The sequence below is a fragment of the Pan troglodytes genome, chromosome 17, assembly GCF_028858775.2.
Source record: "Pan troglodytes isolate AG18354 chromosome 17, NHGRI_mPanTro3-v2.0_pri, whole genome shotgun sequence".
Taxonomy (NCBI): Eukaryota; Metazoa; Chordata; class Mammalia; order Primates; family Hominidae; genus Pan; species Pan troglodytes.
In genome coordinates this window covers 17,118,032-17,239,927 of record NC_072415.2, presented here as the reverse complement: position 1 = coordinate 17,239,927, position 121,896 = coordinate 17,118,032, and the positions used below count along the sequence as shown (strand labels likewise).

At 39.9% G+C, this 121,896-nt stretch overlaps 2 protein-coding genes and 1 long non-coding RNA gene across 8 annotated transcripts; 1 reads left to right on the top strand and 2 right to left on the bottom strand.

Annotated features, from left to right (window-relative positions):
- Positions 1-745: 745 nt before the first annotated feature.
- FAM210A (family with sequence similarity 210 member A) lies at positions 746-59,443 on the bottom strand. The gene is given in 4 exon segments (NM_001280234.1): positions 746-1,718; positions 6,861-6,972; positions 14,464-14,964; positions 59,234-59,443. Coding segments are annotated over 3 exon segments (819 nt in total). The 5' UTR covers positions 14,937-14,964; positions 59,234-59,443; the 3' UTR covers positions 746-1,484.
- Positions 59,444-59,540: 97 nt separating this feature from the next.
- On the top strand, positions 59,541-96,969 carry RNMT (RNA guanine-7 methyltransferase). 6 transcript variants are annotated; one of them, XM_001171239.4, is made up of 12 exons: positions 59,552-59,634; positions 63,518-63,646; positions 64,365-64,823; positions 67,354-67,489; positions 69,897-70,022; positions 73,042-73,154; positions 74,375-74,556; positions 75,352-75,516; positions 78,661-78,778; positions 84,754-84,855; positions 86,532-86,565; positions 92,355-96,969. In XM_001171239.4, the coding sequence occupies exons 3-12, from the start codon at positions 64,407-64,409 to the stop codon at positions 92,390-92,392; spliced, it is 1,431 nt and encodes a 476-aa protein (XP_001171239.1). In that variant the 5' UTR covers positions 59,552-59,634; positions 63,518-63,646; positions 64,365-64,406; the 3' UTR covers positions 92,393-96,969. The 6 variants fall into 6 exon arrangements, with proteins under 6 accessions (XP_001171256.1, XP_054528102.1, XP_001171239.1 ...); XM_063795510.1 differs by lacking the exon at positions 92,355-96,969 and adding an exon at positions 87,869-89,596; XM_001171256.5 differs by lacking the exon at positions 63,518-63,646 and having other exon boundaries at positions 59,541-59,634.
- Positions 87,262-94,549, bottom strand: LOC134808580 (uncharacterized). The gene is made up of 2 exons (XR_010151849.1): positions 94,459-94,549; positions 87,262-87,546 (listed from the first exon to the last, which is right to left on the bottom strand). It is a non-coding gene; the product is annotated as an uncharacterized LOC134808580 (long non-coding RNA).
- Positions 96,970-121,896: the final 24,927 nt, after the last annotated feature.

Below are 121,896 nucleotides of genomic sequence, written 5' to 3'. Positions count from 1 at the left end.
GCAACGCTCACAGCTGACAACGGCTGAATTTCATTACAAGCAAATGATTTAATGATAGCTTTGTTAAGATGGTGAAACCCCATCTCTACTAAAAATACAAAAAAATTAGCTGGGTGTGGTGGTGGGCGCCTGTAGTCCCAGCTACTCGGGAGGCTGAGGTCAGGAGTTGGAGACTAGCCTGGCTAACATAGTGAAACTCCACCTCCACTAAAAATACAAAAATTAGCTGAGTGTGGTGGCACACGCTTATACTCCCAGCTACTTGGAAAGCTGAGGCGGGAGGAGCACTTGAACCTGGGAGGCAGAGGATGCAGTGAGCCGAGATTGTACCATTGCACTCCAGTCTGGGAGAGAGAGACGGAGGCTCCGTCTCAAAAAAAAAAAAAAAAAAAAAAAAAAAAAAAAAAAATCAAGTAGAATGCTCAAACAAGGATATTTCCCTTCAATGTAAGACAAAAAGCAGCAGCCACAATTGAAAACTTTACTCCATAATGAAATCAGCATGAATTCTGAAACTAAGACATTGGGAAATTGCACTGGTTTGCTGAGGCAAGGCCCATGTCTACCCCAAGGAGTTAGCAGTCTCCATGACAACCTGACTCCATTTTTAGTCTCCCAAACCTTTTTCTGCTTGAGAACCATGAGCTTGAGTTACTGCTGACAAATATTTGATTTTAACAATGAATTTAAGGTTTAATGATTTTTTACCTTTCCTCTGAAAGACAGTTGAAAAGGACACAAATGATTCACAACAGAGGTTTATGTTTGAGGTGATCACCACTAATACACACTTTGAAAAGTACCATCACCATATATATATTTGCTTTAAAAAAATTATGACAAGCTTCAGGTAAAAATAATTTTTAAAGGGTCCATTTTTCATTTACGTACAATCAATACATCTTATTTACATATATGACTGAATCTTTATTCTATTTTCTTCATATAAGATATTTTAACTGGTAGGTAACTGCTCTATTCTGTTTTTATAGAAAGACTAAACACCTTCTTATTTACAGGCAGTTTTGATGATGCTAGTTTGTCTCCAAATTACGTACTGAATATAGTTAAAATCTTAATGAATAACATAAAAATTAAGATCCGGTATTAACAGACTATTTTATGGGTCACACTGGATATTCAAGGAGTCAGCTGCCTAGTGTGTGACAATTACAGCTGCAACAAAACAGAAATCAAGTGTGGTTCTGAAGACCTTGAAAAAGAAGTCTGACTTCTAAGACATTAACCACTGCTTAATACTGCTACTGATGGCAAATTCTTACACTGGGTTCATTTCTTCCCTTGTAATAACACTGATTTTTCTAGTGATATTTAACTTTAAAAAGGTATTTTACTTCTTTAACCCTCAGAGAACTAGTATATCTTGGCAACTAACCAAAAAAATAATCAGACACATGTATCTTTGCCCATAGTTTCCAAAGGGTTAAAGTGCAGGAATTTTCTATACTGCTATATAAGGCACCTTATTCCACTTTTTTCTTAAAGGAAACTTTTTCTTTGGTTTCTTGTAACTTTTCAGTGAGTCTATCTTTTGTTTCTTCCATTTTCTCTGTGATAAGCTCCTTTGTCTCTTCCATCCTGTCCTGCAGATACTCCTTGACGGGTGGCGGCGTGGACATGTAGCCATGACTGCGCAGATACTTCACAGTGACAGATGTTCCTCCCAAAGTCACGGTATACCGAGCAGGTGTTGCAATCTTAAGCAAAAAGCAAACAGAGGCAAATCAAAACCTGGTTATTACTGTCATCTTAAGCAAAAACAAGTTAAAATTAAAATTCTTGGTAATAACCCATCAGAATAAATTGCCTCATTGTTTCACAAAGCTAATGTAGTAATATCCTATAGGGTTTTCCCTCCTAACAAGAGATATTTCTTCTGTAAACTCATTTTATGAATGTTTGTCCTCTACACAATCCTGACCCAGATAACAGAATCATAGCACTGATGTCCCTAATCGCATGCTAGTAAACTTGGGGGACAGGTCAACCTGGAAATCAGAAAGAGGACTCAGTACCAGTAAAAATAACAGAGGAACACATGTTTCTATTCTTTAAAAGCCCTGCCATCCTGCCAGATGCTTTCTATCTGGAGCTAAACTAGAACTGAATGTCTTCAAATGGTGAGAGGCAGAGCATGAAACCACTCTCTGTTGGATTTAGGTTAGCTTCACTTCCAAATCCCTTTCCTTTGACTGTTCTAAACCTATGCTACCTTCTCATCACAATCTACCCTGAGTCTCAAATCCTAGCCACTAATTTACAGGAGGCCAAAAGTAGTAAAATGGCACACCTGCTGCAGACATGCACAGGTTTAACGTTAATTGGAACTTTTAGGACCAATACCAAATAGCAGATGGATGACTGGTCAAAGAGAACCATAAAAGTAAAAAGGCTGCATCATATTCTAAGTCAAAAATCAGGTTGGGCGCAGTGGCTCATGCCTGTAATCCCAGCACTTTGGGAGGCTTAGGTGGGTGGGTCACCTGAGTTCAGGAGTTCAAGACCAGCCTGGCCAACATGGTGAAACCCAGTCTCTAATAAAAGTACAAAAATTAGCTGGGCGTGGTGGCAGGCGCCTGTAATCCCAGATATTTGAGAAGCTGAGGCAGGAGAATCGCTTGAACCCAGTGGCAGAGGTTGCAGCGAACCGAGATCGTACCATTGCGCTCCAGCCTGGGCGACAAGAGTGAAGCTACCTCTCAAAACAAAACAAAACAAAACAAAAAACATAGGTGTTGGCAGGTACAATGGCTCACGCCTATAATCCCAGCACTTTGGGAGGCTCAGGCGGGAGGGCTGCTTGAGCTCAGAAGTTCAAGACTAGTCTGGGCAACATAATGAGACCCTGCCATCTATTAAAACAAAAAGAAAAAGAAAGAAGAAAAAGAAAAGAAAAATACTTAGCCGGGAGTAAGTGGCATGTGCCTGTAGTCCCAGCTACTTGGGAGGCTGATGCAGGAGGACTGCTCGAGTCTAGGAGTTCGAGGCTGCAGGGAGCTGTGATTGCACGACTGCACTCCAGCCTGGGAAACAGCAAGATCCTGTCTCAAACGAAACAAAACAAAATGCATAGGTGTGTTGTATAACAAAACTCTGAAAGAGCTGTCTGCTCTATCTCTAATTTCTCTCCTAAACTCACGTTAAGCAAGCTTTCACCCATACCTCTTCACCAAAACTGCTTTCAAAGTCACAGTGACCTCTACAAAACTAAATCCAGTTGTCAATTTGGAACCAGCCCCTGAACCACTGGAACCATCCCACACAGCTTTCACCTTCCCTTCACTTGGCTCCAGGCCCTCAACTTGCTGGGCTTCCTTCTAGTTCATGGCGGCTTCTCATTTTTGCCAATTCCTCCCCTTTCACCCACCTCTGAACATGGTGTGACAACATTCGATCCCTGGACCTCTTATTTTCTCTACCTATCTCACTCTCTGGTCTTTAGTGCCAACTGTACATGGATGATTCTTAACTTTAATCTCCAGACTGAACTTTTCCCCTGAATTCCAGTATATACAACCACCTCCATTTGCATATCTAATAAGATCTCAAACTTAATGCAGGTGAGTCACTTAATAGGGATACGGTCTGAGAAATGTGTCATTAGGTGATTTTATTGTTGTGTGAAACTTCACAGAGTGTACTTACACAAACCTAGATGGTGTAGCCCTCTGCACACTCAGGCCACAAGGTATAGCCTATTGCTCCTAGGCTACAAACCTGTACAGCACACTACTGTGCTGAATACAGTAGGCAATTTTAAGACCACAGTAAGTATTTGTATACCTAAACTATCTAAACGTAGAAAAGGTACAGTAAAAATATGACATTCATAAAAACATGGGACCTATGGGACCATCACTGTGGCAGTCCATGGTTAACCGAAATGCTGTTGAGTGGCACATGACTGCATGTTCAAAACTGACCTTCGGATCTTCGACTGTCCTACTTCAAACCTGCTTCTCTCAAAGTCTTACTCATCTCAGAAAATGGCAATTCTATTCTTCCAGTTGTCTGGGCCAAAAACTTACAAGAAAGCTTCAACCCCTCTTTCTTTTCCATAATTTATATCCAAACCATCAGAAAACCCCAGCAACCACGTCTTTAAAACGTATCGAGAATCCAACTACTTCCTGCTACCACCTGGGTTCTGGCCACTATTGCCTCTCAACTAAAATACTGTAATCACCTCACCTCACACCAGGTCCCTTGGCTTCTCCCCTGATCCCGCCATGGTCTGTTAATAGAGCAGCCAAAGTGATTTTGATGGAACAGAGGCAAGATGCTTAAAATTGGCCAGTGGCTTTCCATGTCCTCAGGGTAAAAAGCAAAGTCCTTTTAAGGGCCAACAAGGCTGTCCTGATCTGATGACATGCTATTCTCTGCCCTGTTCACTGATTCCAGTCACACTAGCTTCCCTGCATCCCTCAAATACTCCCAGGATCCTGCAGCCTCAGAACTTTGTCTTTCGGATTTTCTCTGTTTGGAATGCTCCTCCCTCTTGGAGGAGCAACTCTCTCACCTTCTCAGCAAGGTGTGCCATCTCCCATTGAAAAACAAATCCATACCCCCATCCCTGGTTTCCTTTCTTAGCAGTTACCATCATCTACGTACACATACTTTGTGTGTGCATGCATTTCTAACTTCATCTTGTCTCCCCAACCCACTACCACTCACTACACTATCAGCCCTATGAGGCAGGTATTTTGCACTGTCTTCTTTGATTCGTTTATTCCCAGTACCTAGAATGGTACCTGGCACACAGCAGAGGATGACTAAAACTCTGGGTGTATTTCAAAGAGATTATGAGGCAGTCAGTGAATACATCCCGTAGCCAACTGCCACCAGACCATACATGCCATACTTCATTTGGGGACTTTGTCTTGTTGAAGCAATAAATCTGTGTCTGTTGCTCTATTTGAGAAACTGGGGATTACAGATAATACAAAGGAGAATCCCCTCCATATCTCCTACTTCACAGAGGAATAGTGAGGGGGAAGAAACACCACTGGCACTCATCTCCCTACCATGACGCCTACAGCTTCATTTTCAATCCCAACTCCACAAACACGTGCTGAGCATTTTATTCACCTACAGAACATAATACTAGGTGCAGTGAAAAAAAACAAGAAAGAAGACATGATTCTGAGTTCCTGGGAGCTCCTAATCAAATAAAACAAACACTTAACACCTAGCACACACTGTGCTATCAACTGTCATGCTATGGGAGTGGGATAAGGAGCAATTAAATTAGGGAAGGTTTACATCAGCATGATAGTTTGACTTACTCGGGTTAAAATTATACCCACCATAATTAGAAACTTGATAATTTTTAAATTTAACACACTTTAATGTAGAAAAACTCAAAAATTAAATGTTAGCCCTCTCATCAAAATTATAATAAAAGAGGAAATCTACCAAGATTTCAGAGGATGCTAATGAGGATGACAGAATGAAACAATGCTACTTTTGAGTAATGCTGTAAAACTGTAATTCTTAGATATTCTTATACAACAGAAGTAAAATAAAACATCTAGTTTCTGTGTTTTCAACTTCCTTAGGTAGAAGTTTCACAGACCCTCATAAATATTTGTCAGTTTAGAAAATGAGATTAATATGGCTAAACTCCACACTTTACAGTGAGTCTTCCCTTCCAAAATAAAGACCCATAGGCATAGAAGCTATCAAGATGATGCTGTCAGGCCGGCTGCAGTGGCTCTCATCTGTAATCCCAGCACTTTGAGAGGCCGAGGGCGGGCAGATCACCTGAGGTCAGAAGTTTGAGACCAGCCTGACCAACATGGAGAAACCCCGTTTCTACTAAAAAAATACAAAATTAGCCAGGCATGGTGGCACATGCCTGTAATCCCAGCTACTTGGGAGGCTAAAGCAGGAGAATTGCTTGAACCCGGGAGGCAGAGGTTGCGGTGAGCCGAGATCGCGCCATTGTACTCCAGCCTGGGCAACAAGAGTGAAACACTGTCTCAAAAAAGTTGTCTGAATCCGGAGAATAGTTATAAAGATTATCAACTTTTAAAATGAAACATATGTTAGGTTAAAATCTAACAGAAAAGGGTTTATCATATAAGACAATTTGGATTAAACCTATTTTACTTGCTAAGAAAAGATGAATTATTAAAAACAGTAAAATAGGGGGACCTCCTCTTTTGGCTTTGGAGGCCCCCCCCTTCTGTCTCTGTACAGGGGAGCTTCTTCCTTCTCCCTTCCTTCTTGCCCCTTCTTGCCTATTAAACTCTCTGCTCCTTAAAACCACACACAAAACAAAACAAAAAACAGTAAAATAAATGCTAAATTTTGCTAACAAGTCAGGTGGCATGCAGATCACTGAATAAGAAAAAACAAATATAATTATACTTAAAATAATTATATCTCCATTTATCAATGGGAGCAATGTCAAACAGATGACTACTACCATGGAAAATCACATAAGTCTAACAATTATCTGACCACAGGAAGTTATGAATGATCTACCAATTTTTAAGGCATTTCTTCCTAAAACCACATTTTTACTTCCACTTTATTTTGTTATCTTGTACTCCCAGCTACTCGGGAGGCTGAGGTAGGAGAATCACTTTAACCTGGGAGGCGGAGGTTGCAGTGAGCTGAGATGGCATCACTGCACTCCAGCCTGGCAAACAAGAGCGAAACTCCATCTCCAAAAAAAAAAAATTATCTTACATTATTCACCAGACATATCAGAGATGAAATACAGCGTTTCAAGTTACGAAATACAATTGGAAGCTAACATGGAGTCTCATGGGAAAGTGAGCAGGTCACCACCAGTGAGTTCTGAGGAGCAATGGGTTTGTTACAGTACCCACCTTAAACAAGGCATATGCTGTGAGGGCATTTCCACTCTGGGAGTTTTTCAGGATGCTTACCACACTGTCAGGTAACCCAATGAGTTCTAGAAAAGGAACGACATTCACTCCTCTACAAAAAAAAAAAAGTAATTTTCATATGTACAAACTTTTAATGATATTTTCAAAAATTATATGAAAATACCAAAACCACACTATAATTTTATTAAATTTTGCTTAAAAGCTGATTCTACATTATCAAGCACTTTACCTTCACTCTAAGAGAACATCTTACTTGATGTGCAATATGCAACATGCACACAAACATCACATCACATGGTATCTTACCGCCTACAACTTCTATTTGCTTCATGTGGGCATCCTAGTATGTTTAGAAAAATAGAGGCAGTTATTAGAATAAAATTAACAGCTTTAAGTAAACTATGAGAAAAGGATCAGAATCATTTGCCTGGTCTTAGTTTCCTCAACCAAATACCACTTCCTTAGAATGCTCCAACTCACATTTTAAGACCTAAAATTTTTACCTTTAAAATTACATGGTTTGTTTGTTTGTTCTGTTCTGTTCTGAGACAGAATCTTGCTCTGTTGCCAGGCTGGAGTGCAGTGGCGCAATCTTGGCTCACTGCAACCTCTGACTCCCTGGTTCAAGCGATTCTCCTGCCTCAGCCTCCTGAGTAGCTGGGATTACAGACACGCAACCACCACGCCTAGCTAATCTTTGTATTTTTAGTAGACATGGGGTTTCATCATGTAGGCCAGGATGGTCTCCATCTCCTGACCTCATGATCTGCCCGCCGCAGCCTTCCAAAGTGCTGGAATTACAGGCATGAGCCACAGTGCCCAGCCAATTACATGTAATTTTATGTGTAAAATTGCACTGTAAAAGCAAGAGATATTTTAACATCACTTTAGTCTGTTATTATGCAAAGAATAAACGACACTATGGGTTTGATGAAAACTTCAATTACTCTAAAAGGATGCTTCTATTCTATTAAAAGACTTAAGGCAGGTGAAGGAGCAATTAACATATACCGCGACAAATTTCTGGAGACAGGAGAGAAGGCAGAGAAAGTCTCCAACTTGAGCTGCGACTTCTTCGTTTCCAGCTTCCTGATTATTAACATTCCTGAGCCCCGACTTTTATTTCCAGTTTCCTGATTATTAACATTCCTGAGCCCTGGCTTATTTCCAGTTACATTCCTGAGCCCCGACTTCTTTATTTCCAATTTTCTGATTATTAAGTCTTGAGCCATGACTTATTTCCAGTTTCCTTATTAACATTCCTGAGCCCCTGACCTATTTCCAGTTTCCTGATTATTAACATTCCTGAGCCCCGACTTCATTTCCAGTTTCCTGATTATTAACATTCCTGAGCCCCGACTTCTTTATTTCCAGTTTCCTGATTATTAACATTCCTGAACCCCGACTTCTTTATTTCCAGTTTCCTGATTATTAACATTCCTGAGCCCCGACTTCTTCATTTCCAGTTTCCTGATTATTAACATTCCTGAGCCCAGGCTTCTTTATTTCCAGTTTCCTGATTATTAATATTCCTGAGCCCCGACTTCTTTATTTCCAGTTTCCTGATTATTAACATTCCTGAACCCCGACTTCTTTATTTCCAGTTTCCTGATTATTAACATTCCTGAGCCCTGGCTTCTTTATTTCCAGTTTCCTGATTATTAACATTCCTGAGCCCCGACTTCATTTCCAGTTTCCTGATTATTAACATTCCTGAGCCGTGACTTCTTTATTCCCAGTTTCCTGATTACTAACATTCCTGAGCCCCGGCTTATTTCCAGTTTCCTGATTATTAACATTCCTGAGCCCAGGCTTATTTCCAGTTTCCTGATTATTAACATTCCTGAGCCCCGGCTTCTTTATTTCCAGTTTCCTGATTATTAACATTCCTGAGCCGTGACTTCTTTATTTCCAGTTTCCTGATTATTAACATTCCTGAGCCCTGGCTTCTTTATTTCCAGTTTCCTGATTATTAACATTCCTGAGCCCCTGACCTCTTTATTTCCAGTTTCCTGATTATTAGCATTCCTGAGCCCAGGCTTCTTTATTTCCAGTTTCCTTATTATTAACATTCCTGAGCCCTGGCCTCTTTATTTCCAGTTTCCTGATTATTAACATTCCTGAGCCCCTGACCTCTTTATTTCCAGTTTCCTGATTATTAACATTCCTGAGCCCAGGCTTCTTTATTTCCAGTTTCCTGATTATTAACATTCCTGAGCCCTGGCTTCTTTATTTCCAGTTTCCTGATTATTAACATTCCTGAGCCCCTGACCTCTCTATTTCCAGTTTCCTGATTATTAACATTCCTGAGCCCAGGCTTCTTTATTTCCAGTTTCCTGATTATTAACATTCCTGAGCCCCGGCTTCTTTATTTCCAGTTTCCTGATTATTAACATTCCTGAGCCCCTGACCTCTTTATTTCCAGTTTCCTGATTATTAACATTCCTGAGCCCTGGCTTCTTTATTTCCAGTTTCCTGATTATTAACATTCCTGAGCCCTGGCTTCTTTATTTCATTTCCTGATTATTAACATTTTGCCATGATGGCTCTTGCTCTCTTTGGACACTGTGACCCTTCGCCCCTAAATCAGAACGAAGACATTCACCTACATAAGCATCACATTTATAACATACACAATAGTCTACAGTTAATATATAATCTAGATTACAGTTTCCTAAATTGTCCCAGTATGTCCTTTATGGCTATTTTTCCTGTCTCTCTAGTCTGCTTTTCTCTAGAAGTGCTTCTCAGCATTCTATGGTGGAGGAGGGCAGCATGCAGGCTGGCTACTTGGAAGGACATCTCTCAACTACTTTCGCACAGGAAAACGACAGAATGGACACTGTCCACCTCAGCACATCACAACAAGGGACACATAAAGCCAGTCTGTCCATCCTTAGTGCAGCAGGACGAGCTGCAGACAAAACCCCTCAGACACTGAGTTAAAGAAGGAAGGGCTCTATTTGGCTGGGAGCATCGGCAAGACTCACGTCTCAAAAAACCGAGCTCCCTGAGTGAGCAATTCCTGTCCTTTTTTTTTTTTTTTTTCTTTTTCAGACAGAGTCTCCCTCTGTCGCCCAGGCTGGAGTGCAGTGGCGCAATCTCGGCTTACTGCAAGTTCCACCTCCCCGGTTCATGCCATTCTCCTTCCTCAGCCTCCCGAGTAGCTGGGACTACAGGTGCCTGCCACCACGCCCGGCTAATTTTTTGTGTTTTTAGTAGAGTCAGGGTTTCACCATGTTAGCCAGGATGGTCTCGATCTCCTGACCTTGTGATCCGCCCACCTCGGCCTCCCAAAGTGCTGGGATTACAGGCGTGAGCCATCACGCCCGGCCCCTGTCCCTCTTAAGGGCTTACAACTCTAAGGGGGTCCGCGTGAGAGGGTCGTGATCGACTGAGTAAGCAGGGGGTACGTGACTGGGGGCTGCATGCACCAGTAATCAGAACAGAACAGAACACAACACAACACAACAGAACAGGGATTTTCACAGTGCTTTTCCATACAATGTCTGTAATCTACAGATAACAGATTAGGTTCGATCTTTAACTACCAGGCCCAGGGTGTGGTGCTGGGCTGTCTGCTTGTGGATTTCATTTCTGCCTTTTAGTTTTTACTTCTTCTTTCTTTGGAGGCAGAAATTGGGCATAAGACAATACGAGGGGTGGTCTCCTCCCTTATTAGTATTACTGAGTTTGCCTCTTGGTGAAGGCAGGGTCGGTAGACCTCCACTGTAAAAGCAGCTTTCCCTATGTCATTAAGAAAGAGCGTTGCCTAGATCTATTATGATAACGGTAGCGGTAAACTCTTAATTTATTTTTAATATTAATTAGGGAAAAGATGTCCCACTCTGTGACTTCACCATAATACTAAGCAGTCAGGGAGCACCCTCGGTAGATATGGCTGATCATCCTCAAGAAAGGACTATTAAAATTACTTATCATCAGAAGTCAGAGGAAACCAGAACAACTTAAGGGAAGTTTAAAGAGATGAATTAAAAAATAAACTATGAGTCCAATCTCATTTCTTCTATCTTCTATCTTCAGTTTCAATTCTTTTTCAAATCTCTTTCTAGATAACAACTAAATCTCATTAAGATACGGTTTAGGCCAGGCGTGGTGTCAAGATTTGTCTCTATAAAAAATTAAAAAATAAAAGATCATACAAACAATGGACTGAGACTCCAAGCACAAGCTGTATTGTCACTGGCCTGCATCCTTTGTCAGATAAAGAAGCAAGCATCTAGTTCCAATTTTTTTTTTTTTTTTTAGATGGAGTTTCGCTCCAGGCTGGAGTGCAATGGTGAGATCTCGGCTCATGGCAACCTCTGCCTCCTGGGTTCAAGCGATTCTCCTGCCTCAGCCTCCCAAGTAGCTGGGATTACAGGCTCTGTAATTCTGTAGTGTAATGCACCACCATGCCTGGCTAATTTTTGTATTTTTAGTAGAGATGGGGTTTCTCCATGTTGGTTAGGCTGGTCTCGAACTCCTGACCTCAGACGATCAGCCTGCCTCAGCCTCCCAAAGTGCTGGGATTACAGGCGTGAGCCACTGTACCCGGCCCCACTTATTTCTAAACTGTTGATGACTTTTCTTAAAAATAACTTTCATTTCCTCTGGAATTACTGAACGTGAAGTATTAATGAGGGTCTGATTCAAACAGAAACATCTACTGTTTGTCACTTTCTACTCTGAAGTGCCCACAGCCAGCCAGGAATCTGTGCTTCTCAAACTGCCAGCTTTACAACTGTTTCCACAGATGAAGAAACACACAAGGACAAAAGCACATTCACCGTCTGGATAAAGTGCAGTAGAAATCAATCAGGGTTTTGCCTCACGGTGGATCTGTAACTTTAGGAACTTGAGGTCTCGAACACAAGGCATCTAAATGCAGGGACCACATCATCATTGCTGAGCCACACTTGATCAAACTAAAGCACTTCTGGACATAAGACACCAGATCTCTGCAAGGCTTTGCCAGATAGGAGCGGCAACAAAGCTCAGTTTAAAATAAAATCTATTAGCATGCACAATTTAGAACTCCCTGAAATAAAGTATTTCAAAAACCTGAGAACTTCATCACTCTGTCATTCTAAATATAGAATGACATTTTGCTCTACGGTGCCTAGAAAGGCAGTAATGCGAGCTGTCAGAGTAACCAAGACAAACACTGGTCAGTAATGAGGCATGATGTCAAATGCCCATCTTTCCAGCTACAAACTATTTTTCTCCCTTTCTTTTAATAGTAAGTAGGCAACAAGCAAATAACACAGAACTTTTCCCAGTTAAACAAACGAACAACACTAAAATATAACTAGCCTCTTGTCAGGTGAATTGACAATCTGTATTTAGTATAATCAACTTCAATTTTTAAATACAATCATCCTACAGTGAAAATATTCGAATTCCTTTTTCTTTCATTCATGAGTTTGATTTTTTTAAGCATTACTTGTGATTAAGATCTTCATTTAGAATAAATTGACTTTCAAATTTTGAAGGATCCAATAAAAACCCCAAGGAGGACTGTTCTGGAAAGCAACCCATCCTGCCCATTATAAATTCTCTACGTGATGCTATGACAGAATTGACCCAGTGGTCGTGGCGGGGCAGTAGCGGTGGTCTAGCAACCCGATTCCTATGCTAACAAATAGCCCCGAAGCAAGGTGTAATGGGGAAGGGTATTATTTTAAAGTAGACAGTTGTATCACCATGTTTACATATAAGCATTCTGCAAAAAAAGAGGGAGGAAAATAAAACTAAGAAAGTTGCATTTTACAGGGGATGACAGAGCATCACCCACAACTGCTTTAGATGCCCACAGCACTGAAGAAATCTTAAGCATTATTAAGATCACTACATTATTCTGGGTCTACTTTTTCAGTTACAGAACTTTTACCAGAGAATAAGGAAAAGTTAAAGGAACAAAAATATTATTCTTAATAGCCTAAAGGAGAATCTCATATTCAATTAATTAAAAGCTTGAATTTCTCCCTCTAAGGCCAGCCAGGAGGCCGAATGCCTTGCCTTATCATACATGGGCAACCTGACGAGGGCAAAAGAAACACATATGTATTTTTCATGTCATCTTTCACAGACTGAATCACAAAAATCCTCCATGACTCAAAAAAGAAAATTTAATATGTAGAAATCCATTCATTACATAGCAGGACTGAATGCCTACAATAACTTTTGATCAAAATGGTAACTTTATTTTCTGTCAAAAAACCAAGGGCAGTTTTGAAGACTTCTATAAATATTAAACATGTCCAAAAATGTCATTAATAAACCAAGAAACAATTCCATAAAACATACACCTAAAGAATCTTCTGCAAGGAAAGATACAATTCTTAAAGAAAAGGATATGCAATGAAGAAGGATATAATTAAATAAGAGGAACATAATGTAAAGATACAAAGTGAAACAGAACAGCATCAATTACACAAGGTGAAAAAAAATCCTTTTAGAAATTTTGTCAAGAAACCTATGTGGTCCTGTGTTCCCAAAAATAGGTAGTTTCTATTCCATCATCCTGGAAGAGCTACTTATAGCTTAGTCTGCAATAGGCTGCTTCTAAAGAGTGAGCTTTACGTACAACACTAACCATATTTTGTTAATGTCTTGATATCAAGCCATTAAATATAATCAAGCACTGAAAACCACTCAACTCTGGAAAGTATAAAATAATTCTCAACCAATTAGGAGAGTTTACTGAAGTGTCTAAGTCCTTCATGCACACCAGGCCCGGACACTGAGGAATGGGCACTCGGCTGACTAGTGGCAGAAATGGGAAATCACTGGTCCTCCTGCGCCTAAAGCAGTGTGAAGCAAATAACTTACCTTAAGGGGAAGGCACAGTACTAACAAGAGAGATGCACTTTAAATTGTACGTTTCAAAACACTGGGAGGCTAGACCTACTAGATTCATTTCTGATCAGAACAAAAGACCTTTCCTTGACACTTACTGGACTTGGGTAATATCAATGCAAACAAATTAGCTGGACTTTGGCAAAATCTTGCAAATTTCCCACCAAAACCATACATATGGCAAAATAGACATCTTTTCACATTTATGAACATTCTAAGAAATATATAATTATGGAGTCATGGTGCTGCCAAATTTCTGAAATTTGATTATTTTATGTCTGTGCTTTCCTGAATGCCAGGATGAGATCTGCATATAGGAGAGTGTATGCTTTGAGATCAGACGCACCTAATTGGGTTTTTAGTCCAGGCACCACTTCTTAGCAACTGAGTTATTTTGGGAAAAGCTGAACTATTTTTACTTCTCCTTGCCTAATCTGTTTTCTCATTCATAAAATGGGTGTAACTGTGTAACTTGCTTTATATGGTTGCTGGGAGGATTAAATAAGATGAAACAGTTAAAAACTGCACCAGATGCTTGCTCCAAACAGTAAGCAAATGTTAGCTATTATTATTAAAATGTGAAAAGGGCTATGAAAAACAGTTATCCTCTATTGATGAAAAACATTAAAGCATTTAAAAATCTAAAGCTATCATTAGTACAATTAAAAAGATTAATATTCTGGTAAGACAGGGAAAGACATTCAACTAAGCAAAAACTTACTTCAAGGCTGCATAATAAAATGTTCCAAACCAAACACCAGAAGTTATCAGATGCACTGGAATCAGAACTTTTCCATACTGTCTAAATGTCTTCTTGAATCGTTGATAAAGACTAATAGATTTGTCTTGCAAAGGATCAGGCTCTTCCTTTTTTTCCGGAGTTCCCTGAGCTGTGGCACTGGATGAAAAAACCCTCCTGAATGAAACATGTTGCTTCCCTTGCTTATGGCGAAGGACTCCTGGTTGGGGTGGATGAGCATCCAATGGCCTCCTTTCCTTTGCAACACACTGGGCAGCAGATAAATGCAACCATTGTTTTTGAGGGCCTTGTACCAAAACCACTTTGGATTCAGCATTGTATAAAAGTAAAGGTCCCTTTACATTTTGACAGTGTCCAAAGAGACCAGCATTATGTGGTTCCAAGCATGTCCTGCGTGCCAGTCGAGATACAGTCCGTGGTACATTCCATTGCATTTTGAAGAGTGTTGATAGGTTTCAGCTTCTACAAAGACAATTTTTCAAAAAAATTAGGTAATACTTAGGTTTCCATTTTAAATCAATTCATTTGAAAATCAATCATTAACCATTAGGAAGTAAAAAGACAGACACTGCTACATAATCCACAAAAACTGATGTTAGGGTATAGAGTTTAAGCACAGTGTAATTTTAAAATCTCATTAAGGCCAGGTGTGGTTACTCATACCTGTAACCCCAGCACTTTGGGAGGCCAAGGCGGGTGGATCACCTGAGATTAGGAGTTCCGAGACCAGCCTGGCCAACGTGGCAAAACCCCATCTCCACTAAAAATACAAAAATTAGCCAGGTGTGGTGGTGGGCACCTGTAATTCCAGCTACTCAGGAGGCTGAGGCAGAAGAATCACTTAAACCCGGGAAGCGGAGGGTACAGTGATCTGAGATCGCGCCACTGCCCTCCAACCTGGATGACAGAGCAAGACTCCAGCTCAGAAAAATAAAATAAAATAAGCCAGGTGAGGTGGCTCATGCCTGTAATCCCAGCATTTTGGGAGTCTGAGGCAGGCGGATCGCTTGAGGTCAGGAGTTCGAGACCAGCCTGGCCAACGTGGCAAAACCCTGTCTCTACTAAAAATACAAAAATTAGCCGGGTACGGTGGTGTGTACCTGTAATTCCAGCTACTCGGGAGGCTGAGGCATGAGAATTGCTTGAACCCAGGAGGTGGAGATTGCAGTGAGTTGAGATCATGCCACTGTACTCCAGCCTGGGGGACAGAGCAAGACTCCGTTTCAAAAATAAAATAAAATAAAATAAAATAAAATAATAAAAATCTCATAAAACACACCATTTAAATATGATATGGTAAACTAGTCCAGCTGACACCATGGGGAATAATGTTTTGAGGCCTCTTGTTCTATAGAAGCAGTGTAGTATAGTGGGGGAAAAAATAAGATCTGGGTTCTGATGCTTTGGGGATATAATTCCACATAATTCCCTTTCAGAAACCAAGCCCAGGTCCACTACTAAAATGAAGATGACTTTACAGGATTGTCACCAGGAATTACACAAAATTTCTGATGTAAAGACACTTTTGTAAACTAATGAGCATCATAAATGTTATTTATGATTACAAATGTTAAAATCTGATGAATTGTTGATATTAGTTTTATTTACACTATAATGCCTTCGGACTAAGTTATCAAGTTATAAATCACTTATGTTATTGAATGGCGAGAAGAATTGCCTGGTATTTATTTTCTTCCCCACCCCCATATCAATGGTGGAGAGAAAAAAAAGTGTACAGTGATGTCTCACTATTTGATCTGGCATCAGCATAGAACAAAGATTTACAAGATGGCGAGACACAGTGGCTTCGGCTTGTGGTTCCAGCTACTCGGGCGGCTGAGATGGGAGGACACTTGAGCCCAGGTATTTGAGGCTGTAATGCATTTGTGAACAGCTACTCCACTCCAGCCTGGACAATACAGCAAGACTGCAAGCCTTTTTTTTTTTTTTTTAAGAATTATAGAGACTTCCAGATAATTACTTAGCCTCTCTAGACAAAGGTTTTCCCAGTGGTAAATGTAATTATAGTAGCCATTACCATATAGTCAATCAGTCCCCTTCCTTCAACATCAGGTGGTACCACACATGCCTTCCCACTCCCAACGCCAGCTCTACCTTACTACTAACATGTTGAGAACAGACACTTTAACTATATCCTAAATAACAGACAGTGAGATCTGAATTAGCACCCCTATAAATGAGCACTGCAATAAATACAGATATTCCATCTTACACGAATATTCTTTATCTGGTGTACAAAGTTGACTGGCAAAACAAAAACTGTCATCATATAAAAACATTCATTAGTAATTATCTACCTACAAAAATTAATCCCCTGACTCATCCCTCCCAAATGAATAATTAACATCAGCTCCTAACAGACTCTCACAGATAATCCAACAACAGTACAAATGAGTTCATAAGGGAAACTGCAAATCTTGCAAAATAAATAGGCTCCCAAGAAGTCTTTTAAAAAGTGATACTGGGCTGGGAGCGGTGGCTCACGCCTGTAATCTCAGTACTTTGGGATGCCGAGGCAGGCACATCACCTGGTGAGGAGTTAGAGACCAGTCTGGCCAACATGGTGAAACCCCATCTCTCCCAAAAATACAAAGAAAAAATTAGCCGGGCATGGTGGTGCACGCCTGTAATCCCAGCTATTTGGGAGGCTGAGGCAGGAGAATCATTTGAACCCCAGAGGCGGAGGCTGCAGTGACCCGAGGTCGCGCCACTGCACTCCAGCCTGGGCAACAGAGTGAGACTCGTCTCAAAAAAAGAAAAAAAAAGTGATACTGGAGATTAACTTCAGACAAAGCAGACTGCAAACATTCTTTGATTTTAAGAGTTAAAGAGGGGCACTGTATAATAACAAGAATGAAAAGAAGACATAACAATCCTAAACACGTATATACCTAACAAGAGAGGATCAAAATAAATGAGGTGAAAACTGACAGAACAGAAAGGAGGAAAGAAATCCACTCTTAGAGACGTCAATACTCCGGTCAACAACCTTGATAAACCCAGCAGGCAGAATGTCTGTAAGGATAGAGTTAAACTAAACAACAATGTTAATCAATTTGATCTAACTGACATTTATAGAATACTCCATTCAACAACAGCAGAATACACATTCCACTCAAGTTCATATGGAACATTCAACAAGCAGACCCCATGCTGGGCCATTAAATATACTGTAACAAATTCTAAAAAATGAAAATCATGCAAAGTTATGTTCTCAAACTACAAGAGATACTAGAAACCATTAACATAAAGATAGCCGGGAACTCCCCCCACCCCCAATTATGTGGAATTTAAACAACATACTTCTAAAAAAAAAAATCTTCAAACTTCTAAAAAGAAATTTAAAAATATTTTGAAGTAATTGAAAACAAAAATACAACTTAACAAAATCTGTGGGATGCAGCAAAGCAGTGCTTTGAGGACTAAACTTTGACCTTTTTCCTCTTGTCCAAATTCCTATCTAAGGGGTCTGGGGAGTCACACCCTGCAAACCATGAAATTCCATCAGAGGGGTTTTATTTAACCCTATATAAATGGCTACTTTCCAACTTGACTCTGGCATAACATCACATGACAGATAGAGAAGGAAATCAAAATATTTTACCCCAAAACATGTTTCTCTGCCATATTTTGAAATGACCCTGCAAAGCCATTTTTTTTTTTTTTTTTTTTTTGGTGGAGAAAAACTGTATTTGTAAAGACTCTATTAACATAATCAGATCCCTCCTTCCAGGTCCTCTCAATCCTGAAGCGGTTAACTGAGAGTCTAGCACCTTTTAAAGGTCCGAATAGGAAACATTTGCCATCTATTGTCTCTAAGGGCGGTCACCTTTGAGACTTCATCTATGTATTAAGAACCTTGGTATCCACAACCCCTTATCTTAATTCAGACACTCTTTTCTATTGATTCCAGGTCTTTAGATAATAACTCTTCCAACCAATTGCCAATCAGAAAATCTTTTAATCCAGTTATGACCCATATGCCCCCACTTTGAATTGTCCTGCTTTTCTAGGTGGAACCAATGTCTGTGTATACCCTACATATACTGACTGATATCTTATGCCTCCCTAAAACGTTTAAAGCCAAGCTGTAACCCAACCACCTTAGGCACTTGTTCTCAGAACTTCTTGAGACTGCCTCAGACCCTGGTCACTCATTTGGTTCAAAATAAACCTCCTTAAACATTTCACAGAGTTTGACTCTTTTATCAACAGTTTACAGGAGGAATGCACATATTAGAAAAGAAGTAAGATCTAAACTCAATAAGCTAAGTTACCTCCTTAAAAAACTAGAAAAGAGGAGCAAGCAGAAAGAATCAATAAAAATCAGAGCAGAAAGCAACGAACATGAGGAAAAGAAAACAAAAAATATCAACAAAACCAAAACCTAGTTCTTTGGGGAAAAAATGAATAAAATTCATAAATCTCTAGCCAAGATAAACTAAGAGAGAAAACAAATGACCAATATTAGAAATAAAAGAGGAGTCATAACAACTGATCCCACGGATATTAAAAAAGCAATAAAGGAATACTATGAATAACTTTAACTCTATGCCTGTGAGAAAAGATCTTATCTGAGGAATGCAAGTCTTTTTAACTATCAGGCCCAAAGAGACATTAAAATGAGACTGAAATCACGCCCCACCTCCCCTCACCAACCCACCTCCTCTGAGCTGTGTATTCACCTCTTGAAACTGCTTGTTATTGCCATAAGTAACTATGAATTAACCTAATAATGCTATAATTCACAATCTATAGCTTAACGTATAGCCAATAACTCAATGCTACGTCTGTAAACCAGTGAGAATTCCTGACAAACAACTCTTTATTAGTTCATTCCCTGTCCCCCACAATTTTGCCTTTAAAAATCCACTTACTTATACCTGCTGCTAGTAAGTGTGTATATTCAGGGCAACTTGACTCTATGCTCCTGGGTTGCAATCCTTAGGCTTTGCCCAAATAAACTCTTTACTTACAATAATTTTGCTTCAGCTTGTTTCAGGTTGACACCCACAAATTATCAAACTTAGATGAAATGGACCAAGTCCTCAAAAAGACAAACTGCCAAAACCCACACAAGGAGAAATAAAAGACTTTACTAACCCTATATTCATTATTCATTAAAGAAATGGAATCAAAAATTAATATCCTTTCCAAAAACAAACAAACAAAAAAAGATCCCAGGCTGAGATTGATTAGCGAATTCTACCAAACATTTAAGGAAAAAATAATACAATTCAGAAAACAGAGGCAGAGAAGACTTACTAACTCATTCCATGAGGCCAAAAGTGGCCCTAATACCAAAACCAGCTACATATAATCCAAGAAAGGAAAACTACAGACTAATACTTCTTATCAACATAGAAAGTAAAAATCCTCAACAAAATATTAGCAAGTCAAATCCAACAATGTCTAAAAACTATCATACACCCAGACCCAGTGGGATTTAATCCAGATATGCAAAGGTATATCTAAGAATCAACTTAAAGGTATATTTAAGAATCAACTGGGAATAAAAATGAAATTGTAATCTCCCAACTGACTGAATGGACCTCTCTTGGCCAAGGGGACCCTGGTGAAACCTTGGAAGCTGAGTTCAGGTCACACGCCTGTTACCAGTAGTTAGACAGGTATGGCGGGGCAGGAGAGGGCTCTTTCCCACCCACTAGAGATGTCAGGTGATGGTTCAGCAATTATCACACTACCTTTCTAAAAGTGATAAATTGGCAGCAGGGGCCAGAGAGAGGCCATTTCCTGATGGCCCACACCTGTTACACTAAAGTGTTAATTGAATGAAGGCACCAGGAAGAAGCAAAAAGGGCTTCCAACAAAATCTCAGGTATTGGACGAGTGAGCCGGGCACATGCATTAAGAGACAAAATGGCAGAGTATGACCTTCCAGGGGCACTCCACAAGAAAAGGGAAGAAAGCCTCAGATGGACGTGCATACAACTTCCTAAACACACTGCTCGTGCTCACTTCCCAAGTGTAAGGAGGGCACTGTACATGCAGGTAGCCCACCCTAAGGAGAATCATGGGAAAAGTGTGCAAAACACTGGAAGTGGGTCAGCCTATAAAGTCCTAGGATCATGGTTAAACACTGCACTTACCCTTCACATGCCCGCTTGGGTCTTTCCCAAGCATACTTTCTTTCTTGTTCTACAGCTTTTTTGAAAAATCTTCCACTACTTCTCTGAAACTTGCCTCAGTCTCTTTTTCTTCCTTACGCCCATCAGTCAAATTCTTTCTTCTGAGGAGGCAAGAAATGAGATTGCTGCAGACCCGCATGAATTGGCCACTGGTAACTTTTGGATACCTTCCACCAGTAACACACCCTTCAATATACCCCATCTCATTAACCTCCATTAGGCTTTCTTCCCTAGGAGATAAACAGAAACCGGCTCTCCAAAAGACTCCACACTGATAATGTCGATTACTAGCTTATCTTCCCATGTACAGAACAAAGACAAGATGAGATTAATTATTCTGATACAATGATAGGGACAGGAGGCAGAGAAATTCTAGGCAGACAGGGACAGGTCCCTGGCAAAACCCCACCTTTGAGCAGGAAGCCTGAAACCCACAGCCCAAAGTGAGAACTTCCAAACGTGTGTGCCCGCTCTCTCCCAATTGGTTCTTTCTGAATGTCTTTTTACCAATCGAATGTTGTCTTTTCCAAAACTACCTACAGCTCGGCCCCATCCTGTGCCTACAAAGACTCAGACTCAGCTGACAGAGAGGAGAAGTGGCTGGACGTCAGGAAAAAACAGCTGGACATCAAGACAGGCACCTTGACTTCAGAGACGATGGCTGCATGAGGCAGAGAGGCAACTTAATTTCAGGCTGCCCTTCTCAGCCCCTTTCCAGCTCCTCTCCCTGCTGAAAGCAGCTTTCATCACTCAATAAAATTCTCCATATTCATCATCCTTCAATCGTCTGCATGACCTCATTCCTCTTGGGCACTGGACAAGAATTCAGGAGGTGCCAAGTGTGGGTGCCCCAAAAGGTTGTCACTCTGGCTCTTTGCCCTCACTGGCGGAGAGCAGTCACCCCACGTGACGAGCCAAAGGGTCCACTGAGCGGATAACGCTGCTGTCTGTAGATGGCGGAGCTAAGGCAGCACTGTATCATGGCCTCTAGGGCCTTGGGGTTGCAGGAACCCCCACCTAGATGCTACCACAAGGCCTGCACGGAGTTCGCTCCAGCTGGTGCTAAAGCAGCCGGTTCCTGCACTCACTTGCCTGCGTGCTTTCTCCTGTGATGGGTGGAGCACAGCAGACCTGAGTGAGCAGAGTTTGCTCCTGCTGGCACCAAAGTGGCTGGCCAGTTCCCACGCTCATTTGCTCACATGCTCCCTCCCGTGAGGGGTTGAGCGGGGCAGGCCGAGTAAACAGGGCACCCCTGTCGCGAGTCCTGTGAAGGGGTTCAAGAAAATATCCTGCATCACTTCCTTCATCCCTCCCTGAGGCATCTGCTTCCTTTGTTCTCTTTTCCTTCAGAGGTTCACCTTATCTTGTGTAAAACGTACATCTACTGGGCACTAACTAAAACCTCACAAATATGCAAGTATTCCTGTCACTAAACCTCCTGAGAACCAAAAAATCAGCCACAGATGTGTCTGTAACTTGTGTTTTTTCTGGGCACGCCTTCGAGATGGCCCAATAAGCCTCCACTGACTGTGACACCTACCTCAGTCACTCATTTTGGTTATCACAATCAATGTAACCCACCATATCAACAGGCTAAAGAAATCATATGATCATATGAATTGGTGGGGCAGCAAAAGCCTGACAAAATCTAACACCTATTCCCAACACTTATTCATGATTAAAAACAAATTTCTCAGCAAACTTGGAGGGGAACTTCTTCAACCTGATAAAGAACATGTACAACAAACCTATTGCTAAACTCATCCATACTTAATGGTGGGAGGCTGGACGCTCACCACCGTGGCTGGGAACAAGGCAAAGATGACAGACAACGTCTACTGCCACCGTGATTCAACATCATACTGCAAGTCCCAGCTAGTGCAACAAGGCAAGAAAAAAAATTTAAAAAGTATACCGATTGGAAAGGAAGATGTAAAACTTTTTATTGCATATGGTATGATTGTCTTTGTAGAATATCCAAAAGAATCTATTAAAAGACTCCTAGAAGTAATTAATTGGCTGTGGTTCCAAGACGGCCGAATAGGAACAGCTCCAGTCTGCAGCTCCCAGCATGAGTGACGCAGAAGATGGGTGATTTCTGCATTTCCAACTGAGGTACCGGGTTCATCTCACTGGGGCTTGTCAGACAGTGGGTGCAGCCCATGGAGCAGGGCAGGGCATCACCTCACCTGGGAAGTGCAAGGGGTCAGGGAATTCCCTTTCCTAGCAAAGGGAAGCCGTGACAGACGGTATGTGGAAAATCGGGACTCTCCCACCCTAATACTGCGCTTTTCCAAAGGCCTTAGCAAACAGCACACCAGATTATATCCCGTGCCTGGCTCAGAGGGTTGCACCCCCACGGAGCCTCGCTCACTGCTAGCACAGCAGTCTGAGATCAAACTGCAAGGTGGCAGTGAGGCTGGGGGAGGGGCATCCGCCATTGCTGAGGCTTGAGTAGGAAAAGAAAGCAGCAGGGAAGCTCGAACTGGGTGGAGCCCATCGCAGCTCAAGAAGGCCTGCCTGCCTCTGTAGACACCACCTCTGCGGTCAAGGCATAGCCGAACAAAAGGCAGCAGAAACTTCTGCAGACTGAAACGTCCCCATCTGACAGCTTTGAAGAGAGTAGTGGTTCTCCCAGCACGGAGTTTGAGATCTGAGAACAGACAGTCTGCCTTCTCAAGTGGGTCCCTGACCCCCGAGTAGCCTAACTGGGAGACACCTCCCAGTAGGGGCCGACTGACACCTCATACAGACGGCTGCCCCTCTGAGACAAAGCTTCCAGAGGCAGGATCAGGCAGCAACATCTGCCATTCTGCAATATTTGCCGTTCTGCAGCCTCTGCTGGTGATACCCAGGCAAATAGGGTCTGGAGTGGACCTCCAGCAAACTCCAACAGACCTGCAGCTGAGGGTTCTGACTGTTAGAAGGAAAACTAACAAACAGAAAGGACATCCACACCAAAACCCCATCTGTACATCACCATCATCAAGACCAAAGGTAGATAAAACAACAAAGAAGGGGAGAAACCAGAGCAGAAAAGCTGAAAATACTCATCAGAGCACCTCTTCTCCTCCAAGGGAACACAGCTCCTCACCAGCAACAGGACAAAGCTGGATGGAGAATGACTTTGACAAGTTGAGAAGAAGGCTTCAGATGATTGGTAATAACAAACTTCTCCAAGCTAAAGGAGGATGTTCGAACCCATCGCAAAGAAGCTAAAAACCTTCAAAAAAGATTAGACAAATGGCTAACTAGAATAAACAGTGAAGAGAAGTCCTTAAATGACCCGATGGAGCTGAAAACCATAGCACAAGAACTACGTGACGTGTGCAAAAGCTTCAGTAACCAATTTGATCAAGTGGATGAAAGAGTATCAGTGATTGAAGATCAAATGAATGAAATGAAGCAAGAAGAGAAGTTTAGAGTTAGAGAAAAAAGAATAAAAAGAAATGAAGAAATCCTCCAAGAAATATGGAACTATGTGAAAAGACCATATCTACGTCTGATTGGTGTACCTGAAAGTGATGGGGAGAATGAAACCAAGTGGGAAAACATTCTTCAGGATATTATCGAGGAGAACTTCCCCAGCCTAGCAAGGCAGGCCAACATTCAAATTCAGGAAATACAGAGAACGCCACAAAGATACTCCACAAGAAGAGCAACTCTGAGGCACATAATTGTCAGATTCGCCAAAGTTGAAATGAAGGAAAAAATGTTAAGGGCAGCCAGAGAGAAAGATTGGGTTACCCACAAAGGGAAGCCCATCAGACTAACAGCTGATCTCTCAGTAGACACTCTACAAGCCAGAAGAGAGTGGGGGTCAATATTCAACATTCTTAAAAGAATTTTCAACCCAGAATTTCATATCCAGCCAAACTAAGCTTCATAAGTGAAGGAGAAATAAAATACTTTACAGACAAGCAAATGCTGAGAGATTTTGTCACCACCAGGCCTGCCTTACAAGAGCTCCTGAAGGAGGCACTAAACATGGAAAGGAACAACTGGTACCAGCTACTGCAAAAACATGCCAAATTGTAAAGACCATCAATGCTATGAGGAAACAGCATCAACTAATGAGCAAAATAACCAGCTAACATCATAATGACAGGATCAAATTCACACATAACAATATTAACCTTAAATGTAAATGGGCTAAATGTTCCAATTAAAAGACACAGACTGGCGAATTGGATAAAGAGTCAAGACCCATCAGTGTGCTGTATTCAGGAGACCCATCTCACATGCAGAGACACACACAGACTCAAAATAAAGGGATGGAGGAAGATATACTAAGCAAATGGAAAACAAAAAAAAGGCAGGGGTTGCAATCCTAGTCTCTGATTGACTTTAAACCAACAAAGATCAAAAGAGACAAAGAAGGCCATTACATAATGGTAAAGGGATCAATTCAACAAGAAGAGCTAACTCTCCTAAATATATATGCACCCAATACAGGAGCACCCAGATTCATAAAGCAAGTCCTTAGAGACCTACAAAGAGACTTAGACTCCTACACAATAATAATGGGAGATTTTAACACCCCACTGTCAACATTAGACAGATCAATGAGACAGAAAGTTAACAAGGATATCCAGGACTTGAACTCAGCTCTGCACCCACCCAATGGACCTAATAGACTTCTACAGAACTCTCCACCCCAAATCAACAGAATATACATTCTTCTCAGCACCACATCACACTTATTCCAAAACTGACGACATAGTTGGAAGTAAAGCACTCCTCAGCAAATGTAAAAGAACAGAAATTATAACAAACTGTCTCTCAGACCACAGTGCAATCAAACTAGAACTCAGGATTAAGAAACTCACTCAAAACTGCTCAACTACATGGACAACTTGCTCCTGAATGACTACTGGATACATAACCAAATGAAGGCAGAAATAAAGAGGTTCTTTGAAACCAATGAGAACAAAGACACAACATACCAGAATCTCTGGGACACATTTAAATCAGTGTGTAGAGGGAAATTTATACACTAAATGCCCACAAGAGAAAGCAGGAAAGATCTAAAATTGACACCCTAACATCACAATTAAAAGAACTAGAGAAGCAAGAGCAAACACATTCAAAAGCTAGCAGAAGGCAAGAAATAACTAAGATCAGAGCAGAACTGAAGGAGATAGAGACACAAAAAACCCTTCAAAAAAATCAATGAATCCAGGAGCTGATTTTTTGGAAAGATCAACAAAATTGATAGACTGCTAGCAAGACTAATAAAGAAGAAAAGAGAGAAGAATCAAATAGACGCAATAAAAAATGATAAAGGGGATATCACCACCGATCCCACAGAAATACAAACTACCATCGGAGAATACCATAAACACCTCTACACAAATAAACTAGAAAATCTAGAAGAAATGGATAAATTCCTCGACACATACACCCTCCCAAGACTAAACCAGGAAGACACTGAATCCCTGAATAGACCAATAACAGGCTCTGAAATTGAGGCAATAATAGCCCACCAACCAAAAAAAGTCCAGGACCAGACGGATTCACAGCCAAATTCTACCAGAGGTACAAAGAGGAGCTGATACGATTCCTTCTGAAACTATTCCAATCAACAGAAAAAGAGGGAATCCTCCCTAATTCATTTTATGAGGCCAACATCATCCTGATACCAAAGCCTGGCACAGATACAACCAAAAAAGAGAATTTTAGACCAATATCCCTGATGAACATCGATGGAAAAGTCCTCAATAAAATACTGGCAAACCAAATCCAGCAGCACATCAAAAAGTCATCCACCACGATCAAGTTGGCTTCATACCTGGGATGCAAGGCTGGTTCAACATATGCAAATCAATAAACATAAACCATCATATAAACAGAACCAAAGACAAAAACCACATGATTATCTCAATAGATGCAGAAAAGGCCTTTGACAAAATTCAACAGCCCTTCATGCTAAAAACTCTCAATGAACTAGGTATTGATGGGCTGTATCTCAAAATAATAAGAGCTATTTATGACAATATCATACTGAATGAGCAAAAACTGGAAGCATTCCCTTTGAAAACTGGCGCAAGACAGGGATGCCCTCTGTCACCACTCCTATTCAGCATAGTGTTGGAAGTTCTGGCCAGGGCAGTCAGGCAAGAGAAATAAATAAAGGGTATTCAATTAGGAAAAGAGGAAGTCAAATTGTCCCTGTTTGCAGATGACATGATTGTAGATTTAGAAAACCCCATCGTCTCAGCCCAAAATCTCCTTAAACCTGATAAGCAACTTCAGCAGGATACAAAATCAATGTGCAAAAATCACAAGGATTCCTATACACCAATAACAGACAAACAGAATGCCAAATCATGAGTGAACTTCCATTCACAATTGCTTCAAAGAGAATAAAATACCTAGGAATCCAACTTACAAGGGATGTGAAGGACCTCTTCAAGGAGAACTACAAACCACTGCTTAACGAAATAAAAGAGGACACAAACAAATGGAGGAACATTCCATGCTTATGGATAGGAAGAATCATTGTTGTGAAAATGGCCATACTGCCCAAGGTAATTTATAGATTCAATGCCATCAAGCTACCAATGACTTTCTTCACAGAATTGGAAAAAACTACTTTAAAGTTCATATGGAACCAAAAAAGAGTCCGCGTTGCCAAGACAATCCTAAGCCAAAAGAACAAAGCTAGAGGCATCATGCTACCTGACTTCAAACTATACTACAAGGCTACAGTAACCAAAACAGCATGGTACTGGTACCAAAACAGAGATACTGACCAATGGAACAGAATAGAGCCCTTGGAAATAATACCACACATCTACAACCACCTGATCCTTGACAAACCTGACAAAAACTAGAAATGGGGAAAGGATTCCCTATTTAATAAATGGTGCTGGGAAAACTGGCTAGCCATATGTAGAAAGCTGAAACTGGATCCCTTCCTTACACCTTATATGAAAATTAATTCAAGATGGATTAAAGACTTAAATGTTAGACCTAAAACCATAAAAACCCTAGAAGAAAACCTAGGCAATGCCATTCAGGACATAGGCATGGGCAAGGACTTCATCACTAAAACACCAAAAGCAATGGCAACAAAAGCCAAAATTGATAAATGGGATCTAATTAAACTAAAGAGCTTCTGCACAGCAAAAGAAACTACCATCAGAGTGAACAGGCAACCTACAGAATGGGAGAAAACTTTTACAATCTACCCATCTGACAAAGGGCTAATATCCAGATTCTACAAAGAACTTAAACAAATTTACAAGAAAAAATCATCCCCATCAAAAAGTGGGAAAGGATATGAAAAGACACTTCTAAAAAGAAGACATTTATGCAGCCAACAGACACATGAAAAAATGCTCATCATCACTGGCCATCAGAGAAATGCAAATCAAAACCACAATGAGATACCATCTCACACCAGTTAGAATGGCGATCATTAAAAAGTCAGGAAACAACAGATGCTGGAGAGGATGTGGAGAAATAGGAACACTTTGACACTGTTGGTGGGACTGTAAACTAGTTCAACCATTGTGGAAGACAGTGTGGCGATTCCTCAAGGATCTAGGACTATAAATACCATTTGACCCAGCCATCCCATTACTGGGCATATACCCAAAGGATTATAAATCATGCTGCTATGAAGACACATGCACATGTATGTTTATTGCGGCGCTATTCACAATAGCAAAGACTTGGGACCAACCCAAATGTCCATCAACGATAAACTGGATTAAGAAAATGTGGCACATATACACCATGGAATACTATGCAGCCATAAAAAAGGATGAGTTAATGTCCTTTGTAGGGACATGGATGAAGCTGGAAACCATCATTCTGAGTAAACTATTGCAAGGACAGAAAACCAAACACCGCATGTTCTCACTCATAGGTGGGAACTGAACAATGAGAACACTTGGACACAGGGTAGGGAACATCACACACCAGGGCCTGCGGTGGGTGGGGGGAGGGGGAAGGATAGCATTAGGAGATATACCTAATGTAAATGACGAGTTAATGGGTGCAGCACACCAACATGGCACATGTATACATATGTAACAAACCAGCACGTTGTGCACATGTACCCTAGAACTTAAAGTATATATATATAAAAAGACTCCTGGAACTAATACGCAAGTACAGTGATTTTATAAGATCAAATATATAAAAGTTAACTGTCTTTATAGATACTAGCAATGATACATAAGAATTTGAAGTTAAAAAATACCATTTATATAATAATATACTCTCCCAAAATAGGTAGTATAAACAACATATGTATGAGACCTATATAAGGAAAACCTCAAAACTCTGAAAGAAATCAAAGGTCTAAATAAATGGAGAGATAGTCTACATTCACAGATAGACTCATTATTGTTAAGATAGCAGTTTTTGTCAGTATGATCTACAGATTCAACAATAATATCCGAATCAAAATCCTAGCAAACTGTTTCTTGTATCAACAACCTGATTCTGAAGTTTATATGGAAAGCCAAAATACCCAGAATAGCCAACAAAATACTGGAGAAGAACAAGGATTGACATTTATTAGCAGACTCACATTATTAGACTTCACCAAAAAGCAGGATCTATGAATGAAAAAATTGGTAAGTCGGACTTCACTAAAAAAAATCTACAACTCTGCAACACATACTGCTAGGAAAATGAAAAGACAAGTCACTAAGCAGAAAATATTGTAAAACATTTATATGATAAAGGACTTGTATCCAATACAGTCATGTATCACAGAGCTTCAGTTTCAGCCAGTGATGGACAGCATGAAAGACGGTGCCATAAGATAAAAGAGCGGAAAAATTCCTATTGCTTAATGACATCATATTCACGCGTTTGTGGTGATGATGGTGGAGGTAGAAGACAGTGATACTGATGATCCTGCCCCTGGGTAGGCCCAGGCTAATGTGTGTTTGTGCCTTCATTTTTAACAAAAAGTTTAAAAAATAAAATAAAAATGAAAATATTAATAGGCAAAAGCTTATAAGCATAAAAATAAAGGTAAGCTAAAGTCAATTTATTATTAAATAAATTTTTGAAAATAAACTCAGTGTAGTCTAAGTGTATGGTATTTATAAAGTCCACAGTAGTATACAGTTATGTCCTAGGCCTTCACATTCACTCACTGACTCACCCAGAGCAACTTCCAGTACTGCAAGCTCCAATTCATGGTAAGTACCCTGGTATAGGTGTATCATTTTTTATACTGCATTTTTACTGTAACTTTTCCCCATTTAGGTATGTTTAGACACAAAAATATTTACATGTTACAATTGCTTACAGTATTCAGTACAGTAATGCGCTGTACAGGTTTGTTGCCTAGGAACAATAGGCTGTACCATCTAGGTTTGGGTAAGTATACCCTATGATGTTCTCACAATGACAAAATTGCCTAACTATGCATTTCTCAGACCACATCTCTGTTAAGCAACGTGTGACTGTATACAAAGAACTCTTAAAACTCAACAATAAGAAAACAACCCATTTACAAAATGGGAAAAAGATCTGAACAGAGCCCTCATTAAGATCTACAGATGGCAAAAAACACAGAAAAAGATGTTCAATGCCGCATCATTAGAAAATTGCAAATTAAAAACACTAAGACACTACTACAGACTTATTACAATGCCTAAAATCCAAAAACATTAACACCACCAAATGCTGGTGAGGATGTGAAGCAACAGGAACTCTCACTTATTGTTGGTGGGAATGCAAAATGGTGCAGCCACTTTGGAAGAGAGTTTAACAGGTTCTTAAAAAGATAACTATACTCTTACCATACAATCCAACAATTGGCCAGGCATGCTGGCACACACCTGTAATCCCAGCTACTGGAGAGGCTGAGGCACAAGAATCACTTGAACCTGGGAGGTGGATGTTGCAGCCTGGGAGACAGAGTGAGACTCTGTCTCAAAAAAAAAACAAAAAAAATTCCAACAGTTAAGTTCTATTCACCCACCTGAATTGAAAACTTATGCCCCCAAAAAACTGTACATAGATGTTTAAAGCAGCTTTATTCATAATTGCCAAAACTTAGAAGCAAGCAAGATGTCCTTCAATAAGTGAATGGATAAACAAATTGTGGCACCTTCATACAAACAGAACATTATTCAGTAATGTGCTATTAAGCCATGAAAACACATAGAGGAACCTTAAATGCATATTGCCAAGTCAAAGAAGCCAGCTTAAAAAGGTTATTCTGGGAAAACACACTTTCTATACTCTCACACAACACCAAAACAGTTTTTGGTCAGGTACAGTGGCTCACATCTGTAATTCCAGCTTAAGAATTAAGAACTGGCCAGGCATGGTGGCTCACGCCTGTAATCCCAGCACTTTGGGAGGCCGAGGCAGGTGGATCACCTGAGGTCAGGAGTTCGAGACCAGCCTGCCCAACATGGTGAAACCCTGTCCTTACTAAAAATACAAAAATTAGCTGGGCATGGTGGCGGGTGCTGCAATCCCAGCTACTCAGGAGGCTGAGGCGGAAGAATTGCTTGAACCCAGGGGGCGGAGGTTGCACTGAGCCGAGATCACACCACTGCACTCCAGCCTGGGTGACAGAGTGAGACTCCATCTCAAAAAAAAAAAAAAAAAAAAGAATTAAGAATTAATTCAGATTAAGAATATCTAAATATCCTAGAATCCTGAGAATATCCGAGGATCCTAAGATCAAGATCCTAAAATCAAGAATTAATTCAGAGTAAGAATATCCAAATATCCTAAGATTCATTCCTTTCCACCTCTTTTTATTTATTGCAGAGACAGGTTAGTCCAAACAGCTTTTGTAAGCCCCCCCGCCATTTTGCAGACCTTGGTCAGAGTGAAACATTCCGCAGGGGTTCAGGCCATGAGAAACACCCTGCCTAGCCACCTGACCAAAAGGCACAGGAACATTTTTATCATACCATGTCAGGTAAAGGCCCAACTGAAGGAACATCCGTATCATATCTTGCTGGGCAAAGGGCCCAAGGAACATCCTTGGCCAAACCGCCAGACCACAGAAACATCTTATCGATATCCTCCGGGGCAGCAAGGCATACTGCCTAGACCCCTCCTCCCGATACCTATAAGTACTCCAGCCTGTAAGCAGCAGTGAGCACTGGCATTAAACTGGTCCCCAACCTCTCAGGTTTATGCTGGACATAAATGCCTGCAGTTGCTGTAGAGCCGCCCTCTTTCTCTGTGTGTGTGTCTTTAACTCTCGTCTTCCCTTCAAATCCTAACAACAGGGACTCGCTATGTTGCCCAGGCTGGTCTCAAACTCCTGACCTCACGCAATCCCACTTCAGCCTCCCAAAGTGCTGGGATTACAGGCGTGAGCCACCGCCTGGCCTCAATCTCTTTCTTAATCATACTTTGGCTGCTGTTTTAAATCAAATTCAGTTTGCTGCTTAGAGAAAGTAAAAAGGTGTGAAAGTCTGTTGACAGTACTTTCTGGGTTCTTACTTTCCTACTCCCCAATGCACTGATGGCTCCAATTTAATTTCTACTATATAATCCATCTCCTTCAGCCTATTCTGCTTTGGGGGCTTTCTAATACCACATTTGAACCACATAAACAAGCTGAATTAAGGATGAAGCCACTGCCAAATTCTTAATTTTCAGAAAAGACTAAATTATGCCCCCCCTAGTGAATTCCTATGGAAGTTCATTAATAATTCATTAATTTCCAGAGCAGTCTTAAATGTCAAGTGTACCACTTAAAAAAAAAATCAATGATTTTTCCAAAATCACTAGATAAATCTACTCATTTATACAAAATATTTATATCTTTGTATCTTTTCAGAGGATCTAAGCCATGGTTATTATCTGTAATGGTGACATAAACCCAGAATCCACAGTTCCCTTGCATCCTTTCCTTTTCACTTCTGACAGGTTGCAGGAAGAATGGAGGCTTTGCCATCAGAAAGACCTGAGTGTTAACATTTTCTTAGCCTTCTCCTTATCAGTAAAATTAAGTTATCCTTTTATTGCGTGGTATTTATGAGATAAATGAGCTGGTTAAGTGTCTAGCACTTACTATACTTTACCAATAATTATTAGTTCTAGCTCCCTTCTTCATCTTCTCATCTATGACCTGGTCAAACCAAGCTCATATTCTTCCTTCATCTAAACTTTTGTCATTATTTAATTTGGGTGACCATGCAAAATCCTACACTATGGGTAAAAAAACTCTTTTTCTCTCTCTACTCTCACACTCAATGTAGAATACTTCTACAACTAAATGTGAAGGAGTTTTCTCCACACATCAAGCAATACTCTAGAGGACACCAACTGGGTACCCTATAATTCAATATAATTCTAACACTGTCTTATTTGAGTTAAGAGTCAGAATCCACAGATCAAGGGCTCAGTCCCACAAGACTACTCCTACTCCCCACTTCAGATGCAAATCACAAGTAGTAAGTTGTTACCCATACTTCTCAACAGGCTATACATTCAAGTTCCCACCTTGGGTTCAATTAATTTGATAACCCTTCCATTGGAGAAACTAATAAGATTTACAAGCCAGATTTTAGGCAGAATTATAGTTAGGCCCTGACCAGGATGCATGCACTGGTGCACTCTGGCCCACTTCCCTGTAGCTGCTGAGAGTCACATAGCATGCTGAACCACCTACTCCCTGCTGTTCCTATAGACAGAATCTCTGACACCGGACCTTTTAACCTAAGAATTGGTTAAGGTGTTTTCCAGATCCTGAATTCCAGCAAAACAGCTGACACCAAACTGTCTGAAGACCCCCACCAAGGAACTAACTCAGCAAAGGAATGTAGTTTCTTCATCTCCCTGTCACCAGACTTTACCTCTCACTTCTCGATTAATCAGCAATCCCCACACTTTAGCCCATCACTTGTCCAGAATCCTTAAAATCTTCATCTCCAAACCTCTCGGGAAGGCAGATTTGAAGTTCTTAAAGCAAACTAAATATGGCCTAAGAAGGACTCCATACTTCTATATTTGAGTCCTTGTGGACGAACTGTAACCTAGCTTAAGAGGCAGACAAGACTGAAAACCAAACTTAGGAGTATGCACCTGTACAATAGCTGAGTCTTGACCAATTCCAGTGGCCAGCCATACTTCAACCACTCACAGACTGCTAAGTGTTCGAATAAGGCAAATGCCAACCTATAGCCAATCCAGCTGTTTCTATACGTTGCTTCTGATTTCCGTATATCATTTCCCTTTTTTCGTCTATAAATCTTCCACCACGTGGCTACATGGGAGTCTCTCTGAATCTGCTTTGAGCCTGGGGGCTGCCTGATTTGCAAATCATTCATTGCTCAATTAAACTCCTTTAAATGTAATCCAGCCTAAGTTTTTAACAGATGGTGTCAGAAGTGGGATCTGAAATAGAGCTTCTAATGATCTCCAGGAGCTCCGAATGAACAAGCAAGGTACCTGCTGGACCCACTTGTGTCCTTTGATCCCTCAGAGCAGCTGGGGATCATGGTAAGTTCTCTCTCAGATTTCGGAGCTCTACAGATTTGTGTTTTGAGCTCTTGAGTTTCTCTGAGCAAATTTCTGGTCCAAACTGGGTTTGGAAATCGCAACAGAAATCAAACTGGGTTCAGGATCAGATTGGATCTGGTAATTAACTGGTTTGGATCCAGTTAGAGGCCTCTTACATCTGACTGGGTCAGAAAGAAACTGAGAGTAAATGGTAATATTGCAGGGGGTGTAAAATTTGGCTTTTAAAAATTTGCAAGGATTTTTGTGTTCTACCCCTTTGTTTCATTTTTCTTGTGTGTTTAAGTAGGGAAAAAAAAAATCATTGGCTAAGTTAATCAAGGGAACCCAAGACTATAGCCAACATTTTAGGCAAAAATAGGATCCTCAATTTCTGGAAATCTAAGTTCCTTCCAGCTTATACATTAGGCAGAGAAAGCAGCAAAGTCTTACAGAATGGCAAAATCTTACTAAAGCTAACTTACAGTAGAATGTTCTGAATAAACCACAATGCATTGAAGTGCATTTAAAAATGAGGTCTCTCAGAAATTAAATCTACTAACCTTTTAGCTTAGTTATTATCCAGATCCAAAGGAAATAGACTGCAGTACCAATTGGCTGACTTTGGATAAGTTATGGGGTACATTTTACTTGAGTAAAGGATGGAACTGGGTTAGAGGCCCTCCCGTCAGTAAAGTCTCTCTTGGATAAAAAATGGGTTAAAGATGACAGGGCCCAATCAGGTGCAAATTTGAACCTTGCCAGTTCAATAATTTGGTGCCCCTATGCAGCTGGTTGGGCAGCAACTTGCAAAATCAAGAGACTTTTACCCGTGGTTCCACAAAACAGAAAAAGATGATTTTGCTTTGTGTGGCGGCTTGGCCCTCAAGGCTGTGGTGCAGCCAGCCAGGTCACAGGGCCACTCAGAGGAAGGGAACTCAGAAGCCTGGCATGCCAGCAAAAGGGTAAGACTTTCTTACCAGTCAGACTTCTACCTCTCTCTCCCTGTGCAAACTGGTTGAATGAATGGTAAAAATCACTATCTCCTGTAAAGTTTTGAGTAATGGGAAAAAGGATTTATGAGGCTAGTCTTAAGCTGTAGCCAATTTGGTATGCTTGCTTTATGTCTTCCTGTATCCTTCTGTCATAAAGACAGCTAACTTAGAATAGAACACGGGCTTGAAACCCCATAAGCCCACTGCTCAAGACGGCCCAGCAAGCTGGTCAGTAACGAACTTTGCTGCAGGTCCCTCACACAAACAAAAAAACTGTACGAGGTCTCCGTCGTGTTTTATTTCCTTGGGAGCTTGATCCTGTGACCACATGGCTACACTTACTCTTGGTCTCTGCCTTCCAGGGAACAGGAATTTTAAGGTTCATGTCACGGGTAGCTCTAAAAATCATCCTGAGTAGTTAAAAGCCTTTGCAAGCTCAAAATTAACTACTCTAGACTCCTTCTGGAAAGGGCAATGGAGGCTGCCCAGTGCTGTAGCTCAGTAGCTCGTGTTTTCTCTTTCATAGTGGTGATCCGGGTCCAATACCTGGCTTAGGGAATGAGTTCTTTCCTGTTTGATATCTTCATAACCGTTACCATTTGTTGATTCTCTTCCCCTCCAGGAACTGCGGAATTCTCCTTTCTAAGAGCACCTGTGAGGTTACTTTTGATAAAGTTTAAATGCCAACAATATCAGCCATTTGGCCTGGCTAACGTTGGGTAATAGGAAATTTAAAAGGACTTTAAAAAAAAAAAGACCACTGTGGTTAAAAGTCAGCTTAATTACAAGCAGATATTCAAGCTCTAACAGCATGGGACCCCTTGGGAAAAACAGGAGGCACCAGAGACCCCATTTTGGGAAAAACTTCTGTTTTCCTCATGAAATCCCAGGAATTGGAAGTGGATAGATTTCTTTCAAAATCTAAGGCTCTGTACTGTTTTGCATTGCAATATCTAACATTTTTTACTTTTGGGGGTATCAGCAATTACTTCACATTATGAAAGAGCTTTGGTATGTAATAATTAGGTAGGAAATACACCTTTAGGGATGTCTAGTGCCAGCTATGGGGAAATACTGAGCTCTGCACATTTGGATCAGAGAAGCATGCTCTGGGCAACCTAGGAAGTATGGAGATGTCCCCAACCCCACTGAAAGATAAGACTCCTATAGGGGATGGGCTAATTACAAATGGGCTGATTGGTTTTGGGATGCCATACAATTAAATGCACAGTAAAAGCATTGCACTGTCTTTTCCAATAGTATCTCCCTCTTTCAGGGGACCCATAAAAATGGGACCCTTAATTTTGGGGATCTGTTTTTGCCTTCCAGCTGTGCCTGCTTATTAGGCACTAGAAACTGCATGTTTCCCTAGCCAGTTCTTCCAAAGACTCCACCCTAAAGCCAGTAATCCAATTAAGAAACTTAGAAACTAGGAAATAAAAAAATCTTACAACTACTTAATTTTTTTCCATCTGTCTGTGTAGTTATATATGTGTTGTGTGTATAGCGTTTACGTAAAAAAGCTCTAATTAATTGGCTTAAAGAAAAACAAGCACTTAAACATTTTGAAAGAAAAATAAAAACTGTAGTATCTTTTAGTTCACATAACTTTAGTGATCTTTGGGAAATAAAAACAGCTTGGAAGGTTATTGGTAAAATAAAAACATTTGGTCTAAATTGTGCAGGTCTGATATTAGGTTTCCTAAATGCTTTAAGGTCATAAACCACTTCTTTGACTTTTAAAAAAGAGATTTTATATGAGAAACAATCTTGTATGGTAAACTCTTTTCCCAAAGTAAAAACTAGTTGTTTAAAAAGAGGCATGTTTAGGACAAGTCAAAGTCCAAGCATGCCATAGATGGTCTAAGTCGTGAAAGAAATTTATGCACCAAAAGTAAAAGCTGCTGAGAGTTACCATAATAACATGTAATTAAAACTACTAAAAAAAATAGTTTTACATGCAAGGCGTGTGAGGAAAGTGAAATGTGTTTTTGATAAAAGATTATAAGAAGGCATGGGAGTGTAAGTTTTTTGCTTAGAGGGTGAAGGGGTTTTTTAATTAGATAACATAAAACTAAAGGTTTAAGTTGCATAAGGTTTATAAAAACTAATCTTGCAAAAAGAAATTCTGTTTGTGAACATATTGACTAAACTTAAAGGGGTGTTATTCAGCATTCCATAAATTAAACCTTGAAATAAAAGCACAATAGGGTTTTCTTAAAGAACTGATCTACTCTTTCACAAAAATTGCAAAGGGTTATATAAGGTTTATAAAAATCTCACCTCATGGTCAAACTGGTTAAGTATAATGTAGTGTTTTAAACCTTTAACATATTTGATAGGCTTCTGAAAATCAAATTTCAGCTTCAAAACTGTCTTTTCTAACTTCTAACTTTGGGATACTACAGAGGGCCCCTGAAGCATCCAAAAGAGAGGTAAGCACAGGATTATTTGACATGTTAAGTTACATGTGAAGAATTGTCAAAATAAAAAATTATGTTTAACTCTTTCAAGTTATATTTTAGTGAATGTTAACATATATTACAAAATTGCATTGGATTTCTAAAATTAATATGTCTGTGTATATGCTATCCATAATTACAGTTATTATGTTGTTATAGACCACGGAAATAACCACATTTCCTTGTCATCTGTGTCTTTAACTATAACTATTTAAAGTCATTTCCAGTTAATTGCTTAATGCGGTTTCTAAAAACTTCATAAGCATGTAAAATCCTAGAATATGGTGTCTTTTAGGAGATTCATGAAAGGATGGAAAGGACCCTAAAAAGCACTCTTGAATACAGGTTTCTAATAACCTTAGAATCATATCATTTAATCTGGGTAAGAATTCCTGGAACTTTAATAAAAAGACTGACTGGTTCATAAAACTGCTAACCCAAGTAGACAGAAATTAATTGAACACCAAGAAAATACTTTGCCAGATTTTCACGTTAAATCAGCTGGTACTGAAATTGTTTAAATATACAATTTAAATGAACTCCATAGTCTAAGTCAAATTGCCTATGATAACCCATCAGTTATCAGTGCTATGTACCTAATTTGGAAAAACAACTGGCATTCAAGAGGACATAAGTCTAACGTTAATTAAGCATGGACACATGGAGAACCAGGATAGCCACCTTGTCCTTCCTGAGTCCTTACAGCTTTTGTTACTAAAAGTTATGCTTTCCATGACTCATCATGGAAAATATAAAATAATTCAAATTAAATATATTGGTGTGGTACCTTATACATTGCTAAAATAATTTTTTTTTTCTTTTTAAGACAGAGTCTCACTCTGTCACCCAGGCTGGAGTGCAGTGGCAGCATGATCTTGGCTCACTGCAACCTCTGCCTTCCGGGTTCAAGCAATTCTCCTGCCTTAGCCTCCCGAGTGGCTGGGACTACAGGTGTGTGCCACCATGCCCAGCTAATTTTTGTCTTTTTAGTAGAGACAGGGTTTCACCATGTTGGCCAGGATGGTTTCGAACTCCTGACCTCAGGTGATCCTCCCACCTCAGCTTCTCGAAGTGCCGGGATTACAGGCATGAGACACTGTGCCCAGCCTGCTAAAATAATTTCATAACCAATGTTTCGTTTGTCAAACCCATGTGCCTGAGAAGACCATGAAAGCTTCAGGTATATTTGGCTACCTGATGGGTCATTTAAACATTTGTAGAGGGATTTCATTCAATTGTCATTTTCAATGCATGTTTTCTGGTTGTATAAAAGCTTTCCCATGCAAGAGGACTGATGTTATAACACTAAGTTATTATGCCACAGTGTATTTTTATGGTTCACTGAGGAAAATCAACCCTTTCACAATCTAGAACCCAAAGACTGAATATTCTGAGAACATCAGAGAAAGATTGTCCTTGCTATCCATACTGCAGCAAAACTTCAGGACCTTGTATTTTGGCTTCATAATCTCACAATAGAGAAGGGTCCCTCCACAATCTTGGAACTGTACACCCACTGGAACCCTCAAGGTAAAGCTAACCAGGGAAATTTCTCCCCAGAAAAAGATGGCATCCTTGATGTGAACAGCTTTTCCCAAGATCACAGATCAAGAGTTCTACTACCATGAGACTCTTATCTTTAAATACTTTTCCCTTGTTTATGCCTCTATGAACAACAGAAATGAAAATGGGGGGGGATCGTCTGTTGTGTGAACTTATGGGGTATACTTTTATTTGAAAATGATTTTGCAGCCAGCCTTATATATGGATAACCTTATACCTTCATAGATAAAACATGAAGCCCCAATGTAGGTAAGAAACTTTAATGGTACATATGTTGCCTCATAATCAGTCTGAAACAGCACATTGATTCACTCCTCTTAACCCACATAGGTTAAAGAGAACATTGCCAGGAGGCCTTCACTCTTCTAGAAGGGCAATGTTTGTTAGGTCCTTTTTTCACGGTTTGGAATAAAAGAGGGAATGATTTAAAATGTGTCCTTCATGATCGGCTTTATAGCAGTTTCTACTGTAAAGGCTATTGTTGCACAACAGACTTTAAATTCTCTTGTGAAGGTTATGCTAAAAAACAGAATTGGCTAAACAGAAAAGTATCTGTGCAGCTGCTGGCACTTGTGGCCTATGAAGAAATACGTCAAATGTAGATTATAAAAATTCCGTTGTAGGGGATTAACAGAAAAAACCACTTAGTTAAGCCAGTAGACTCTTCATTTAGCTCATTCTTTCATCTATTTGATTTTAGGTCGTTTGATTTACTGGGACCCTAGGTAAGAAGCATACTCCAAACTCTTGGTACTACCCTCCCGACAGTCATGATAACAGTCTCCCTGGTGTGCTGTATTCTCTCAGAGGTTTTAAATGTTTTCATGTAGCCATCTCTAAAACGTCACATGGTCTCTCTTCAACTGGAATGACAAGAGCTGAAAGAAATGTGCAGCCATGAGGACACCATAACCTATAAATGACATGCTGAATCTCGAAACCCAAAATAATGGTAACTGAGAGTGGCACTAAGGCCCTAAGTTTTGGTCACACTCTCACCTAAGTGAGAACCAGAAGAGAAGGGGGAATTTTTTAAATTATAGGAGGCCATTGTTTTGGACTGAGCTCATGCACTAGGCCCCAACAGACCAAACCAAACAGAAGTGGAGCCACTCCTGTTAAATCTGACATAATCAAACTAAAACTTTAAGGAAACACATAGATCCTAGACCAGAACAGACCAGGTTTTGTTTTTCTCCTATAAACAGGACATTCTGGCATAAGGAGGTATCCTCTACTCAGTCCTTGTTCCTGCCTTTGCAAAACTCAGTTCTACTGTTTCCCAGTGGTTTTCAAAACCAAGTAAGTATATTTATGATGGTAATAGTGACATCAAGGACTAAAGTTTTGGTCAATCTCTCAAAATTGAAAGAATGACCAAAAGAGGGGAACTGTTAAAGCAAACTAAACATGGCCTGAGAAAGACTCTGTACTTCTACATTTGAGTCCTTGTGGATGAACTGTAACCTAACTTAATAGGCAGACAAGATTGAAAACCTAACTTAGGAGTGTGCGCCTGTAACAACAGCTGAGTCTTGGCCAATCCCAGTGGCCATACTTCAACCACTCATAGACTGCTAAGTGCTCAGTGTTCAAATAAGGCAAACGCCAACCTGTAACCAATCCAGCTGTTTCTATATCTCACTTCCGATTCCTGTACATCATTTCCCTTTTTTTTTGTCTATAAATCTTCTTCCACCACATGGCTGCGCAGGAGTCTCTCTGAATCTGCTGGGATTCTGGGGGCTGCCCAATTTGCGAATAGTTCATTGCTCAGTTAAACTCCTTTACATTTAATTCAGCTGAAGTTTTTCTTTTAACAAGGTTTCATCTTCTCATTTTGCTGCCCTACAGTTATTGAACTCTTTCTCTGCTGCGGTTCCCATTGTTTCTGCATATTGGTTGTCGCCTTGCAATGGGCAATAGGACCTGGTAGTCCTTTAACACTGGGTTTGATTAATTTGCTAAGAAGGATTTACTGGATTATTATAAAAAATATTGCAGAGGATACAGATGAACAGCCAGATGGAAGAGATGCAGAGGGTAAGGTATTAGGGGGGTGTCTGGATGTCCATGCCCTCTCTGGGTGTGCCACCCTTTCGGCACCTCCATGTGCTTAGCAACATAGAAGTTTATCAAGTCTGTTGTTCAAGAGTTTTTGTAGAGACTAATCTCCAGCCCTAGCCTTTCCTGGAGGATGGTGGGGTGAGTCTCAAAGTTCCACCACTCTAATCCTCTGTATTTCTAGTGAGTCGCCCCATTCTGAAGCTACAGAAGCCCTACCCTAAGTTAGCTCATTAGCATAACCTGTTACGGGGATCGTTATTAATAAAACGTACTCCTATCACTCAGGAAATTCCCAATGGTTTTAGCAGCTCTGAGACAAGCATGGGGGAAAAAGACCAAATATATTTCATATTATACTATACCTAGCTTCTTCAGCAATTCATTTCACTGGTCATGCCCTTGGCCTTGAAATCATCTGATACTGCTCCACAAGTGAAATTCTGAAAACTACACTATCTCACTTTTAGCTACCAGCCTCCATTCCCTTCTTTTCTCCAGAGCCTAGTACTAGCGCCTTGCCCGACCCTGTCCTTTTCCTAGTTCAAATCTAACAGTTTCTCCTGGTTTCACGCTGAAATCTTTAACCAGCCTAGATTCTACAGCACATTACTTGAATTACTACCTTGCCCTTCAGCAAATCCAGTCCTATTATCTGTTTCTTCCACAGCCACATCTCAATAACTAATCACTGCTAACAAAACAACAGAGAAAAATAATGCCAGCATACATGATAGTACATCATCATATCTCAGACTGGCTCTGTCTGCTCCGTGACAGTCCATGACAATTTCTGATCAGATTCCTCTCACATTCTGCTCAGAAACTATTCCATACCTTTCCAAATCTCTTCAAGCCTCATATATAAGCTGACCATATATATGGCATCTAGGTCAGATCATGACTCTCCTCTTTTTAAAACTTTCCCATTTTTCTTTGAGTAACAGCCAAAGTCCTTAAACTGTAAGACCAGGTCCTAAGTAATCTGTACCCCCTCCACACACCCCTAACCATGACGGCATCTCTCTCAGTGTTCTTGCTCACTCTGCTCCAGCCACACTGGGCTTGCAGCTCTGCCCATAGGCTGAAAAGGTGCCTGCTTTAAGACTTTTTGCAGTTCCCTCTCCTTGGAACAAGTCATTCTCCAGATACCTACATGGCCAACTGCTTCGCCTCCTGGAAGCCTTTGTTCAATTGCCACCTGCTCTGTAAAGCCTACCTTGACCATCTTATTTAAAACTATAGCACCACTCATTTCTGGCCCCAATATCCCAGTCTTCCTTACCTTGCTCTATTGGTTTCATTTTTCCTACACCACTTATCTTCTAACTTCTTATATAATTTACTTATTTATTATGTTTACTACTTATGGTCCCCCAAGAGTAGAGCTTTTTCACTGTTTTTTTCATTGCATCCCAGGTGCCTAAAACTAAGGCTTGCTGGCACACAGGAGGCACTCAATAAATGTTTGTTGAGGGAATAAATAATTAGATGAAACTATTCCCTCCTCCCTTTGAAAGTGAACCCAAGTTATTGACCCCATTTTCCTTGTATTTTTCTACTGCCATTCTCTTTCCTGTCCCTTCAACTGCTCACTCCATCAAAAGTGCCTGTGCAAAGATTATGTCAGTGAGAGAAATCTAGCATGGCTGACTCCATCTTGCTGCTAGCCTTACTAGCTGGCTGTCTTCACTTGTTCCTGGGTGTAGAGCAAGCTAACCAGGGGAGGAGTTTAGTTGACAGTTTAACTTTGAAGCCAAGATAATATCCCTCCCTAAAACTGATGTCCTCCTTGTTTGGGTACTGAAATTGCCTTTGTAAAACTAATGAAAGGCCACAAGATTAGAATTATGGGAAGGGCCTAAATTCTGATTAAATGTAGGCATAGTTTCTTTTTTCTTTTTTTTTTTGAAACAAGGTCTCACTCTGTTGCCCAGGCTGGAGTACAATGGTGCGATCTCAGCTCACTGCAACCTCCACCTCCCAGGTTCAAGCAACTTTCCTGCCTCAGCCTCTCGAGTAGCTGGGACTACAGATGTGTGCCATCGTGCCCAGCTAATTTTTGTATTTTTTGTAGAGACAGGGTTTCACCATGTTGCCCAGGCTGGTCTTGAACTCCTGAGCTCAGGTGATCTGCTCACCTCAGCCTCTCAGAATGCTGGGATTACAGGCATGAGCTACCGTGCCCGGCCTAAATGTAGGCATAGTTTCTATAATCCCTTACTTCATGAGTCATGGGGTTCAGCAGTCACGGGGCCAGCGGTCACAAGATGTGTGACTTCCCTAATGGTTTCTATGGATAACATCATTATAGTACAACCTAAGATTGGTCTTCCTAAATATTTTTTATACTGACTCCACCTGGACTTGTGACTCATGACTCAACCAGTCCTACTGCCCCCATCCAGAGACAGGCTGGGCACACAAAGACCGTTTTCCACACCCTATGATTTCATCCTCAAAGCAATCAGCAGCACCCATCCCCTAGTCTTCTGCCCACCAAACTATCCTTGAAAAACCCTAACCTCTGAGCCTTCAGGGAGAATGATTTGAGTAATAACTCTATCTCCTGTATGGCCAGCATGACATTAATAAAACTCTTTGTGTACTCCAATAGCACAGTCTCAGGAAACTGTTTTCCATGCAGTGGGCAGGAAGAACCCACTGGGCAATTACACTACTGGCTTCTTTCCTTCATTGTTGTATAGATACGCCATCAAGAAAGTAGGTCTTTATGTGATGTTTGCCCAATTTCTCGTCTTCCTGTTACCAGCGAAGTGTCTTAAAACAACAGCCTTGGCCTGGCACAGAAGCTCACGCCTGTAACCTCAACACTTTGGGAGGCCAAGGCAGGCGGATCACCTGAGGTCAGGAGTTCGAGACCAGTCTACCAACATGGTGAAACCCTGTCTCTACTAAAAATACAAAAATTAGCCGGGCATCGTGGTGGGTGCCTGTAATCCCAGCTTCTTGGGAGGCTGAGGCAGGAGAATCCCTTGAACCCAGGAGGCAGAAGTTGCAGTGAGCCAGGATTGTGCCACTGCACTCCGGCCTAGGGAACAGACAGGCTCAGTCTCAAAAATAAAACAAAAACAAACAAAAAACAACCCCCCCCAACCAAAAAACAAAATAAACAAAACAAAAAAACCAGCCTTCTCTTTTTCACTACCTCCCATACCAAAATGCTCCTATTAAAATCAGCAAGGAGCTTCTATTGATACCTTTTGGGCCTTTCATTCTGTTACACATAATTACCCTCACTACTTGCGTCCTACTTGTTCAAAGTCTTTCGGACTTTCCTTTCTATAACTCCAGCTCCTTTCTTCTGCTTTTCTTATCATGGAGGTTCCTTCCTGGTCTTGGTAATAGACTCCTTTTTCTCTTAAATCTGAATGCAGGCTCTATACATTTTATCTGGGCAATAACTTTTATATCCATTAGGTGATGAACCCCAATTTATGTTTCCTGTCCAGATCTTTTTCTGACTCTCAGCATCCACCTGGATTGTTCAACATCTTTTGTATCTGGGACACAAAAGATCCTACATGGTACTCAATGACTACCTCTTCCTCCCACTCCCCAAATATGTGCCTCCTTTGGAGCCCAAGTTGTCCAAGACAAAAAGCTGTATCAAATTCAGCCAAGGATCTTCCTATTCCCTTGTACTCAGCAATTTATCAAGTCTCCCAAAATCGGTACTGTGGAGAGTACTGTGCAAACTAGAGAAGCTGTGTAAGAATAAAGAGAAATTGGTCAAGAAGATGAAAATGACAAAAAAAGTTCACAAATACACAGATTCAAAAGAGATCTTAGGTTTCTAAAACTACAATTAGAAAAATAATGGTGAAAAGACCCGAGACTGCAAAATCAACAGGTTCAATATGTTTAAGGTAAATTAAATTCCTTACATGAACTTGTTTAAATTATAAGAAAAATATACTATTAAGACACAGGGAAAAACAGCTTGTCTTCATAGACCTAACTATCATGCTGGCCTTAGACTTTTCAGCTTTATTACGAACCAGAAAACAACAGAGCAATTAATGCAGAACTTAAAGAGAAAAGCATGTGACCTAAAAATTGTAAGAAAATTCAATTTGACAGTCATGTTAAAGACATTTTCAAATATTTAAAAGCTCCTAAATCCTGCACACATGCTATGATCTGAATGTTTGTGTCCCTCCACATAGGAAGTCCTAACCTCCAAATTATGACATTAGGAGGTAGGGCTTTCGGGGAGGTGATTAGGTCATGAGGGCAGAGCACTCCTGAATGAGAATAGCAGCCTTATAAAAAGAGACTCAAGAGAGCTCATGGACCCTCTATCATGCGAGGTTACAGTGAAAAGAGGGCTGTCTGTGAGCCAGCAAGTGGGCTCACACCAAACACCTTTATCTGCCAGTACCTTGCTCTTAGACTTTCCTGCCTCCAGAACCATGAAAAATAAATTTCCATTGTTTATGAGCCACCCAGTTTACAGTATTTTGCTACAGCAGCCTGAACGGACTCAGACACCACATATCCTTCCTGAGAAATTCCATCGATAGAAGGACTCAAAACTAAGTACTTCAAAACACGAAAGCTGCAGTATACAAAGACTGATAGCAGTGTGCTAACCTGAAAAAGGACAGATAGTGCTTGTGGACTTGGAACAGACAGGTCACCTACTGAAGTAGCTCATTTGCCGCCCTGGCTTTCCTCCAGCCCAGCTCTATCTTTCGTTGTTACAAACCCCGGAGATGTTAACAGCTAAGATGCTCAGATCCTGAAGGGATGACTTGGAGATACTCTTATCTCTACTTACAAGTTTGAACTATACATCTATAAGAAAGCCTCTTTCCTTACAGCACAACTTTTTTTACCAATAAAAAATTTAACTTTTTTGATGTTAAAACCATTACCTTCTCCTTAAAGCATAAATTAACTTTTGCTGTTCTTGCCTAAGTCTAGAATGTATGTTTGTATGTTGATACACAAATTCAACATAACTTAACAACGTAACTTACAATTTCCATACCTGAGATAAGATTTTATGTTCTGCCACTCTCATCCTTTATGGCCTTTTGTCCAAGTTAGCATGATATATTTCTTCTATTCTTAGTCCTCCTCTTCCTTACTACTGATTTAAAATCTCTCAACCTTCAGAGTACTTCTTAAACTAGGTAAAATTCACACCAATACTAAAATCACCCCATGTGTACACATACATAAATAATCCTGAATACATTTAAACATGTGAATTAACAAAAATATATTTGCAGTTTCTGAAGGTAATGCCTGGTGAGTGAGCACAGACCATCAAACGATGTCTGAGGACAGAGGAAGCAGCTCCACCTCTTTCCTATCATCACAGTGAAAGGACAATGATTCCTCTACAGTCATTCCATCTTCCACTGCTTCCGTGATTAGTGGCGGGGAAGTATGTCACTATAAAACACACACACACACACACACACACACACACACGTTTAGAGACAGGGTCTTGCTCTGTCACTTAGGCTGTAGTGCAGTGGCACGATCATAGCTCATCAAAACCTCTGACACCTGACTCAAGCGATCCTCCTGCCTCTGCCTCTCAGGTAGCATACCACAGCTCCTGGCCTGAAATATTTACTAAGCATCTCCCAGTTGCCCAACATTACTCCAGGAAATTTAACTCTTAGTTTTCTCAACTAAATTATAACTCCTCCAGGGGTACGAACCAGGGGATTTTCTTCTATATCTTCAGAGTACCTAAAATCAACCAACGTAAAACAGTTACAAAAGAACTTAACAGTGGAGCTCTTCACTGACCCCCTACCAAAGGGTGGACATTACACAGAACTGTAACCCTTTTGGCACCTAGAACAAATTAGTATAATATGTGTTTTCACTGTCTTTAAGTAGTTTACAATCTAGTTATAAACGGGTAATTAAATATTCCAAGATAGGAGACATGTCAGACATGAGTTACAAGTTTATAAACATACTATGTATTAGGGGAATAAAGAAAAGGCTAACTGAACTACAGTGGTCAGTTGAAGGCTGCAGGATACCTTTGAAAGAAAAACTTCAGAGCACTGGAAAAGAAGATGGAAAGTCATTCTAGGTTAAAGTGGAAATGGTACTTGGAAAGGCACAGAGTGTCAATATGTAAAGATGGGCCTTTTCAGGGTAATGAGAAATGAGGCTGGAATTCTAGAGGATTTTTTAATTCCTAAGGAGTAACTGAAGTTTTGAGCAAGAAAGTGATATGATAAAAGCAGGTTAATATACAGCAAGAAGCATAAAGTGAACTCAGTTGCTTCTGAAACTGTATTTTACTTTATAGAGAAATCTGCTCAAAACAATTATCTGGCTGTTCAGTCGTCTTTGACCTTGGATTTTGTACACAGGAGCCGGTTGAGAACTACATGAACTTAATTTAGATCCTGGATTACCGCTTTCTGTATTACATGTAATTTTGCATTCTTTACCATCACCTTATGCATACACCATTAAAGAGCTACAAAAATATGAGTTTGAACAGCTGGATAAGAACTAATTCATTATCTTGGGGGATTTAACACCCCAAAATTGATTTGGTTATTCTCTTACTCTTAGAAGCTTAGATTGTCCCCAGTTTTAATGCACTATGAATAGCATCCTCATGTATAACATTTTTGTCCATATTTTCAGTTCTTCAAGAAATTCCTAGGAGTAGTATTACTAGGTTATTGAAGATATATTGGTTACTGGATATATAATATGCACATCTCCAATAACCTAGTTATATAATGTACATATATATATAATCTTATACATAAACATTTATTTATTTTTTCAGAGACAGCGTCTTGCTATTTTGCCCAAGCTGGGAGTACAGTGGCTATTCACACATGTGATCCCACTACTGATCAGATGAAAGTTTTGACCTGCTCAGTTTCTAGACTGGGCTAGTTCACCTCTCTTTAGGCACTCTGGTGGTCCTCTGCTCCAGGGAGGTCACCATATTGATACCGAACTTAGTGCAGACACCTGATCAGCACTGCACACTACAGCCCAGAACTCCTGGGCTCAAGTGATCCTCCCACCTTCCCACTAGCTGAGACTACAGGGGGACATAACTATTTTTAAGATACTTAATATAATAATTCTTTAGCCCTAATTCCGGTTTGACAGATACGGCCTCAGAATAGTGGAGACAGGATTATATCAAGCACATCTGTGATTGCACTAATACATATTCATCTACATTCCCTGAAAAGTTTAGCAAACTCTACTAGAATGACAAACTGGGCAGTCACTTTCATTATACTGTGAGATTCATTATCATGGGTATGTTACCACCACATAAAGTTGTTCACATTACAACATTTTCCATATTCTGAACTTCAAGATATCACCAAACTTGCACAGAGTTATTACACAACAAAAAATAATTTGTACTTTCTCAATGGAAAAAAGTATATTTTTAAAAACAGCTCTGATATTTTTAAGTCCTAAGTAGTATCAAACATTATATTCAATCACCTCAACATGAATGAATTCCTATTTCCCATTTCGGCTAAATTTCAGATCCTATAATCCCCAACATAAGATGAAAACCTAGTAAAGGTGCTATCCTTGTTTCTACTGCGGCTCAATGCTTACACAAAAACTTTACCTGAAACAATTTAGAGCAGCTCTGTTCAACAGATTTTTCTGAAATGATGAAAATGTTCTATATCTGTGCTGTTCAATAAGGTAGCCACTACACACAGCTGCCTACTCAACACCCAAAGTGTAACTAGTGTGACTTAAGTACTAATTTTTCTATTTTAATTTTAATTAAGTTACAATACAATAGTAACAAGTGGCTGATGGCTACTGTATTAGACAACATGGCTTCATAGTATACAGAAAGACTTCCACTTTAAGATTGTCTATAGTTACAAAAAAGAACAATAGATAAAACAGTGTTAACTAAATTACTGGTTAGATAAGGTAATGGAAAGTGTTGGCTGCCTACTAAGCATCCTCTCCCCTCTTCCCTGTTCAGAGGCCCTGTTCTGCTCAGGTAGCTGTCTACCAGAGCCCCCAGCTCCAATGATGGATCCCGATCAAAAGGACAGGGCTCATAGCATTGTGTGGCTGGCTGACTGTTATTGGTCCAGGGACGGGCATGTGACTTAGGGGAGTCTAAGGATTTTGAGAACTTACATTCCATGGTTTGGGGACCTAATTCTCTCTCCTAAACTGGGGGTGAGCAAGGAAACATATGGATTCTGGGGGTTCCAGCAGCCACTCTGTAACCTTAAAGGGACATAGTTTGGCTCTGTGTCCCCACTCAAATCTCATCTCAAATTGTAATCCCCATGTGTTAAGTGATGGACCTGGTGGGAGTAATTGGATCAGGGGGCAGTTTCCCCCTTGCTGATCTCATGATAGGGAGTTCTCACGAAATCTGATGGTTTTAAAAATGGTACTCTCCCCTGTGCCCTCTCCCTGCCTCCTGTTGCTGCCTTGTGAAGAAGGTGCCTGCTTCCCCTTTGCCTTCCACTACTATTGGAAGTTTCCTGAGGCCTCTCCAGCCATGCTGAACTGTGAGTCAATTAAACCTCTTTTGTTTATAAATTACCCAGTCTCAGGTAGTATTTTCACAGCAGTGTGAGAATGGACTAACACAGGGAGCCCGCCTAAGGACAAAGCTGACATGGACAAGGCAGAGCGGGAGCTCTGAACTGAGGCACTGGAGTGTGCTCTGCTTGCGGACTTCTTGTTACTATGTCCCTCTTTATTGTTAATGCCAACTTGAATCCAGTTTCTGTTACTTGCAGCTGAAAGCAGCTTACTGATGAAGCAAGGCTGGGGTGGATAGATAGCATCCAATCCTCTTAAGGCTCTCCAGAATGCAGGAAATACCATCTGCCCTTTCTTACATTATATGTTAATCCCCCCAAGCAATGTTTACTATATGAAGTCTTTCATACTTGAACTGATAAAGGATCATTTTGAACTAGAGATTAGTGCCCGAGATTAGTGCCACCTGTCACCTACATTCAAGTCTAAGTTCTTTTGTTTGTTTTTTAGAGACAGAGTGTCACTCAGTTGCCCAGGCTAGTCTCGAACTCCTGGGCTCAAGTGATCTTCCCACCCTAGCCTCCCAAAGTGCTGGGATTACAGGTGTGACCCACTGTGCCCAGCCCAAGTCTAAATTTTGAACTTCACCACTGCACCGCTAACTACAAAGTAGGGTTTGCAGAATTACTCGAATTCTAAAGCACTTTGGACTTATGTTGGTCAGCTGCGTGACAGACTGTGAAAAGAAAGGAAAAATACAGAATGTTTAGAAATCTACTATCAAAAGTCTGCCAAAAAAATAAAGTACAGAGAGGTGAATAAGAGGAAGATACATTTTGAATTATGGATTAGAGAGCAAAAAGCATACTCCAGTGAGTCATTTGGTAACATAAAGGTTAATCAACTTGCATGAAAACTGCAAGGGCCCAATGCACCAGAATGTCAGGTTTAAAAAGCAGTCTAACAGGCTCGAGAAAAGACTTATGGTATAGTAGACTAAATGGTAGAAAAGATGGAAAGGACTTCATCTTAGCAGACTGGAGACAGAGTTTTCTGCTGGCCTCAAGGAAACAAGGCACCATATGATGAACTGCCTACGGACAGGGCCGCATACAGGGAACAGCCTCTAGTCCCTGAGGGAAGCCACCAGTCAACAGGAAGAAGACAGCGCCCTCACTCATATAGGCACAAAAGATGAACTCTGCCTACAACCTCAATGAGTTTGCAAACAGATTCTTCCACAGTTGAACCTCCAGATGAGAATGCAGCCTGCTTGACACTTTGAGATGCTAAGCGGCAAACCAGCTAAGATGTGCCCATACTCCTGACCCAGAAAAACTGCGAGACAATAAACCTGTGTTGTTTTAAGCTGCTAAATGTGGGGGTAATTTGTTACACAGCAATAGAAAATACAAGCCTACTCTCCTTAAGAAACCTTCCCACTGCATGAGTAAGGATTATTTTTACCTTCTCCAAGTCTTTGTTACAGGGACTACAAAAATGGAAGGCCACACAGACCCTGAGTACAACTGTATAAAAGCAGCAACCTTAGGTTTAGTCATAGTTGTCTGCATTAGAACTACTGAATGTTAAGAGTTGGAAGGAAACTGAGAGGCCCTAGTATCATCCTTTATGTTTACAGACAAAGAATGCAAGGACATGTAATAGTTCATAACTTGTTCCTGATCACATAGCTGATTAAAGGCCAAAAAAAAGAAAAAAGAACTGCTAATCTAGTGAATTTCCCACATCTTCACAAATTGCTCATATGTATAAATTGTGTCTTTTCCCTGAAAATAAAGGATTGAGAGCCAAACTATATAAATTCCATTTCTATCTTCTATCATGAAAATCAGTTTTAACATAAATTTATTGTTACTAGTTAACTAAAACATGCTTAGCAATAGGAATTTACTTGATGAATAAGGACTATGTTTGTTAAACCAAAAAAAGACATATGAGAAATTATACATATATTTTACACCAAGTAAATCGCAATAGAACCTGTTTCAGCTTGGCTTTGGTGAAAAATACTAGTAACCTTCTCTGTGGGGTTAACTAGTTTTGTCAGTGTTTACTGTATCCAGCATATTTCAGAAAATGTCATTTGATCATCAGAGTACCAGAAGCCATTGTTGCAATAAAGAGCTCTTGTATTCTGGGTCCAATTTTAAAATATCTTTTTAAAAACTTGCATTTATAGTGATGAAGATGGCAAGAAAAGTAAAATAAAAATTTGCATTTAGAACTTGACATAGGTCTCCTTTATTTTATAAAGTGTGCCACACAAATAAAATTTTTCTTAACATTATATATGACATTCATTTGGCAAACACTACATTGCAAACCCATCACTGTTTATCTAATTCCTCTAATTTTAAGAAATGACTCAAATTACAATGCAGCTTACTAATCAGCTCAAACTAGAACAAGAATTGCAGTATTTCAGATAGCAAGGAAGAGTTACTATAATTCATGCTTATGTTAAAAATCAAGGAATCCAAATAAAATACCACGTTTAATTCAATTTATCACGTCCAAGAAGTTACAAAGGCAATGTAGAAGAAGTAAGTAAAAATGGGGAAGCCCTAATTTTTAAGTCTGCCTTGAAAACAATTTTTTCTTATCAATGAGACTTTCTAATAGGACTCATCTTGCCATTGGCACCCACAAAATCTAACCACCCACCTCCACTTCTCCGGGAGGATCCCTTCCTAATGTCTGATGCCTCTTCCCTCACCTCCATTCTTTGCCCACTGCTGCACATGCTTAAAGCCCAGCCACCCTTTCACCCACAGAGGTCATAGACCACTGCTACTATGGTTAATTCTCAGAAGTAATAAACTCAGAACCTAAAAGCACATAATGCCTACAAGACTGTTCACTATTTCAAACTTCTGCTCTGGTTTACATGAATTAAAAAAAAAAAATCACTCTATTTTTTCTGCTGTACCAAGGCAAAAAAATTCTACAATCACATTTAAAGGCATGGACTAATGACTTCACAAGACACTGCAGTAGCAGTTTCAGTTGTGTTAAGAGAAGCTAAAAATTAGCAGGTTCTGTGCTAAGCACTGTATCATCTCATTTATTCTATAAAATCACTCCATGAGGAAATCAAAACACAAAGTTTGGTCACTTACTCAAGGATGACATGCTTAGTAAATATAACATAACCAGGATTTGAACACATGCCATCTGCTTGTGCTCTTAACTGCTGAAATATTCTAGTCATTTTTCTAGTCAGGTTGCATAACTTGGTGGCCCACGTAGAGTTTCTATTAAGCCCAGTAGCAAGCCCAAAAGCTGTTTCTTAAAAGAGCGGTTACCTGCAAAGGATGGAAAGGCTTTGCTCCAAAATCCTAAGGTTCTACACTGTATCTCCTATAGGGCCTGCAAAAGGTTCCTAACAGCATTTCAATCTGCCACTGACATTTCAAGCACCAGAAGATCTGCTGGGTCATATGGCCTGAGTGGCAGAGCAGTTTGCACTGCAGCCTGTACCTGTTGTAGAGGCGCCTTTTGTTCTGGGATCCACTCAAAACTAGCAGCATTTTGGGTCACTCAGTAAACAACCTGAAGTAGCACACCCAAATGAGGAATTTGTCATCTCCAGAATCCAAAGAGGCCCACTAAACGTTGCTTCTCTTTTTGTTATAGGTGGGAACATGCCCTACACTACTCCAGTGGACCCCTAGAAATTTCACAGGTGGAAGGCCCCTGAATATTTGTTGGATTTCCCACCCTCTGACATGCAAATGTCATACCAGTAAGTCTAGAGTAGTTGTTCCTTCTTGCCCACCAGGTCCAATCAGCATAATGTCATCAATGTGATGGGCCAGTATGATGTTTTGTGGAAGGGAAGCACAATCAGGGTCTCTATTTGTTTGCTACAGCTGCTGTAATAGAGAACCACAAACCGAGGAGCTTACAAAACAGAAATGTACTGTCTCCAGCTCTGGGGTTAGAAGTCCAAGATCAAGGTGTCAGTAGGGTTTGTTCCTTCAAAGGGGGTGAAGAAGAATCTGTTTCATGCCTACCCCCTTGCTCCTGATGGTTTGCTGGAAATGTGTGACATTTCTTGGTGTTCCTCTACTTCAGTTTCATATGGCATTCTCCCTGTGTGAATGTCTGTGTTCAAATTCCTCCTGTTTATAAGGACACCAGTTGTGTTGGATTAGGGGCCCAGCCTACTCCAGTATGACCTCATCTTACCTAATTACATTTTTAACTACCCTATTCCCAAATAAGGTCATACCCTGAGGTACTAAGGGCTAGGAATCCAATACATAAATTTTTAGAAGACACAATTCAACTCATAACAAGATCACAGAGATCTTGTTATGAGATAGTGTTGGAGAGTTGACATTCCCGAGGTAGGACAGTGAAGGTGTATTTTCGGCTTTGTTAGTTGAAAGAAAACTGCTTTTGGTGATCTTTACTAACAGATACTAAGACAAAGCACTCAGCAGATCAATAACTGCATGCCAGTTACTAGGGGATAGGTTCTCAAGTAATGAAATGACATCTGGAACAGCAGCTGCAATTAGTCACCACTCAGTTAAGTTTATGATAATCCACTGTCATTTTCCAAGATCAATCTGTTTTCTGCACAGGCCAAACAGGAGGGTTGAATGCGAATATGTCAGGAATCATCACCCCTGCATCCTTAAGTGCACTAATCTCTGCAATTCCTCCTGGAATGCGGTATTGCTTTTGGCTTACTATTATTCCAGGAAGAGGCAGCTCTAGTGGCTTCTACTTGGCCTTTCCTACCACGATCGCCCTCACTCCACAGGTCGGGGAACCAGTGTGGGGATTCTGCCAGTTGCTGAGTATGTCTATACCAGTTATGCATCCTGGAACTGGCAAAGTAACCATAGGATGAATATGGGGACCCACTGTGAGGAGGACCTGGGTTAAACTTCCATTGACCACCTAACCTCAACAAGTCCCTACTCTGAATGGCGGGCCAAAATGACATTTTGAGTGTCCTGGAATTAGTGTCAGTTCAGACTTAAGAGTTCAGTAATCTGTGAGAAGTCTAATTATTTCCTCTTCTCCAATGCACACTTACCCTGATAAGCCATAGGTCCCTTTGGGAAAAGCTGAGAAAAAAATTAACGGTATGAATTCTTAGCAGGGCAATGGGGTCCTTCCTCAAAAGGATCCTGCCTCCCCTCAGTCAGGGGGTTCTGGGTCTGTAAAATGACTCAAATCTGGGAATTGATTGAGGGACCATGACTCTTTCTTTGGTAATTAAAGTAAGGCTTCCATTCACTTGACCTAGAACTCTTCTGCTTATAGAGATCAAGTCAGAATTCAGTAGACTGCCCATCGAGTTCTCTTCTAGGGACACCATGACCACCTACCCAATTAGGACCCCCAAGTCAGGCTGTTCAGATTGTTGCTTTGACTCTGCTGTCCCCCATGATGGCAACACACCTACTTACTCTTTGGTGATCACATAGCCCCTGCCATCCTAGATCCAACCATCCCTGCTGCAGCTAAGGACCCCCAGTCAGTGGCAACAACTCCCACTGCAATCTCTGACCTGAAGAGAAAAGCAACCCCAGAGCTCTTCACGGATTCCTGAGGAGAACCGGCAATGTCTTGCAAGGTAACTACCTCAAGGGAGGTCATTACAGGTTCTTCAGGCAAAGCAGAGTTAACCTCCTCAGAGGTGGAAGAATTGCTTCTACTGGCAAAAAAGAGTGAGTCAAATTTAGGAGTTTAACATCCCCAGCTTCATCAGGATGTTCCCATATGGCCCTATTCCAAATGTGCAGATCCCATTCCTTCCTAATCAATGCCCTCATTTTAATAGCAGACCAAGGTGAGAAGGGAATTCAGTTAGCACTGTAATTCAACCACCTACAGGATAAGACTCTGGATTTGGTTTTCACCAACCTCAGCTCTGTAGCTACAAGAGATACGGGTTTCTTTAGGGCAGACACAGAAACTTTTCAGGTCACTTATGTGGAGCTTCAATCGGGAATTTGAAGCCTTAAGCTCCCCTTTTCTTTCTTTTCTTTTTTTTTTTTTTGAGACAGTCTCAGTCTGTCACTCAGGTTGGAGTGCAGTGGTGCAATCTCGGCTCACTGCAACCTCCGCCTCCTGGGTTCAGGCGATTCTCCTGCCTCAGCCTCCTGAGTAGCTGGGATCATCCTTTTCTTTTCTCACTTTACCCAGCACAGTTAAAAGCAACCAGCCTATCTTACTGTACTCATTAATTCGATTAAAATGTTCTAAGGTATCAAATACCTGATCATTCTGAATCTTGTCTATAAGCATGAGTGGGAGTATCTAATAGTGATCTTTTGCATATCTTTGTTGCCATATCACACCAGGGACTATCAGAGCCCTCTTTTCTACTGGGAATACTCATTATTGCCTTTGAATCTGATCAGTTTGGAAAACCAATTCCAGAAACACTATAATCAATTCAGAAAACTCATCCTTAAGATTCTGCTCACTAGAAGCACTCTCAGCACCCGAATTTGAATCAGTCAGGGCTCTACAGAGATACAGAACTGATAGGAAAAAATATATAGATGTAGATAAAAACATAAATATCTTCATCTACATATAGACAGATACAGAGATATTGGTATTTTAAGGAACTGGCTCACACAACTGTAGGGGATAGCAACTTCAAAATGTGTAGGGTAGATCTACAGACAGGAAACTTAGGCAGGAATTGATGCTGCAGTCTTGAGGAAAATACTGTCTTCTTCAGGACACTTCAGTTTTGGCTTTTTTAGCCTTCAATTGATTGAATGAGGTCCACCCACATTATTTAGGGTAATATCCTTTAGTTTAGGTCAACTGATTATAGATGTTAACCACGTCTTCAGAATACCATCATAGCATCAACCAAACTAGTATCTGATTAAATAACTAGGTATTATAGCCTAGCTAAGCTGACATAATAAAACTAATCATCACACACGGTATTACTCAACAAAATCTTATTTTCAACTGAAGGAAAAACCTTTTAAACAATAATATTTTATTTGTTCCAGAAAGACAATGAAATTTCAGTAGGAACACTTTCCTGAGTGGAACAGAGGAAAAGTCCTTCATCCAAAACTATTTGGAGCAACAAAGCTTCCATGAACCACCTCTCTTCACAGAACACTATCTTAGGAAACTATAACATTGTTTCTACATTTTTAAAACAATCTCTATGTTTCAAAAATATGATCTTCAACTCTACAACAGAAATTACACTTTAAAATTACACCTCTGAGAGAAGTGCTCTCACTTTCTTACAAATGGGTTGAAATAAATCCTGCAGGTCCTTTCCTCGTCTTGGTGGAGCTCACATTCCAGCAAGATAACATCCTTATCTAACTATTTTCTCTTGGGACATCATAACCCAGGCATTAAGAAGTATCAAAACACTTTCTGAAAATCTACTATTTGCTAGGCAACGTCCAGTTCTGAGTATGATCTTCTAGCCAGCACTGTTTCATTATTAGCAGAGTCTGGTCAATCAGCCAGACTGCCTGGGTCCAAATCTTGATCCCACTACTTAACAAGCTGCATGATCTTGGCCAAGTTACTTAACCCTCATCTGTAAAACAAACACTCATAACTATACCACTGGGTTCGGTTAGAATTAAACGAGTGCAAATGAATAAAGCACTAACCTTGGCACCTAAAAGGTACTCGAGTATTAGCTATTATTATTTTAATGTCCAGAAAACCAGAGATTACTCAGGCAATAATGAGGGAAAAATAACACCAATGGTAACTTTAAAATCATTTTTATCTGGCTCATTTACTTACATTAACTGCTTTCAAGAATCCTTCCCCTCAATTCTCAAATGAATTTACACGACTTCTAGTTAAGTTTTATAAAAACTGAAAAATGTAATCTCTATATATCCCATCATCGTGGAGTTTTCATAAACACATAGTTAAGAGGCTTTTAATCTAATAACTTTTTTGTTTTGTTTAGTTTTTTTTGAGACAGTCTTGCTCTGTCGCCCAGGCTAGAGTGCAACGGCGCAATCTCGGCTCATTGCAACCTCCGCCTCCAGGGTTTAAGCGATTCTCCTGCCTCAGCCTCCTGAGTAGCTGGGATTACAGGCACGCGCCACCACGCCTGGCTAATTTTTGTATTTTTAGTAGAGACGGGGTTTCACCATGTTGGCCAGGCTGGTCTCAAACTCCTGACCTCGTGATCCAACCGCCTCGGCCTCCCAACGTGCTGGGATTACAGGAGTGAGCCACTGCACCCGGTGTTTAAAAACATTAAAACATGTTTTTAAAAGTCAAAATTACACTCATTTTCTGTAAAATTACAACAGCAATTATCTCAAGAAACTTAAGCATCAGGAACAGGGACTGTAATTGCCTGGTTCTAATGCTTGTATATGCCTATAACGCATTCGATCTGTAAGACCTACACTTTTGCAGTTGTCAATATTCATGAAATGAGATTAATTCTCAACTTACCTCATTTCATATAATAACAAATACAAGCAGTCATCAGAAATTGATGGGTCATCCTTATTTGTGAAAAATAGGCCTCATTCTTGGTTCAAAGTTTGTAACCTCAAACGGGCTAATGCCCACAATTTAGAAGTGATTAGATTGGAAAGCACGACGCTGCAAATGCTGCCTTCTCCAAAGCCAGGTCTATTCATTAACATACCTGTGCCTACTGACAAGAAGGCAGGCTGGTAAAGCACATTTTCAAAGCTGTTTTAAATGGATCAATTTTGGTAAAGAGTAAGTCAAGACGGATTGTAAATCTGATCAGTTTTACAACCTTGGAAGGTGGGGACTTGACGCACGACGCTAATATGCACACGCTTCAATAATCTATCCACAGGTAGTTTTGACCCTGATCTCAGGTTGAAAGTCCTCAACTATGGAGCTTTCGAGTTTCAGTACAGTAGGCGCTTTCACTCCCCAGTAGAAATCTGGGGTGATGGCCAAAAAAAGTGTGTTGTCTCCCCCAAACCACACCATGCCAAGTTCAGCCAACGCAGACTAATGCATCCTTAGGTATTTGTCAATAAGAGGTATAGGCTGTCCCTTTTCTCAGAATCTAACAGGTAAGAATGGCCTCTTGTGGCTTCCCAAACACGGCGGTAAGGACCAGTCTGCCAGTCCCTAATAAGAAATTGCTAATTTAAAAAACCATTCCGAACGCGGGCGCTTCCGGGCCCCTCTTCAACTGGCTTCGGAAGAAGGGAAGAGAACACGGTGAAGGGTTACAGCAAAGGAGGCTGAAAAACAGTCCCAAACCAAGATTTGCCAGGACACTGGCTCGACCCGGAAGGGCGGGGGGACCTCTCTCGGCCGCCGGGGTCTGTGGGGTCGGCGAGTGTGGACGACCCGTCTGGCAGTCGTACACTGCCACAGCCCGAAGAGCGGCGCACGCGGAGCAGTTGCCGGGTTCGCGCCGCGAGTCAGCTCCCGGACACACGCCCAGGGTTGAAGGTGCCCTCTAGACCCCTCCCGCTGCCCCACAGAGGCCTGGGGCCCATGCTACCTCTTAGGACGCTGGAGCCGCCGCCGCCGCTTCCCGCCGCGCAGGCTGGACCACAGCTCCTCGGATGCCACGGCGGTGTCACTCAGCAGAGCAGCCCGACAGAGCGTGGGTCCGCGTGCAGGAACCCGCCGGGCTCAGCCGGACGCTAGCCCCCTACCGCCCCCGGCCCCGCCAGCCGCGCCCACTAGCAACGTGCTCGCGACCTCCAGTGCCCGCTCAGTGAAGCTTCTGCATGCCCCGCGCGGCACGTCGGGACTCGTAGTTCCGGCGCGGAGGACGTGCGTCGCGGCACTCTCGCCTGACCGTCGCCACGTGACTCTCGCATCTCCGGAAGTGACGTAAGCAGACACGCGTGGCGCGGGCCGCCGTTTCCGCAAACAGAATCGCGTTTGGCTGTGCTGGTGAGTGTGATGGCTGGAACTCCGGCCCTTCCTTTCTTTGTGTTTGTCCCTCGGCCGCCGTGGAGGGGTGGAACTGGCACTCCCACCCCTGACATGGGCTCACTTCGCATTAGCCCTGTGCTTCACTACCCAACGCGTGGGTCTATTGCCTTGTGTCCTCAGTCCCAAGCAAAATGGGAACTCCTTGGGGTGGGCGGGCGCTGTTCCTCCTCCAGACTGGGCGAGCCCGGGTGGGAGAAGCAGCTCGAAGAGCTGCTCCAGCTCGCGCCCCAGGGCCGTGCTGGGGAGGGGCGTGGGGTCCGCAGGTTTGTCTTCAGCGGCGCTTCGGAAACCTGATCCAGAGGTTGAGTAACAGGCCGCGCTAATGACGGAGGGGGTGAACTCGGCTGGAGAAGTCCCTTCTCGCCTCTGTGCGTCCACTCGGGCCCCGTAGTAGAGGGTCAAGCGGGCGGGTCGGGGCTTAGAGCTTATCCCGCTTGGGCTTTATCCCGGCGGCCCTGGCGGCCTGCTCGCTCGTACCCTGAGGAGCTGAAATGACGCAGAGACATAGCTTGCTTCGGAGGTGTGACTGGAAAGCCGGGTCGAAATGTTCGTGTGGTTATTTATCGCGTGTCCATCTCCATGTCAGTCGACCACCTCCCGAAGTTTTCTTCTTGAAGATTCTGAGGGACAGCTCTCTTCCCTATGGAGTGTTTTCATTATTCCACTTTGAGTTTGGTTTGGGGTTTTTTTCCCCCAATTTGTTAAACTGATACATAGAAGTTGCACATATTTGCAGATGCAGGTGATACTTTGATACATGCATACAATGTGTAACGACTAAATCAGGGCAATTGGGATATTTGTCATCTCGAACATTTATCTTTATGTTGGGAACATTGCAATTTTTCTTTTAGCTATTTTGAACTACACAATAAGTTATTGTTACCTGTGTCCACTCCACTGTACTATCAGGCACTAGATTTTATTTCTTCTGGGGTTTTTTGTACCCATTAACCAATTTCTCTTCTTCATCCCGCTCCTCTTCCTGCTACCCTTCCCAGTCTGTGGTAACCACCAATCCACTCTTTACCTCCATCAGGTACACATTTTTAGCTCCCACATGAGTAACAACATGATATTGTCTTCATGTGCCTGGCTTATTTCAGTTAACATAATGACATCCGGTTTCATCCATGTTGTTGCAAATGACAGGATTTCATTCTTTTTAATGACTAATATTCCATTATGTATATATGCTACATTATCTTTATTCATCTGTTGGTGGACGCTTAGGTTGATTCCATATCTTGACTATTGTGAATAAACTTGAGACTGCAGATATTTCTTAGATATACTGATTTCCCTTCTTTTGGATCTGTACCCAGATTTGCAAAACTATTCATCGGACAGGGGATTAACAACCAGAATATAGAAGAAACTCATCTCAATAGCACTAGTTCTATTTTTTGTTTTTTTGAAGAACCTCCATCATACTTTTCCCAGTATGTAAATTAGTGGCTGTGCTAATTTACATTCTCCCTAACAGTGTACAGGTGTTCCCCCTCTTCTGCATCCTGCATCCTCATCAGCATCTTTTTTTTTTTTTTTTTTTTTTTTTTTTTTTTTTGTGACGGAGCCTTGCTCTGTCGCCCAGGCCAGAGTGCAGTGGCTTGATCTCAGCTCACTGCAACCTCCACCTCCCGGGTTCAAGCGATTCTCATGCCTCAGCCTCCCGAGTAGCTGGGATTACAGGCGCACATCACCATGCCCGGCTGATTTTTGTGTTTTTGGTAGAGACGGGGTTTCACTATGTTGGCCAGGCTGGTCTAGAACTCCTGACCTCAAGTGATCTGCCCACCTCCGCCTCCCAAAGTGCTGGGATTACAGGTGTGAGCCACCGTGACGGCCTCAGCATCCATTTTTTAAAAATCTTTTCGATAAAAGCCGTTTTAACCGAGATGAGATGGTATCTCATTGTGGTTTTGACTTGCATTTCCCTGATATTACTGATATTGAGCATTTTTTACATATATACCTGTTGGCCATTTGTGTGTCTTTTAAGAAATGTCTATTCAGATCTTTTGCCCATTTGTAGTAGGATTGCTTCTTTTTTTTGCTATTGAGTTGAGTTTCTTCTGTATTCTGGTTGTGAATCCCGTCAGATGAATGGTTTTGCAGCTATTTTCTCCCATTCTCTAGGTTATCTCTTCACTCTTGTTTCCTTTGCTGTGCAGAAGTTTTTTAGCTTGATGTAATCCCATTTGTCTGTTTTTGCTTTTGTTGCCTGTGCTTTTGAGGTCTTACCACAAAAATCTTTGCCCAGACCAGTGTCTTGAAGCATTTCCACAATGTTTTCTTCAAGTAGTTTCATACTTTTGGGTATTAAATTTTTCAGTCCATTTTGATTTGATTTTTGCATATGGTGAGAGAGAGTGGTCTAGATTTCCCAGCACTGTTTTTTGAAGAGACTGTCTTTTCACTATGTACGTTCTTGGCACCTTTGTTGAAAACAAGTTGGCTGTAAACATGATGCTTGGTTTTAAACATTCTTACTCATTTTTGTGGTCATCTGGAATGCTGTGTCATTTCTTCTGACCTAATTATGTTTTTATTATGTCACATCTGTGATATCATGAAAGTGACATAAGTAAAATTCATGCTTAAATCTCAATATTAATTTTAGGTAATAAATATAGCTAAAGATAAGTCACATTTCTTTATTTGAATTTAAAGCCAATTTCCATTAGGAAATCAATGGCAGAGGAGGAGAAATAGGAATTTGATAAGTTGGTATCCAGTTTTTCTAGATAATCATTTTAAGTATTTGTTCTGAAAATTACTTTTCTGATTTGTTGTTGTTGTTCTCTGATTCAGTTCTATTTGGTACCTCTTGGTATTTTGTTACCTCAAATGGTGGGTCATGAAAACTAATAACCATTGAAACCCTTACCCATTCATAGTGAGTGACTTGTTACCCATTCCTTTAAGCAACTTGATTTCTTATTCTTTTTCGTTATCCAAAAGGCTTTTTATTTATTTACTTTTTTTTTTAAGCACAAACACTTCCTTCATGAAAAAGCTTTTTTTTTTTTTAAGTGGGGTCTCACTTTGTTGCCTAGGCTGGAGTACAGTGGCACAATCATGGCTCACTGCAGCCTGGACCTCCTGGGCTCAGGTGATCCTCCTACTTCAGCCTCCTGAGTAACTGGGACTAAGGCATGTGCCACCATGCCCAGCTATTTTTTGTAGAGACGGGATTTTGCCATGTTGCCCAAGCTGGTCTCGAACTCCAGAGCTCAAGCAGTCTGCCCACCTCGTTCCCCCAAAGTGGTGGGATTACAGGTGTGAGCCACTGTGCCCAGCGAAAGCTTAACATTTTAATAGTGGTGTATAAGCTATAAACATCTTGAAAACATGATTTACATTGAGCTTCTCCATAGTAGGAGGTCACTAAATTTGTTGAATGGCTTAATAAATGAACCACCATAATTCTTGCCCAATAGATAGTTCAGTTATTTCTCTCGCTTTCCCATCTTAATGTAGGTCTAAAAACATATTTGAAAGAGACTTAATGGTCATCAAACTGCAGGCTGAGTCCTGAAACTTGTCTAAAGCCATTTCTACTCTCTCCACTTTCTACCTAATTGGAACACCCATTATGAAATATGATTTCAGAATTCTTGCTGTAGAATCCCAAACTTTTTCTGTTCTTGATGCCCTTAGTGTCCATAGGCCAAAAGAAATATAACAGTTCCATTTATTAAGTAGTTTACCCCAAAGAATTTAAAAGTATTTATGGTCTAACAACTTTATGTCTGTTTAAAAAATTAACACACATAAATTGGGGGGAAAGGTAATGTTTCTGTTTTATTCTTGATTAATCACAATCCCTTACTAACAGGATGTGTGAACCTATTGGGTACTGTACAACTTCAAGCCTCGAAATCAGATAGGCACCACCAACCTCATTTCCTGTTTCACCTTGATTTTCTGTGATACCAAAATCTCAGCTTCACAAAGTCATTGAAAGGTATGTAGTGCAATCTATTCAGCTGGAACTGTGCTGTACTTAAAGCTGGTAGTTTCTGTGATATCTTCCACATTAGGTTCTGTGGTGCCTGTTTGTTATGGTGCCAACCATGCAGAACCAGGGTTATAGAGTAAGGATCAGAACCAAAATGGAACTGATTCATGTGTATCCCCACTTCATTTGTCAGCTTTAATGCCAACAGTGACTTTTATGAATAAGATTATAGAATTTTGGGGGGATTATAATTAGTACTGCCATATTCAGAAATTCATACATAGTATCAGTTAACATTTTTTAATATGCTCTCTACAATGAGATTTTTTTAAACTCCTAGTTGATCAAATTCTAGTTAAAATTATTTTAGGCCAGGCGCAGTCGCTTACGCCTGTAATCCCAGCACTTTGGGAGGCCGAGGCAGGCAGATCACCTGGGGTCAGGAGTTAGAGACCAGCCTGCCCAACGTGGGGAAATCGCGTCTCTACTAAACATACAAAAAATTAGCCGGGCGTGGTGGTAGGTGCCTGTAATCCCAGCTACTGGGGAGGCTGAGGCAGGAGAATCACTTGAACCCCAGAGGCGGAGCTTGCAGTGAGCCGAGATCATGCCATTGCACTCCAGCCTGGGTGACAAGAGTGAAACTCCGTCTCAAAAAAAAAAAAAAAAAAAAGTTTTAAAGTCTTAGTGTTTACAAGTAATACCAATTTTTTTCCTATTCTAGTGTTGGTTCATGAAGTTTTACCATCAGTTCAAGTAATCATAAATGGCAAATTCTACAAAAGCAGAAGAATATGAAAAGATGTCTCTTGAACAGGCAAAAGTGTCAGTGAATTCTGAAACAGAGTCTTCATTCAATATTAATGAAAACACAACAGCTTCTGGGACTGGGCTTTCTGAAAAGACTTCTGTCTGTAGGCAAGTAGACACAGCAAGAAAGAGAAAAGAGTTTGAAGATGATCTTGTAAAGGAAAGTTCTAGTTGTGGGGAAGACACTCCATCCAAGAAGAGAAAACTTGATCCTGAAATTGTCCCAGAGGAAAAAGATTGTGGTGATGCTGAAGGCAATTCAAAGAAAAGAAAAAGAGAAACTGAGGATGTTCCAAAAGATAAATCTTCTACTGGAGATGGCACTCAAAATAAGAGAAAAATAGCACTTGAGGATGTTCCTGAAAAGCAGAAAGTATGTTCAGTGTATTTTCATTTATTCATAATAGAATATGTAAGTTTGAAATGTGGAACACCCGTGGATTCATACTGGTTTTTACATAATAGCTTAAGAATATTCTATTTTTAATAGATATGGTCTTAAGACAAAGTAGGCTTTTAACTCTTATGATTTCTGTTAAGGTGAAACATCTCCTGCTAATGAGATAGATTTTTTAGTTTTTGTTTGTTTTTATTTTCTAATGAGATAATGTTTATCTTATTTTAGAATATTTAACTAGAAACTTTTTTTTCCAAGACGGAGTCTTGCACTGTCGCCCAGGCTGGAGCGCGATGGTGTAATCAAAGCTCACTGCAGCCACAACCTCCTGGGCATAAGCAGTCCTCCGGCGTTTTTTAAAAAGACTAGAGTATGAGATCCAAATGATTTACCTATTTTTCTTTTTTATTAGGTGTTCAGCTCCAGTTTTTTTGTCAGAGGTTATCACTTAAAGGGATAACTTTTAAAATTATACCTAGCTTTACATCCCTTTATTAATGTAATTCCTTAAACAGTTTTCAGCTTCTTATTAATGTATTTTACATACTGTTTTAGTTAAGTGAATGCAAATGCCTAATATTTAGCAAAGATATTATAGGGCAAGTTGTTTTCATCTGGAAGTACCACATTAGAAAGGAATTTGAGGCAGAATCTGGAGTTAGAGGAAAAGATTACTTTAATGAGTAAATAAAATTCTGCTATTGGCCCTTATGAGGAAAGTGACTGATAGTGAGGCTTTTTTCATCAATGGAATGTGAATTCTTGTAACAGAGGGGAGCCCTTTTTTTTTTTTTTTTTTTTTTTTTGAGACAGAGTCTCGCTCTGTCTCCTAGGCTAGAGTGCAGTGGTGTAAACTCAGCTCACTGCAACCTCCACCTCCCGGGACCTCCACCTCCTGGGTTCAAGCGATTCTCCTGCCTCAGCCTCCCGAGTAGCTGGGACTACAGGTGCCCACCACCATGCCTGGCTAATTTTTGTGTTTTTTAGTACAGATGGGATTTCACCATATTGGCCAGGCTGGTCTTGAATTCCTGACCTTGTGATCTGCCCACCTCAGCCTCCCAAAGTGCTGGGATTACAGGCATGAGCCACTGCGCCCGGCTGGGAGCTTGTATTTTAAACATAGTTTTCAAACTTTTACTAGCCCCAGAACCCCTTTTTCAACTGAAAATCTTACACTTAAACCTGTTACGTAAAATAGGTGAAGGATTTGCTGAAAGGCCTTTCGGCACATCAGTGAGATTCAGCACTTTGGCCGAAAAGGGAGGTAGGAGGATCCGAAGCCCTTTACCTATCATGGCATTTTTACAGGATTTCTAGGGCCTCAGGAAGCACAAATTGAAAACTGTTGGGTTACATGTAACATATATAATAGCATTATTATAATAGAAATCACTAACACTGCACATAGCCTACTGAATTCTAATATCTCTTTTTTTTTTGAGAGTCTCGCTCTGTTGCCCACGCTGGAGTGCGGTGGCCTGATCTCGGCTCACTGCAACCTCCACTTCCTGGGTTCAAGCAATTCTCCTGCCTCAGCCTCCTCAGTAGCTGGAATTACAGGTGTGCACCACCATGCTCAGCTAATTTTTGTATTTTTAGTAGAGATAGGGTTTCACCATGTTGGCCAGGCTGGTCTCAAACTCCTGACTTCAAGTGATCCTCCCACCTGGGCCTCCCACAGTGCTGGGATTATAGGTATGAGCCACCTCACCCAGGCCTAATCTCTTTATATACATTATCTTATTTAATTTTCACAACAGCTTTATAATAATAATGTAATTATAGCTTATTCCTAATTTATTCCTTTGTAGAAACACCAAACATTGACTGTCATTTATTGAACTGAATAAATCAGAACTCTGGAAGAGTACTGGGTTTATTAAGACATTGACACTAAAATTAATGCAGATGAAATATCACAATGAAAATTTTAAACCTAGAGATGTTTTTCAAAATAAGGTGATATGGTTTGGGTGTGTCCCTACCCAGATCTCATCTTGAATTATAGCTCTCATAATTCCCACATGTGTGGGAGGGACCTGATGTGAGATAATTGAATCATGGGCGCAGTTCCCCATACTGTTCTCATGGTAGTGAATAAGTCTCACGAGATCTGATGGTTTTATAAGGGGTTTCCCCTTTTACTTGGCTCTCATTGTCTCTTGCCTGCCGCCATGTAAGACCTGCCTTTCACCTTCCACCATGATTGTGAGGCCTCCCCCGCCACGTGGAACTGTGAGTCCATTGAACCTCTTTTTGTTTATAAATTACCCAGTCTCCGGTACGTCTTTAGCAGCAACATTAAAATGGACTGATACACAGGGACACAGAAAACAAATCTTAGGTCTAATGATAATTAGTGAGACTTCTGTGGTTAATTGCCATTGTTTAGTGAAGTTTACCAATTCTAATAGCATTTTATCCATTCACAGGTCAGATGTTCTGAGGCTTATTTTTACCATGTTCTGATCCTTGATTTTTTTCTATTCTCTTTTATTTTCAGAATCTGGAAGAAGGACACAGCTCGACAGTGGCTGCCCATTACAATGAACTTCAGGAAGTTGGTTTGGAGAAGCGTAGTCAAAGTCGTATTTTTTACCTAAGAAACTTTAATAATTGGATGAAAAGTGTTCTCATTGGTATGATCCAACACCAAGCTACTGAGTCTTTAATTCCTATTCATTTAATTATCAAACCTTGACTTTATAAAGCTAGAGCCAAGACTAGGTCTTGAAGACAAATTCTTCTAATATTTACTTTTGGTTGACTGTGTAAGATTTTAATGAGTGTTTAATTATTATGTTAATCAGGTTTTCAGAAGGCAATATTTTTTTTAATGCACAGAATTAAGGTTACCTAGTACTATTAAGTAGTGATTCTATTTTACTCTAATAGTTTTGGAGCAACTGCATATTGTTGGTTAAACATTCAGGTTTCATTAAGTCAAGAAATAGGCAGGGTCTTGATTTGTTTAGGCCTTCAATTGGTTGATAAAGATCATGTGTATTACATTGAGGATAGATGAAAACATTCAACTTTTTTGAGCCAACATTTTGTCTATGGAAACTCACCTTTGAAATTAAAATGAAAGTGAACAGAAAAAATATGATTCAGAATACAATTCTTGTCGGCACCATAAGATAGGGTAAAAAAAAAGAATATAATTATTGCTCTGTATATTTAGTGCATTAAGTAGACTCTTAGATAAATTTAGAGAACTTTAAAAAGTGGTTTGTTTTAAAATTTTTCATAATAAAGATTTTTTTTTAAGCCTGTCAGGAAGTGAGAATGCTTTCTTAATTATACTAGAAAGAATAAAGTGCTAATTATGGGTACTTCCTACTAGTTTTGATGATAATTTACTAATTTTCAAAGATAAATTACCTAATCTGATAAGTATTAGCAGTAGGAACTAACTAGGCTTACTTTGAACACATTTTAACATTTTGTATATCACTTGTTTTTAACATTCATGTTCTGTTACAAAAATATTTATTTGACTCTGCCATGTGTCAGCTTAGGCTAAATGAGTGTTCACTTTTTTTTTTTTTTTTTTTTAAGATTAACGTAATGGCATTTTCAGTCTCTACTCACAAGGTTCTCTCTCTACCCCAGTCCTAATTTCTTTTCAGCCTTTCTCTTCCTTCATTATCCTCAATGATGCAGATAACTTATTGGATTTTTTATGAATTCTTATTTATTCATGTATTTTTATTGAATAACTTTTTCGAGTCCATATTTTCCACATTGTTACATGTATTATTTCTATAATCAGAAAAGAGGTATTTTTTTTTAAAGGACTGAAGTCAGAGTTGGCAAAATTGTCTCTTGGCATATACAGGGTATTCTTTCCTTCTTCAGCTGTTCTAGCAGCTCTCTTGATGTGTGCTTTGCACCTGTCTTTAACATCCTAATACAATCAGTGTGATCTGTGCCAAGCTTTCTCTCTGGCTTTTTCCTTTCTCAACACTCATTCTTTGTCACTCATTTTCTCTTTCTTCTTGGTGCTTGTAGCTTGGTAAGTAAACAGTTGAGTATAGTTCTTGAATGTGATAAAGGCTTTTTTGAAATTGTTTCTTGATGATTTCCTCTCTCGTTAGTCTTACTGTATATAAATGCAGAGATTTTATAATTGTTTTTCGCTCTTTCAGTATTTTTATGCTATTAAGATTCATGGCAGAAAGTTAAATATTATGGAACACTTGTGCTTCTGTTGAAGTTACTTTAAGTTCCTGCAGAAGGTGAAAGTACTTGTACAGGATATTTTAGCCATCAAAATAATACACACCTGAAAGTGTCCAGCTCAGTGATAAAGACAAGGAGAATGTATCTAGGATTCAGTATTGTATCAAGTTTTAGAACTGTTGAATACTTAACTTGCCGGAGAATATTAATATGCTTTTAATCGACGTTTGAACAATTTGCCTATTGATGTTTGGTTGCCTACTGATTTTATCTGTTGGCTGTTAATGTCATTTAGTAGACTGGGGTCTACCAAATTCTGATGATGCTAAAACTAAAAGACATAGTGCTTTTTTTTTTTCTAGTTTTTATATTTCTCTTGGTGGTAAGCCTGACATCTTTGATAATAAGGCTCTTTTATCATTCCATAACAACTTTGATTTACTTACGTGTCTACTGTTAAACACCTAGCTATGGAAAGAGAAAGCTACAAAAAAAATTATGAATGATTAGTTTTTCTAATCCTTACTTAGCTTTTTCTCTCATCCTGAACAAGTGTTGTGTTGTCTTATATTAGAATTTTAAATATCTGCTATTTAAAATTCATTTTTGAAAGTAACATTCAAAATGCTGCCTTTATTTTCCAAAACACCAGACACGTACTCTTTAATGATAGAGGATCAGATTAATCAACTCTTAGTCATATTTTTAGTTACTTATCAAAAGTTACAAATTACATAAATGGATGTGTAATAGTTTATGTTACATATTGGGCAAAAGATAGTAGGTTATTAGAGGTAACAGTTTATACTTCAGTAAAATTGAAGAAGAGGTAGTTTATTGTGACTGATTTCTCTCTTTTAGGAGAATTTTTGGAAAAGGTACGACAGAAGAAAAAACGTGATATCACTGTTTTGGACCTGGGATGTGGTAAAGGTGGAGATTTGCTGAAATGGAAAAAAGGAAGAATTAACAAGCTAGTTTGTACTGGTAAGATAAATAATGATATGGGAAAGAATAATTTGTAGTCAGATAAATGGAAAATAAGAAGGATTGTCTCTAATTGCAAGATATCTGGGACTATGCATGAGATGGGTTTTTTTAAAATTAATTACGGCCTGACGCGGTGGCTCATGCCTGTAATCCAACATTTTGGAAGGCTGAGGTGGGTGGATCACTTGAGGTCAGGAGTTTGAGACCGGCCTGGCCAACATTGTGAAACCCTGTCTCTACTAAAAATACAAAAAATTAGCTGGGCATGGTGGTGCACACCTGTAATCTCAGCTACTCAGGAAGCTGAGGCAGGAGAATCACTTTTACCTGGGAGGTGAAGGTTATAGTAAGACAAGATCGCACCACTGCACACCAGCCTGAGTGACAGAGCAAGACTCCATCTCGAAAAAAAAAAAAATTAGTTTCCTGATAGTTTCATAGTAAGATTAATAAGCCTGGGATAACGTTTCCTTCCCAAAAGGAAGGAAGCTATCAAAGATGGTCGGAGTCATGTCTAAAGGGCAGACTTGAAAAGGTTTCCATTGGCAAAAATAGGACAATTTTAACATTAAAATAGCAGTTGGACACATCAAATCAGAAAAACACATTGTTCACCCTTGAAGGCTGCTAAGAAACTATTCTGAAACTGATAAATTAAGGGGAGGAAATCAAACATTTGTAATCAGATGGTTGAAAAGGGCAGTTCCTTTTTTTTTTCAATCAGATAAAGAGGAATTATAGAATTAGAAAATCATAATTTTTTTCATTCTTTATGAAATAATAGATCTAGGCAATAATTTTTTTTTTTGCTACGGAAGCCATTAAGGGAAAAGTCGATAGTAACGCAATGAATCAATCCATCAATCACCTTAGCCCGGTGGTTAGTCTTAACACTGAAGTGGGACAAGCAGACATCAGCGTCTTTCTGATGTGGTGAGTTAAAAGAGATACATACCCCCACTACTGAAGTACTGCCCAAATTAGCAGTTCTCAGATTTTTTGGTTTTATGAGCCCTGTATACTTAAAAATTATTGAGGACCCCAGAAAGCTTTTTTGTATGTAATTATGGTAAGTAGCTACTGATATTTACTATATTAGAAATTAAAGCTGAGAATTTTGAAAATTTTTTTAGTTCATTAAAGTAAAAGTAACAAGGCTGGCTTTTACATTTTTGTAAATCCCTTTAGAGTTTGAAATTGCAGGAGACAACTGGATTCTCACACCTGTTTCTGCATCCAATATGTTGTGATTTTATTTTGGTTGATAAGTAGTTGTAAAATAAAGAAGTATTTTAACCACCTTTTTTGATAATTGTAGATATTCCTCTGTTACTACATCAAAACTCAGTAAGTGGTGGTTTCTTAAAGAGTAGTTACAATATGGAATCTGAAACCTTAGTGATGAACTTTTTATACTGTGTAACATTAAAATCCATTAATCTGTCTTGCACTTCCTGCATGATTTTATAGTACTTGGAAAATACTGTTCACTAAAGTTAATGCAGATCTAATTGTTGAGAATCAAAAAATCACGTGTTTAATATCACTGCCAATCAGAAAAGTATTGGGAAGAAGTCCAGCCCACAGTGATCAATACGAGTTTTTCAGGGTTGTAATTCTTATTTGAAAGTCAATTTTATTTTTGGCAACAAATACACTGTCCCTTGTCTCCCTTTAAATTAGCGGTCCCTAACCTTTTTGGCACCAGGGGCCGGTTTCATGGAAGACTGTTTTTCCACAGAAGCGGGGGGATGGAATTCTACCTCAGATCATCAGGTGTTAGATTCTCATAAGGAGTATGCAACCTAGCTTGCCTGCCACTCACCTCCTGCTGTGCAGCCGGGTTCCTAACAGGCCGTGGACCTGTACTGGTTTGTCGCCCAAGGGTTGGGGAACTTTAAGTGACAGGTTCACTTTGTTCATTTTCAAGAAAATATGTGCCAGGTTCTCAAGTCTGCATAACTGTAGTTTGTCAGTCATTCAAGTCAAAATAATTTTCTCAGAAAAAAAGTGGCCAGTACAGCTCAAAACTCAGAACAGTCATATCAGTACTGTTCTTGAAGATGACCATCATACTTTGTTAGGTAGCAGAAATGTTTTGTTACTTCCCATTTCATCACACAACATTTTAAAAAGTGTATTCAAAAGCCCAGGTTTAATAAAATTAATTTTCACTATTTTATAAAGGGTGTTCTTAAATGAAACTGTTTTTCTCCCCCTGCATATTGTATAGTGGTGAAGAATACATGAAGTACTGCCAGTACCATTTAGTGCTGCTACTTTGTATTTGTGATAAGATCCCATTGCCTTTGCATTATCAGTGTGAATTTTTAAACAGGGAAAAGGGCAGGCTGGGCACAGTGGTTCATGCCTATAATCCCCAGCACTTTGGGAAGCAAAGGAGGGTGGATCACTTGAGGCCAGAAGTTAGAGACCAGCCTGGCCAATGTGGTGAAACCCCATCCTCTACCAAAAATACAAAAAATTAGCTGGGCATGGTGGCACACAACCTATAATCCTAGCTACTCGGGAGGCTGAGGTATGAGAATCACTTGAACCCTGGAGGCAGAGGTTGCAGTGAGTGAAGATTGCACCACTGCACTCCAGCCTGGGCAATACAGCAAGACTCTGTCTCAAAAAAGAAAAAAAGAAAAGGGCTAATAACATTTTATTATAAAAATATACCCTTGGTATTTCCAAAACTGGGCTTATTGATAGTGTTAGGTTTTATAATTCAGATTGGAATAAAACTTTCTCCTTTTTACTTTGAATAAGCATTTAAAAATCATGATAGAACTTTCATAGCATCCGTACCTATTGAGACGCTTTTAGTTCCTCTTGAAAACTGATAGGGTATTTGCGTCGGAACAAAGCCCTTTTCTTTTCTTTTAAAGGAAATAAAACCTTTTCACTGGTACTAAGGCCGACTTTTATGCCAGAGTTTGTCAGTTGAGATCAATGTCTAGATTTCTGGCATTCTGTGTTGATACTTACTAATACCCTTCCATCCTTCCAGATATTGCCGATGTTTCTGTCAAACAGTGTCAGCAGCGGTATGAGGACATGAAAAATCGTCGTGATAGTGAATATATTTTCAGTGCAGAATTTATAACTGCTGACAGCTCAAAGGTACAGTTTCTTTGGTCAATTTATTTTTTACATTTTTAGTTTGGGTAAATAATTTGTTTTAAACATCAACTCAATTTTTACTTTTTAAAAAAAATTTACTCTAATTTTTGAGACAGGGTCTCACTCTGTCACCTAGGCTGGAGCACAGTGGCACGATCTCAGCTTACTGCAACCTCTGCCTCCCAGGCTCAAGTGATTCTCCTGCCTCCCAGCCTCCTGAGTAGCTGGGACTACAGGCACATGCCACCACACCCAGCTAATTTTTATATATTTTGTAAAGATGGGGTTTTGCCATGTTGCCAAGGCTGGCCTCAAACTCCTGAGCCCAGGTGATCTGCCTGCTTCCCATAGTGCTGGGATTACAGGCATGAGCCATGGTGCCCAGCTACTCATTTTTTAAAATGTGTTCTGAAACTTTAAAAATCTTGGAATATGCATTTTCACTTTCGACTGGAAATTCTATTACGATAAATTCCCTTGAATGACTCACTGAATACTTGTAATTTTTTGCTTTTAATAATTTGAATTGAAATTAGCTGTTGCTTTTCTGTATGGACATCATTTATTTTCCAGTATTTTGAAATAGAACTGAACTTATACTATGTTTTGTTCACCTTGTAATTTATTAGTTTCCCAACATATCAGAGCCTGTTTGGTTTTTTCCTACCTTCCACCTGTTTCTGAATTTCTTAAAAAGAACTGCTTCAAGGGTGAAAGTCTCACCATGAACTTTTTGTTCTTCATTGACTTATTGACTCACTGAACTGTTATAGATACCTTTAATCATACACGTTTTGTTTGAAATTTGAAAGTGAAAAAGATAAGTGGGAGTATATTGCCAGAAAGTTGTAATACGTTTAAAACATTTTTGCATTTTTTAAAAAATGCCAAACGCCAGATGTTTTTTAACTCAATGTTGAATGTCATTTTATTTTAGCTGTCAAGTAAAGTGATGAAAGGATCAACTTGAAATGTCATAATTGACTAATATATTTTAAACATGATTTCAGAATTCCTCAGTTTTTAAATACTGTGAAAGTGGGAATCAAATTATTCTGTTAAACTAGAATACATGCATGATTTCTGTGTGTCCTTTATTGTACAAGGGAAAGATTGTGAGGGAAAGGAAGAACCTTACATTCTAGAAGTTAATTTACTAAAAAGTTTTTAATCTTTGTTGTAGTTACCTCACAATCTTAACTCATTTTAATTTGTTTCAGGAACTTCTGATTGACAAATTTCGTGACCCACAAATGTGTTTTGACATCTGCAGTTGTCAGTTTGTCTGTCATTACTCATTTGAGTCTTATGAGCAGGCTGACATGATGCTGAGAAATGCGTGTGAGAGACTTAGCCCTGGGGGCTATTTTATTGGTACTACTCCCAATAGCTTTGAATTGATGTAAGTACTTTTAAATATATTGTGGTTTATAAAATATTCAGTATTAAGTAGCAAATGTTTATCAGAGGTAGATTTTATTAAAATACGCTATTTTAATTTTATAAGTGTTGAACACTTTCATAAGATATTTGAGTAGACATTCAAAATTTAAATTCAATAGACAAATTTACAGATGAACTTTTAACAGTTCATCTTTGTGTGTAAGTTAGAGACTGAAGTTATAGTGATAGACAAACTGCAGGTCAGATAGACAGGCACAGAGATGAACCAGCTGTCATGAGAGTGATACCTACTTCCAGCTTAATTTTATTGGTGTGACTGTTGGTGATCTTTTAGTATATTGCTTCTTAAAAGTAGCTCAAATCAGGAGAGTGCAGTGGCTCATGCCTATAATCCTAGCACTTTGGGAGGCCAAGGCAGGAGGATTGCTTGAGGCCAGGAGTTTGAGACCAGCCTGGACAACATAGTGAGACCTTGTCTTTACAAAAAATTTACAAATTAGCCAGCGTGGTGGCACGCCCCTGTAGTCCTTGCTCAGGAGGCTGAGGCAGGAGGATCACTTGAGCCCAGGAGTTGGTGGCTGTAGTGAGCTATGATCACACCACCACACTCCAGCCTGAATGACAGATTAAGACCTTGTCACTTTAAAAAAAAAAAAAAAGGTAGCCCAGATCTAATTAAAAAGCTAATCAAGTGTGCATCATGTAGTTTTTCACATGCATAATCTGATCAAAATAAATCTACACTAATCACAATTTTAATCTTTTTATTTTGGTTGGGTGATAACCTTGATAGAAGACGCCTTGAAGCTTCAGAAACAGAATCATTTGGAAATGAAATATATACTGTGAAATTTCAGAAGAAAGGAGATTATCCTTTATTTGGCTGCAAATATGACTTCAACTTGGAAGGTGTTGTGGATGTTCCTGAATTCTTGGTCTATTTTCCATTGCTAAATGAGTAAGAAGTCATTAATCTGTTCACTCTTTTCTTTTTGTCTTAAGGGAAAGAAAAGCGGGGAAAAGCAATATTTATTTTACTCTTTATTTTAAATGAGGGCTAAAGAAAAAGTATAATCTTGTTTTTTTGTTTTTGTGTTTTAAAACAAACAAACAAACAAACAAGACTAGCTTCACATCTAGGGGATTATTGCCATAGGTCTCATAATAGCCTAACTTAGTTTTCTCTCATTCCTGGAATTTTTTAATCCTATGGGTGAAAAAGGGAACCAGTTGCCTTCAGCTTGTGGCACAAAATGCCTGACACAAATAGCAAAAGTTTTTTTTTTTTTTAGTGACTACTGGTAACTTTGATGATAAACAATGAGTCTTCATAAATCAAAGATCCTCCTGTTGACAGAGATGAGTATTAAAAGTTGTTTGCATTTCACTATAACTTTGAAATTGCCTATGTCCCACAGGCAATGTTGATGATAAAATCCTGATTCAGGAATGTATTCTCCCATGTGCCTGAATTCCTAGGAGTCCTGGCAAACTGTAGATACAGGAAAAGCTGGGGGTAACTGGGCCTTACCAGGTAAGGCTTCAAGGCCTTGTGATACACCTTGGTTTCCAGAGTTTCCCCGGTGGGGAGAGTATAAAAGTCAGCTTAAATGTAGGCCATGTCATGATTGATTGAACTTGATTTTCTACTTTTTAGAAACAAAAATGTTTTGTTTTGAATATTAACTGAGAAAAAGGAGGTATATTGTCTGCTTACTTCTGCTTGGTGCTTATTTTAATTGTAACTCAGTCAGTCTGTAAAATTAGGGTTACAGTATTTTCAGGAGTTCTATAATAGCTTATTCAATAATATAAGAAAGCCAAGTAGCATTGTGACTGAACATGAGGAAAATACTGTGCATAATTTTATAAATATAAACCATTTACAAAATTTAAAAATATCAATTACATTTTCCTTTTAATTTTTAAAACTAATAAACTGGGGAAATGTTACTGCTCTTCAACTTTATTTAAAAAAGAACTTGTGGAATGTTATTGAGTATGTTTAATATGTTAGCTTGAGATTTTAGTTAACAGTTTGGTGATTTTAATATAATCAAAAAGATAATGAAAGATTTGTTTTAAATGCTAAACAAGACCTAGCGGTCTTCTTTTTTTTTTTTTTTTTTTTTGACTTAAATTGCCTAATGATGGTAAACCTAAGTCATCAGTTTAATGTCTAATTTTTTAAAAGATTATTTATTGAAACAGTATTGGATGAAATAGAATCTGAAAATGTGTGGGGGTTTTGAGATGCCTTTTTGCCATTTCATTAAGAAATTTAACAGAAATAAGCTTTTTGTGTGGCAAAACTTATTCAAATTGGGCCTCAATTCTTTGAATCATGATTTTTTTAGGTGTAAAACTTGGTTTCATTTCTAAAGGCTTATTTTAGAGATTTACAAAAGAAAATGAACTGCCTGGAATAAAAAACTTGGTTTCATTTCTAAAGGCTTATTTTAGAGATTTACAAAAGAAAATGAACTGCCTGGAATAAAAGACTTAATTTTGCTCATGTTGCCTTTCCAAGGAGGATTAATTGAAGTAACAGAATCCTGCCTTACGTATACCTCTTACATAGAAACCTCAGTGGCCCTCCAGTGTTTGCCCTTACCCTATCCCCTCAAATGCCACCCTGTACACGAGCCCTCCCACCTAATTTTCAGGGTTTCTCCCCTTCCTTCCACTCTTCCTTTAACTGCTGCCTGAAGTCATCTCCAGGCTCCCTCTTGTTGTCTACAGATACATGATTATAAACTTGGCAAATGCAGTGAGGAAAAAAAATACCTGAGAGTCTAATGGAGAGACCTAATAATAATTAAGATTTAAGGAAGGTACCTGTAAAGAAGCGATGTTTGAGTCAGGATCTAAAGGATGGAAAAGTAGGTGGGCAGCTGAGGACTGGAGGGAAGAATGCTCCTGACAAGAGGACAGCGTGTGTGAGGGCCCAGCAGTGGGAAAGCTAGGCTAGTCCAAGATGTTGAAAGAAGGCCCATCCTGATTTATATCGGGGGCTGTCCCAAAATGAGGCAGCATTCCTTTACAGATGAATGTCTTTGAGACCATGTTCTGTATCCTAAGTGCACTGGAGCCCAGTGGAGGGTGTTAAGGGGGGTAGTGACATGACTCAGGTCCGCATTTCTGAAAGCTTAATCTGGCTGTGATTGGAAAATTCATTGAGGGAGAGTAAGAATGGAAGCAGGGGACAAGCAAAGTGAGTTTATGGACTGGTACCACTGAGTGGTGATGGTGAGTGAAGCAGCAGGATGGTGCCAAATGCAGGAGGTAAGAAGTGGACCTATTTGAAATTGATGTTTTCTAGGTAAAATAGAAAGGACTTAGTGATGTGTATTGAGCACAGTGGGTAAAAGAGAAGGGGAGATGGCATGGATCACTAGATGGATTTACTGAAATGGCAAAGATTGGCAGAAAAAGAGCAGTGATGTTCAGCCTTAGATGTGGGAAGTTAGAGAGTGCCAGTGACACATGCAGGTGAAGATTTATAATAAGCAGTAGAATCCATGAGTGATGAGAGACAGCTGAACTACCGATAGCTGGGGGGTGGAAGTGAGTAGGGCTCTGGACTGTACTCTACAGAACCTTGAAGTTTAGAAGTTGGGTAAAAAAAAACCTGTAAGTAAAAAGGAAAAAAAAAAAAAACCTGCAAAGAAGCAGTTCATGATGTAGGGGAAAAATTAATAGTGTATCTTGCCAGAGAAGTCGAGATGAAAGTGAATCTTTAAGAAGGAAGTCAGCAGCTGTTTGCAGTGCAGCTGTGAGAGATCAAGTAAAGTGAAATGGAATCAGTAGAAAAGAGTTTCCTACACTTCTTCTGCATCTCACAGCTCCGGAGACTCTCATTTGCTTCCTGACCTTTATGTTATACTAATAGAGCCCTCTGAAACCCCTGAGATTTAGAATGCATGTTTCTTTTAGGTGTGATATGTTACTCTTGATTCATTTTGTATTACTCTATTGTGAATTTATCAAGGAAATGGTAGCTTTTTTAGTTAAGTCCGGAAGATGTCATTGCTGTACAAAAGTAAGTTGAGGAATTACAAACATGTGGAAGCTTTTTCATTAAGTATTCTTTTTTGGACAGAATGGCAAAGAAGTACAATATGAAACTGGTCTACAAAAAAACATTTCTCGAATTCTACGAAGAAAAGATTAAGAACAATGAAAATAAAATGCTCTTAAAACGAATGCAGGCCTTGGAGGTGAGTATTTAGAAAAGATGTACAAATTTCAGTCATGGTGAACTTGTTTGGCTGTTCTTGAGATCCTTGCAAGGCCATCTGAAAATGAAATAGTTATGTGTATTACGCTCTTCAGCACCTAGGACGGAGCTTGATACAGAAACTGCATGGTGAGTGCTCAGTAAATACTTGATGAAAGAATGAGTACTGGTGTTACCAAATTCTGTTTCTAGATAGTACTGCTTTAAAATAGTATTTCTCAGCCTCAGGACTGTTGACATTTTGTTCTGGATAATTCCTTGCTGTGGGATGCTGTGCATTGTAGGATATTCAGTAGCATTCCTGGCTTCTACGCACTAGATGCCTTCCAGTAACACTCTTGTCCCCAGTTACGATAACCAGAAAACTCTCTCCAGACATTGCCAAATATCCCCTGGTGGACAAAATTGCCCCAAGTTGAGAACCAGTTCTTTACAACAGTGCCTTTTGGTTACGACAGTAATTTAGAACCTTCCTGGCCAGTGTCCAGACAAGCTCAAACCATACATAATTTTATTGTATGGTAATTCTTTAGCAGGGTTCCAGTCTTTTAGACTGTGTTGTTGCTGAGACCTCTCCTGTCCTAATGCAGCAGTGAAGGTATCTATATAAGCTTCAATTACACAGCCATTGATTGTTTTTCCTTTTTCTCCTTACCAGACAATGTTTGGTTGGACAGACCTAAAATATTCAGTGAGCATTTTTATTATTGATCAGTAGAATCATATTCATCAAATGGACATTAAACTTCCTTAGAGAGTTTATTCAGTTTAAGTACTTTAAGCATACTCTGACTTATTTATCCTTATAATTACCCCCATGAAGTAGGCAGAATGGTAACTTTTCACTAATTTTTTTCCTTTTTTTTGTTAATGACAGGATCTCGCTCTGTTGCCCAGGCTGGAGTGCAGTGATGTGATCACAGCTCACTGAGGCCTTCACCTTCTGGAAGGTGATCCTCCCACCTGAGCCTCCTGAGTAACTGACTACAAGCGTGTGTCACTACACCTGTCTCAGTTTTAAACTTTTTGTGCTGATGAAGTTTTGCCGTGTTTCCCAGGCTGGTCTCAAACTCCTGGCCTCATCAAGCAATCCTCCCGCCTTGGCCTCCCAAAGTACTGGGATTACAGGTGTGAGCCACTGCACCTGGCCAGTTTTCACATTTTTTTAGTGGGCAGCCTGAGGCTCAGAGGATAATGACTTGCTCAAGGCATACTAACCTTTAGATTTTCTTCAGTTTTTGTAGATGATACTCAAACAGAAGTCTCCTGTTGAAGTTGCACCTGCACCCAGCCACTCCCACAATGTTGAGTGGGAGGACTTTTTATAAATTCTAAATTGTCTTTTAAGATACATAATCAGTAAAATTTCATATTCCTCATTAGTTATATTTCCTATACTTTAGATCTAAGAATGTTTTTATTGGCTTTATATTAGGAATGGATGCTTGTTTTGTTTGACTTAAGGAAGAGGAGAAAACTAGCAAAACTATGTGTGGATAAGTCCCCCTGTCCCACATATACAGCATATCTTTAGCATATTGCCTTTATTTGATGGTGCTTTGCATGATAGTGGTCAATTATTTAGCCTTTCTCTTAGCATATGGGTAGTGAATTCACTTGTGTAATGTATGTCAAAATCTACTTAGGTATGGTAGGGTATGGGATAACAAGAATTTTATGGCATGTTATTTCAGTGAATAATGCAGTCCATGATGGGAACTGCAGTATTGAAGCATTCCAAGTGCAGTGAGTTTATAAAGGGCCTTTTGGGAAGGAAGAAGATTGGTAGAGGACAGGCAGAGAAACCAGAGTGCACAGGAGATGTTTGAGGAAGTAGTACTAATGGCCTTCACAGTTCTTCAGCAGTCTTCCTTCTCCCCCAGTACTGCACTTGGGGATATGACCTGTTACCATGGCTGTCTGGGGACAGAAGCAGTAATAGCATGTAGTTTGAAAAATCCTTTGGTTTTCCTCCTTCTTGACCAAGTCACTCTGGTGGGCGTGTAAAGGACTTGGAGCAGGAAAGGACATGACCAGATAAGAGTTAGGACACTACTTGGGTGGCATAATGGGAGATGGTTTGGAGGGACTTTGAGACCAGACCAGAGGTGGAAAGAGCAGTCGGATGCCACTGCTTTCGACCAGGTCAGAGGTTTAAATGGATCTGTTTCTTGATATTTGTCCCAAAAAGTCTTTTCCTGAAGCATCCAGCTTTTATCTGGGTTCAGCACTAGAACCAGTACAACTTTTCTGCTTTCCTGGAGCGTTGGAACAGAGAGAAGAAAGAATGAAAAGACGTAGGCCATGGAACTGTAGGTCCTGACACCTGTTTTCTTTTTTTCACCAGCAAACATATTCTAGGGACAGTTCTGGAAAAGTAACTCCTTTTAGAGGAGACACTAAGATATATATGTTTTAATAAGTTTTGGTCCTGGCATGGTGGCTCATGCCTGTAACCCCAGCACTTTGGGAGGCCGAGGCGGGCAGATAACCTGAGGTCAGGAGTTGTAGAGCAGCCTGGCCAACATGGTAAAACCCCGTCTCTACTAAAAATACAAAATTAGCCAGGTGTGGTGGTGCGTACTTGTAATCCCAGCTACTCAGGAGGCTGAGGCAGGAGAATCACTTGAACCCAGGAGGTGGAGGTTGCAGTGAGCGAAGATCACGCCACTGCTCTCCAGCCTGGGTGACGAAACTGAAACTCCATCTCAAAAAATAAAATCAATTTTAAAAAATAACGATGTTTTACAGCTTTATAATCATGTATTGGTTGGTCTTTCAAAATGATCAGTAGAGAAGAGAAACTGGGTGTCCAGTGATAAGCAGATAATCACATGGAGGATAAGTTGAAGAACAAGTTTACAACAAAATAGTTTGGTAGGCATTCAAAAACGAAGTTCTGAAGCTTTGTGATATGGTAAAACTACAATATGTGGAATTAAAGTTCAAAAAAAACTGATTGGTAATCTGTTCTTTCTTAGAGCCCTGTGTTGGGATGTGATACAAAGTAAGGTGGTTTATGCTAATGATACAGCAGTCTCAAATAGCTGAGTACTTTTAAAACAGCAAATAAATAGGTTAATTTCTAATGCCTAAACTTGCTGCAGGATGTTTATAAAGAAAAGAGACAAAGAAGATTGCAAAGCAGATATTCATAGATCATTTTCTTAAAAGTTTATTAGGGAGTTGTAAGTTTAAAGTGCCTCCTTTCTAGCTGGTTTATTGCAATAAGACAAAGAATTATAAAAAATTATAAATGAATTATTAAAAACATAAACTTTGTAGAGTAGATGGTTCTATTAAATGTTTTATGTAATTTATTGTGTTTTGATTTGCATGTATCTGGTTTGTTTTTTGGTGAGGGAGTTGGGGAGACAGAGTCTCGCTCTGTCATCCAAGCTGGAGTGCACTGACACCATCTTGGCATCTTGGCACACTGCAACCCCTCCCCTCCGACCCTTCTCCCCCAGCCTCACCTAAACCCGGCCTAAGTGATCCTTTCACCTCCCCCTTCTGAGTAGCTGGGACTACAGGCACGTGCCACCACACCTGGCTACTTTTTGTATTTTACGTAGAGACAGGATGTTGAAATGTTGCCCAGGCTAGTCTCGAACCCCTGAGCTCAAGTGATCTGCCTTCCTCGGCCTCCCAAAGTGCTGGGGTTACAGCATGAGCTACCGAGCCAGGCCTGATTTACATGTATTAAAAGGCAAAATGCAGATACTATAAAGGGATATCACTTAAAATGAATTAAAAATGGCACTTGAAGTAACTTGGATAAACATTTGGCCAGCATACCCTTAAAAACACAGCATGTTTTTCTGACCCTTTTCCAGAGTCTTAGGTAAATATGGGAAATGTCTGTATTTTGGAGGCTGGATTATTAAACAGCGTTCTGTGTTGGCTTGACTTTTTCATTTGTATTATTTGTAATTGCTATTTATGCTTTTCGTGGCTATTAAATTGCCATCATTTTAATATTTAGCTCTTTTTATGACATCTTTAAGCTTTGTATTTATATACAAAGCCTTTGGCTAACAGTAGAGAAGGTGCAAGTGTTTGCTGCTAAATGGTTCTTGGTGGTGATTAAATTATGTAGCTTCTTCCAGCTGTGAATATCCTAAGATTATGATAAAAGTTGACCATAAGGCTGGATGTGGTGGTTCACACCTGTGATCTCAGCGCTTTGGGAGGCTGAGGTAGGAGAATTCTTTGAGACCAGAAATTTAAGACCAGCCTGGGCAACATACTGAAACCTTGTCCCTACAAAAAAATTTTTAAAAATTAGCCAGCATAGTGGCTTGTGCGTGTAGTCCCAGCTACCCAGGAGGTTGAGGTGGAGGATCACTTGAGCTCGGGAGGCCAAGGTTGCAGTGAATGGAGATCCTGCCACTGCAATACAGCCTGGGAGACAGAGCAAGACTCTGTCTCAAAAAAAAAGATGCTAGTTTACATCTGATCTTTGACAAACCTGACAAAAACAAGCAATGGAGAAAGGATTCCCTATTTAAGAAATGGTGCTGGGAAAACTGGCTAGCCATATGTAGAAAGCTGAAACTGGATCCCTTCCTTACACTTTATATAAAAATTAACTCAAGATGGATTAAAGACTTAAATGTAAGACATAAAACCATAAAAACCCTAGAAGAAAACCTAGGCAATACCATTCAGGACATAGGCATGGGCAAAGACTTCATGACTAAAACACCAAAAGCAATGGCAACAAAAGCCAAAATAGACAAATGGGATCTAATTAAACTAAATTAGATGTACTTATGCACAGCAAAAGAAACTATCATCAGAGTGAACAGGCAACCTACAGAATGGGAGAAAATTTTTGCAGTCTACCCATCTGATAAAGGGCTAATATCCATAATCTACAAAGAACTTAAACAAGTTTACAAGAAAAAAACAACCCCATCAAAAAGTGGGCAAAGGATATGAACAGACACTTCTCAAAACACGACATTTATGCAGCCAACAGACACAGAGGAAATGCTCATCATCACTGGTCATCAGAGAAATGCAAATCAAAACCACAATGAGATACCATCTCACGCCAGTTAGAATGGCGATCATTAAAAATTCAGGAAACAACAGATGCTGGAGAGGATGTGGAGAAATAGGAATGCTTTTACACTGTTGGTGAGACTGTAAACTAGTTCAACCATTGTGGAAGACAATGTGGCGATTCCTCAAGGATCTAGAACTAGAAATACCATTTGACCCAGCAATCCCATTACTGGGTGTATACCCAAAGGATTATAAATCATGCTGCTATAAAGACACATGCACATGTATGTTTATTGCAGCACTGATTCACAGTAGCAGAGACATGAAACCAACCCAGATGTCCATCAATGATAGACTAGATTAAGAAAATGTGGCACATATACACCATGGAATACTATGCAGCCATATAAAAGGATGAGTTCATGTCCTTTGTAGGGACGTGGATGAAGCTGGAAACCATCATTCTAAGCAAACTAACACAAGGACAGAAAACCAACCACCACATGTTCTCACTCATAGGTGGGAGTTGAGCAATGAGAACACATGGACACAGGAAGGGGAACATCACACACGGGGGGGCCTGTCATGGGGTGGGGGTCTGGGGGAGGTATAGCATTAGGAGAAATACCTAATGTAAATGATGAGTTGATGGGTGCAGCAAACCAACATGGCACATGTATACCTATGTAATAAACCTGAACGTTTTGCACATGTACCCTGGAATAATATACCCTAGTATAATATTTTAAAAAAATTGGTTTAAGAGAGGATTCTTCCTTTTTTTTAATTTTTTTCTGTATTTCAAAAGTATGTATAGTTTGTATTCCTGAAGTAGTGCTTACAGATTATTCTCCTAATTATGTTATTTCAGTGATTTAGCATGTTTAATTCTGAATTGTAAATTTCAGTTATTGTAACTAGGACTTTCATTTCTTTCCCCAGCCATATCCTGCAAATGAGAGTTCTAAACTTGTCTCTGAGAAGGTGGATGACTATGAACATGCAGCAAAGTACATGAAGAACAGTCAAGTAAGGTTACCTTTGGTAAGTTTTAATTTATGAAAGTATTTCATAGAGAATGAAAAAAAGAACATGCTTATATGGAGACATAGGAAATTATTTCACTTGTTTACAATACTTAGGCTCACTGACTTACAAATCAGTTGTTTCCACTAAGTGATGTTGACTTGTTATAACCACAGAATATGGAATAAAATTTATTTCAGTGGACTGAGAATGGAGTGCTATATCTAAGGCAGTGAGGACAGTGAAAAAATTACAGGGTTGGTGTGCAAGTTCCCTGCTAATGTAGGCACCAATGAATCACAGCATTTCATACATAGAATGCAGCAGTCCAGGAATTTAAATGGGAAAAAATTACATCTTCACCTATACTAATTTCTGTGTAAAAGTTTACATTTTAAAAATGATTACTACAATAGTACCACAGTGGTATTAGCTGCTGCTGTGACTTTGTCATCAGTAGAAGTTACAGATATTTTCATAGCACATTTTTGCTAATATCTTAGAATATTGTTTTCATTTATCACATCTGGAAAAATGACATCACTAGAACTGCCACTAGATCTTGTTATTATAGTTAATGGTGTGTGCAAAGCAACACATATCTTTAATATTTTGATAGCTACATAAATATAATTTATTTCCTTTGTGTAATATGTACTTTATTTTGTTATTCCTTTGAAAAAACACAAAAATTGTATTTTTTCCACCAGTGCTGTTTGATATTTCAAGATAGGCCTTTTTTATTTTTTCATTTTCCAAATTAAGAATACAAGATAGGGCCGGGTACAGTGGCTCACGCCTGTAATCCCAGCACTTTGGGAGGCCGAGGCAGGTGGATCATGAGGTCAGGAAATCGAGACCGTACTGGCTAACAGTGAAACCCTGCCTCTACTAAAAATACAAAAATTAGCTGGACGTGGTGACGGGCCCCTATAGTCCCAGCTACTTGTGAGGCTGAGGCAGGAGAATGGGGTGAACCCGGGAGGCGGAGCTTGCAGTGAGCCGAGATCGCACCACTGCACTCCAGCCTGGGCGACAGAGCCAGACTCTGTCTCAAAAGAAAGAATACAAGATAGGCCGGGCGCGATGGCTCAATGCCTGTAATCCCAGCACTTTGGGAGGCTGAGGCGGGCGGATCACAAGGTCAGGAGATTGAGACCATCCTGGCTGACACGGTGAAACCTCGTCTTTACTAAAAATGCAAAAAATTAGCCACGCGTGGTGGCGGGTGCCTGTAGTCCCAGCTACTCGGCAGGCTGAGGCAGGAGAATGGCATGAACCCAGGAGGCAGAGCTTGCAGTGAGCCAAGATCACGCCACTGCCCTCCAGTCTGGGCGACAGAGCAAGGCTCTGTCTCAAAAAAAGAAAAAAAAAAAAAAATACAAGATAGATGCATTTTCCAGTTACACACACACACACACACACACACACTATGCCCTCTTCACACACATTCACCCTTTGGATGAGAATTTGAGAATTTGGCAGGAGGATAAAAGTGTGAGAAGATGACTTTCAAAGTGAATCTCACCGATTTCTTTTATATGCTCAGGTCACAATATGATTAACAGTGAATCGAATGTGTATTTACAATGAAGTTAGGGTCTTTTGGCCATCTCTGCCCATTATTTAGAAATAAGCATATGTTTACTTCCATATTGAATCTAAAATTTTCTTTTTCTCTTTTGTAATTTTAGGGAACCTTAAGTAAATCAGAATGGGAAGCTACAAGTGAGTATATCATCAGCATAGATTAACTGATAATTTCAAAGGTCCTGTTTCAAAGTGATCATTAAAACCTGAAAAAAGCCTGGGCACTGTGGCTCACACTAGTAATCTCAGTATTTTGGGATGCCGAGACAGACAGATTCCTCGAGCCCAGGAGTTGAGACCGGTCTGGGCAACATGGCAAATGCTTGTCTCTACCAAAAATACAAAAAAATTAGCTAGTCATGGTGGCATGTGCCTGTAGTCCAGCTACTCAGGAGGCTGAGGTGGGAGGATTCCTTGAGCCTGAGAAGTCAAGGCTGCAGTGAGCTGTGATTACATCACTGCACTCCAGTCTGGGCAACACAGCGAGACTCTCAAAAAAAAATCTGAAAACTTGGAGTTTTTCTGACATTTTAGGTTTTGTTTGTGTTTACACACACACACAAATACGTATATCTCTACATATGTCTAATCCTCCTTTCTTGCACAGCTGTGTAGTGCCAAGAGAAGATACACTGTACACAGGGTCTTCCTCAGCATAAACTTCAGTGAGCATGTGTAAACATTCTCATTGCCTATTTGTTACTAAGTAGCCATCTCCATTTGAAGTGTTTACCTCAGATTTCTAGTGAAATTTTTGGCTTATAGAATACTTGCATGTCTTTTTTTTATTTGGCCACTCTGATGTGACAGTGAAGGCATAATAATACTAGAACATTCAATGAAACATCCATGAGCAGGATGTGTTAGAGGTGTGCATGATAGGGGACAAATGTGGTGCAAAGATATTCTGAAGTGAAGTTCCTGTGTTCAGAAGAGAAGCCAGAAGCACAGCAAATCTGTGAAGGCCTGTGGTTCTTCAGCAGTGGGTGTTGAGGAAGTCAGGTTGCAGAGCCTCATTGTTACTGTAGGAATCCCCTTACATGGTTGTTGGTGATGTTGAGGCACAAGTGGTCATTAAGGACAATCCATTTGATAAACATTATTGATTTACGTGAAGTTCTGTGAAAGATAAAGTAAAATAAAGATGTTAAATCTCTACCTTCTAGAAGTCTACACTGTAATGGAAGGAACAGGCACAAATAAACACTGCTACGCAAAGTTTTAAGTGCTAATGATACTGTAGTGGGGCACAAAGGTGAAAGAGAGCTTAATGAAAACTAAGCTAATGACATCTGGGATGTAGTAATAATATTGATATTACTGAGTGTTGAACACGTGCAGGTGCGTGTAATGTTTTTAATCCTTGTAATAACTCACATGTTGTAACTCATTTAATCCTCACAATGACTTTATGAGTAGAGTATTATATCTCCTTTCACAGATGAGAAGACTAACAACTTAGCTAAGATCACAGAGCTAACCTGTGGTTAGCTTACCTAAGTGATCTGTCATTTTCACTATGGTTTCATGGAAGCCTGGCAAAAGGAAAATCTAGTAAGACTTCCTGAGTTGGATAGAGAAGAAGAGGAAAGGAGTCAAGCAAGACCAGTATTTTGAGGCTATTTGTCTTTGAACATTGGTACTATTACTAGAAATCGGACTGGAGGATGTTATACACATACGATCATGCTTGACACACTGGTGAGCATGTGCATAAACTATGGATTTTATTACTTTTTCCCTGCAGTGGAGACTGGTTGCCTGTCTTAGACATCCTGCTGGTCCCAAAGTAGAGTGTAAATTTTGATCACGAGTCATCATGATGGCGGTACTGGCTGTGGCTTAGAACTGTATTTTTATATTATTAAGTGTGGACTTTAGTCATCATGTACAAATGAAAAATTAGATGGCCCCAGACAATTGGAAGAGATGGGCTGGACATGCGAAGAGAGCAGTGGCCAAATTGCACCTCGGGTGTAGCACCCCAGGATTGTTTGGCTGTTTGATGAATTGCTCTGTTCTAAGCTAGAGGGCTTCATGGGTTGAGCGTATTTTGCATGCCATCACGAGTCTAAAAGGCCCAGGCTACATTTTAGACTTCTACTGGTCTGATCATTAAGCTATCACCAGAGCCGCTGCTCCTCTAGAAGATGGCTTTAAATGAGAAAGGAGAGAATTGCTATTGATTTATTTCTGGAAGTGGAAGTGGTTCACGATTTGATTTTTTAAAATCCCAATTGAAATGCCTGCATAGAAGGCATTTTATACAATAAGTGGGACTTTTTAGGAGTTTCAAGTTAGAAAGAAAGTTGCTATTATGTATTGAAAATCAGACTCTAGCATGTTAGTGGTTTCAAATGACCCTAAATGAGGACAGGACAGGACTGAGGGGTTGTTTGCAATTGGTATGGGTGTGTGGGGGGTGGGATTTGGCAGAGCTGGGCTGCAGAAAGGTCACACAGAGTGGGGGACAGCATGAGTGATACTGGCCAGCTGTGAGTGCTGACATGCTGTGCACGCTGATGTGTTGCAAGTGCTGGGGACTGCTTTGTCTCCTTACCTTCTGGCAAGAACCACAGAATTGATGAACACCCTGCCTGTTTTCTGTCCTATCACTGTGCTACTAGCCACATTTCATTTCAACTAAAAGAAATTGGAAACCGGTAAATAAGGTGACCAAAGTAGTATTTTGGAAAAACTGCTATGGTATTCCTGTACAAGTTGGGTTGGAAGAGCAAGAAGCTGGAGTCTTGGGAGGCCATCAGGCAGTTAGCTGTGTTCATCTACCCTCCCTTCAGAAGAAGTCATCTCAAGGAGTGAGGCCTCCAGCTTAGATGGACTTGATCTTGACTCACTGTTGAGTATCCTAGCACATGCCCCAAACATCCTTGTGATGTTTGCAGGATTTGTCACCTTTGCAGGTATTTTCTTGCCCTAAAATCTGTTGGTATTTTATTAGAAGATATACAGGCATACCTTGGAGATACTGCAAGTTCAGTTCTAGACCACCACAATAAAGCAAGACACTCAGATTTTTTGGTTTCCCAGTGCATATAAAAGTTATGTTTACTGTAGTCTGTTAAGTGTGCAGTAGTGTTGTGTCTGAAAACAATGTACATACCTTAATTTAAAAATACTTCATTGGTAAAAAAATGCTGATGATCATCTGAACCTTCAGTGAATCTGAATCTTTTCTGCTGGTGAAGGGTCTTTCCTCCATGGCGGAAATACTCTTGATGGATGGTGGTTGCCGAAGATTGGTGTGGCTGTGGCAGTTAAGACAATGAAGTTTGCCTCATTGATTGACCATTCTTTCACAGAAGATTTCTCTGTAGCATGCAGTGCTGTTTGATAGCGTTTTACCCACTGTAGAACTTATTTCTAAATTGGAGTCACTCCTCTGAAACCCTACTGGTCTTTATCAACTAAGTTTTTGTAATATTAATATTCGAAATCCTTGTCATTTCAACAATGTTCCCAATGTGTTTACCAGAAGTAGATTCTATCTCAAGCTCATCCATAAGAAGCAGCTCTTCATTTGTTCAAGTTTGATCATGAGATTGCAGCAATTCAGTCACATCTGCAGGCTCCACATCTAATTCTGGTTCTCTTGTTGTTGCCATCCCGTCTGCAGCTACTTCCTCCACTGATGTGTTGAACCCCTTGAAGTCATGCATGAGGGTTGGAATCCAGTTCTTCTAAACTTGCGTTCATGTTGATATTTTGACCTCATCCCATGAAGCATGAACATTCTTAATGATATCTAGAATGGGGAATCATTTCCATCAGGTTTTTAATTTACTTCATCCAGATCCATCAGAGGAATCATTATCTATGGCAGCTATAGCCTTACAAAATGTATTTCTTAAATAATAAGACTTAAAAATGAAAAGTACCCCTTGATCAATGGGCTGCAGAATGGATGTTGTATCAGCAGCCATGAAAATAACATTAATCTCCTTGTACATCTTCATCAGACCTCCTGGGTGACCAGGTATATTGCCAATGAGCGGTAATATTTTGAAAAGAATTTTATTTTTCTGAGCAGTAGGTCTCAACAATGGGCCTAAAATACTCAGTAAACCGTGATGTGAACAGATATGCTGTCATCCAGGCTTTGTTCCATTTATAGAGCATGAGCAGAGCAGATTTTACATAATTCTTAAGGGCCTTGGGATTTTTGGAATGATAAATGAGCATTGGCTTCACCTTAAAGTCACTAGCAGCATTAGTCCCTAACAGGAGAGTCGCCCTGTCTTTTGAAGCTTTGAAACCAGGTATTGACTTCTCTCTAGCTATGAAAGTCCTAGATGACATCTTCTAATAGAAGACTGTCTCGTCTTCATTGAAGATCTTATTTAGTGTAGCCACCTTCATCAATGATCTTAGCTAGATCTTCTGCATAACTTGATGCAGCTTCTACATCAGCACTTGCTGCATCATCTTGCACTGTTACATTATGAAGGTGGCTGCTTTCCTTAAACGTCCTGAACCAACTTCTAGTTTCAGACTTTTCTTGTGCAGTTTCCTCACCTCTCTCATCCTTCATAGAATTGAAGAGAGTCAGGGCCTCTGAATTAGGCTTTGGATAAAGGGAATGTTGTGGCTGGTTGATCTTTGCAGACCACTCAGACTTTTTCTGAAAATCAGCAGTAAGGCTGTTTGCTTTCTTATTCCAGTGTGTTCATTGGAGTAGACTTTTATTTTAAGAACTTTTCCTTTGCATTCATAACAGCTGATTTCAAGCCTAGCTTTTTGCCTATTTTAGCTTTTTACATGCCTTCTTCACTAAGCTTAATCATTTCTAGCTTCTGATTTAAAGTGAGAGATGTGCAAGTCTTCCTTTCACTTGAACATGTGGAGACCATTGTAGGATTATTAACTGGCCTTATTTCAATATTGTTGTATCTCCAGGAACAGAGAGGCCAAGGAGAGGGAGGGAGAGAGATGAGGGAACAGCTGATTAGTGGAGCAGTCAGAGCACACATGACATTTATGAGTTCTCCATCTTATAAAGGCACCTCGATAAAGTTTGTGGCACCCCAAAACAATTACAGTAATAGCAAAGATCACTGATTACAGATCATCATGACAAATAATAATGGAAAAGTTTGAAATAATGCAAGAATTACTGTAATATGACATAAAAACCCGAAGCGAGCATGTGCTGTTGGAAAAATGGTGCCAGTAGACTTGCTTGATATGGTATTGCCACATACCTACAATTTGTAAAAAACACCAATTTGTAAAGCTAAGTAAAGCTAGGTATGCCTTTAATAGGTTTCAACTTGATTCGGAACAAGGAATCCTAAATTCATTTAGCTGTCTTTGAGTCAAAGCAGGAAACCTTATTTCAGGGAGAGAGCTCTTGGGGCTGATACATGTAGAAATAGAAATAATATCTCTGAAGTATTAATTGTCGTAGAGCTTTTGGCTTACTTTCTTCACAAGGCCCTACAACACAATAATTGGATAATTGGGTGAATTGTTAACATGTCATGTTATGTATGTTCCTTTAATTCTAGTTTTCTAAAATATCTTTAATATTTTTAATTCTAGTTTTCTTTGTTATACTTATTTAAAATTTAATTTTATTATAATTTTAATTTGTTATACTTTTAATTTAGTTATACTTTTATTTTTCTTACCTTAAACTGATTTTTAGAGCTGTTGAACTGGTTTTCCCATGGGCTGCAATATCACTGAGTATTATAGTAAGTAGATAATTGTTTTAAAGTAAGCAAATACCATCCCATGTCTGCCTAAAAATGATTCAAATAATAGAGGAACTCTTAGAATTAACGGGGATTTTCCTCTTCAGAAGCTGCTTGAGAGCCTAAGAATTTTCACCAAATTATGAACAAGACAGATTGTTTTATTTATTGTAATCATATGAGAAACTGAACTCTTATTTATTTCTTCTTTAGGTATTTACTTGGTGTTTGCCTTTGAGAAACAGCAGTGAGCACATAGGCAGTAGTCCCAGAGGGGCCGTGTTCTGTCCTGCCCAAATTTGAACAACTCATCTCGATATATTTGATATTTCTCTGTCTGTTGATTTTAATTCTAAATGTGCAGGATGCTGCCAGAAACTCCAATGTAGAAATTCAACATTTGCTGTCTGTGACAGATGAACTTTTGCATGTGTATATAAGAATGAGTTGGGACCTCTGTCTTTAAAAATCTATTTTTAGGTAATGTTCTAAGAATTCCATTTGCCTCTATGATCTTAGCTCATAAAAATATAATATGACTTGATAAAGCAACTAAACTCTTTCCACAGTGTTCAGATTTGTCCTGTGTGTGTTTACAGTATTCAATTTATTGCAGTTATAGAATTGGTCAGAGAGCATTTTCATAGTGTGCTCATTTCTATGGTTTTGTTATATAGCATTTTTCAACATTTAATGGTCTGTACAGTTGAATGTAAGTGTTCAATATGTATTGCTGAAGTTATAAGTTTAAAACTCAATTTCAGATGCTCATAAAAATTACTTAGCTAAAATTTTAGCAATTTATTGCATTTTGAAATAATCATTAACATGCTGCAATTCAGGAGCTGGTTAGAACATTTTAAGTGGCAGCATAGAATTTTGGAATTTTGGGGCTTTCTTTTGAGAAATTGCTACCATAGTAATTAATGTTTCCAGTTATCAAGATTGTGATTAGACACATTTGCCTTTCTTCATTGAACAAATGGTGCCATAGTTATTTTTCTCAAAATTTAGTGAAAATCCCTCCCATGTAGACATGTTGCACATTTTTTCCAAATTTATACATGGAACTGCAGTAGGAATATTTTCACCATCTGATGCCATGTACCCACTTCAGAAATAAGCAATACTTGTTCCTCTGTTACAACCTCAGCACTTTGCACCGTAGGAGCCATTGTTAAAGTTGTCACTTGTGTAACTGACTGCTTTTCCAAAACTGGTACTTATGTGAACTGTTGTCCTTGCTTTACACCACCATTTGGAAAACTTGCCAGTTTTTAGATGTAGATGTAGTGAAAAACTTCAAGAATGAAGCAGAGCAATTGAGTATTCTTTTTTAAATTATTAAGCCATGATTTACAAAAACATTACTTTCTGTAATTCACAATACTTGTTTTAAAAACATAGTGTCTTCATTAGTGTACATCTATTAACTGTTCATGGTGTTAGAGTTGCAAACTTTTTAGCAAGAAAATATGGATTTCCTCATTTCAGTTCCTTCTGCAGCCTGTGAATCTCCACAAAGTGTTACCAGTTTACAAAAATAAGTCTTTTTGCCTTAAGTCATTTTGGAAATAAGTAATACTGCATCTGACTCTGGTGGCTGTATTAGCTAGGAAAGGTTTGTAAATGGTGTCAGTGAGGTGGGGAAAGGAAGTCTTCCTGTCACATATGCAGGTTCGTTTTCATTCTAGGGCAGTGCCAGGAAGTATATTGATAGCTTTGTAGGTACAGGAAAAACATCATCATTATTTCCTCTGTTCACATTTACTGGTCTTAATTAACAGGTAATAATAATACATGTACTTTTAGCCTGAAACCTCTTCCACGCCATGGGTAACTTGGGGGAGAGAAGAATCCTCCAAACGATGGAGTAGCCAGTGGTAATACAAAGCAGGGAGAACAGAAAGGTAGAGTTACTAAGGCCTTCAGTGAACAGAAAGGAGCAGAGAGCAGGATTAGATCTGAGAAGATGCTCTGGGGACTGAGCCCACTGTTGTTGGTGTCAGGGAGGCTTACTGGAGCCACACCTGCAGGCGCTGTGTTCAGGCACCACCTTCCTCCTTGAGCTTTGCCTGTCTCTTGCCTTATCAGTTCTTCCTCCACCACCCTACACCCTCCTCCCCCCGGCCCCAAGCCCCTGTGTCTCCTTGTTACAATTAAGTTTCTGGATATTGACTTAAGAACTGTTAGGAAGAGGACTAGAAAAGGCTTCCCCTGCCTATCCTCTCCTATCACCAAGGTGGAAGGGAGCTAGTAGGACTCTTCCTTGACACACCTTGCAGTCTAAATGTTCGGTATTCTATTCAGGACTTACGGTAACTATTATGAGGGGGGCATGGCTTTCCACTGTCGGGCCAGGAAGAGCACCTGTTGCTGCAAGCTCAGTGAAGTGGGGCACTCCCAGACCTGCCATGCAGTTTATCCTCTGAGAATGGAATTAGAAATGAAGACCTAACCAGCTCTTGGTGGGAATGATGGAACTGGGGATTGTGATGATTGATCTAGGAACATAGCTGGATTGTGATTTAACCAAGAATGCTGATGTTGAATTCTTTGGGCCTAGAATATACTTGAGAAAGCACTAGTGGCTTGTGTTCAGGGAGAGGAGCTGGCAGTTTTTAACCACTTCTGTGGGAGCCGTGTTCTAACCTGCGGAAAGTATTGCAATTCTGTGAGAGTGACTCTGCAGAGTCACTGCACCATCAGGCTTGGCCCTGCTGTGCCTTCAGTACCCAGCCAGGTTCTCTGGGTCCAGGGTGACTCTCCAAAGAAATTGGCCTTCAGCTGGAGAAAACATTGGGTGGAGACTCTCACTTATGTTAATGCAATCTTGAAATGACTGAAAGGTAGATTGCCAGCACAGTGAGTTTCCCAGCCTGCTCCCCCATCCACACTTGGAAATTGAGGGAGCATGACCGCTCTCTGCCTTCACATGTTAATAGAGGATCAGAGCAGAGTTGGGAGTATATTGGTCAGCATCATAGAAAAGAAGACAAAGCTTGCTCAGCCATGAGATGGCCAGGTATCCAGTTTTGTTAACTCTATTTGGGAATTTCTTTTTCAGCCTGTTTTTTAGCTTAGTGCCATTATGTCATTTTGATTTGTATTCAAGTACTCTTCAAGTATCTTTGTAATGAAGGTTTGGCTACTTGTATAGGTCTGCCTGCAGGGTGAAAATGCCAGTGTGAATATTCTAGCTACCAAACATTGTTTTTTGTTGAAAAACTGACTTTCTGTTGTCTACCTCAGGCCTTGTGCATTTGGGTTATCTCGAGCCAGTCACCACAGAGGGTCTCTAGGGTCTGCAAAATAGAGGCCAAATCCAGGGACCAGGCCCCAATAATAGAAGTTGTACCAAAATGCCTGTGGTACTTGATGGCCTGTTGGTCAAATAGGAAGTACAAGTGTGTGATGTTAGAACCTCCCTAGTTGCTGCTATATCAAACACTGCACACTTGACAAGTGTTTTCATTCCCCGCCCTCTGACAGAACGACATTCCTAATTCTTTGAAGGCAACCAGTGCAAAGGCTACTATACTTGTGTAATGATATTTAGCAGATGCATACAGGACTGGATCCCAGGGCACTGTCAGTTCTTCCCTCCCTCTTGTGCTGCTCAGTTTGTCCTCTGCTCCCATGTAGGCCTAAAGTCACCCCACTCCTTAGTGCCTGCGCCTCACCACGATATTGAGGAAGCACAGGACATCCAAGGGTACTCTCCAGTTTGGCTGTGGAGACTTGAGCAAGCCCTAAAGTCCCCTGCTCCCTGGACTTCTCCTGGGTTGTGCTTTTTTGGGGGCAACATACCTTGGACAAAGCTGAGCTGACAGCTAATGTTTATTAGCCTCCTACCTAAGTCAGTCACTTTGCTAAATTCTTCACCTGTGGTAACTCATTTTGATTGTTATAACATCTCAGCACCATTATTCCCATTTTAATGATGAGGAAACTGAGTCATAGAGGATACAGACTTGCCCAAAGGAGAGCCAGGATTTTCACACCCCCTCCTCAAGCTGGGCCTGCCCTCCAAGTGCTTGTTATATACCTCCACGGGTGTCAGCCCAGATGACTCCTCACCCATCCACCACCTGCAGCTTGAGATGTTAACTATTAGAGCTCCATTCTTTTGGTTCAAAACGTTGATACTTACTTAGATGTTCCCTGAGAGGAGTGTTTATTTCTGAGTAAGGGGCTTTGTTGAAAGAGGGGGTTAGAGAGAGCAAGACAGCACTTGAGTGCACTGGCAGGAAGCAGAGATAAGACTTGAATTTCAGTTTGGTAGACCTCCTTCTTTAGCAGCCCAACCTGTAGCAAATCTAGTTTAGCCTGCATGGCAGGGAGAGGGATTCTCTTCCCACCCTCACCATTTGCAAGTGGCAGGAGCTGAGAATGCCAGTATGAGAGTGTAGCCAAAGTGAGAGGCTGAGAGCAAAGGAGACATTTTTTTCAGTTTTGAGTCGAGTATCCAGACAGAGGCAAATCATTTTGTTTAACTTTTTATTAAAGTGTAACTATAGAAACACATCAATGATTTTTCACAAGTGGAGCACGTGCATACAATCGGCACCCCAGAAGCCCCCCGTCAGATTCCCTTCCAGTTAACTACCTCTCCAAGGGAAACCACTATCCTGAGTTCTAAGCGCATAGATTAGTTCTGTCTGGTTTGGGGAGATATATAAATGGAATTATGCATTCTTTGTATCTGGTTTCTTTTCACCAATATTATGTTTGTGAGATTTTTGTTGCATGTATTTGTACATGGATTTTCATTCTCATGGTTGTATAATATTCCATTGTGTGAATAAACCACATACTATTTATCTGACAGCTGTTTGGTTCATTTACCATTTGGAAACTAGTACTGATCTAGATATTCTAGTACATGAATTTTGGTGCACATAGGTACATACTTCTGCTTAGGAATGTGCTACAATTTGAATGTTTGTCCTTCTAGATCTTATGTTGAAATTTGATCCCCAGTGTTGGAGGTAGGGCCTAATGGGAGGTGTTTGGGTCAGGGGGGGCGGGTCCCTGATGGATAGATTAATGCCTTGCGGTGGTGGGAGTGTGAGTTCTCGCTCAGTTAGTTCCCAAGGACAAGTTAATTGTTGTTGCTGATTAACAACAATGACACCTGGTTGTTTAAAAGAGCCTGGCACCTCCCCCATTTTTTGCTTTCTCTCGCCATGTGATCTCTACAACCAGCTCTCCTTTGCCTTCCACCATGAGTGGAGGCAGCCTGAGGCCCTCATCAGAAGCAAATGTTGCAGGATCTCACTGGGCCTTTGTCTTCTATGCCTACATGTCCACTGCTCGGTTACTCTCTACTGCTCCTTTGCCTTTGCTCTGTCACCCTGTTACCTGCAAGTGTTGGGAGATATGTAGGGAAGATACCAGTACACTCCAGAACCAGGAAGTGGAAACAGAGGAATACCAGAACATTGAAGATCAGTACAATAATGCTTGGAGAAATCTAAGAGAGTTGGGGAGGGAGCTAAGATGGCTGACTAGATGGGGCCAGGAAGAGCATCTCTCACCAAGAGACCAGACCATCAAGAAAACTGGCACACTCTGAGCAGATCTTTGGAAGGAAGGTGTTGAGAGTGGACAGAGGGAAAATACAGACACTGGGCTCAAGGGGAAGGAAGCTGGGAACCCTGCCCAGGGCAGGTGAGCACTAGGATTTGTTCCTGGTCCCCAGTGGCTCCTGGGTAAGGGGTGGGTTAAATAGGCGAGTGACACACTCTCACCATGGACCTCCAGAATCCTAACTGCAGGAAACCCCACAACCCCTACGGACATTTAAGCTGACGGAGAGTTGTTTGGAGCAGTGGCAGGGAAAGGACTCCAGCCTTTGCAGAACCCAGAGGGTTTGGCACGGGAATGGCTACAGCAGAGTGCAACCAAGGACACCCATCCCTTAGGGCTCACCACACTCCTCTGGGTGACTGGCTTTGTCAACTGTCAGACGTGGACAGAGCAGGGTGGTCTTGCCCTTGGGACAAGGCCAGTCTACCTGAGTGCCCCTGCTCCTCTAATCTGCTGACCTCTCTGGGGGTCCCTTCCTGGCCGTGCCCATTTGCAGTGCAGCCACAGATGCCCAACCAGGGTGCTCCCCAGTGGCGGCCAACAAAGCTCCTTTACAGGCCGACCATATCTAACTGCTAGAGAGCTCCAGCAGACTGGCCTCTACCGGTGGGCACCCACACACCCACAGCCTCCTCCCACCACAACCTCCCTGCACCATTTGCCGGCATCCACGGGTGGTCTCACTATCCTGCTCCCACCAGTACCCGACCTCTGCTGACACACGCACACCCCACTGCACTGCCAGTTACACCACAGTCAAACCCTCAAGGGCATCAAAGAAGATAAAAGCAGGCCGGGCACAGTGGCTTACACCTATAATCCCAGCACTTTGGGAGGCCAAGGTGGGCGGATCACAAGATCAGGAGTTCGAGACCAGCCTGACCAACATGGTGAAACCCCGTCTCTACTAAAAACACAAAAGTTAGCTGGGCGTGGTGACGCATGCCTGTAATCCTAGCTACTCAGGAGGCTGAGGCAGGAGAATCTCTTGAACCTGGGAGGTGGAGGTTGCAGTGAGCTGAGATCACGCCACTGCACTCCAGCCTGGGCAACAGAGCAAGACTCCGTCTCAAAAAAAAAAAAAAGAAAAGAAAAAGATAAAAGCAAAATACCCTATCAAAAAAAAAAAAAACAAAAACAGCAACTTCAAAAGATTAAAGGAGCATCAGCACACACAGGTGAGAAAGAACCAGCACAAGAATTCTGGCAACTCAAAAAGCCAGATTGTCTCCCTACTTCCAAACAACCACACTAGTAACCCAGCAATGCTTCTTAACCAGGCTCAAATGGCGGAAGTGACAGATACAGAATTCAGAATTTAGATAGGAACAAAAATCATTGGGATTCAAGAGAAAGTCAAAACCCAATCCAAGGAATTGAAGGAATCCAATAAAACAATATGAGACCTGAAAGACAAAATAACCATTTTAAGAAAGAACCAAACAGATTTGCTAGAGCTGAAAAACTCACTGCAAGAATTTCATAAAATGATCAGATTTATTAATAGCAGAATAGATAAACTGAGGAAAGAATCTCAGAGCTTGAAGACCAGTTGTTTGAAACTTAAAAATAGAGAACAAAGAATATAAAAGAATGAACAAAACCTCTGAGAAATATGGGATTATATTAAAAGACCTATGACTCAAACCTATGGCTCACTGGCATCCCTGAAAGAGACAAGAGAGTAAGCAAGTAACTTGGAAAGCATATTTGAGGATCTCATCTACAGAAATTTCCCCAGCCTCAGTAGTGAGGTCAACATTCAAATTCAGGAAATGCAGAGAACCCCTGCAAGGTACTATACAAGACAACCATCCCCAAGACACATAGTCATCAGATTCTCCAATGTCAAGATGAAAAAGTATTAAAGGCAACTAGAGAGAAGGGGCAGGTCACCTACAAAAGAAACTCCATCCGACTAACAATGGACCTTTCAGCGGAAACCCTACAAGTCAGAAGAAATTAGGGCCTTATATTTAGCATTCTCAAAGACAAGAAATTCCAACCAAGAATTTCATATCCAGCCAAACTAAGCTTCATAAGTGAAGGAAGATTATTTTCAGACAAACAAATGTTAAAATTCATTACCACCAGACCTGCCTTACAAGAGGTCCTTAAAAGAGTACTAAATATGGAAATAAAATATTGTTAACAGCCACCACATAAACACACTGAAGTACATAGCCCATTGACACTATAAAGCAACCACACAAGTCTGCATAACAACCAGCTACCAGCATGATGACAAGATCAAATCTGCACATATCAATAGTAACCTTGAACATAAATGGGCTAAACACTCCACTTAAAAGATGCAGAGTGTCAAGTTGGATAAAGAAGCAAGACCCAATTGTATGCTGTCTTCAAGAGATCCACCTCATATGCAAATGACACCCATAGGCTCAAAGTAAAGGGATGGAGGAAAATGTATGAAGCAATTTAAAAAAGAACAGGGGTTGCTATTCTAATTTCAGACAAAACAGACTTTAAACCAACAAACATGAAGAGACCAGGGCATTACACAATGATTAAGGGTTCACATCAACAAGAAAGTTAACTATCTTAAATATGCACCTAACACTGGAACAACCAGATTCATAAAACAAGTTCTTAGAGACCTCCAAAGAGACTTAGATAACCACACAATAAAAGTGGGAGACTTCAACACCACATTAACAGTATTAAACAGATCTTTGAGGCTGAAAACTAACAAAGATATTCCAAGACCTGAACTCAACACTTGAGCAAATGGACCTAATAGACAACTACAGAACACTCCACACAACAACAGAATATACATTCTTCTCATTTGAACATGGCACATACTCTGAAATTGACTATACATTGGCCATAAAACAATTCTCAGAAAAAAACATGAGAGCAAAAACATATCAATTACACTCTGAGGCCACAGTGCAATATAAATAGAAATCAATATTAAGAAAATCACCCAAAACTATACAATTACATGGAAATTAACCTGTTCCTGAATGACTTTTGGGGAAACTATGAAATTAAGGCAGAAATCAAGAAATTATTTGAAATGAATGATAAAGATACAATGTAGCAGAATCTGGGACACAGCAAAGAGTGTTAAGAGGAAAGTTTACAGTGCTAAACACCCATATTAAAAAGTTAGGAAGATCTCAAATGAACAGCCTCACATCATACCTAGAAGACCTAAAGAAACAAGGCCAAACCAACCCCAAAGCTAGCAAAAGACAAGAAATAACCAAAGTCAGAGCTGAACCAAATGAAATTGAGATGTGAAAAACCATACAAGAGATCAATGCAACCAGAAGTTGGTTCCCTGAAAGAATAAATAAGACTGATAGACTGCCAGCTAGACTAATAAAGAAAAAGAGAAGATCCAAATAAACACATAGATGACAAAGAGGACATTACCACTGACCCCACAGAAATACAAAAATTCTCAGAGACTGTTACAAACACCTCTATGTACAAAAACTAAAAAACCTACAAGAAATGGATAAATTCCTGGAAACACACAACCCTTCAAAATTGAACCAGGAAGAAATTGAAACCCTGAACAGATCAATAACAAGTTACAAAATTGTATCAGTAATAAAAAGGCTGCCAACCAGAAAGTCCAGGGCCAGGTGGATTCATAGATGAATTCAACCAGACAGATAAAGAAGGGCTGAGTGGCGGGCGGTGGCTCACACCTGTAATCCAGCACTTTGGGAGGCCGAGGCGGGTGGATCACGAGGCCAGGAGATCAAGACCATCCTGACTAACACGGTGAAACCCTGTCTGTACTAAAAATAAAAAAATTAGCCGGGCGTGGTGGCAGGTGCATACCAAAAATTAGCCAGCATGGTGGCGGGTGCCTGTAGTCCCAGCTACTCAGGAGGCTGAGGCAGGAGAATGGTGTGAACCCGGGAGGCGGAGCTTACAGTGAGCTGAGATCACGCCACTGCACTCCAGCCTGGGCGACAGAGCGAGACTCTGTCTCAAAAAAAAAAAATAAAAATAAAAAAGAAGGGCTGGTACCATTACTACTGAAGCTATTCCAAGAAAAATTGAGGAGGAGGGACTCCTCCCTAATTCATTCTATGAGGCTAGCATCATTCCAGTACCAAAGCCTGGCAGAGACACAACAACAAAAACTTTAGGCCAATATCCTTGATGAGTATAGATGCAAAAATACCGAACAAAATACTAGCAAACCAAATCCAGCAGCACATCAAAAAGCTAATCCTAATCCACCACAAAAATGGAGGCTTTATCCCTGGGGTGCAAAGTTGGTTCAATGAACACAAATCAATAAATGTGATTTATCACATAAACAGAAATGAAAACAAAAATCTTATGATCATCTCCATAGGTGCAGAAGAGGCTTCCAATAAAATTCATCATACCTTCATGTTAAAAACCCTCAACAGACTAGGCACTGAAGGAGCATACCTCAAAATAATAGAGCCATCTATGACAAACCCACAGCCAACATCACACTGAACAGGGAGAAGCTGGAAGCATTCCCCTAGTGAACCAGAACAAGACAAGGATGTCCACTCTCACCACCCTTATTCAACATAGTACTGGAAGTCCTAGCCAGAGAAATAAGGCAAGAGAAAGCAATAAAAGGGATCCAAATATAAAAGGAAGTCAAACTATCTCTGTTTTCAGATGATGTGATTTTATACCTAGAAAAGCCCATAGTCTTTGCCCAAAAGTTGCTTGATCTGATAAGCAACTTCAGCAAAGTTTTAGTTTACAAAGTCAATGTATAAAAATCAGTAGCATTTCTATGCACCAACAACATCCACACTGAGAGCTAAATCAGTAACATAACCCCATTCACAATAGCTACAAAAAATTAAAATACCTAGGAAATACAGCTAACCAGGAAGGTGAAAGGTAGCTACAATGAGAAGTACAAACCACTGCTGAAAGAAATCAGAGACAACACAAATGGAGAAACATTCCTTGCTCATGGATAGGAAAAATCAACACTGTTAAAAGGGCCATACTGCCCAAAGCAATTTACAGGTTCAGTGCTATTCCTATCAAATGACCAATGACATTTTTTACAGAATTAGAAAAAAAAGTACTCTAAAATTCATATGGAACCAAAAAAGCCTGAACAGCCAAGGCAATCATAAAGAGAACAAAGCTAGAGGCATCACATTACCCAACTTTATACTAGAAGGCTACAGTGACCAAAACACCATGGTGCTGGTACAAAAACAGACACATAGAGCAATAGAACAAAACAGAGGACCCAGAAGCAAAGTTGCATATCTACAACTACCTGATCTTCAACAAATTTAACAAAAACAAGCAATTTGGACAGGACTCCCTATTCAATAAATAGTGCTGGGATAACTGGCTAGCCATATGCAGAAGATTGAAACTAGACCACTTCCTCACACCATATGCAAAAATCCACTGAAGATGGATTAAAGACTTCAATGTGAAACCCAAACCTACAAAAACCCTAGAAGAAAACCTGGGAAATACCATTTTGGACATAGGCCCTGGCAAAGATTTCATGATGAAGATGCCAAAAGCAATTACAAAAAAAAAGACAAATGGTAACTACACAAAAAACTTTCTGCACAGTGAATGAAACTATCAACAGAGTGAACAGATAACCTACAGAATGGGAGAAAATATTTGCAAAATATGCACCCAACAAAAGTGTATTATCCAGAGCCTATAAGGAACTTACACAAATTAACAGGCAAAAACCAAACAACCCCATTTAAAAATGGGCAAAAGACATGAACAGACACTTCTTAAAAGAAGACATACAAGAAGCCAGCAAACATAAAAAAATGCTCATCATTACCAGTTATCAGAGAAATGCAAATCAAAACCACAATGATATATCATTTTCACACTAGTCAGAATGACTTTTGTTAAAAAGTTAGAAAAAAGATGTTATGAAGCTGCAGATAAAAGGGGGCACTTATACACTGTTGGTGGGAATGTAAATCAGTCCAGCCACTGTGGAAACCAGTTTTGAGATTTCTCAAAGAACTACCATTTGACCTAGCAATCCCATTACTGGATATATGCCCAAAGAAATATAAATTGTTTCACCATAAAAACACATGCATGCGCATGTTTATCATAACACTATCCATAATAGCAAAGACTTGGAATAACCTAAATGCCCATCAATGGTGGACTGGATAAGAAAAATGTAGTACATATACATGATGGAATACTATGCTGTTATAACAAAGAATGAAATCACGTGCTTTGCAGCAACATGAATAGAGGTGGAGGCCATTATCTTAAGCAAATTAACACTGGAACAGAAAACATGTTCTCACTTCTAAGCAGGAGTTAAACATTGAATACACATGAATACAAAGAAAGGAACAGTACATACCAAGGCCTACTTTAAGGTTGGGAGTGGGAGGAGGCTCAAAAAACCTATCTATCAGGGAAGTCCCATTCTGGCTCCCCTCTCTCTTGCAAGAGAGAGAGCTGTTCTCTTTTCTTTTTCTTTCACCTACTAAACCTCCACTCTTAAATCAAAAAACAAACAAACCTACCTATCAAGTACTATGCTTATTACCTGGTTCACAAAATAATCTGTACACCAAACCCCATGACATGGAATTTACCCATATAACCTGTACATGTATGCCCTGAACCTAAAATAAAAGTTGGAATAAAAAAATGAGCAAATGTTGGTACCATGCATCTTGTACAGACTGCAGAACCATGAGCCAAATAAACCTCTTTTCTTTACAAATTACCTAGCCTCAGATATTCTTTTATAGCAACATTAGATAGATTAAGAATGGAATTGCAGGGTCATAGTACATACATCATGTTCATTTTTAATGAATACTGCCAAACAACTTTCCAAAGTTCCAATTGTCCAACATCTTCAGCAAACTTAGTGGTGTCAGTCTTTCATGTTATTCTGGTAGGCATGTAGTGGTACCTTATGGCATTAGTTTTCATTTCACTGATTATTAATGAGGTTGTGCACTTTTCAGGTGATTATTGGTTTTTGTCCTGGTGTGAAATAGCTGTTCAAACTCTTGCTCACTTTAGGAGGCTGAGGGTTGCTTGTCTTTTTTATACTGACATGTTAATTTTTTAAAATATATTTTTGTGTTCTGTGTACAGTTCCTTTGTTGAATATATTGTGTTGTGAGAATATGTTTAATGAAAAAAGCTCTTAATTTTAAGGTAGTACATTTACCGATGTTCTTTATAGTAAGCATATTTTGCTTAAATGTTTGTCTGCTCCAAGGTCATGAAATGTTCTGTATTTTCTTCTTTTTTTCATTTTTTTTTATTATTACTATTTTTAGACAGTGTCTCACTCTGTCACCCAGGCTGGAGTGCAGTGACATGATCTTGGCTCACTGCAACCTCCACTTCCCAGGTTCAAGCGATTCTCCTGCCTCAGCCTCCCGAGTAACTGGGACTACAGGCGCATGCCACCACACCCAGTAATTTTTTGGATTTTTAGTAGAGATGGGGTTTCCCCGTGTTAGCCAGGATGGTCTCGATCTCCTGAGTTTGTGATCCGCCCACCTCGGCCTCCCAAAATGCTGGGATTACAGGCGTGACCACCGTGCCTAGCCCTCTATGTTTTCTTCTAAACTCTTGTTTTAAATATTTAAATATGAAATCTTACTGAATTGATTTTTGTTGATAGTGTGAGGTAGGGTTTAAGCTAAAAGTTTTTCCTTATGAATTTCCAGTTGGCCCAGCATCATTTTTTTTCTCCAAGCAACATCAGAACAGACCAGCACCATTTGTTGAGAAAAATCATCCCTTCCTTGCTATACCAGTTTTACCTTTGTCATGGGTAAGGTGATCATATATGTGTGAGTATATTTCTGGACTCCATTGTGTTCACTGATCAGCTTGTTTCTTCTTACACCAGTAGCATACTGTCTTAATTATTATGTTTTTATAATCAATCTTGATAGTATATTGTGTAAGGCCTCCATATCTGTTTCTTGGTTCTTTGCATTTCCTTCATGATTTTAGAATCAGCTTATAGACAGGGCAATCTTGATATGCATTTGCTGCCACCCACCAAACGCATCATTCAACTGCCTCTGCAGTTTTTACCAGACAACTAAGAGTAATTTATTCCTCTTTTCACCTTAAATGTAACCACTTAAATGAGGCATTCTAAGCTTCCTAACAACACATGAACAAGCAGGACTGAAGCAGCCTCTTGAGGCACAAATCCATAGGTACTTAGGAAATTTAGACATACTTTCTTTATAAGGCCATTCTTGTATGGCTATAAAAAAATACTCAAGACTGGGTAATTGATAAAGAACAGAGTTTTAATTGGCTCACAGTTCTTCAAGCTGTATGGTAAGCATGGCAATGGTGTCTTCTTGGCTTCTCAGGAAGCCTCAGGGAACTTTAAATCATGGTAGAGGGTGAAGTGGGAGCAGGCACATCACATAACGACAGCAGGAGCAAATGAGAAAGAGTTGGTGGAGGGAGAAGTGACCCACATTTTTAAACAATTGCATCTCATGTGAAATCAGAGGGAGAGCTCACTTATCACCAAGGGGATGACCCAAACTAGTAATGAGGAATCAGCCTCCGTAATCTAAACACCTCCCACCAGGCTCCATCTCCAGCACTGGGGATTACAACTCAATGTGAGATTAGGGCAGGAACAAATATCCAAACTGTCATTCTGCACCTGACCTCTCCCAAACATCATGTCCTTCTCACATTGCAAAATAAAATTATGCCTTCCCAATAGTCCCCCAAAGTCTTAACTTACTGCAGCATTAACTGAAAATTCCAAAGTTCAACGTCTCATCTTGGACAAAGCAAGTTCCTTCCAACAGTGAGCCTGTAAAATAAAAAACAAGCTATTTACAATGGGAGTATAGGCATTGCATAAACAGTCCTGTTCTAAAAGGGAAGATCTGGCCAAAAGAAATGGGGCTACAAGCCCCACACAACTCTGAAACCAAGCAGGGCAGTCATTAAATCACAAAGCTCCAAAGTCATCTCCTTTGACTCCATATCCTACATCCAGGGCACACTGGTGCAAGAGGTGGGCTCCTGTATTAGTCCATTTCTTACACTGCTATAAACCTACTACCTAAGACTGGGTGATTTATAAACAAAAGAGCTTTAATTGACTCACAGTTCTGCATGGCCGGAGAGACCTCAGGAAACTTACAATCATGGCAGAAGGTGAAGGGAAAGCAAGGTATATCTTACTTAGTGGCAGGAGAGACAGCGTAAGGGGGAACTGCCAAACACTTTTAAGCCATCAGATCTTGTGAGAACTCACTTACTATGATGAGAACAGCAAGGGGGAAACTACCCCCATGACCCAGTCACCTCCCACCAGGTCCCTCCCTTGACATGTTGGGATTACAATTCAAGACGAGGTTTGGGTGGGGACACAGACCAAACCATACCGGTTCCACAGGCCTTGGACAGCTCTGTCCCTGTGGCTTTGCAGGGTGCAACTCTCCCAGCTGCTCTCACAGTCAGGAGTTGAGTGCCTGTGACTTTTCCAGGCACAGAGTGCAAATTGCTGGTGCATCTATGATTCTTGGGTCTGGAGGGTGGTGGCCCCCTTCTGACAGCTCCATTAGGCAGTACCCAGTGGAATCTCAGTGTGGGACTCTAATCCCACATTTTCCCTTGTCACTGCCCTAGTAGAGGTTCTCTGTGGTAGTTCTGCCCTTGCAGCAGGCTTCTGCCCGGACACCTAGGCTTTTTGATACATCCTCTGAAATCTAGGTGGAGGCTGCCAAGCCTCATTCACTCTCACATTCTGTGCACCCGCAGGCTTAACACCACATGAAAGCCATAAAGGCTTATGGCTTGCATTCTCCAAAGTGGCAGCCTGAACTGGCCCCTTTAAGCCCTTACTGGAGCTGCAGTCGCCTGGATGCAGGTAGCAGTGTCCTGAGATTTCACAGTACAGCAATGACCTGGCTCTGGCCCATGAAACCATTCAGCCCTCCTAGGCCTCAGGGTTTGTGATGGGGGGGTGCTGCTGCCAAGGTCTCTGAAATGGCATTAAGGCCTTTTCCTTATTTTCTTGGCTATTAGCACTTTACTCCCTTTTAGTAATGCAAATTTCTCTAGCAAGTCGTTGCTCCACAATCTGCTTGAATTCCTCTCTCTCAGAAATTGCTCTCTCTCGCTGAGAAATTCCTTCCAATGGATACCCTAAATCGTCATTTTGAAGTTCAAACTTCCACAGATCCTTAAGGCATGAATGCGGTGCAGGCAGGTTCTTTGCTAAGGCCTAACATGCACGACCTTTTCTCCAGTTCCCAGTAAATTTCCCATTTCCATATGAGACCTTGTCAGCCTGGAGTTCACTGTTCATATCACTATCAGCATTTTGGTCACAACCATTTTACCAGTCTCTAAGAAGTTGAAAACTTTCCCTCACCTTCCTGAGCCCTCCAAACTCTCCCAACTTCTGCCCTGTACCTAGTTCCAGAGTCACTTCCACATTTTAAGGTATCTTATAGCAATGCCCCACTCCTTGGTACCAATTTTTTATGTTAGGCCTTTCTTGAATTGCTATAAATACGTGAGACTGGGCAATTTATTTTAAAAGAGGTTTAATTGGCTCACAGTTATGCAGACTGTACAGAAATCATGGCAATGGTATCTGCTCAGCTTCTGGGGAAACCTCAGGGAGCTTTCAATCATGGCAGAAGGCAAAGTGAGAGTTGGCACATCATATGGCAAAAGCAAGAGCAAGAGAGAGATAGTGGTGGGGAGGTGCCCCACACTTTTAAACTACCAGATCTTATGTGAACTTAGAAACGAGAGCTCACTTATCACCAAAGGGATGGCCCAAGCCATTCATGAGGGATCTGCTCTTATGATCCAGTCACCACTCATCAGGCCCCATCTCCAACACAGGGGATTACAATTCAACATGAGATTTGGGTAGGGCAAATATCCAAACTATATCACTTTCCCTTATCAACCATGGCTTCTCAGATTTAAAGGTAGATTTCCTACCACCCTTATCAGTGGGATACAATTTACTTTGTAAAAGCAAACACTCGGGGAGTAGTCAGCAAAGAGCAATTGGCCACTTACATAAAGGTTAGATGTCAGGAGGTAGTAAGCCTGCAGAAAGAATTGTAAAGGCAAAAATGTCACAGCCTGGCTTGTAACTCTTTTTTTTCTTCGAGACGGAGTTTCACTCTTGTTGCCCAGGCTGGAGTGCAATGACATGATCTCAGCTCACTGCACCCTCTGCCTCCCAGATTCAAGTGATTCTCCTGCCTCAGCCTCCTGAGTAGCTGGAATTACAGGCACGCACCACCGCGCCTGGCTAATTTTTTGTATTTTTAGTAGAGACGAGGATTCACCATGGCCAGGCTGGTATTGAACTTCTGACCTCAGGTGATCTGCCCACCTCGGCCTCCCAAAGTGCTGGGATTACAGGTGTGAGCCACCATGCCTGGCAGCTTTTCTCCAGACAACTTTTCATATTATTTAGAACTATTAATTTTTCCAGCAATGGCAATCCAATCATACCAGTAAATTGAATGGAATTTTTAAGAGTTTTTTCCTAAGATTTTTTTTTTCTTTCTTTTTGGCATGTATCACTTCTCCTAAACTGGTAATAAAATGAAGTTACCACTATATGCAAATACATTGCTCTTCTCACAAAAGCGAATATATCACTTTTAATCACATGGTAAATGTTTTCACTATTTTTTTTTTTTTAAGAGATAAGGTCTTGCTCTGTCACCTAGGCTGGAGCACAGTGGTACAGTCATAGATCACTGCAGTCTTGAACTTCTCAGCTCAAGCAATCCTCTTGCCTTAGCCTCCCAAATAGCTAGGACTACAGGCACATGCCATCACACCTAGCTAATTCAAAAAATTTTTTGTATAGACAGGGGTCTTGCTATGTTGTCCAGGCATGTTGCAAACTTCTGGCCTCAAGCTATGCTCCCACCTCAGCAGTTGAAAGCACTGGGATTACAACCATAAGCCACTGTGTCAGGCCTTTTCCGTTATGTGATGATAATAGTGATAGCTAATATTTTAAAGCAGATACCATTAATTACATCATCTTTTAACTCTTGCCAGCATTAATACAAAATAAATGCTGTATTATTATTCTTTTTCTTTTTCTTTTTGAGACGGAGTCTTGCTCTGTCCCCCAGGCTAGAGTGCAGTGGCGTGATCTTGGCTCACTGCAAGCTCCGCCTCTCGGGTTCACGCCATTCTCCTGCCTCAGCCTCCTGAGTAGCTGGGACTACAGGTGCCCGCCACCACTCCTGGCTAATTTTTTTTTTTCTTTTTTTGTAATTTTAGTAGAGATGGGGTTTCACCGTGTTAGCCAGGATGGTCTCGATCTCCTGACTTCATGATCCACCCGCCTCAGCCTCCCAAAGTGCTGGGATTACAGGTGTGAGCCACCATGCCCAGCCTATTATTATTTTTTTAATGATGCTGATGAAGAAAACAAAGTTGAATGGAGCTAAATGGCCCAAACTCAATGAATGAGTGTTGATGCTGAACTTCCATCCAGACCTGTGAGAATACAAACCCAAATTTCCTAACCTCACTATATTGTGTGTATTGACTATGTATTTATGGTCATCTGAACTCCAAGAAACCTTTAGAAATTATACAGTCTTGCACCTTTACTAGGGAGCATTTGAAAGTGAACACTTAAAGCATCAGGTGGATGAACATGGATTTAAATTTAGCACCAGATATTGAGATCTCTTGGTGAACTACTCATGATTTATCAAAGAGGCATTCCAAGAATAATTATTGTTATTTACATTAAGTCTTCATTCTGGAATTTTACTGTACATGGCAGATAATTAATTTTACACTGTATTGGCTGAATGGTATTAGAACTTTTCCAGATTTTTCTTTTTTAGAAAACTTAAACAGAAATATTTTGAACAACACAGGTTTGAACTGTGAGGATCCACTTTTCTGCAGATTTTTTTCAACCAAACATGGATTGAAAATACAGTATTCACGAGATGTGAAACCCACATATACAAAGGGCTGACTTTTCATGTACACAGGTTCTATAGAGTTAACTCCGGGACTTGAGTATGCAGGGATTTTGGTATACTTGAGAAGTCCTAGAACCAATCTCCCATGTTTACTAAGGGATGACTGTATGTAGTCTTTCAAATTTCTTATATGATAGAATATAATTTTAAGTTATGTATGTTTAATTTAGATCAACATATTAAAGTCCTATAAATGTTGTTTATAATGTCTTTCATATATAGAAGGATTTTTTTTCTGTTTTTTTCATTTACTAAGTCAAATGCCTTTATTTTAAATCATGAAAATATTAGTATAATTTGTTAAATATCATTTGAAATGATACAGTGTTTGGTTTGGGTACAAAATATATATTAAAATATATTTAACTTTTAATTTTTAAAATATATTTTACAGGTTATGCCATTAACTTAACATATGTTTTTAAAGTTAATGGCATAACCTGTAGAATTAATGGCAATTTCAATCTGTCCACATATGTTCTAAAAAACACACAGGTGGCCAGGCGCAGTGGGTCACTCCTGTAATCCCAGCATTTTGGGAGGCTGAGGCGGGTGGATCACAAGGTCAGGAGTTCAAGACCAGCCTGGCCAAGATGGTGAAACCCTGTCTCTACTAAAAATACAAAAATTAGCCAGGCATGGTGGCGGGTGCCTGTAATCCCAGCTACTTAGGAGGCTGAGGCAGGAGAATCGCTGGAACCCGGGGGGCAGAGGTTGCAGTGAGCCAAGATTGCACCATTGCACTCCAGCCTGGGTGACAGAGTGAGACTCTGTCTCAAAAAAAAAAAAAAAAAAAAAAAGAACAAAACAAAAAACAAACAAAAAAATCCCCCACATAGGCTAACAAGAAGAGTAAATAAAAATTACCCATAGCTCACACATACAGCTTAACTAGGAGACAGAATACTATAAACTACAGTTTCCATTGAAGTAGTTGGAGGTTGGGGTGGCGTAAATAGAAATAGCTCCAGAGTCTACACCAGAGCAGTTTCAGAAGGAGACAGTACATAAAATAGAGAGGGCAGTAATAAAATAACCATCAGAAATTGAGAGTGCCACCCTGAGTAGACGAATGATGAAAACAATAAATTTCTCCCGTGGACTCATGAAAACAGCTATTATCTGGCAAGCCCAGCAGGTGGGCCAGGGTACAGAATGACCACTGGTAAATTTAGATAGTGACAACGCATAAAGAAAGTCATCAGAATGATTTGATAAAAAAGACTTAGTGGAGGTGGAGTAGAAAACAGGTTTGAAGCTGGGCGCGGTGGCTCATGCCTGTAATCCCAGCACTTTGGGAGGCTCAGGCAGGTGGATGACAAGGTCAGAAGTTTGAGATCAGCCTGGCCAACATGGTGAAACCCTGTCTCTACTAAAAATACAAAAATTAGCTGGGCGTGGTGGTGCGCATCTGTAATCCCAGGTACTCAGGAGTCTGAGGCAGGAGAATTGTTTGAACTGGGGAGGTGGAGGTTGCAGTGAGCCAAGATTGCACCACTGCACTCCAGCTGTGGGCGACAGAGCAAGACTCTATCTTGGGAAAAAGAAAAAAAAGAAAGAAAGAAAGAGAGAAAGGAAGGAAGGAAGGGAGGGAGGGAGGGAGGGAAGAAAGAAAGAAAATAGGTTTGATTGTTGGAGAAGATCTCAAGAGGTAGCATTTGAGCTCAGACCCGAATAATCATATAAGGCAAGAATGCCCCAGTCTAGGAGAATAGCAAATGCAAAAGCTTAAGTCAAGAATAAGACTGCAATTTCAGAAAATGAGAGTAAATTATTTGAGTTAATTGAGTAAAGTGATGAGTGTTATATAATGGATGCATAGAGATAGGCAGGGACCAGGTAATGTAAGACCCTGTAGGTGGTGGAAAAAGTCTGGATATTTTTCTGAAGTCAATGGAAAGCCACAAGGGGTTTATGAGATATGAATGTAATCATCCATTCTATGTTTTTGGTAACCAAAGCAGCAGGATATTGGTATAAAAATAGATACATTGACCAATGGATCAGAATGGAGAACTGAGAAATAAAGCCACATATTTACAGCCAACTCATCTTCAACAAAGCCAACAAGAACTTACATTGGGGAAAGGGCACCCTCTTCAATATGGTGCTGAGAAAATTGGAGAGCCAGTTGCAGAAGAATGGCGCTGGACCCTTATCTCTCATCATATACAAAAGTCAGCTCAAGATGGATTAAAAACTTAAATGTAATAACTGGAACTTTAAAAATACTAAAACCTAGGAAAAACTCTTTTGGACATTGGTCTACGCAAAGAATTTATGACTAAGACCTCAAAAGCACAGGCAACAAAAACAAAAATAGACAAATGGGACTTAATTAAACTAAAAAGCTTCTGCACACAAAAAGAAATAACAGAGTAAGAGACAATTTGTTGAATGGGAGAAAATATTTGCAAACTGTTCATTCAACAGGATACTAATATCCAGAATATACAAGAAACTCAACAGGAATTCCATTAAAAAGTGGGCAGAGGGGCCGGGTGCGGTGGCTTATGCCTGTAATCCCAGCACTTTGGGAGGCTGAGGCGGGTGGATCACGAGGTCAGGAGATCGAGACCATTCTGGCTAACATGGTGAAGCCCCATCTGTACTAAAAATACAAAAAATTAGCCGGGCTTGGTGGCGGGCACCTGTAGTCCCAGCTACTCAGGAGGCTGAGGCAGGAGAATCGCTTGAACCCAGGAGGCAGAGGTTGCAGTGACCTCAGATCATGTCACTGAACTCCAGCCTGGCAACAGAGCAAGACTCCATCTCAAAATAAAAGTGGGCAAAGGATATGCATAGACATTTCTCAAAAGAAGACATACAACTGGCCACCAGGTATATGAACAAATGCTCAACATCACTATCAAAGAAATTCAAATGTCAATAAATTTTAAAGTATTAAAATCATATACAATATTTTTCTACCACAACAGAAATTTATAAAAGAAGAAAATTTGGGAAATCCACAAATATTTGGAAATTAATACACTTTTATTTTCATGGACCAAGAGAGAAATCACAAAATATATTAAGTGGAATGGAAAAAGCACATCAAGACACATGGGATGCAATGATAGCAGTACTTAGAGGGAAATTTATAGCTACAAATACATATTAGAAAATATGGATGTCATATCAATAAACTAAGCTTTCACTCAGTAACTGGAAAAAAAACTAAACTCAAGACAAGAAGAAAGAAGCAAATAATAAAGATTAGAGTGAAAAATCAATGAAATAGATAACAGAGAAGCAATAGAGAAAGTTGGTGAAATTAAAAATTAGTTTTTTAAAAAATTCAATAAAACTGACAGATCTTTAGCTAGACTGATCAAGAAAAAAAGACAAATTAGTAAAATGAGAAATGAGAGGACTTCACTATCAAATTTATAAAAATTAAGGGACTATAGTGGAATAACATGAACATATTTAGGTCAACAAATTGGACAACTTAGATGGAATAGACTAATTTCTCCAAAGATAAAAATACACTCGAAATACTAAAAATGACTCAAGAAGAATGAGAAAATCTGACTAGTAAAAAAATGTAATCAGTGCCTTAAAATCTCACCAAAAAAGCCCAGGCCCTGATAGTTTCACTGGTGATTTCTCTCACATTTAGAGAAATAATACTAACCCTTTATAAACTCTTCCAGAATAGAAAGGAGAAGGGAACAATTCCCAACTCATTCTATGAAGATAGTATTTGCATATCAGAGGCAAAAAAAGGGCATTATTTTTTAAAAACCTACGGACAAATATTTCTTACAAATGTAGATGCACAGATCCTCAACAAATCACTAACAAGCAGAATGCGGCAGCATATACAAAGAATTGTACACCATGATCAAGTGGAATTTATTCCATAGTGCAAAGGTGACTTAACATCTGAAAAGTAATATATTGCACTGTACTAATAGAATGAAAGATAAAACCACATAATCATCTCAATAGATGAAGCATTTTTACAAAATCCAACATCCCTTCATGATGACACTCAGTTAAACTGGAATAGAAGGGAGCCTCTTTAATCTGATAAAAGCATCTACAAAAACCTACAGCTAACATTATAACTAAAGATAAAAGAAAATAAGAAACGAGGCAAGGATGTTCAATCTCATCACTCCTATTTAACATGGTACTGCAGGTTTTAGCCAGTGTAATCAAGCAAGAAAATCAGATATGTATAGATAATCCTTGGAAATTCACAAAACTGTGAGTTCAGCAAAGTTACATGATACAAAATCAATGTGCAAAAGTATTTGTATTTCTATGTCTTAGCAATGAACAAATTAAAGATGAAACTGAGAAAAAATGTAATCGACAATAATAATAATGCAGGAATAAATGTAACAAAGTGTAAGGCTTGTACACTGAAACTATAAAAAGTATTGCTGAGGGAATTAAAGATCTAAATAAGTGGAGGGATATTTCATGTTCATGGATTGGAATGCTCAATATTGTTAAGATGTCAGCTCTCCTCAAATTAATCTATGGATTCGACATAATACGCATAGAAACTCCAGCAGGCTTTCTTTTGTGTGTGCAGAAATTAACAACCTGATCTTAAACTTTATAAATTAACGCAAATGACCCAGCATAGTCAAAACAATTCATAAAAGGAACAAAGTGAAATAACTTATACTTCTTGATTTAAAAAATTACTATAATTCCAAATAAGACAATGAGTGTGGTATTGGAATAAAGATAGACATCCAGATCAATAGAATGAAATGTAGAGTACAAAAATAAACCCTTATATTTAGGTCCATTGATTCTCAAGAAAGGTGCCAACACATGTGGGGAAAGAATAGTCTTTTTGACAAATAATGATGAAACAGTTTTAAATCTTACCTCACACTATATGCAAAAATTAATTCCAAATGGATTTAAAACCCAGTTTAGGAACTGAAACCATAGGATCTTTAGAAGAAGACATAGAGAAAAATCTTCATGACCTTGGGTCAATCAAAGGTATTTTGGATATGACACTAAAAGAATACATTACAAAAAAATTGACAAATTGGACTTTGTCAAAATTTAAAACTCTGTGCATCAGACAATGTCATTAAGAAAATAGACAATCTACATAACGGTAAAAAATATGTGCAAATAATATTTATGACAAAAGTCTTCTATTCAGACTATACAAAGAACTTTTACAACTCAATAATAAGGCAAACAGTCTTGTTTACAAATAGCCAAAATATTTGAATAGACATTTCACAAAAGATATGAATGGCAAAAGGCACAGGAAATGATAGTCAACATCATTAATCATTCAGAGATTCAAATTAAAACACAACACAATACCACTTTTCACCCGTTAGAATGGCATAATCAAAATAAACAGACAGTACTAAGTATTGGGGAAGATATAGAGAAAAAGGAGCTCTCGGCTGAGTGCAGTGGTCAAGCCTGTAATCCCTGCACTTTGGGAGGCTGAGGCTGGAGGACCACGAGGTCAGGAGGTCGAGACCAGCCTGGCCAACATGGTGAAACCCTGTCTCTACTAAAAATACAAAAAATAGCTGAGCGTGGTGGCGGGCATCTGTAATCCCAGCTGCTCGGGAGGCTGAGGCAGGAGAATCATTTGAACCCCAGAGGCAGAGGTTGCAGTGAGCCCAGATCGCACCATTGCACTCCAGCCTGGGTGATAGGTGATAGGGCAACACTTCGTCTCAAAAAAGAAAAAAGAAAAAAGAAGAAGAAAAATAAAAAGCAGCTGTCATACACTGCTGATGGGAATGTAGAATGGCACAGCCACCACTTTGGAAAGCAGTTTAACATTTTCTTAAAATGTTAAACATAAATTTACCATATAACCCAGCAATTCCACTCCTGGATATCTACCCAAAGAAAATGAGAACATATGTCCACACAAAGACTTGTTTAGGAATCATAACAGCTAAAAGCATTATTCACAACAGCTAAATGCACATGTCCATCACGTGGTGAATGGATAAACAAAATATGATATATCCTTATAATGGAATATCATTAAATAATAAAAAGGAGCTAACTTGTTATCCACGGGTGAACCTCAAAAACATGCTAAATGAAAAAAGTCGGATTTGAAACATTACATATTATATGATTCTATGTACAGGAAATGTCCAGAAAGACAAGTCTACAGAGCAGATATCAACAAACATTTGGCATAAAGGGCAATACAGTAAATATTTTAGGTTCTGTTGGCCATAAAACAAAGCTCTCTTACAACTATTCAATTCTGCATTTTTCAGGAGAAAGCAGCCACAACATATATGTAAATGAATGGGCAGAACTGTGTCTCCATAAAACTACAGTTGATCCTTGAACAACACAAGTTTGAACTGTGTGGGTCTACTTATATATGAATTTTCTTTCACCTCTGCTACTCCTGAGACAGCAAGATCAACCCCTCCACTTCCTCCTCTTCCTCAGCCTACTCAATATGAAGATGACAAGGATAAAGACTTTTATGATAGTCCACTTCCACTTATTTGTGATAGTCCATACTATTATGAATAGTAAATATATTTTCTCTTCTTCATGATTTTCTTTATAATGTTTTCTCTAGCTTACTTTATTTAAGAATATAATAGATAATACATATAATGTGCAAAGTGTATGTTAATCAACTATTTATTTTATTAGTAAGGCTTCCAGTCAACAGTGGGTTATTAGTAGTTATGGAGTCAAGTTATATGTGGATTTTTGACTGTGCATGGAGTTGATGTCCCTAACCCCTACGTTGTTCAAGCATCAATTGTATTCATAAAAACAGGCCACAGACTGGATTTGGCCCATGACAGTAGTCTGCAGACTCCTGCTATAGAGGAAAGAGTACATTAATGGTTGTCTGGAGCTGGGTGGGGGTGAGGAGGGTGACAACTGCAAGTAATTGAAAAAGGTGAAGGGGAATATTTTGCAGATAACAGGAGTCTGCAAACTACTATTAAAGAAGAGCAAGAGGAGAAAAGTCAAAGAAGAATATGCAACAGAGAGGATTCTGTGAAGACAATGGAGTAGGAAGCACCAGGAGTAATCTCACATGCCCAGGGAAAGGCACAGACTCAGAAAATACCTAAGAAATCTTTAAGTTTACACCTCAAGCTAATCCTTGGCACAGAGACAGCCTACAATAATAAAAATCAATACACAAATAAAAACAATAACAAAAAAACACCCACAGTTCTCTCTCTGTGCAGCAGTCTCCTCTCTGGTGCTGTGCCTGGAAGTGCTCCAGCCACTCTGACTCCCAGCTCTGCCTGACTCCTGGCTAGCTGGCTAGCCCAACTAGCAGCCTGCCTCCCTGAACTTCCAACTCTGCTCCTCAACTCAAGGAGGCTGCCTGTGTTCCCAGCTCTGTGCCATATCCTGGGAACTCTCTAAGCAATAAACTGAGGCGATCATAGGACTCACCCGGATAGTGAACGTTGTACCAAATAGGTAGTTTTTCAGTCCTTGCCCTGGCCCTCCCTCCCTCCCTACTTTTGGAATCCCCAGTCTCTACTGTTCCCATCTTTATGTCTGTGTGTACCCAAGGTTTAGGTCCCACTTATAAGCGAGAACATGCAATATTTGGTTTTCTGTTTCTGCATTAATTCTCTTAGGGTAATGGCTCCCAGTTTCATCCATGTTGCTGCAAAGGACATGATTTCATTTTTTATGGCTGCATAGTATTCCACAGTGTATATATACCATATTTTCTTTCTTTTTTTTTTATTATTGTACTTTAAGTTTTAGGGTACATGTGCACAACGTGCAGGTTTGTTACATATGTATACATGTGCCATGTTGGTGTGCTGCACCCATTAACTCGTCATTTAGCATTAGGTGTATCTCCTAATGCTATCTCTCCCCCCTCCTCCCACCCCACAACAGTCCCCGGTGTGTGATGTTCCCCTTCCTATGTCCATGTGTTCTCATTGTTCAATTCCCACCTATGAGTGAGAACAAGAGGTGTTTGGTTTTTTGTCCTTGCAATAGTTTGCTGAGAATGATGGTTTCCAGCTTCATCCATGTCCCTACAAAGGACATGAACTCATCATTTTTTATGGTTCCATAGTATTCCATGGTGTATATGTGCCACATTTTCTTAATCCAGTCTATCATTGTTGGACATTTGGGTTGGTTCCAAGTCTTTGCTATTGTGAATAGTGCCGCAATAAACATACGTGTGCATGTGTCTTTATAGCAGCATGATTTATAATCCTTTGGGTATATACCCAGTAATGGGATGGCTGGGTCAAATGGTATATACCATATTTTCTTTATCCAATCCACCATTGACAGCCACCTAGGTTAATTCCATGTCTTTATTTGCTTTTTAGAATCAATTCCTTACCCATACTTTTTCAAAGTTGTTTAGTTTTTTTCTAGCCTTTTGAAATGAATGCTCAATTCAGTGATTTTAATCTATTGTGTATAAATATTACCTCCTTTAAGGCTATGAATTAGCATCTGAAAACAGCTATATAGTCAGCCCTTCATATCCATGGGTTCTGCATCTGTAGAGTCAACCAATTGTGGATCAAAAATATTTGGGGAAAAATGATGGTTGCATCTGTACTGAACTTGTACAGACTTTTTTTTTCTTGTCATTATGCCCTAAATAATAGAATATAGCAAATATTTGTAAAGCATTTACATTGTATTAGGTATTATAAGAAATCTAGAGATGATTTACAGTATACAGGAGGATGTGCATAGGTTATATGCAAATACTGTACCATTTTACATCAGGCACTTGAGCATCCACAGCTTTTGGTATCCATGGGGAGTCCTGGAACCAATTCCCCATGAATACACAGAGACAACTGTATTAGCATATTGGTTGTTATGCTTCAAGCTACAAGGAATGGAAAACAACTACAAGTAGCTTAAACAAGAGAGAATTATTATCCCATTGTATTAACTATATTTTCTTATCTTCTGCATTCATGATAATCTGGCATTTGAGGCCTTGATGCTGGAGAAACTGCGCCTCCTAGGATTAGCTCATTCCTAAAAAGCAAATGACTCCCCTGCAATCATACCTTTTTTATACAAACCAACCGATCCAGAGCCCACAGTTATACCTACTTCATAGGACTGGTGTAAGGAGTAAATGATTATGTATGTATGTATGTATGTGCATATGTATGTATGTATGTATCTGTCTATCTATCTATCTATCTATCTATCTATCTATCTATCTATCTATCTATCTATCATCATCATCTCTATGTATAGGCCAAGTTAAAAACATATAGTGGATTCTCAATGTTTATTTCATTCTCCCTTTTATAGTTGTAGCTAATATAAAATCAAAAACTTTTCACATCTTGATTCTTTTTAACAACAGTTATTTGAGATATACTCCACATAATAAAAATTCACCCTTTTAAAGTTTATGATACAGTGTTTTCTTAGTATATTCACAGAGTTGTGCAACCATAACCACTAATTTTAAAACATTTTAATCACCCCAAAAAGGAACCCTGCACCCATAAGCAGTAAGTCCCTTTTTTCCCCTCCCCTAGCACCCGGCCACCTTTAATGTACTTTCTGTCTTTATGAATTTGCCTATTCTGGACATTTTATATAATTGGGATCATACACTATGTGGCCACTGTAACTGGAGGAGATTTTTATTGGACTTGTGCTGAGTCTGTAGGTCCATTTGGAGAGGATTGCCACATTGGTAATATCGTGTGTTCTTATGCATGCATGTGGGATATCTTTCCATTTATTTAGATCTTTAATTTCTTTCAACAATATTTTGTAGTCATTAGTGTACAAGTGTTAGACTATTTGTTAAATTTATTCCTAAGTGTTTTATTCTTTTTGTTGCTATTGTAAGTGTAATTGTTTTCTTAAATTTTCAATTATTCATTGCTAGGATACAGAAATACAATTGACTTTTGTATATTATTTTGTACCTGCACTTTTGCTGGACTTATTTTTTTAGTTCTAATAGCTTTTTAGTGGATTTCTTAAGATTTTCTGTATACAAGATCATGTTATGTGTAAACAGAGATAGTCTCACCTCTTCTTTTCTTATCTGGATACCTTTTATTTCTTTTACCCGTCTAATTGTCCTGGCTGGAACCTCCAGAGCAGTTTTGAATAGAAATGGCAAGGGTGAACATGCTTGTCTGTTTCCTGAGCTTTGGGGGAAAGCATTCAGTCTCATCATTAAATATGATGGTGGCTGTTTTCATAGATGTCATTAGTGAGGCTAAGGATGTTCACTTGTCTTTCTAGTTTGTTGAGTGCTTTTGATCATGAAAGGGTGTTGGATTTTGTCAAATAGGTTTTCTGCATTGATTGAGATGATCATTTGATTTTTTTCCTTGTTCTATTAATGTGGAATATTGCATTGATTGGTTTTCATATTTTGAACCACCCTTGCATTCCTGGGATAAATCCCACTTAGTCATGATGTATAATTTTTTTAATATGCTGCTGGACTTGGTTTGCTGGTATCATGTTGAGGACTTTTTATGTCTTTATTCATAAGAGATATTGGTCCATCTCTTATGTTTTTCTTGTGATGTCTTTGACTATCAGGGAAATATTAGCTTCATAGAATAACGTGGGAAGTGTTCCCTCCTTTCTTATTTTTTTGAAGAGTTTGTGAAGGACAGATGTTAATTCTTCTTAAGCCATTTGGTATAATTTATCAATGAAATGATCTAAGCTGGGGTGGGAAGTTTTTTGATTACTATTTAAATATCTTCACTCATTACAGGTTATTCAGATTTCCTATTTCTATTTCTTCTTGTGTCAATCTCAGTAATTTGTGTCTTTGCAGGAATTTGTCCATTTCATCAAGGCTATCTAATATTTTGTCATGTGTTGTTCATAGTATTCCCTTATGCCTCATTTTTATTTCTGCAAGGTTGGTAGTGATGTCCCTCCCTTTCATACTAATTTTAGTAACTTGTCTTTTTTCTTTTTCCCTTGGTCAATCTACCTAAAGGTTTGCCAATTTCATTGCTCTTTTTAAAGAACCAACTTTTGCTTTCATTGATTTTCTCTGTTTGTCTAGTCTCTAGTTCATTTCTTGTCACTCTAGCCCTTATTACTACTTCATTATTTCCTTCCGCTTATTTTGGTTTTGTTTGCTATTTCTCTAATTCCTTAAGGTATAAAGTTAGATTTTGTTTTTT

Excerpts from the sequence above, each read along its gene's own strand:
- RNMT (XM_063795510.1), top strand. The coding sequence starts at position 64,407 with ATGGCAAATTCTACAAAAGCAGAAGAATATGAAAAGATGTCTCTTGAA. Across the intron at positions 64,824-67,353 it reads ATGTTCCTGAAAAGCAGAAA|AATCTGGAAGAAGGACACAG; the intron begins GTATGTTCAGTG and ends TTTTATTTTCAG. Across the intron at positions 75,517-78,660 it reads TATTTTCCATTGCTAAATGA|AATGGCAAAGAAGTACAATA; the intron begins GTAAGAAGTCAT and ends TTTTTTGGACAG.